The sequence below is a fragment of the Carica papaya genome, chromosome 4 (genome assembly GCF_054855325.1).
Source record: "Carica papaya isolate Zhongbai chromosome 4, ASM5485532v1, whole genome shotgun sequence".
Classification (NCBI taxonomy): domain Eukaryota; kingdom Viridiplantae; phylum Streptophyta; class Magnoliopsida; order Brassicales; family Caricaceae; genus Carica; species Carica papaya.
In genome coordinates this window covers 20,322,880-20,444,775 of record NC_142312.1, presented here as the reverse complement: position 1 = coordinate 20,444,775, position 121,896 = coordinate 20,322,880, and the positions used below count along the sequence as shown (strand labels likewise).

At 34.6% G+C, this 121,896-nt stretch overlaps 2 protein-coding genes across 10 annotated transcripts; one reads left to right on the top strand and one right to left on the bottom strand.

The window, feature by feature from the left end:
* Nucleotides 1-586: 586 nt before the first annotated feature.
* LOC110810851 (tRNA/rRNA methyltransferase (SpoU) family protein) lies at nucleotides 587-95,818 on the bottom strand. 9 transcript variants are annotated; one of them, XM_088218083.1, is made up of 35 exons: nucleotides 95,456-95,816; nucleotides 93,193-93,286; nucleotides 88,500-88,594; nucleotides 87,846-88,360; nucleotides 87,555-87,762; nucleotides 87,138-87,449; nucleotides 81,560-81,713; nucleotides 81,238-81,375; nucleotides 80,241-80,322; nucleotides 62,953-63,239; nucleotides 62,724-62,837; nucleotides 62,355-62,605; nucleotides 59,643-59,873; nucleotides 59,380-59,535; nucleotides 52,974-53,111; nucleotides 52,545-52,787; nucleotides 51,610-51,737; nucleotides 51,076-51,199; nucleotides 49,878-50,039; nucleotides 49,600-49,747; nucleotides 49,405-49,505; nucleotides 48,056-48,217; nucleotides 45,910-45,957; nucleotides 45,286-45,393; nucleotides 40,189-40,263; nucleotides 36,284-36,334; nucleotides 31,404-31,547; nucleotides 31,169-31,299; nucleotides 13,869-13,956; nucleotides 7,580-7,639; nucleotides 7,261-7,507; nucleotides 1,935-2,086; nucleotides 1,739-1,809; nucleotides 1,133-1,289; nucleotides 587-1,047 (listed from the first exon to the last, which is right to left on the bottom strand). In XM_088218083.1, the coding sequence occupies exons 1-35, from the start codon at nucleotides 95,606-95,608 to the stop codon at nucleotides 883-885; spliced, it is 5,493 nt and encodes a 1,830-aa protein (XP_088074209.1). In that variant the 5' UTR covers nucleotides 95,609-95,816; the 3' UTR covers nucleotides 587-882. The 9 variants fall into 9 exon arrangements, 6 of the variants coding, with proteins under 6 accessions (XP_088074209.1, XP_088074210.1, XP_088074212.1 ...); XM_088218084.1 differs by lacking the exons at nucleotides 93,193-93,286; nucleotides 95,456-95,816 and adding exons at nucleotides 90,357-90,435; nucleotides 90,551-90,679; XM_088218086.1 differs by lacking the exon at nucleotides 93,193-93,286 and having other exon boundaries at nucleotides 95,456-95,596.
* A 9,291-nt stretch (nucleotides 95,819-105,109) lies between these two features.
* LOC110810853 (phospho-2-dehydro-3-deoxyheptonate aldolase 2, chloroplastic-like) lies at nucleotides 105,110-110,497 on the top strand. The gene is made up of 5 exons (XM_088218082.1): nucleotides 105,110-105,950; nucleotides 108,342-108,619; nucleotides 109,059-109,335; nucleotides 109,676-109,921; nucleotides 110,031-110,497. Exons 1-5 carry the CDS (start codon nucleotides 105,462-105,464, stop codon nucleotides 110,313-110,315), a joined length of 1,575 nt encoding a protein of 524 aa, XP_088074208.1. The 5' UTR covers nucleotides 105,110-105,461; the 3' UTR covers nucleotides 110,316-110,497.
* The last annotated feature ends 11,399 nt before the right edge of the window (nucleotides 110,498-121,896 follow it).

Here is a 121,896-nt window from a genome sequence, read left to right as displayed (position 1 = left end):
CTTTAACATTTTATTGAGGTTGATGGAGTCAATATTTACCACAAAATAATTATAAAATTAATAAGATAAAAAAGGAAAAAAAAATATAAACAATATCAAACTTTTTTGTTAAGAATTAAGATATAAAAGACTTAGCAAAGCAAAATATTTTTCATTGAATATGAATATGTTAACTAAACTTAAAAAGATGGATAATCCAACATTAATCTTCTATATTCCCCTTTCATTTCTCTGTTTTTCATCTATCTTAACTCTTTTCTCTCATCTCTTTCCGATCTAACCCTTCTGTCCTCAACCATTGTGTACATGCTACAACTTTCTTTAAACTAAGATCAATACCTTTTAACAGTTTAAACACAGTTACTATCTTTATACTTGGTTCAGACCAATTATAAGAAGAGAAGAATATTTCACCAAGAAAAAGATTGATAGATAAGTTTACACTTCTTTCGATTCTTTTTCTTATTTTTCCTTTTCTTTCTTAAAAAAATTTATTTTTGACTCTTCAGTTTAGACTCCTATACATAGAGTGGCAATCCTTGTGAAGTAGAAACAGATTTTTCTTTCAAAATTTAAGCTGAGATACTGAATATAATTTGTTGTAACATTGGCTATTGATAGTGTAATGGGGCAGAAAGGGTATTCGCATATTGACTGGAAACAATTTATAACACAACTTTAAATTAAAGAAATAGTAGTTAGAATTAATTTTCCAACAGCCAGTTTCCACCAGGAAAAAAAAAAAAGGCAAAAATCTGTAACAGCTAGTTGCTAAAACTCATGCATGCGGTCAAAAGATCAAAATTTGGATTGTTGATTTTATCCCTCACCAAGATGCGCCTAAAAAGGAAGAAATTTGTAGTAGCTGATGTAGAGAAAGAGCTAATGTGATCTCTGCTGTCGAGTATACTCCCAGAGAGCAATGGCACCACTTACATGAACATTAAGTGACCTAACAACTCCCAGCTGCGGGATCTCGACGCAAGCATCTAGTATATGGATTATATCGACGGGTATACCCTCCTTTTCACGTCCAAGAACCAACACCTGCAAAAATAAAAAATTTAACAAAAAACACATTTGAACACAAATAGAATTTCACCACTTGCTTTATACCAGAAAACTCCATTACCACTTTCTGAGGAAATGTATACTTGTCAAGGGGAATACTATTTGCAGTTTGCTCTAAACCCAAGATTGAGTAGCCTTCTCGTTTCTTTTTCTCCAAGAAATTTTTCATACTCTTTACTGGGACTTCCATTATAGGAATCCACTTCTCTGCTGTCACACTGAACACCAAAATTATGTCAAATAACCTAACTCAATAATATACTTTACAACCTAGGGAAGATGTACTTTGAAAGAAGCACGGATTTTCATTTCCTTTTTAAAAATATTTTGTAGTTTGCCTTTGCTAATTATGGAAAACACATCGGCGCACAGACACCCACAATTTGAAATAACAAGTTAGGGGCCTTAAAACCATAGGAAAGAAATAATCAATAAGATAACCAAAGCCCAAAGGAATACAAAGGACAAAAGTTCTAATGTAATTAGGATACCAAAGCCCAATAGTTTTCGACCACCATGTAATTCCTGCAGGAATGGAGAGGCCATTTTATATTGTCTGCCTTCTGGTTTTGATTTTATTTTATTTTATAGGACTTTACTCTTTCTCTTTTAATACTGTTATCTTCTTTTTCTAACAAAAAGATAATCAATGAAATAATGCCAAAACCTGATAAGTTGGAACTGTTTGTCAACTACTACATTCGCATCCGCTACAGCTAATCCTGATGTTTTAAAGACCTGCAAGGAATGATAATTCGGATGTTGGTAATTTGGCACAACCAAGGGATAGATCAAACAAAGATCCAAAGCAAGTGATCAAGAAACAAATGAAATGTATACTGTTAGTAAGTGCCAGAATGCACCTCACATGTCCGTGCCAATCCAGCAAGATTAGGTATCCGGTCAAGTAATGATGCTACAAGAATAAACTGCTGTCGACTTGCTCTTATATTGTCCATTGTCATTCTTCTAGATTGTAATAATTGATTGAGAAGCTCACCCTCGCATTCCATTTCTGTGTTGTTGAAGCACCAGCCCAAATACAAAAGTAATGAGTTTGATAAATTACTGGACAAATTTGAGAAAGATGAGCATAAAGGTTAATTATACACCAAACTGGGTAAGCAAAAGGATTACTATAACTAGTATATATCCAAGCATAATACATCTTCAACATCAACAACAAGTTTCTCTTCAAATATCTAATGATGGAAATAGAAGTCATAGCAAAGCCAAATTGGTTAATGTGAAGAATGATTGATATGTATTCTATTGAATGTTATAATTCTATATATACAAATTTTTTATGATAGAAAAGGAAATAAACACTTACATATACTGTAATTTATCCTAATACTCTTTAAACTAATTTATCATTTCTTTAATACTGCCTCTCAACCTGGAAAATAAATTTTTATCCCAGCTTACAAATAAGAGTCTGAAATGCTGGATTGTTTAAGGTGTTAGTCAAACACATGCCACTTGAGAATTTATAGGCATGTATGAGCTACATATTATATTGTTATCAAGTTTTTTTTTTATAAAATGTTTATAGATCTCGATATATTTGATCTGCTCATGTTGCAGCAGATTATGTGCAATGTTTATGACTGATTTGTTATCACAGTATATGCATATAGGATTTTCCCTAAGATCTTCCAAAATTCTTCTTACTTATAGTAGTTTACATACCCTTTGTGCCATTGCTCAGAATTCTAATTGTACACTTGATCTCGTAATTATATTTTACTTCTTATTTTTTCATGTTACTACTTTATCCCTAAAGAACGTATAATATCCTATAGTAGACTTTCCATCTATAACTCATCCTGCATAATCTGCATTAATATAAACTTTTAAGAGAGTTTACCACTCTTCTAGAACATAATTCATTTTTCAAGTAACCTTTTTAAGTAATGCAGTACTTTATATACTACTTTTTTTTCAGATTATGCATAAATTGACTTATAACATTCATTGTATAGACGATGTTTGGTCTTGTGTAGGATAGGTACATCAATCTTCCAAGTAATTTATGATACATTTTTTTATTTACTGACATATCTTCTTTTAATATTCTTAATTTGTGATTAAGATTACTAGGAGTACATCAATTTATGCACCTCTCAAAGCCAAAAGCATTTTGAAGTAGTTTATGAAATCCTTAGATACCTAAAGGGACCTCCTAGTAAAAGATTACTCGTTAGGAATCACAATCATCGACAGATAGGCTTATATAGATGCAGACTGGGCTTGACGTGTTTCAGATAAAAGATCAACATTAGGATATTGTACCTTTGTGAGAGAAAACTTGGCAAATAGAGGAGTAAAAAACAAAATCTAGTGGCCAAACGTAGTGCCAAGGCTGAATACATACCTGTTGCTCATGGAATTTATGAAGTTTTATGGTTAAAAAGACTTCTTGAAGAATTAAAGATCTGTACATCACTACCGATTAAGGTGCACTGTAACAACAAATGAGCTACTGCTATTGCACATGATTGTATTAATGACAAAACAAAGAATTTAGATGTTGATTACTATATTTTATTATTTAATTATTTTAATTTATTATTTAGTGTTATGTAACTAAAATTATATGAAAATAATAATCTCATATAATTAATATTTTAATAGAAAAGAATTTTTTTATCTGTAGGTTAAAATTCTATAAATATTTTCAGTGTAACAACATAAAGGGTGAAAAATAAAATTATTATTTTTCATCTAAAAATCAACATGATATCAGAATCAAAATAAGACATCTTAAAGTTCCAATTTTAGCATTTTTTCAAAACTCTAAAATAGCAAAATAGATTGAATTGATATTCACTTATCAGAATCTACTCTCATTACCACCCCAGACGGTGCTGTAGACTCACCAGAGGCCTTTTCCCAACTCCGTTGGCCGTTAGTAGTAGAGGCGCCTAAGTAGCACGTGTTGCCACCAGCTGTTGCAATAGCCGCCGAACACCACTCGTAATCGCATGCTCAGACCCGATACAGATATGGAGAGAACGAGTCTAAAACATGCCTGGAATAAGGTGAGAATGAGCTGTCGTGCTCCGGTCGTCTTCTTCGGCCAAATCGAGATAGATCTGGCCTTTTTCCACTTGAAGAACCATTCGCGCTCCCTATTACAAAGTCAAGCACCAACAGATCCAGTCGCGCTGAACAGATCTTCTCTCACCGTAATCTACTTTGTCTCAAACTGAGCTGTATTGCATTTGTCGGTCAAGGCTATCTACTGCGCCATTCCAACCTTCCACGCATGGAGACATCTAGCTCTCGCCATTCCACATGCGGACCACTCTAATTTGGTACATCTGCGCTTGAGCCGCGTCGAGCTTGAGTCGAGCCTATTTAAGTTGCTGCTTGAGCCAAGCCAAGCCTTAGCCGATCCAAGTCGAGCCCAAGCCGAGTCGCTGACTTGAACAGAGCTGTTTTGAGCCAAGTTTGAGTCGTTTTGAGCCAAGTTTGAGTCATTTTGAACCGAGTTTGAGTAGTTTTTAAGCGGACTTCGCGGCATTTTTGAGTCGATTTTGAGACGTTTTTGAGGCGAGCCTGAGTTGTTTTTGAGCTGAACCCTAACCCTTTTTCAACCGAACCTGAGTTGTTTTTGAGTCAAATTGCTTTGTTGCTTGACAGATCTGGTTCCAGTTTGCAACACGTTTTTGACATTCTTTGTTATTGATTAGAAAATTTGTTCTTCATTACTGGGTATTATTTTTTCCTGTTTCTAGTACTCTAAAATGATATAAGCAAAAAAGGTAATGGTTTCTTATTCTGATAAGTCCTCATTATAAATTTGTCCCGTAAATCTTGATGAAATTAAATATCTTACTTGATCAAGATCTTATTTACTATTTATCAAAGTTAGAGGATTACAGGGGTACATTACAGGTGATATGAAGAAATCAGATATAAGTACTTTAGAATATAACAAATGTGACTCTGAAAATTACTTGGTATTGTCTTGTCTCATCAATTCTATGTAACCCTATATTGCACGAACATATCTGTTGCTCAATATTGCAGCAAAAATATGAAATGTAACATCTCTCATATACTCAAAAGTGGAAAATGATACCCAAATTTATGAACTTCAGAATAAAGGTTCATGGTATAAAATAAGAAAAAATGACTATTTCTTAATATTTTTCAGAACTAAAAAAATTATAGCAGAAACTAAATTACTATCAAGACTTCCAAGCAAATTATCTTAGAGATACAGTCAAATTTCAGAAATTGATAGAAAAAGAGCGGATTTATAATTTCCTACTTGGTCTGAACACCGAATATGATCTGTTATGGGTCTAGGTGCTTGGTAAGAATCCTCTTCCATCATTACAATAAGATTAGTGTTATGTCCACTAAGAAGAAAGTAGAAGGAATGTTATGTTTTACCTAACACCAGTTAAAAAAGCTGGATTAGTTGTTCGGTCTGATCAGTCCAAAAATCTATGGAAGTATGACTATTGTAGCAAATCAAAACACACTAAAGAAGCTTACTGAAAGTTGCATGGAAAACGAACTAGAGATCGTGAGAGAAGGAAATGTGGACCTACGAGAGTTCAAAAAAATTTGGTTGAAATATGTGAAACACCTGACACACCAACAGTTAGAGCTTTTTCAACCGAAGAGATTCAAAGGCTGAAGTGTATTATGTCTCAATTTACTTCTTCATCAGCTACATGTATATTAGATATGGTAAAATCAGAATTTTCGAACAAAAAAGATGATTCACACTGGTAAATTACAGGATGACTATTCAGAATTTGGTTTGCAAGTTGGGCGTATATGATATTTCTGCACCAATTTGAGTGAGTGTATTAACTACCATATTTTATTATTTAATTATTTTATTTTATTATTTAGTATTATATAATTAAAACTTTATGAAAATAATAATTTTATATAATTAGAATTCTAATAAAATAAAAATTTTCCTATATGTAGATTAATAATTTTATAAAATACCGTAAGTGTAACAATATAAGAAATGAGAAATAAAATTATTATTTTTACTCTAAAAATTAATTGTGGAGATTGATAAACACATATCAAAGAGAAGACTGATAATAGAATCATTTGTATGCTTTATGTTCCATGTATTAATAAAGTGAGAGATATTGTGACTAAAGACTTTGATAAGAGACAGTTTGACAGTTTAATTTCCAAATAGGCAATAGAAGACAATTTTATGCCAACTTGAGGGGGGGTGTCGAAATATTCGGTTTAGAGTTTTAATATTCATCTTCTAGTTTAGTGTCTAATAATATTTCTGTAATTAAAAGGGAATAATCGACTAGGGACATTTGTAGGCTCCTTGGTGTAATTAATTTCTTTTTGTATAATATCTCCTCATATTGTAAGTAGGACACCTTATAATGTGCGAAAAACAATTAGAGAAAACTAACACGAGTATTTTTTCTCTTTTTTCCTCTCAATCTACACTAACTATAGAAATTATAGAACTATATAAGAAACTTTGTTCTAGATTCTGACAATGAGCTTCAAATTTTGGATATTTGTTTGTATTAAAGGAAAACGCTGCCAAGTCCTTCAGTAAACTTGACAAGAACCAAAAACACCCACTCATCTTATCTCTAATATGATACTCTCTCAGCTGCAATAGGTAAACCAAAACCAATGAGATCGAACAAAAAAACAGCAGCTTTGAGATCCTAGATATGCTACTTCATTGCATATCAGGATCCAGTCCCCAGATCTCTCCATTTTTCTCTGCTTGTTTCTTCTCAATTCCCTCTCTATATGTAAATGGACTTCAATCAATACCAATGAGATCAAACATGAAAACAGCAGCTTTGAGATACTTGATATGCCACTTCATTGCATACTAGGATCAAGGCCCTGGTTGTCTCTGTTTTCTCTGCTTGATTCTCTCTCAGTTCCCTCTGTATATTTTAATGGACTACCATATTGAAGCACTAAACTAAAAAAAATAAAGAAAAGAAAAAAGAAGAGACATGTAATAAGCTGAATGGCTGCGGTCAGGGCTCCCTCTCCTTGTTGACTATTCGCAAATAGCGGGAGAATTTTCCAAATAAGAAAATCGCATTCTCAAAATCCATGGTGCCAGAACAGTCAAATAATTTTTTCAATCATATTTTTTCATATTATCTTGTTTCTAACCCTCATATAATTAACAGCAAACCTTCTACTCACCTACAAGTTGCCCATAAATCTCCTCATTTCTGAACAAGGAACTAAAATTGTGTTGCTGCTCATGCTTTAACAGAGTAATCTTTTTCTGAAAGTCCACAGATGCATCTTTAGGCTGCTGGAGGATTTTTTCTTTGTTGACAGCAGATAACAATTCATTGCAGTTGGGATCTTCAACAATCTTTAAACCCTCGTTTTTTATTGTTATTACATCCTTTGCCATAGAAGACCTTAGGTCTTCCCTAACATCCTGCAACACTTAAAAATAAGATACCACCAGCGAACGAGGAAGAAGATAGTAGTAAGAAAGTTATTTTCTTACATTAAGAAAGTTGAGCACATGATCCATGAGGGATATTGGGACACATTCAAACTCGATTTCCTGTGTTATGATCATCAGCCAAGCACAAAAAAGAAGCATTAAGGGACTGGAATAAAAACCAACAAATATTACCATGAAAATTTACTATTTAATCATGCAATATGCCTTTTAACCAATTTGGCTAACATGAGGCACAAAGACTTAATTAAGTGATCTTCCTCTTGGTAGCATGGCAGGCATTAGAGATATCAATGTTCCCTAACATGAACCAGCATTAAAAACAAAAAGAACAAGATAGAAATGTGAAAATATATATGACAAAGGATGGGTACTACTTTGTCCTGGGGATGATTTAGAATCGAACAAAATTTAGGCAAGATATAGAAGAATAAAGATACATAAGAGAAACTTAGAAATCAAACTGAAATATAAGGGAAGTAGACTGAACATGATAGGTTAGACAAATCATAATAAGAACAAATAGAGATAATAGGAGATATAATCCCAACAAAGGAATTCTTAGTTCATCATTACCAATTCAATTTACTGATACCTACTAGTCTTTATATAGATATTACATATAACTAATAAAGAAAATAAACTAATGAGGAAATCAAAAGTTTCTAGAACTTAAAATCTACCTAAATAAATTAAATAATAAAGAATAACAATAATAATAATTAAAAAAATATCTTTAAATAAAAATTAATCCCAAATTAAGATCCTTTTGTTCTGTATCATTCTACCCACTAGGTGAAAACTCAATTTTGAGTTTTGAAGTGATGAACCATAAGTGACAAAAAAGTAAGATCAAGCACTTCAAATGCTTGCAATTTAAAACACTAAGTAGTCTCCAGAAGAAAATAAATCATACTACGAACAACTCTCCTAAGAGCTGGTGATTTTCTATTGTCGGTGAAGGTGGTTCAAGAGAAACTTCATGCTTCTGCTCTCCTAAATTAGGTGAATTAGTTGAGGATGTTATGACATTTTATATTCTTGTAAATTATCCTATAATTCTTTAACCTTTGAATATAGGTAGAATGCATACTCAATACTCATCCAACAACAATTGGGATAATGCAGCGACCATTTAAAGCATTTGCAGCATGGAGAGAACTTCAAGGTATTGACACTAGATACAAGCTTGATTATGTGGAATTATGTCAATAATTTTTCTCTCTCTCTCTCTCTCTCTCTCTCTCTAAAGAATAATAACTTGGTAAACACATTATATATAATCAAGCAGATTATATGGAGGATTTTAACCAAAACATAGTTGGATTCCATGTAAAGTTGTCAACTTTAATACATATGTCCATGGAAGTGACTGCAAGGTGCAGATTTAAGCAAATAGACATCAAGAATGGTAGAACATACTGGAAAACCTTAACAGGTTTGCACCAGCTTGAACCAGTCAAGACAAGTTTGGAGCATGCTGAACTGGACTCGTCGAACCAGATTGGTCAAATAACTTTGAACTGGTCAAAGAATTCAGTTCAGTCGTAGGATATCTAGGGAGAAGTTTTCGCAATTCAACCATGTATGATGAAATCATCAAATATTTGACATTTTCAAACTCTATCTATAACTCACTATAAGTTCAGAAAACAAAGAGAAGATGTGTAAGAACGAGATTCCAATAATGAAGAAGGAAAAAGACTGAATAAAGGAACTATTAAATATTTGGCAACTTCAGATGTGTCGATATCAATGGTGACTCATTATTTCAATCAATCATTACTTCCACCAAGAGAAAATTATGTAAACACTTACTAAAAATATCACTTACCAGATTCTATTGTGGAAGACACAAGTTTTTCTGAAGAATTCGTATAATATATATAATTCATGCATAATATCATGTAAAATAGATATGAATTTTTGATTGCTAATTAGCGCCACCAATAAATTCGAAAAATATATAAAAATATCAAATTTAAATATTTGTACTCTATCGATGTAAAGAACTATGACATATCTATTTGGAGTAGATTCTACTTTGAGAGAGTTGAAAAAGTACTATCTCATCGAAAGATTCTATCCATTTGCCCTTTCTCAACACATTTCTTTAGACAAATACTCCATTTTTTCTCTTTTTAGGATGGTAAATATTTCTCACAACATGAAAGGTGAATCAAACCCATGTTTGAATTGAAATTAAGATATTGATGCAAATTCTTCTCTTCTGAATTAGGTACATTCATATCTGAAAGAGGTCAACAATAAATTATATCAAAATTGACTATTTGGTCATCTGTTAGAGATATTTCAGAAATGTTTGTGATCGAGTAAATAACTCTATGAACTAATAGATCAGATTAAATTGCAAAATAAAAAAATTTGTACAAGTTATACCTTTTGTCATCATTTTGTGGGAAATCGTTAAATATAATATGTTAGATACTTGTTACTCCATCAGTGAAGGTGAAATAGTATCTCTCTTCCAAAAAAACATGTTTTTGACGATAAGCAGCCAATATGCTGGTCTTCAGTGATCAGCGAGGGTTGGTCTTCTAGAAAAAAGGGTAGTTTTTGACAATGATTCAAGGAATTCGGTTGCTATTGTATTTGGTGGCTAGGAAAGCCAAGATCTAGTATGATCGTGGCAGCTAGGTCTTTCAACAAGTGTCGCATCGTTCAACAAATCTTATGGCCAAAAGATTGATCAGTATCATCAACAATGAGGTTATGAGATTTTTCTTGCAATTCTGTTTTGTCATTTTTTATTTTTTTCATTCGAGGGCTTATTCAATTCTTTAAAAGATTTTTTGCTCTTAGAGAAGGTTTTTTTTGTTTTGGCAAAAAGATTTGTAAATTTTGTTTTTTTTTCTTAAAGTAAAATAGTTTTCCGAGAAGATGTAGACGACAATCAAGCTCTGATACTAATTGATGCAAAACAAGAAACGGTTCTGACCATGGTTTATAGATAGAAAAAATTAAAGTAAGAAATAGGAAAATAATGGTAGAGATCATCAGAATGGATACTCTTATATTTCATTTGCAATGTTCCCCAATTTGGAAAATATAATGGATACTCTTCAATATATAACCTAATATAATTCTAAATACCAAAATAATAAATAAAAACATGAATCCGGTAATAGGCGCATTCTTGGAGTTCTAATGCCAGTGCTGTGACCAAAGTAAGTATTTGATAATGGTGCAGCCAAAACCTCGAGTTGCTCCTTAATCATGCTTCCTCATTTCCACAGTAAGCCCAACGTCCAAAATGGTTCTCATGTTTCTAGGTAGACACATGCAGGTGTACACTTCTCTCCATAACTGAAAAGTTGGCACCAGTATCATTTATTGTTCCAACAATTCTCAACTAGGAGTTATAAAAATTTCCTTTGATCCAAGGACCATATTAGGATGACATAATACAAACACATTATTTTCTTCTTAAGAACTACATAAAAACAGTTCTTTCGACAGGGAAAAATTAAACCAGAAAACCTATACAAAAAATAGAACAAACTAATAATGGACTAATAAGCTTAGGCTCTTTTCTTATTTTCCCTCCAAGTTCCTATTCCTATTGATGTTTGGGACCATCCAACATTCTCAATATTTCTGGGACTCAATGATTTTTGTCATTTATTGATTATTGCACTAAAGTTACATAGTTTTTCTTACTCAAATCCAAGAAAGATGTTAGCCACATAATACCTCAATTCTATAATATGATAAAAATCCAATTTATAACCACATAAAATGGTTTCACACTGGCAACACGAAGGATTTTTTTAACCGTATAATCTTATGCGTTTTCTATCAAGAAGAGATTGTTCATGAATCATCACGTGTCGACACTCCAAACAGAGCGGCAAAACATAAGAATGGTCACTTTCTTGTAACCATTAGAAACTTTGAACCAGGTCCAGGAACAAGATTGAGGTGAAGTAGTTCTTACTAACACATATTTTTAACCATTTACCTCGAGTGCTCTAGAGTTAAAAGTCCACTAGAAAACCTTTCAAGATGTTACTCAAAAGTAAGTGTCAAAAACTATATGGTCTCGTGAATATTCAAGTGAGTAACATATATTTACATTCTTTCACATCAGCAGGAGAAATTTGATCCAAGCCTTAAAGTGTGTGCTCATGGAATACTCAACTATAAAATGGTACAAATGTTACTAGCTGTCTATACAAAAAGCTATGTATCTGGAATGTCACATTTGTTGAACAAAACTCAATTTTTCTCAACCTTATCTTCAGGAGAGCCTATATTTTAAGATAAAGGTACCAAATTCTTTATTGACCTTACGCTACCAGCCTTACCACATATTCAACCACCATCACAAGAAAACCCATAAACACCACGAGAATCCACCCACTCAAGGAACTATACCTGACTTTAGGTTTACTCAGGTGTATGTAAGGAGGAAGAATCCAAGTTTTGAGCCGAAGTAGATTCAACAATTCGACATGAATTTATGAAATTGAGGTAAGCCTTGAAAACTATACACAATATGATAATGATATACCAAGAAATACACCAAAAGTTCCTTTTATCTTATCCCATAATTTGTGTCTTTTGATAAATGTTCATAGCCGCATAAAAGTTTCTTACAAGTTTGAATATCGAGTCTGTCCCTAACACAGAATCTTTAGGCATTATCTTGTGAGAAATAGAACAATATCATGAATGTTAAAATACATGCACGAGAGAAGAACCAAATATAGGAAGTAGTGAAATGCTCTAGAGGGAAAAGTCCTGTGAGTTACAAGTAGGTATTGATAATAAAATACAAGTCAAATGGACAATCGAGAAGTATAAACAACATCGATGGCAAAAGATTACATTAGAGCTATGAGATATATTATAAAGAAATATTTACACCAGTAGCTAAGATGAACACAATGTGAATCTTGCTATTCATAACTACTCATTTTGATTGACAACTGTAGTAATTCAATATAAAAAATGCATTCTTGCATGAAGATCTATAAGAAGAAATCTATATAGAGATCTCAACAAGATTTGATAGAGGACTAGAATCAAATAAAGTTTGAAAGCTAAAGAATGCACTCCGTGCGACTAAAGCAACCACTTAGAGCATGATTTGGTAGATTTATAAGGTGATGACAAGCTTGAGATATAAATAAGCTCAGGGAAATCACACTCTATTTATCAAGCACTTTGAAACAAAGAGAGTTATAGCTTTTCTAGTATATCTGATGATATTATTGTAACAAGAAATGGTGAAAAAGAAAAACTAATGCTCAAGCAATGTCTAACTAGGGAAATCGAAATCAAGGAGTCAAATAAGTTGAAGGACTTTCTTGGAATTGAAGTCATTTGCTCAAATCCGAGCTAGTCATCTCCTAACAAAAATATATTTATGACTTGTTAAAAGATATGGACAAACTAACATCTAAACTAGCTACTACTTCTATTGATCCCAATCATAAGCTAGGACTGCAGAAGGGATAGGCTACTAGATAAGGAGAAATATGAGAGGTCGGTGGAGAAACTAATATATTTGTCACAGACAAGGCTAGATATTGTTTATGTAATAAGTGTTATAGGTCAGTTCATACACAATTCTAAAAAAGTACACTTACAAGTAACCTAAAGAGTGATGCATTACCTAAAATGGTTACTTGGGAAAGAGATTATATTAAAAAAGAATGATAGGGTTGCTCCGAAAAGTCTATAACGGATCCAGACTATGTTGGGTTAATGATGGAGAGAAGATCTACTTGAATTGTTGTACCTATCTTGAGGGTAAACTGCTTACTGGGAGAAATAAGAAGTAAAATATAGTTGCAAGGTCGAGCGTAGAATCAAAATTCTAAATAATAGTTCAAGGAATTTGTGAGTTATTATGGTTAAAGAGAATTATAGATGCTTTAAAAATTAAGTGGGGACAGCCCCATGACATAATGGCATTATCCATAACTCGGTGTAACATGACAAAACTAAACATATTAAGACTGACAGACATTTCATTAAAGAAAAACTAGACAATGATTTAATACGTACCCTATATATATCGACCAATTTATAGCATGCAAATATGTTGATAAGAGGTTTGAGTAATCCAGTATTCCAAACTATTATTGGCATGCTAGATGTGGATAATATCTATTCTCAAATCGACTGGGAATGTTGAAGAAAATATATTACATGTAATTAGATTAAAGGACATTAAGGTAAAATAAATCCTATGTAATTAATGTAATTAATAATACATAAGACTATGATATTCAATAAGATACACCCTTAACCATTAATCCTCAATTAAATCTTTGGAGACAGTCCACAAGAGGGCCCCTACCTCAACTCGATTAACAAAAATTCCTGCTGGAGTTATAGAGGTTTTGGGATTGTAGGCATCAAGATATCCTTCCATCGATAATCGTAACCTGAAAACCAAGATTGTACACATCAAGATTAAAATATTAAAGCATAGTGTTTAAATTCTATAGGCTATGCTTTTAAGAGAATCACTCAAACTAAAAGAGAGAAGAATCATAAGCAAAGAAAGAATGATCTATTCTCCAGTAGAAAGAAAAGAAAAAAGGAAAAAGTAAAAAAAGAAAGAAATAGTAGATACAAAAAGGATAAAATAAAACAAAATAGCATCCCAATCTCTTTGTAACATGGATAATGAAACCTTGTCTCAGACCATAGGCCTTAACCCAAAGAGAAGCAAGAACCCATAACACATAGCATTAACTAATTGACACTGTTGCCAAATAATTTTCTCAATTTGCTCCAACAACAGGACCCATAACCCTGTAAAAATAGTTCATCTCCATAATAATACATTACCTTGCCCAAGCCACCTAAATTTCTCAAGGTTAGCACATCTAAGAAAACTTAAGAAAGAAAACAATCTTGTCAAAACTCTCCAAGCCATCCTCTACGGACCAAAAGCATTTTGTTTTCTGTGGACCAAAAGGAAATTATTAATATTAATTTTGTTTAGGATCATAATGTAGTCCAAAACTTATACTCACCTTGGAGGATACATTCCGAAATAATAAATATTGTACTTCAATATCTCGTTTTTAGTTTGAGAGCTTGGTATATCATTCAAATATCTCATTATTTTATAATTTACATATATAAGTTGATAATTTAGATTAAATATAAACTAGTGGTTCCAATAACAAATCATATTTAAATCTTTTCTGTAAAAAAAGGTTAAATTAAATAAAACACATAATTCAAATTACATACTAAGAAAATAGAATTAATATAATTAAAAATATATGAAAACAAAATATTTTAATCAGCTTATCTTATATTTAAATTAACTTTAAGTTTTTTCTCAAAAAAAAAATCACATCAACTCAAAAAAAAAAAAAACTTCAACCTTTAACTTTAAGTAAAAAAACAAAGGAAATAAAAAATCATAGTTCTCGTGTTTTCCAAGTTAAGAATCCTCTCCCACACGACAAACTGGAACTCTGAAAAAGTTTGGAGAGAGAAATTTTCATTGTAAATCATTCTCCTACCTAGAGGTTCCTAGTGATCAAAAAAAATCTTTTGACATAGCCACTGTTGGGAGGGGCAAAGGATTGACGGTGAGTAAGAATGGGAGAGACTTCGGGTTGAGAATTTCTTTCTAGGATAAGGAGGTGAAGTGGCTGTAAGAAATAGCTACAAGGTTTTTATTGGAAGGAACAAAATGCTCCTCAGTGAAGAAGGGAAGCTTGATGAAGAATCTATATTCCAAAGGATCTTCAACGGAGTGGGTGGTTGAGGATGATTGCGGTGATGCATGAAGTTGAGAAAAAAACTTTTAGAGCTTCATGTAAGCAAAGGCGAAGGAGAAGAAGGTGGTGGCAATTGGAGGATCTCAATTGCTTGTGACCAGTACCTCGAAATGTATGGTCGTGATGCGGAATCCAAGATCTCTAGTTCAATCGAAAACCCCACATAAATCATTAGCATTCAGAAATCTTAAATCCTTAATTAATCCTCCCTACTTAAACTACATTCAGCATGTGAATGCAACAAAGGTAACTGAGAAATTCCATTAATAACTGGCCGTTTTGATTCTTTGGAACAACTCGACGAATTTAGTAGGTCCTATTGAAAGTACTAGTATAAGTGAAGACTCGGTTATAAATGATTCGGATAAAAACATTTATAAATCCATTTGGGGTGAGAGTTCCAGTTATTACAGTAATGTTGATCATTTGGACGGTGCCAAGAACATTCAGAATTTCATCTCGGATGACACTTTTTTAGTTAGGGATAGTAATAGGGATAGTTATTCTATATATTTTGATATCGAAAATAACAATTTTGAAATTGATAATGATCATTCTTTTTTGAGTGAACTAGAAAGTTTTTTTTATAGTTATCGTAATTCTAATTATATGAATAATAGATCTAAAAGTGACAATCCCCACTATGATCCTTACATGTACGATACTAAATATAGTTGGACTAATCACATTAATAGTTGCATTGACTCTTATCTTCATTCTCAAATCTGTATTGATAAGTTATATTTTAAGTGGTAGTGACAATTACAATGACAGTTACATTTATAATTACATTTGTAGTGAAAGTGGAAAGAGTAGTGAAAGCGAAAATTTCAATATAAGAACTAACACGAATCGTAGTAATTTAACTATAAAAGAAAGTTCTAATGATCTTGATAAAGTAGGAATGGAAATCATTAGCATTCCTTTGAATTTTACCTTCTTGAACTTTGGGTCAGCTTCCTTATGGTCTCTTGGACTGATCTGGAGCTTGAACCAATTTAGGAAAGCTCATGGATCCAAAAACAACTTCCTCTTTAGGTTTGGAGTCCCGAGATTCCATGGAAAGGAAGGAATCAATTTTTCCGTGGGATTGGGAGTCGCCACGAGCACGGGTGGCCTCCCGTGCTGTCCTTGCGCGAACAAATGTCTTCTCCCATGCACTCCTTGCGGGCACAGGAATTTCTCGTCCCACAAGCATGCTTCTCTCGGCTCTCCAATAATTTCATTCCTTGGGGGGTCTAGAATCACATCAAGTGGTGTCTCCAAGTTGTAGTTAGTAGATTTGGGTAGTTCTAGAGAAGACAATGAAGAAGGGTTTTGTCGATGTATTGAAGGTAAGAGGAGCTGAGTTGATTCAGGAAGAGAATACGAGACCTGCATCAATTCCAGTTGGACGATTTTCAAAATTCAAAACACACAAAAGAGGCGCATTTTTATCGAAGTGCCTAAAAAACCTAGAGTTTATCTAGGGAAGCCCACTAATGCTCTAGATGGGCTGTTCAAGTCTGGAAGTTGGTTGAAAAAGGGAAAATAAATTAAGGTATATTAGATTGGACCCAAACGAAAGCATATATTGTCGGGTCCAGTAGGGAAAAGAATGCAAATTTAAAATCAAAGAGTAAGAGAGAAAGCAGTGTCAAATGGCACAGGAAGAGTTGAATGATCATGAGTAGAGCTCAGAGGAGGACAAGTCTAAAGAAATAAGGGAGTGCAGTTGGCATAAAGAAGAAGCAGGGCAGAGTGATTCGGTGATGAAGGAGGAAGTCATGGAAGTCCCGACCATACAGAGGCAATCAGGAAGGAAGGAATGACATGATGATGGATGGAGAAGGGAATTTCGTGGTTGAGCGTGAGGATAGGAGATGACAGATGGTTGTGGTGGGAGGGGATCATGGAGACACTTTTGGTGAGGATGGAAATTCTAAATGGCTTCTTAGTAATATCTAGAGGATTAGTATGTTGCTTGGGGTAAATTTTGAAGGCTTTGAAGAATAAACATACCTATTTAAGGAAATTCAAAGGAAGAAAGACAAATCCAGCGCAAAAAACTGGAAGTTGATTGGTAGTAAAAGGTAGGGGGATAGATAGGGTTAGGGAATTGAAGAGGTTACAGAAGCTAATCAACTATGACAAATAAAAAAAGAAACAGAGGATAGGAAAAAGGAAGTAACAATTTGGCCTTATGTTAAGTTGAGTTATATCATGGAATGTAAGAGGTTTGAATAATTCTAGAAGGAGATCAGTTATTAAAGGTTGCATGTCAAGATAAAAGCTAATGTAAACTTGCCTTCAGAAATGAATGTGAACTCCTTTTCGAATATGTTATGGAATGAGAATATGTTATGGAATGAATCCTTTAACAGCAGTAAGGGCAATTGATAGCAGCATTATGAAATGAGAATAGCTTGAAGATTGCGGACGAGTTTAGAAGAGAATGATTCATCCCTTGTCTATTCAAAGTAGGACGAAGAAGTGGTACTTGGTTTTATTAAGGTATAGGGTGGAGGAGAGAGAAGGGAGAGGCATGAATCGTGATATGATCTAGAAGAACATAAGAGGTGGGATTATTCATGGGTGGTAGAGAATGACATTGTTATGGTATTTAGGAGGCACAAGATTTGCCATTTTCCAAGGGAAGGTGGATTTGATTGAATCATTGAACCATAGAACCAACACCGATTTCTCCAAGATTTACAGGATTCTTGTATAAGTTTCTTTTCAATTCCAAATGATAGAGTTAGTTTAGACTCTCCTTTAATACACTATCTGCAATCATTTTCCCATCTATTTGGAGCTTGATGGAATCAAGTGGGATCTGTGTTCATTTAAATTTGAAGACAAGTGGTTTAAGGTCTCAGGATTTAATGATAAAAATCAAAGAATGAGGGGTAGATGTTAAGGTAGAATGATATGTGACTTTCAAGGTCGCCAATAAGTTCAGGCAATTAGATCCAAGCAAGAAGGTTTGGGGGGGGAGTTGGAAGCAAAGTAAGATAGCCTTGTTTCAAGACTTGGGAACGCTAGAAAATAAATTTTGCTTGTATTTTTTGTTATGGATTTAGATGTAAATGAATATCTAGTACAAGGAAAAATGAGCCAACTACCACTGTACCTGGTACCTAGCTTGTCATTTTATGTTTGATTTTTGGTGTTGCTATATATAATATGAAGATCTATACAAGACTTATGAAGAAAATATTAGTAAAATTATCTTTATCTTCCCTAACATTATTCTTCTACTATCCTTACACCTCTCTTCTTTTTTCCTCTCTCTTCTCCCTCTACCGATCCCCTTTTTTCTACCTCCTCCAGCTCTAAAACTCCTCAAAAACTAAACCAAATCCTACTTCCTAGTTGTTGCTACACAATCAGGTACCTGACAAATGGTTTTTTTAAAAATAAAAGTTAGAGGTATATTATTAGCAGTGTACCAAGGAAGTACCACCTGTATATAAGTAGTTACATGTCAATCAAATGGTCGAAAACAGTCCCAAAATCATTTAATTCCTTAATATCAGAACCTAGAATTTTATAGCCAAAAGTATAGAGCCAAGTATCTTTAATGCTACCAAAATCCTTTTCAACACTGTCAAAAGCTCTCACATTTCTTTCAATTCACACCACCCAAAAAATAGACGGTGGAATAAGACAAAGGAATCTGTTCTTTGTACAAACACCCTCCCAAGCCCACAACTCCTGTACAAGGACCAAATATTGTACACAGCTGGATACCACAACAAAATGCAGGTACAAAACTCTTCCCCCACTTTACATAAAAAACATCTGTTAACCATAATGTTAACCCTCTTCCTCAACATATCAATAGTCAAAATACACTCCCTATCTGCTTCCCATGCGAAAAAAGTCACCCTGGGTGGAGCATTAGATTTCCAAATCCTCTTAACCGCCAAGTTCACAGCCTCTCCGGTGCCTCCTGCTCTATAAATAATTGTAGAATGAATTTACAGAAAATTCTCCCTACTTGTTTAGCTTCCACAATCTTTGATCTCATTGATTTCGCAGTCTGATCTCAGACAGAAAACTTAATAGGCTACCGTAATCATCCAACTCCTAGTCCTGTAAATTCCTGCACACACGCACCTCCCAAGTCCCACCCTCATAGGACCCCAAGTAAGCTTTATCCATGTAAATATTTTTGTCATGAGCAATGGCATAAATTGTCGGAAACTGGTCCCTCAATTTTGTGTCCCCCACCCACAAATCCTTCCAGAATCTGATGCTAGCACCATTACCCACCTTCCATTTGGTGCAGTCGCAAAATAAAGGGTAACCCCCACTAATTCTTTTCCACAAACTCATACTGTGAGGTCTGGTCACCCTCTTCCTAAAAATTCCCCCCACCTCCTTCCCCCCTCTACCCGCCACCACCCTCTTCCACAACTTGCAATCGTCATTTATGAATCTTCATAACCATTTTCCACGAAGAGCGGTATTCATATCCCCAAATGACCTTAAGCCAAGGCCTCCTTCCCATATAGGTTTTCACATCCCCGCAATTCACCAAATGGTATCTTCTCCTCCCCTCCTCATCACCTCCTAAAAACCAACACTGAATTTTTCTGTCTTGGCAGCAATGCTAGACAAAATAGTTAACACCGATAGATAGTATATACACAAATTCGCCAATGTGCTCTTGATGAGAGAGTCCCCCCCCTTTTGATAGGAGATTCCTAGTCCAACCTGCCAATCTCCTCTCAAACAGATCTAAGATGGGATTCGACGTGTTTACCTCTTTATTGTAATAGTTCGAATCTCAATGTCAGTAGGTACGGATATTAGTACAACATTTCTAACTATTAGAACAGATAAATATTAAATATGCAACGGAACTATACTTTAATACACATTTCTTATGACTGGATAATTATTTGTTTACAAATAATTGAAACATTTAAATTAATTTACAAATCTAAAATAGAAACAAATAAGGTTTTTTTATCCATCTTTTATAGATGTTGGACTAGTTTCTCATCTCCTCTTTCTTTTTCTCTCAGCTGCGGCATCGCGCAATAGGGCGAGACCCTTCTCTCTCTTTTTGATCTCTCATCTCTTTCTTTTTTTTTGGTTATTTAATTACATATATATATATACGTATATATATTTGCCGCTTGGATTTTCTCCTGCTCTCTGCATCTTTTTTTTTCTCATTTATAATTGATTATATATATATTTTTCTTTTCTTTTGTACCTAGCTAGTGCGCAGCTGGGTATTATAAATCTCCCCTCCTTAAAACAATTTGGTCCTCCAAATTGCATGTCAAGAAATTGGAATAATTCATTTTCCTATTTGGAGAAATATTTTGTTAGGAGAGGTTTTTCTCTCACTAGGGAGATATCTATCTCTATTGGGGGATTTCTGTCACTTAGAAAAATTTCTCTCGTGTGGGAATCTCCTTTCTTCCAAGGAAATTAAGTCTTTTAAATTTTCATTTGCGAGAACATTGATCTCGTCCACAGATGCTACACTTGATCTTAGCAGTTTGTTTAAAGAGCATCTTTGATACCTAATTATTTTTATATTTTTCTTAGCATAAATAAGCTAATTTATTTTTTAAAATTTGTCGTGATAATGATTCTGTTCTCAAAACACATCTTTAGGGACTTTGTTTTTTCTCTCTTCAGAATTTAATTTCATAAGCACGGTCATTTAGGAACTTAAGTTCCAATCAAGTGATGATGTTCCAATATTTCCATTGGGTGGAAACATCTTTGGTGAAATTGCACTCACATCTTTTTAATTGCATTTCATTGGACTAGTTTGTAAGGCATGTTTTTCTATTTGCGAGTTTAAAGGGATGGTGTTTTATTTAGATTTTCTTAAAAACAGTTAATATAGTTAGAGAAATGTTATTTTATCTAACGCCATATTAATCCTTAAGTATCAGGTGTCTAATTTAATTTATTTATTTTCTAACTTTTAACAATTAAAGTGTGATTGGTTGAAATAGGTTTAGAGAGTTACGAATTGATAATTATTTTGGGGGTGATTATGAATTCTTTTAATAGCATATTTAATCATTAGTTCTGCTACAAGCAGTTATGTTTAGTTTTAATTCTCGCAAGTACACTCCAAGTTCCCAAGAATTATGTGACTACTTTAAGTGTGGTCTTAAGATACGAGTCACCATTTTGTCACACCATCAGTTCACTCTTTTTTGTTTAAAGAGAAAAATTACCAAGGTTTGGTGATTGTAGTTCATCATGCTTCTGCTGCGCTACTTTGATAAGAAACATATAGAAAATTTTCTGAATAGTTGGATGTGAGGATAGCTACTACGACTATACCACCTCACCCACAAAATTTTTATAAAAGTATTAGAACTTTTGAAAATGAAGATTCTAATTAGGCATTGTTTGATTTTAGTTCCTAGGATGATAATTTATTTTCTAAGAATATGGTTATTTGTTTCCCTAAAATTCGGAATAACTACTGGAGTCTCTAAACGAAGTTGGAAGATAATTTTGGAATAGTGAGGGTATTTGTTTTCCTAGAGGGATGCAAAGAGAATTCTTAGAAAAATTAAATCGTCATTTCATTCCTGTCAGCCTAGGGTTTGTTATATGGAGTTCCTCCCATTTTGGGAATTTATTCCAATTGGAAAAATTTTTTATTCAAGGGATTTTTTTTCCACCTAAGAAATTTCTTCTATTTAAGAAATGTTGCTCTAATTCAAGAAATCTCTCATTTGAGGGATTTATGGTGCCACTTTAGGAATTTTCGCCTAGATGAGAAGTTTTCTCTCAATTGAGGCATTGGTTCAAAATGGGAAAGCATCTCTTGCGTATGGAAAATTTTCTCTCAGTTGGGAAATTTCTCCCCCCTTAGAAACTACTTTCTTATCTTAAACAAAATTATATGTTTTTTTCTAAGAGATTGGTTGCTATCATGTGACTCTAACAAGGTCAATAAGTCAATAAAAGGTTAAGGCTCTGATGATTTTTCTTAACACCTATGCAGTTCGACGATGGTGGTTGGCTATGTATCGTCATCCATTAACTTCATGGTGAATCCCTATTCGTGGAGTCCTAAGTTTGTCCAAAAGTAACCTATATGGTCCCTATCATTAGGTTTGTTGAATGGTGTTCTCTTATTTCATATGTTGACAAATGTTTCAAAGAAGGTCCAAAGCATCTTTTAGGGGTCATACTCCTAAGTTCTGTAGGTCTTAGACCTCCTAAAGTTCCTATGCCTTATGTTACAAAGGATGATTCTAAGGAACGTGTGCTCTGATACTACCTGTAACAGTCCGAACCCCAATCTCGGTGGGTATGCAAGTTAACACAACATTTCTAACTAGTGGAATAGAAAAATATTAAATATTCAGCTGAACTACACTTTAATACACATCCTTTGTGATTGAACAATTATTTGTTTACAAATAATTGAGACATCTAAATTAATTTATAAATCTAAAATAAAAACAAATAAGATTTTCTTCTCCATCTTCTATTGTTCTTTAAACTTGTTTCTCATCTCCTTTCTTTCTCTCTCGGTTGCGGTGTCGCGCAATGCGGCGAGACGCTTCTCTCTCGATCGTCGACGCTGATCGACCCTCTCTCCTCTCACAGTTGCATCTCTCTCTTCTCGATCTCTCATCTGTTTCTTTTTTCTTTTCTTTTTTTTTGTTATTTAATTACACACACATATATATACATATATATATTTTGCGCTTGGATTTTCTCCTGCTCTCTACATTTTTTTTTAATTTGTAATTATATATATTATATTTTTTTTCTTTTCTTTTATACCTAGCTAGGCACCAGCTAGGTATTACATTTATAGTTCGCACCAAGAGGCACACCAAGATATTTGATTGGTAAAACAATCACCCTACACCCCAACAATCTCGCCACCACCTCTTCATCTCTTCTATCCCCAATTAGCACCAATTCTGACTTCCTCATGTTTATTCTCAAACCTGACACCAATTGAAAACACAAAAAGATGCATCTCAAGTACAACAGGGAAGATAAATTCGGATTACAGAATACAAGGGTATCATCCGCAAAAAACAAATGAGAAACCGTCACCTTATCCTCTCCCCTTCCTACAGAAATGCAGCTGATTAAATTAAGGTCCCCCGTTATATTCACAAGTCTGCTAAAAGCTTCTATAACAGTAATAAAAAGATATGGGGAAAGAGGATCACCCTGCTAGAGACCTCTTGATGCCTTAAAGAAGGAAAATGGCCCACCATTCAACATCACCGCAAATGACGTCATTGAAATGCGTGCCATCACCCATTTCCTCTGCCTAACACCGAAGCCGAATCTCTTAAGCATGTAATTAACGAACTCACAACTAACATGGTCATATACCTTTTCCATGTTTAGTTTACACAAAATACCTTCCCTCTTTTGGCCCACCAAATTATCCACAATTAAATTAACCACCACCACTGCATCAAGAATTTGTCTACCCTCCATAAATGCATTTTGACTATCACTAATAACCACACCCAGCACCCTACTCATTCTCCTAGCCAACATCTTAGAAATAGGCCTATATATGCATCCCACTAGGCTACTTGGCCGAAAATCTTTAATATCATTGGCCCCCTCAACTTTCGGAATGAGAACAAGAAATGTAGTGTTAATGGCTTTAACAAAAAACCCCAATATGTAGAAATCACTAACAACATCAATAACATTGGCCTTCAACACCTGCTAAAATTCCTGTATGAATTTTATATATAAGTCATCTAACCCCGGCGCTTTATCGTCATTGCATTACTTAAGGCAACCGAAAATTTCTTCCTTTGTAAAGAATTTCTCCACCTCTTTTCTACTCTCATCATTGATTTGTTTGAAGTCCAGATTGTCAAGTTTAGGTTTGCAACTCTCTTTTTCATAATACAAATTCTGAAAAAAGGACTTAGCTTTCTCTCGGATAATTACACTTCCTTCTCTAATTTTCCATACAATGAAAGTACTTCGTGTTCCGATCGCCCTTTTTCAACCACTTCTCCCTTACCTTTTGCCTCCAGGAATTTGTATCTAAATTCATATAATAAGCCATCTCTCTTTTCACAACACCTCTTTTTTCTCTATCCCGAGCGCACAAAGGCCCCTCCACCTCCAATATGCCCAGTTTAGTTAAATGATTAATATAAGCCAAGGTACTTACCTCCATTTTGTCCCCAACCTCCTTAGTCCATTTCTTGATCTCAGATTTTAGTGCTCTAAGTTTATAGGCAAGTCTGAAGTTGGTAGTGCCCTTCATTTACATATTACCCGAAGAACTTTCCACTATCACCCTAAAACCCTCCACCTTGATCCACTTATTATCGAATCTGAACAATCCCGGCCCCCAACTAATGTCATCCGCGAGAAGGCAGATGGGAAAGTGATGAGAAATGGTGCACTGAAGAATTTTCTAGCTCAAACCTACAAACTATAAGAAAAGTTAGACCACGTTCATTTCCCACCCATCTGTGGAAGATCCACCAAATAAAGCATGTCCACAAAATCTTTAAATTCCTCCACCTCCCCATTGAAATTGTCATTCCTTGATCCCTCCCCTATGCTCAACACCATATTGAAATCTTCCCCAATGACCCACTTGCCTCCCCAATTATTCAAACACGCCTCTAATTCTTCCCACAACAACCGTCTCTCTAACCCATTTCCTCTACAATATACACCCGAGAAAGCCCATTCCTCACCCTTACCACAAATTTCAAACATGCAAGATAGCTTTACAGACCCCTTTAAAACATTCTTACATTTGAACATATCTCCCTTCCAAACAATAAGAATTTCCCCAGCCACCCCATACGCCAGAAGACAACACCACTGGATATTTTTGTCAAGCCATAAACTCCTAACCACCAATTGCCCCAGCTCCTCCATTTTAGTTTCCTAGAAGCAAATAATGTCAACCTTCCAGCGCCTAATACAACCTCTAATCATCCCTATCTTTCTCCTATCATTAAGACCCCTAACATTCTAAGAAATAATTTTTCCAATCATTAATTTAACTTCGCAATCACATCTCCCCCCTCCCTTCTTCGCACATTTTTTCCCTCATAGTTCACGGAGCACTGGAACCATTTTAGCTCTCTACTTTCCCTTTTTCCCTGTTTCTTCCTCTGTTTCTCAATAGTGAGCGAAACAGACCCACACCCTACATATTTAAAATCTTTAACAAGATGGTTCAAACACAATTCCAAACAAAAATTTAAGAACTTCGAACAGACAATGCTTGAGAATACTATCACCAAATGCTTGAGTTATATTTATTGGAAAATGGTATCGTGCAATAGAGCTCATGCATTGATACTCCACAGCAGAATAGAGTTGCAAAAAGGAAAAATAGACATTTAATGAAAGTGGTAAAGTAACTCATGATAGCTTCAAACATGCCAAAACAATTCTGGGGTGAAGCAGTATTTACAACAACCTATTTGACCAACCAAATGCCCTCTAAAATCCTCAAATTCAAAACCCCATCTCCAGTTTCTCATTGCATATCCATCTATTTGAATAATCTTATCTATCCTAATCAAAGTATTCAGGTGTACTGTATTTATTCACATCCATAAGTCTCAAGGTAGTAAACTCGATCCAAAAGCTAGTAAATAGATCGTTTTAGGTTATTCATCAAACTAAAAAGGATACAAATAAGAGAAGATTTTATCTAACCATGCACATCAAGTGCTCGAAGGAAAGCCTTCACCAAAAAATGAATGTTTTTGGCAACTAATGACAAATAAGAGAAAATTCATTATATTTACAGATGATAGAACGAACCTACATTGATTGATAGAGATTAACTTCTTTAGAGTTGTGTATAAATTGACTCATCATACTCACCACACGAGCAATATTTGGTCATATCAATCTTCCAACCAACTTCTACTAGTGCTAATAGCTATATTTTTAATATATTTCTATTGTGAGATGAAAATCCTACCTTTCCAGTAAGCCACTTTTAGTCCAAAAAATGTTTTAGTTTTTCAATTCTTTTATCCCAAATTCTTTAGTTAGATATTATTTGAGCACGAATTTCACCTTTTGATTATTATCTGTCACAATAATATTAATAGTGCACAGCAAAAGTGAAAGTACACCTGAATCAAAGTGGTCGCTCTAACTCTCTCCGTTGCTAGTATTACTTTAGCAAACCTTTCAAATCATACTATGGGGGATGGCTTGATCCCATAGAGTGTTTTTTTACACTTCGTGTAGAAAAACATTTTTTACATCAAATAGTTGTAGTTGTCAATCAAAGTTGGTAACTAAGTACAATAAGTCTTGCATTGATTTATCTCGGCAATCGGTGTGAAAGTCTTGGTAGTTTATCGCATAAGTTTCAGCAATATCCCTGCTACTAGTCTTACTAATTCAGCTTTATATTTATAGTAAAGATCCACATGCACATTACAGGTCTCCTCTATTAAGTAAGTCCATTAACCTCATATCTAATTCATTTTAGTACCAGTACTTCAACATTCATAACTTTTTTTATTTCTCACAAAATAATTCTTCAGACATTTATTAAGAATAGATACAACATTTAGACTCGTTAGAAAAATTTTGTGAGATGGAGATAGAAAAAAGGTTTACTACATTCCCCAATCCCATTTTTTAGTGCAATACGAAAATCCATATTAGAAACTAAAGCATTCTCAGAAATTATCCTATTCCCAGCACTTAACTCAAATGCTTAAACTTGCTTTAGTTTAGGATCCAAAATTTTCCTCAGTGAGTACGACTAAGTGAATCCTAGATCTTGTATTGTTACTAGTCCAAGTTTCATTGTTTGGACTGTGATGTAACAAGGCTTCATTTTTTGGGTTTAAGGCAACTGAAAGGCTATAGTGTTTGGTGGTGTGAGAGTTAGTGGGATGTCAAAAAGAATAAGTTGTTATCTTTTGACACGGGCTCCCCCTTAAGATCAAGTGGCTGAATAATGGCCCTGTTTCAACAATCACAAAGAGTCTCTCACCATTTTCTTAAAATTTATTAGCAACACGAACTCGAGATTCTAAACAAGGACAAGTATACGGGGGCATACTAGACAAACACGTTTGCAAGAGTGGTCATCCCCATAAGAACAATTTTCCTTTTCAACCTGTTAACTGCATAGAAAACTTCATCGTTGTAGAATCCATAAAGGACAAAATTCGCAAGTTACTCCTTAAAAGGCACGTGTAGGTAAGTTAAAGGCCAATCAAGTACTGCACTTTCCTAAATCGACCGATTCCAAATGTTAGCATCCCCACATTGATGTTGACCAAATTGCTTATTAATTGATCCACAAAACAAAAGTCCCCTAAAAGATCTAGATAAGAGAAGTGATGTTAAAGAAGATATGCTTGTCCCCGACAATAAGAGAATAAAGTAATCTTTAAAGAATCAAACAACAAATGTGAGACTTCAAACTAAGGCCATCAACCATCATAGTGATCCAAAATGAAGACAACCCCTGCCTAACCCCTCTTTGGGCTCTATAAAAACAAAGAAAAATATTCAACTCTTGATTTCATACTAAAACCTTTAATAGAGCGGAATACTTGCTCCAAAAAGTTGCTTAATCTCTAGTACAGTTGTAATACCTGGGTTCAAGAATTTGCCCCAGAATAATTTTTTCAATTTATAAAATATATATAAATAATTAAAATTTTATTTTAATTTAATTTTTGTTAAATTTTTTAGAAAAAATGAATTAGAAACGAAATTAAAAATAATTCTGGATAAAATGGGTGAAAGTCTAAATACGATGGATGTTTTTGAAAGAGAATTTGAAAACAGGACGTAAAATCGCAAAAAGGAAATGTTTGGCCATGTAGGACAGCCCGGTCAACAGCTACGGTGAACAAGGACACGCCTTGTGGCAGACGCTGACTTTGGTTTAACGCAGGCGATCCACGTGCCTGAGAGATCTGATGACCCAAATCGCATCCCGCGCGCACGAACGACCCAGATGCATTCCCTCTTTAGAAACGATTGGGGGGACGAAATTGATCGTGATGGACGGAAAAGATTCGTTCACGCAATCAACCTAAATGGAAAATCATCGAACGATCCTCCTAACTCCACGTCGACTCGAATGAGTGGCCTACATCAGATGGAGAGGAGTATTTAAGCTCCTCTTCGCAGGGAACCAAAACCCTAGTCGACAGAAGAGTGATCGAAGAAGAAGAATAAGGCAGCAGGGGAAAAAACCAGATGCCGGAGAAACAGGCCGACCACTATCGCCTCACTGAAGCCACCGCCGACGCCAAAACAAGCATTTTTTCCCCTTCTCACTCGGAATTCAATCTCGAGTCTCCCTATGCCCATATCAGAGCAAAAAGGCCGATGAATGAACTGGAAACCGCGGGCAAAACTCGGCCGAGCTGCCGCGACCAAACCCTGAAACCCTATCCGATGACCCCCTTCCAATTTTCCGTTTCGCATGATTTTTTTACCACTGTGTTCTTTGTCCTTTTTTGGTGCAGATTAGCTTAAGGAAAACTTCGACCGCGAAGGAGGACCGACAAAGCCGCTGCACCCGAAAAGCTTATACCAGTAGGATTTTAATTTTTTATCTTTTTCGGCCAACCGAGGCTTCCTAACTGCATGTTTCGTAGGTTTATGGCCATAACCGGCCAAAACCAGCAAGCTCAAGGCGAATTGCCGCCGCGAGCGACGGAACCGACGCCAGAGCAGCTGAGATGCTATTTCATCCATTTTCGATTGTTGTTTAAGTTCTTACCGGGCGAAAGGCATTAAAGAATGAATACCAGGCAAAAGCTCAAGGCGAGACAGAATAGAGAGTACAGTAACCGATCGAAAGCTGGATTCACAGGCAAACCAGACTGACTTACCATAGAAAGTCAGGCAGAGAATTTGTTTTCTTTTTTAAAATTCATTTTCTTTTGATAAGCAAGAAAGCAGCACCACCATTCTGAAACCTTAAAATCGGCCGGAAAGGTTTTAAAACGTTTGTTTTGGCCTTTTGGGGTATTTTGGGATATGTGACAGGTGTTTGAATTTCCGCATAAAAATCCAAGAAACCCGGAGACCGCTAGGAGGCACAGTGAAAAGTACGGTGTTTCGGACACTGATCCGGAGTAAAAATCTATCACTTTTTTTCCTGTTACGATAAATTGAAGTTTAATAATTAATAATATTGTATTTTGCAAAAATTAGAAAACCCTAAAATTAATTACATATCATTAGTGGAAGGGGACTGGTCAGTGCATATTTGCTCTAATTTACTGTTTATTTTCTTCTGTAGTGCTTAAAATGTTTACTATTATATTGTATGCATTAAATTGCTAGTTTTAATTGCTTTCTCAGTTATTTATTTTATCTAACTGCATACCCCTCATTTGTTGAATTGTTTTGCAATAAATGTCTCAATCATGTTTCTTAATGTACATATCGCCCATTTGCATGACCTACTGTTAATCTGTAAATATGAGATATTTATATGTAACTGCTAATTAGTTAATGGTGTGAATCTATATACGAAAGGTTTACTGGATACCCTGAGAAAGGGTAGACGAACCCGATATATAGAGAACTCTACCGTGGACATTATCTTACTCGGACGGGACTTATAAGTCCCATACCAGAAGGTTTTGAGAGATATGGTTCACCCTCATACCGGATAGGATATCGAGGCGATAATGTTTGGTGCCCATTACTGGACGGGGTGTGGGAACAACCAGTTAATTGACAAATTTGGATATTGGGTTCACGCGAAGTGGGACATCCCTATGGACCTCCAAAAGTATCAATAAGTAGATAAAAACGAAAATTGTTGTTCTTACTCACTTGTACATAAAATCATAATGTTATTTGAGTTATTGTTTTTATAAGTCGATTTTGGAAACTGGTAACGGTAAGTATGGAATAAACAGTTTTATGTTAAATGAATTTACCTAAATTAAGGGTTCCATTAGTTGTTTTACAATTTTTACCAACTTTTAATTGTTCGTATAAGTGATTAGTGTGATATTCTCATTAGGGTAGCGTAACTCATTCCTATATTTAACAATCTCGTATTAAAAAGACCAAGATTCAGATCTTCAACACTAGGAGAGTTGCAAATAAAGGTTACCTTCGGGATCCCATCTAAGTTGCTAGTGGATGTTAACCCTATAAAATTTTAGTTTCATTCATGTTTATGTTATTTTAACTTCTTTAAAAGGGATATTCCCGTAACTTTATTGGGCATCCCAATTTACTGTGTAAAAAATGTAAATCCTAATTATTTTTTGCTTCCGCTATTTTAATATATGTTCTTTCCCTTAAAGTTTCGGTCCTTTACAACAGTATCTTTATAATGATCTTATAACAAAACACATACTGTGAAGTTCATTGTACTGAGCTTGGTGCATATGATATATAGGTTCTATAGAGTATAAGAATATAGGATATATAATCACCATCTAATGTCCTATATAGTTGGTTTCATACTTATATATATATATTATCTTCCCCTACGTAATTAAGTTTTCTATTCATAGTTTTCCATAGCTTAGAGTCCTCTTAAGTAGCTCGAAGATTTTCTTTTCATACAGGATAAGAATTAAATTTTTCAATGCCAACATGCTTGCATATGATATATATCCATATGTACATAACAATTTTTTGTGTACTCCCTTTTTCTTAAGCAATGCTCTTCCTAGCATGAGAAGGAGTTTATGTTTGGAATATGGGTTCCTAATATAGTATTTTCTCATATAAACTTTCTTGTACGTAGTTAGTTTCCTTTCCAACATGGACTAGAGTTATAACATGTCCTTTAACAATTACATTGATTGTAATATGAGTTCTTTCATTAGAAGAAATTTTAAATTAGAAAAACCAAAGATAATGCAAATACATATCATACCGCTTGCAATCAGAGTTTTTCCCCAAGTATGATTTCAAATGTTCAAAGCATTTTTTCTCTAAAGGAATCATCTCGGAAGCTTTAGAATCCAGAGGAGAAAATAGTTTACAAAGAACATGGTGTACTAGCAACTACAAAAGTAAACAAAAAGAAAAATTTGTAAGAAATTGTGTGCAAACAGAAAGACTTACAACAAAGCTAAGGGGAAATTAAGAGATTCAGAGGAGGAATATACCTGCGTAAAACCACGTAAACTATGATGGTGTGAGGTTAACAATGGAATTATAGGTGGAAGCAAATCTTCCAAATGCTTGAATTGAACTGCTTGATTTGAGTGGACTATGACATTAGCTGCTATAAAAACATATGAAGAAAGAGCCTGCATAACAAGCCTAAAAATCAATATAACATAGTTTGCTACTCAGGAAGCAAGAAAATACTTATATATTAGAAAGTGTTCAAAAACCAAATAGAAAACTAACAGGATTTTGGTGTAACAACATTCTTCAAGACCTTATGTATTTACTTAATTACTCAAGTAACCTTTCTGAGTATCCCCCTTTTTAAATGAAGAAATTATAGCACATAATATTCTTTGCAACTAAAATCCAGTTAGTCTCCAATTAATGATCATGTACAACAAATATTATGTTTTATAATGTCTCCACTTAGTTATATACCATGTGACATCATAAGATCATTCGTATTCTCTCTTATGTCAGTAAGATATAAACATGGATAAAAGAAAATTTCTTGTTATCTCAACTATAACAATACAACCTATTTATATACCTTTTACATCAAGAAAATAGGAAAAAATCTTACATGGTATGCTATAAATAAAACCAAATAAGTAAGAGATGCAATACAGAACCTGAACTCTCATGTTCACCATGAATGTTCAAAAGAGTTATTTTATACTAATGGTGGTTACAATAGTCCTAAAGTTAAGAGTAATAAATTTCAAACTTGGTTATCCTGATTCACAATCACCACTCATGAATCAAAATTAAAATTTCTTCTGTAATTACAATTGAGAATTAATCTTGATTCAACCATTGAAACAATTGACAATCTTCATTTTTGTAATAGCTATTAAATTCCATGCATAATCATACTTTATGTCGCGAATCAAATATATCATATGAAGGTGTCATTGATAGCTCTAAGATGATGTTATCGAGGCTCATTAATGTGCTGACTCACCCACATTCGTGAAAGTGGTAGATAAATCTTTTAACCAGTCCTGTAAAACCATCAGTCTCAACTGATCTACCAACACTGTTGTGACTGGCTTGAATAGGAGAGTTTGTTGGCTTAGAAACAGAATAACAACTTCCATGAAACTTCAAAAAGATTATCAACATCTATTTGGCGAGATGTATAAAGTAGATATGTATTAGGGCCAAATTTTTGAAGGACTGAAAATGGACCAAGTGTTACCCATCACAAAGTCACCAAATTGAAAAAGCTCTATAATAGAAGAATCAAGGAAAATAGGCTCTTGGGGTGATGGGGGATATGTGGGAGATTTTTAGGGTATGGCAGGGAAAGCAATGGTATCAGATTGTATAGCAACCTGAGCCTCTAAAAACTCCTCAGGGTCATTAGGAGGACAAACAGAGGCAGCAACAAGACAAGCAGCAACAATTTTTTCTTTTCATTAACCTAGTAGTCTTCATCACGTGAAATTCAATTGAATCCACAATGTGTTTCAACAATAAGCAACTCATAGGATTTGTGTTCTAGAACAAAGCATGTTGAGGCCACCTAGAAGCAATGTGACCAACAATGGGAAAATTGTAGGATTTCTCATGACAAGCATGTCACTGAACTGAAGACCCATGTGACACACAAGGCTACTATAAAGAGGAATGATAGAACTAGATGCTGGCAAGATAGCAAACTTTGGTTGTAGATGGACTGAAAAGCATATTTAGACTCAGTTGACTCTGCTAAGAAAGGTGACAGTCAACGAGTATTAGGAAATTTGAAATACTTGTCCACTAGAGCATTATGATAGTACTGTTCTAAAGAGTTAGAAGAGTACAGTGAAACTTCCCTTTTAAATTCCACAATTAGGCTCTTATTGGTTCTATAAACAATGGCAAAGAAGTCTTAGTGAAGTTCACATCTAAGCATAAGCTCTTCAAACCAAGCTATATAACTGGCTAAACGTGATTTGTTGCAAGTTTATTAAATTCTCAAACAAGCAACTGTAATAGTAGGTAGCAAGGTGCTTTTATTTTACTTTGTTTCATAACCCCCATTATATGATAGTTATACATTTAAATACTCAAAAAATTCGCTAGATAGATTGCTACTACTCCCTACTAGAACCTACCAACTTCTTTTTGATGAAACTAACACATTTTACGTCAAACATTTTATGGCACTCAAACAATTGCCCGAAGAATCTAACAATCCAAGAAAATACTACGATCAATTCATAAGAAGAAACATCAATGTGGATCCTTTTTGTAACTCTAAGTTGTCAGCATGCCTAGCAGGCGATGGCAAGTGCCTATTAGTTCTACCTGGAACTCGACAATGAATAAATTGCCTATGGGAGTATCGAAGGCGTCATATTCATATCAACTTGCATTGTGGAGCGTCAGATGAATTCTTCAGGCTGTTTTTCCTAGTGTTTTAGGATTTGAACTATCATTATGTCCAATTTAGTGAGCATACAATCTTGGTCATCCAGAGAAGTTGAAGTGGCTGTACAATCTATCATAGAGGTTAGGGGGTAAAACATAAAGTAGCAAATAAACTTATACAAACCAATGGATAAAAAACAAGAAGCAAAATGGAAATTTTAGTACCTTCATGAAACCAATGAAGAAATTCCAAAAAGTCCAAGTCCATTCACAAATTTGCATAAATGGACTTGAAACTCAAAGCAGCTCGTCTTAAGTAGCTCAAGATAGCTTGCTTCAGCTCAAATGGTAAGCTCAACTTAGAAGGCTTAATGGCTAAGCTTGACGAGTTTTGTTGGGAAATATTCACTATACAAGAATGTTTATCTTTGCATAGTTAGGTAAAAGGTATATTAATAAAACACTCATACAGGTAATTAATTGTAGGTTTCATTTTATTACCCTACAAATGCCCCTAATTCAATAGTACACACAACATTCACGCTTCCATATGGTATCAGATCCCCATGTTAAAAAAAAAACATGAACTCCGCAAACTCTATTTGGCCTTCATTATCGAAATAAGACACAAAACCCTAACGGGGCAACCTTCATCCCCGACCACCAACACCTAGCCGCTGACGACCACAGACCGGCTACCAGCACCAATACAGACCCTCATCACGGGCCCAGAACCCTCCAACCGCGCCTCCAGCTACACTCATCTCTACCTAGTCATGACTCCAGCCTTCAAGTCGAACAGGCAGAAGTAGCCCAAGGGAGCTGCTATCCTTCTTGCTATCAAACCCCAGTCGCACTCCTCCTTGTGCATGTTACCTGTTCAGCCAGCCTCCTTGCACAGCCACTATCCGGCCATAATCACCATAGAAACAATTACGCACCAACCTGTGCACTACTACTCCAAATGGCAGCATGCCGCTAGCCAAGCCGCCTCCTGTCCAGCCGGTAAAATTGTTCTTTTTGCTTTGTAATTGGCCTTAATTGCCCGAAGTTTCTTTTAAGAAATGTCAAAGGTTACATTTTAATCTACCGATACAAACTTGCCATCTAAGCAATTCTTCTCATTGATTTTCCTTTTGCCCTTAAATAGGTTGAAATATATCGGAACCATTTAAACAATTCTTCTCATTCAATCTATATGTTGTCTAAATACTTTAGAGCTCTCCTACCGGATGATTGACGAGATCTTTTATGGTATGGAAGTTGTGTTGAAAGATGATTTTATCTTTGTCATTTCTGATATTCTATGCTCCAGAACAGCACGTTGGGATCTTTCCTAGAAGTATCCGTACAGCAAAGAGGACTAGCAAAGATCCTAGCTGTTATGCATGCAGAAAAGAATTTGAGTCCAATCAGGGAGCCAATTATTAAGATTGGAGTCAGTTGTGCAAAAATGAAGGTCACCAAAAAAAAAGAATGATGAGAGTAAAGGAGATTATACGTGGGGGGCCAGCTTTGGCTTCTAGGAGTGCACACTAGGAGAAAATGTACACCAGAATGGAGGCACGCTAGAGCCGCTTCATGGAAAGGATGCACGTGTAGAGGAACATGCAAGCAACAGGAATAGGGTTGAGGAAAAGGACTCTTTACCGATTTCGAAAAACACCCTTAGCAAGTTTGTATTATGCTATTTGTCTCTTCTTAAACAAGACGAAAAGGACTCTTGGATGAAGGAAAGAAGTTGCAGCCCTTTCCATTCACAACTGATACAAGTAGACTCTCCTTTTCTAGTACCATACAAGTAGACTCTCTGTACCTCATCTGCCAACCTCCCTATCTTCAACACCTAGATGCACAAAGCCTTGAGTGATAATGGCTTTAGAAAAACACAGAGTGCCTGGATGCAATCAAGCCCTAGTTGAAAACAGACATACACAAAGGTTTAAGGTGAACTCGCTAATAGCACAATCCTATGCTAGCTTAGTTGCATCTGAGTCAAGAGGGAATGTTCAAGCCGATACTCACCAATAATTTAGGCCATCTCTCTAATACTGCGTTGAAATTCAATAGTCAACAGCAGAGGAAAGAGAACATTTTGTATAATAGTTTCCTATTATTTACATTGGTTTATGCATACATAAGAACATACATATTTATACATGGTTTCAGTGACAGGAAGCTTTTGATGCATGGATATAAATATTATGGTACACAAGTAACTAGTAACTAAAAATTAAGTATGAAATATTCATATAAGAATAGAAAAAACAAATCTTTGCAGAACACAAATAGTTTCCACACAACGAAAATTCAAGCCTCAACAAAGAAAAATGCATGTCTCTGCAATAAGTGAAACGACAAATCTTTCTATAAAGCATGGGAAAAAAATTAGTAAAAGATAGAAGAATATTATATCAATATTTTGCATATCGTTTTACTTTTCTCCTTACTACAGTTAAGACAGTCGTAGGCAACAAACTTGTGAAAAAGGGCATATAATCTAATGTAAAATTACCTGAGGCCTCATGTCGTAATCTCGTAATATAGGAACTAACTGTTCACCAACCTGAGATAAAATAATAACTAATCAAGCACCCAGATAATTAAATTAATTCCAGTACAATCTAATAACCACAAAAATAATGGTCAGAAAAGGAATCCTATACACAGAAATAAGAAACAAAACAGAATAAAATGTTTTTATGGCTTCTCTTTGGTCAAAAGCGCCATGGGCACTGTCCAAGCAAAAGTATCTTAGAGCTCTATCGTACTTGGGACGCTATCATCCATTGCAGATAAGGGAGACCTGTTACTATACATTGTTTTCAACTTTTCATTCTTTATTTTTTTATTATTTTCCACCAAGGAGGATGACTTATTCTCCATCTTTGTAATTGTTTCGCTTCATCTATTTTTTAATAAAGCTTCTTTAATCCAAAAAAAAGAATTAATTGTCATCATCATATGTTTATTGTTGTGTAACAAATATGGAGAGCCATTGTTGAATAATGATCATTGCTTTAACGACACTAGCAATCAGCATTTGTCACATGATTGTCAACATTTGAAAATCGTGATTAACCATCCTCCGGTTATCCATGATTCTATAAATGGCTATAAATGATTGTCATTATTGCCTGCCTTTGTTATTGTGATGCAGAACATGAAGATCTTAAAAGTGTACGTATTTTTATAATAGAATATATTTCATATAATTGTAATGTTTATGTATTATTGAGGTAATTAGGAGTTAATTAACAAGATTAATATATGTTAAATCAATATGAACAAGCATAGAGAAAATCCTAAATTCAATTATGCAAGAATCTAGCATATTTGAAACTCAGTGGAACATATTTTTTTTAAGATAAAAAACTAAGTGGATAATGATGAGCAAAAAGTGATGAAAGTGTAAATTGGTGAAAATGCTACAAACTAATGATCCAGAATTAACAACTGATATCCAAGCTAGGAATGCAAGGTAACTGAGATAGTAAAAGATATTGTAGAAAAGATTGTTATTCATGTTGATCAAGTTGAGTTGATAATATTGAGGGATCTCTTGATTTAGTTATAAACAATGGTGTTGTTCACGTTAAAAACAATGTTATTCACATGATTTTACAAAGAAAGACACCCCAGTTGAAGATATTACTCTACAAATTTCTTTCATTCCTAACAGCAATGATGAAAGTTTGACTGTTTTTCCTTTTATGTATTTTGTTATTCCTAATTGGTTCACTATTTTCAGAATTCTTGATTTCCAAAACATTCATGTTTTCTCATTTTTCAAATTTCGCTAACTTCAAATGTTAAGAAGAAAAGTTCCATCCTTGATATTTTTTCTACTTCGAATTCACATCTCGAAATCAAGTTTTCACTAAGTAATATAGAATGTTATAGAATAAAAAAATCCTAAAAGTGGAGATATTTCTCCAATAAGATTTTTTTTAAGATAAAAACAATGCGTATATAATATACGGCACCAAAGGGGTGCCACTCATGTACAAAATATTTATATTTCAATTAGCACATAAATAACCTTCCCAAACTCATCCCACCCATAAATATCATGATCAAGTATAAGAGCCCCAAAAACATTGATCCACCTGTCCCTAATACTAGCCATATTGCTCACACACCCCTTAAACACTTTATTGTTTCTCTTTCCAACTTACCCAAAAAATAGTAAGAGGAATAAGCTTAACTATTTTCGAAATTTTACAAATCCTACCCCAAGCCCACAATTCATCTCTAACGCTACCTGCAACCACCAAGTTTATACGCAGAAGACTATAAACCATAGACTATATATTATAAGCCACCAGGCACTATAGATATTTAGGAACGAATATCTATAGGGAATAAGTTTACTATTTTTTATTTAGTTAAGATTTATTCATTAATTCTCTGCTATATATTTCTTGACAATAAAAAAAAAATCAAAATAATCAAAGGGCACCAACGGGGTGTACCACGTATATAAAAGTATCTACAGCTCTAACAAAATATCTATAAGGTCTCATAGATCATCGCTAGAATAAAGTGGATGATCCTTAATCAAAAAGTTTAGGATCTTGAACCAAACATCTTTCGTATGAAAATTAAACTCTATACCCTAGAAAGGCCTCTTGTTTCCATATAACCCACAAGGTAACCAAAGGGATAAGCCTAAATGAAGCTGGATGTTTCCCCAAGTCCAAAAATTGATCTACCACCCAATTCAAACCCAATAAACCATATATTAAAGACCATACCCAATAAACCATATATTAAAGACCATAATCAATAAACAAAGGGACACCAAAGAAAAATATGATTACGAGACTCTTGCACAAGTAGCACCCATTCACCGAGATCTTTTTCCTCCATATTAGCTTCTCCAGGGTTAGGATGCGCCCCCTCACAACTACCCATGCAAAAAAAACCCCTACTGTTGCCTTCTCTATCTAAATCATCCCTAACAAAACTTTCTCACACATCCCCTCTTCCTTAACAAAGAATAGGTAATGAGACAACACTGAGAAAAAGTCGCCCCAAGTTCAGCCTCCAAATTGGTTCATTATTAGTCTTACTCAGACTCACCACATGCAAAAGAGTTTTGAGTAGCCTCATATGCTCTACTAATCGTATTTCAATTACTTAGCTTATTTTCTTATTTTTCAGAATTCCTAGATATCCTAAAAAATTCTTATTTTGATTGGATTTTTGGTGTCTATAAATAAGATACCCTAACTTAGTTATTTGACAAAATAATTATGATTATGATACATATATCGCGTTATTGATTTGATACTTAATATCTGATATCTCTCTTAATTTATCTGGTTCTTCATGTCTATCTAACATTCTTCTATTCTCCTTCTAAATTTTCACCTTTATCCCCTACTTCCCTCTATCTGTCTAGTCTTCTAGATTCTTTCCATATTTTCTCCCTCATAGTAGAATATGAGAGGCTTCTTCCCATTCTATCCCATGTCACTCTCATTGATGGATGAGATTGTCCCGTGTGGCGCCTGACAAAAAAAGGTTTGTCTACTGTTAAATCCTTCTATAGACAACTTTTCAAACATGATGACACTGATTACCTATCCCATATAAGCAGATTTGGAAGGTGAAGGTCCCACCACACATCGTTTTTCGCGTGGGAAGCTAACAAGGAATGTATCTTAACTATTGACAAGCTCCCAAAAAGAGGCAAGGTCTTGGTGAATACTTGTTACTTATGTAACAGAGCGGAGGAAAATTGTAATCACTTAATACTCTGGGGTCCAATGGTTTATAGACTTTGGATAACGATCTACAGCATTCTTGGTATTAACTGAGTCCCGACAGAATCGATGAGGAATGAGATTTGGGCTTAGAAGGGATTGGGATGTAAGAGAAAACAAGTTGAAGTTATTCCGCTTACCATTTCCTGAGTTGTGCGGAAAGAGATGAATAGAGGAGTTTTAAGGGGATAGAGGATGTTGATGATTATGATCTACTTAAAAATAGATGGTTTCAGACCCTATGTTTTTTGTTGACAGATCACTCTGTTAATTCATCTATAGAATTAGAGAGCCTTTTAGATAGACTTATAGATTTATAAATATTTTTGTAAATTGGTGGCACCCCACTGGTGCTAATATTAAAACACATAAATACGTTTTTATTTCAAAAAACAAATATTTATTTGTCCTACATAATATTGTTTTCAGATTTCAATAATAAGCAAAGATAAAAATAAAGAAAAGCCAATGAAGGCAACCATCCATAGTCATATGCAGCAACCAAAAATAGCCAAAGAGCAACAAATGATAAATATATGTGACAACCCACTAACCATGAGTAGTAAATGATCACTCTTTGCCCTAGTTCATATTTACAAGGTAAAGTACAACTCAGTTCAACCAACTAAATGGTAGAACATATACTTACAAGTGCTGGAAACTTCAAGTAGATATTAATTGCAAAAGTTTCTAAGTATTGGCGAACAGCAGGTAAGTTGTTTCTCTGCAAAGGCATACAACAAAGAAATCAATAGGGTTATTTACCCACCAATTCCAAAAAGAATGGACACCTATGCTGAACATGAAGATGATGCAAAATTAGCTCATAAATTCTCCAAAATCCACTATCCAATGATGAAAATAAGCAATACATAGAAATAAAAAAAACAAAAAAAAAAGCAATGGAACAATTCTATGATCTCTTGACCAAGAAATAGCACCAAGAAATCTAAAATTTCTCATTTGAGGATTTGTATGTGTAAAAGGTTAGAGAAGAAAAATATTTAATAACTCGTATCTCTTTATTGAAATAAAAGTTGAAATATACATACATGTAAGCAGATTCATATATAATAACCAACATAAATTATTTTAATTATTTTCTTTCTAATTACGCTTACATATTTGAAAAGATAATCATATTATTATGTATAGAGAATATTTTACAATATTGTAACACTCCCTCTCAAACTGGAGCATAAATATTAATCATGTTCAGGTTGTTCCGAAAATACTCAATCCGTGCTCCATTCAGAGATTTTTTTAATATATCATCAAATTGTTCTCCTGTCTTCACATAACTAGTAAATATAAAGTTTTCCCAAATCTTCTCTCGAATGAAATGACAATCAATCTCAATATGTTTGGTTCTCTCATAATACACAAGATTTGAGACAATATGAAGGGCAATCTAATTATCGTACCAGAGTTTTACAAGAGATATAGGCTTGAAACCCACTTCATCTAATAAATGATGTATTCATAAAATTTCGCATGTGGACTGGATCATAATTCTATATTCGGACTCTGCACTTGAGTGAGATACAATTGTTTACTTCTTACTTTTCCATGATATGAGATTCCCACCAACAAAATCACAATAAACCGTAGTAGATATCCCATTAATTTTAGATCCAGCCCAATCAACATATGTAAAACATTCAATGTGAGTATGCTCATGATTTCTAAACACTATGTCGAGTCCTAAGGCACCTTCTACAAAATCTATGCCAAAGTCTCCAAATGTTTGATTGTAGATGCCGACATAAACTGACTAGCAACACTGACAGGGTATGCAATATCTGAACGAGTCACATTAAGATAATTCAATTTCTCAACTAATCGTCTGTATTTCTCTAAATCATCAAGGAGATCACAATTATCTTTTGTAAGATGTACATTTGGTACCATTTGGTGTATTGCATGGCTTAACTCCCAACTTTCCTATTTCTGCAAGTAGATCAAATACATATTTTGTCTGAGATAACAGAATTCATTCCTTACTTCTTGTTACTTCAACTCCCAAAAATATTTTAGTTGTCCCAAGTCTTTGATATTGAATTTCATATGCAAGAATGACTTGATAGAGGATATTCATACATGATCATCTCCTATAATCACTATATCATCAATATAAACGACAAGAACTATAATACCAATTATTAATTGTTTATAGTAAACTGAATGATCAGACTTACTCTTCGTCAATCTAAACTCACATATTACCTCACTAAACTTATCAAATCACGTACGGAGACTCTACTTCAAAGCATATAAAGATTTATTCAAATAACATACTTTCCCGTACTCCCTCTGAGCTATAAACGCAAGTAGTTGCTCCATATACACTTCTTCTAGGAGATCACCATGAATAAAGACATTTTCAATATCCAGCTGGTATAAGGGTCAATCCCGGGAGACTGCAATAGATATGAATAAACGGACATACGTGAGTTTGGCCACTGGAGAAAATGTATAAGAATACTCCACCCCATAACTTTGAGTATAGTGTTTCGCTACCAGTCGAACTTTAAGTCTCGTTACAAAACCATCTGAATTCACTTTGATTACAAATACTCATTTGCACCTTACAACATTATTTCCTTTCGATAAATCTACTAGATCCCAGGTATAATTATCATCAATAACATTTATCTCCTCAAGCATAACATTACACCAACAAAGGTGATTCAAAGCCTCCTTAACTGTCTTGCGTGTAAAAGTTGAATCTATACAAGCAATTAAAACACTAGACGAAGGAAACAGATAGTCATATGATATAAAATTAGCAATGAGATAAGTTAGTATAGGAATGATGCACTGACGTTTACTTTTACGAAAACCAATGGGAAGATCAAAGTTATGTGCAACAGAATCAGATGACTACGAATCTGGTGCAGGACATGTAACATTAGTCTGTTGTATTCTAGAATAAACATGAATAATTAATTGTGGTACTTTGGTCAGAGGCGCACGAACACGATCATCAACTTGCTCAAGTAGAGCTAGAAGCACATCATCTGAATGAATACTTTTATCTATTTCCTCAGTATAGGCACCTAGTGTGAAACTATAGATAAAACATTCGTCGTCTGTCTCCTGACTTGTAAACTTGGACGATGAGAAAAATAACGGTATGTTTTCTAAAAAAACCACATCAATTGATACCAAATATTTATTGAGATCTGGAGAGTAGCATTTGTATCTTTTCTAGATGCGAGAATATCTCAAAAATATACACTTCAAGACCTTTGGATCCAATTTTGTCACACTAAATCATACATATCGAACATAACAAGTATTACCAAATATATTAGGTTGCACTGGAAATAAAAAATTGTTTGCAAAAAGAATACTAGAAGGAACATCTCCATCAAGTACTGTAGATGACATACGATTAGTCAAAAAACAAGCTGTGAAAATGGCATCAGTCCAGAATTGTTTAAGGACTTGTGTTTGGAACAAGAAGACTCGAGTTGTCCCAAGTAAATGTCTGTTCTTCCTCTTAACGATCCTATTTTGAGATGGTGTATCAGCACACGAGAATTGGTAAAGGATCCCGTGTTAAGTCATATAATTCTGAAATGAATCTGACATATATTTCTTAGTATTATCACTCCTCAATACATGCACAGAAATATTAAATTGTGTCTTGATTTCAACACAGAAAACACAAAAATGAGAAAATACTTCCAAATAATTTTTTATAAAATATATTCAAATCATGCTAAAAAAATCATTCACAAAGGTAACAAAATACTTGAACTCAGTTTTGGACAGAACAGAGCATGGGGCCCAAACATCAAAATGAACTAACTCAAAAACAGATTGAGCTTGTCTATTGACTCTTGGACCTGATTGACGACGACGATATCTTATAAACCGAGATGATTCACAATCTAATGAGGATACATCATGAAACTGACGACATAACTTATTCAACACAAGTAGAGATGGATATCCCAATTGACAATGTGTTTCAAATGGAGAGATAATACTAGAGCAGGCAACTGATTGAGATATCCAAGTATCAAGAATGTAAATAATATCTTATATATTTCCTTTACCAATAATCTGCTTCGTCATAAGATCTTCAAGAACATAGTGATCAGGAAAAAACGCAATACAACAATTCAAATCTTTAGTAAACTTACTTACAGAAAATAAGCTATTAGTAGCAGCAATATTATTAGCGGTCTGTGTCCTCCAATTGCGATTTTGAAATTTCTTACAGTACCGCTTCATATACTCTTGTTCACGGCAGTAATAACAGATAATATTATCATCCATTTCAATTCAGGAATTATAGAAAAAATGCCACTCAAAATACCCAAAACGCAATAGGATACCCAGAAAACAATACAAATATACCAGAAAATTTAACAAAACAGAGTACCTCTTCACGCACGAGTATCAACAACCCTACTAGAACCTCATTGTCAACCACCGGAAGATCTGCACTGCCGCACGTGCTACCGCCGGAAAGCCACACGCGCGCCAATGTTACACGCACCACCGTCTAAAACCACCAAACAACCTCCTTTCGGCCGAAAATCACCACAGAACTCCAATGTCAGCCCTAATTCGGAACTCCCCTCTACCCATCCTACCGCATGCAGCCTCAGACCGCTACGCGAACCGCTTCCTCTACTTCTCCCGCGTACACCACTATGCTAGCTGCACTCTGAACTAGCCGAAGATCGGTGGTTGTCTTTCTCCGACGCCGGGAATGGCTTGTTCAATCATTCTTTTGGTCTTATGTAATTTGACCCCTAAAACCCTAACTCTAACCTTAACTCTGATACCATGTAAAGGGTTAAAAAAAAAATATTGAATAATTTTTATATCTTTATTGAAAATGAAAGTCGAAACATATATACATGTAAGCGGATTCATATATGGTAACTAATATAAATTATCCTAATTATTTTATTTCTAATTATGCTTACATATTTGGAAAGATAATCATACTATTATGTATAAGGAATATTTTATAATATTCTAACAGTATGAAAAGAAGAAAGAAATGAGGATTTGAAGATTCCTCATTCCCATTTTCTAGAACCCAAGACAGTTGATTTCATAACTTTTGTATTTGTAAAAGGTTAACATGGAGTATGATTATCTTGACCTCACTAATCTCTTACTTTGGCTTCTTTTTAATTTCTTTTGCATATGGGCGCACTCCTTGGTGCCCTATTAATGTTATTCATCTTCCTTTTCCTTCTTTTTTTCAGGAAAGAAGTATGGTTATTTCATTAAAACAAAAAATTTAAATATCATTTTCACAATTTGATTTTTTTTTTTTTGTTTCTTTAAACGAAAAACTTGATGCTTGCACAAAAGAGAAACATTTTATTAAGAGAAAAAGAATATATTATATAGAAGAACAAAGGGGTGCCACCATGGCAGAAACATTCAAAAAGATATTTTATCAAAATCTCCACAGAGCCCCAAGATCTTCATTGCACAACAATGGCTGAACAGAGTTCAATTGATAGTCTCATACAACTAAGGTAATGATATATTACTGACAGTGATAAAAGAAACCACTGCAAGCACACAGTGAAAGATACTAATAAATTCAAAGCAGCCACTTCAATAGATGGAGCAACAATATTTAACAGTTCAGATCAAATCAACTTAAACCACAATTAATTTGAGTTTCATGCTAGAGTTATTCAATATGGGAAGAATTAGATGTAGACAAGAACTACTGCATGTTTACAAATCGAGTCTCACTTACATATAAGGAAATGTGCAAGTTCTTAGTAACTTGACCAACAATATCCTTACAAACAAATCGCGATAAAACACATATCATCTGCCATGCACGTATCTTTCGCCTATGGATCTGTTAAAAACCAATAAATAGACCCCATCACTTGAAAAAATATGAAAGCAAAAAGGAATAGGAGCTCATGCTGAGAAGGCACCAAAATATTTTTGCTATTTAAAATCTTGTAGACCTATCTACTGAAAAAACATGGACATGCACATTTTGACAGTTCAACTACCTTCAACAGGCAAAAAGTAAAAAAAAATAAAAAGTATATCCAGTGTGTGAATTAATAACACAACTCTACTTTCATGCTAACAAATATAAGAACTAACCCTTTGAATTAGCTCATTTCTTAACTACATCCCATTGCAAAAGTTTATTTATTGACAATTGCTTAAAACTTCTACCACTCTTGAAGAAACCAGTCAAAAGACTAAAAAAGGAAATAAGTTAGGCCACTATTTTCCATCAGAAGGAAGTAAACAAATAAATAATTTCAGTACAGAGTCAACAACACTAAACAACCATGCAAAAACTACTCAGTTACAAGAGGAAAACTTATGTACAAGAAGCACAAAAATCACTCACACCACTATACTTTTTGTACAACTCCTTTGCGAGATCCTTGTCATGTACCTATGTCAGAAATAAAATTAATCAGCAATAGACTATAAACTATAAGCATTTTTATGCTGATTTGAATAGCCTACATATGTGGTAATAAATAACAGTATCATGTGGCACGTCACATGTCATATAAATGGCAATAATTGATCAATCAGTTCAGATTACATTCATTAATATTGGTATGCCAAGTTGTCAATCCTGGATACACTTATTTCTTGCTCATTTGGTCCGATCATCTCAATGGAATGGCATGTGTACCATATGGCAAAGATGACAAAGGTTTAGTCATCATTGACAAACTTCCAGGATAAAATTTCCAGGATCACAAAGAGAGTATTCTAAAAGATTAGACTTCAGGATTGGGCTCTTAAACTTGAGCCATGAATTTCTACAGAACCATAAACTGCATAAATTAGTTACAAAGCAATGAATGCATAAAGCATCCATAATGCCAATTGATCACCATTTGCAGTGGACATGGTTTGATCAGACAACCCTAATTGTACAAAAATCAATCTAGTGCTAAATATGTTCACTCTATCAAATACATCCTCCAAGGTAAAACATTGTAATACAACACTGCTATAGATATGTGAAGCATCGTAGCCGCAAAGCACGTTCCATTACAATGCCTTGGTGTTTGTTTGGAACAATGAATTCCACAAAATTTTGTGAAATTCATTTCCAGACCCATATTCTTAATTATAAAGTATTTCAAACTATCGAATTCAATTTCAAATGAATTCCGTTAGGATTTGATTTAGTTTATTACAAATTTCATCAAATTTGATGAAATATGGAGGTCAATTCCATATTTTAAAGTAAAATATTCTTATAACCTCATTTTTCTCATTTTTTTTAAATTCATCAAAATGATAAAAATTTTGTTTTACTTGTTATTCATTATACAAATATTTTTAAAAAAGTAGAAATATACGTATGTATATGCACTAAGATGATAAAAACAAATTATATATATTTTACATTAATATAAAAATTAGCATCTAAGCGAGTTGTTACATACATATATATCTATATTAAGATGACAACAAACTAAAATCACATAACTATAACTGTATTATGTATGCACAGCATTACATATGTATATACAGTACTACATATATAACAATTTTACTGCTTACATACAGTTATACAGTTCATATATATAAATTGTTAAACAGTTTATATATACAGACTAATATAACTTTGTATATAACAGTGCATGTATAATAAACTCATAAACTGTTTATAAGCAGTTAACAATAAATACATATATAAATTAAACAGTTAAGAGTTACATATAAATTTTTATTTTATATATATATAAACTGGTAGTTAGAATAAAAGTAATTTTTTTTTTTTGAAATAAAAAAGTAAGCCGTATATTAACAAGTACCACCAATGTACACAAGATTTACAACAATCATTATACATAACAGTTTTTAAATATGTATATTTGAATTAGTTTTTAAATATAAAGTTCTAGTAAGATTGAATAGTGAACATATATATATTATATGTATATGAAAATGCAAACTATTCTTCTTGTGGAGGATGTCGCATTCTTCTACATTGTACTTTTCTTCTTTCCATCTTTAATAATATTTCTTCTTCTACCAAAAAAAAAGAATATGTAAACTAGTCTAATAAAAATAATTTTGGATGATAAATTGAGTAAAAATAGAAGGGGTATTTATGTACAGGCAAACACTGAATTTAAATTAATTTTGTCGCATTCATGATAATTTAATTTAAGTCCATTAACTACAATGATTTATTTCAAATATGGGAATTCATTTTCAAATGCATTCAATTCCATAATGGAATTCATTTTCAAGTAAATTCCATACCAAAATTCATTTTAAGATTAATTCAAACTCTATGCTCAATTGTTCCAAACAATGCCCTAAAGGCTGATCCTAGACAATAACTCCACATGGATAAGACAGAGTAAAGTCACTAAAAACAGATGCTTGCCTCTATTGTGCAATTGGAAATACATTATAGCCAGTTTTCCCTGAGATTTTTATAACTTTATCTCCACGTTAGAACTCCGGCTTAAGGTGAAATTTCTAATTATCTCACGCTGAAAGAAGGAAACCAATACCACAGAATCGAGAAGCTCTAGCAAAAAAGATTTGCCAGACTCTAGAGCCGCTAGACAACTTTTATTTTCATTTGTTGATCCGACCATATCAGCCAAGTCAGCAAGTCTGTAAAACAGTGCAGCAACAGAAACTCTTGCATACAACTCTGTGTTGATAAAGACCTAGTAAAAGAAGCCACCAGTTAAAACGATAAATTTTATATACGTAATGCAATCCTAGAGCAAGACACACCCTCATGAGCATATAATCAGTAAAATACCATATAATATGCAGTCTCCACATGCATCCAACCAACCAAGTAGGTCTATTGAGGTAATAGAATCAACCTCATCTACAAAGGAAATGTTTCATATGAGCAAAACTAAGTGGAATTTATTCTTGTTCCACCAAGTTTCTTTTCCTTTTTTCCTAGAAAAAGAAAATATTATTAAAAAGCAAAGAGAGCACAAAGATGAGTAAGGTATTCTCGCACCCAAAAGAAACAATATGAAACAAAAGAGGGAAAAGATGCTGATTTTAATATAAGTGAGCAGCCCAACTACAATGCAAAATAGAAAAATGCAAGCCCCAAGAGGAACCCCAAGCCTTGGCCAATATAGAGACAATAGAAAGCATTTTATCCCAAGTAATAAGAATATGGTTGACCTGACAATTAAAAGATTCCAGTATTATGTTTCAAAGATAAAACCCAGCATTCACCAAAGAGTGACTTTCTCCACTGCATTGTATGTTGTTTGTTCTTCAAACAACCCCTCAAATAAGCAGGGTAAGAAAAAACCAAGAGTAGTTTGAAAATGGAACAAGAGCAAAGTACTAATTCATTCCAAAGCATTAATACCAGCTCACAATACAAAAGCGTGGCTATTAGTCTTTGAGACCTTTATATAACACCAAGTATCTGGATAAAACATAACTGGCAAGGTCTATATGATTCTTCTGCACAAGTGGCTTTTGATTTCACCCCAAAATTCATGCCATTCTGGTCAACTATTACAGAACTAGAAACACACAAACATGAAACTGCTTGTGGACTGTAATGTTTGCAACTTCTACGGGTGTCACCAATACAAAAAGATCCACGCAACTGTCTTCTAAAATATCAAACTTGTGGAGGTTCTTTTCGAGTTCAGAGGAACTGCAAACCCCTCCCTCTCACCCCCCCCCACCCCCCAAACTACCAGTAACAGAGAAGGAAAGAAGTGTTTGAGAACATTAAAATAGGCTAGAGAGAGACAAAGACAGCCTATAAGAAAAGGTAGCCAATGGGGAAATTAATAAAGAAAGGATGGGAAAAGGAACTCAGGGAAGGTCCCATGGTATACAAACAATAAGATAAATGGAAGCTTACCTCAGTCAGCTCAGAGTCTGGGCTTTTAGCTAATAATGATACTTCTGTCTTTGCATCATAATTATCAGATAATTCCATCTCAAAATCCTCATCAAATGCAACTGGAAGAGAGAATTCACTACTCAATGTTGTTACATCATAAAACAAGAAAAGTAGAGGACAATAAAAACTGAACAAAAGGAAGATGTGCCACACCAGAACCATAGAGCGTGAGCAGCTTCAGTTCTTTAATATAGAACTTTATTGTGCTAGGATTTGACAACCAAAGCCCTGATAGATGTAAAGCAGCAAGACGGATTGTGCGAGGGCTCTTAGTACCTTCCTCAATAAGCTTTTCCATGAACTACAAAAATAAATCCCAAGAGATGACTGTCACTCCAACTAATGAATACATCAGATCTTTTTTGGTCATCAACCTAGGGACATGCATGTCCACACACACACACACACAGAGAGAGAGAGAGACCACAGACCCACTTCAGAGGCCCAGCTGCATGATCGACTTCATGCATATTCCCATCACTAAACACAGAATAATGCAACACAGAAGACAAAAGTGCAGCAATAGGGGCAACTCTTCTCTTATTGCAGCTGATATGCAATATCCAGGCAGACTGAACGAAATGCCACATCATCTGCATCATACTCAAATCATACAGAAATATGAAAACAAATCTGTGCCACTTCTACCAAAATTATATGCAAGAATATCCAGCAACACCACAGATACCCCAACATTATATTATTGCTCTTTTTTTGTGCGAGTACATGTAGATATAAAATATAATATAACATATAAAATATAAACCCATCAAAATGGAAGGCTCTCAAAGAAAAGTTATCAACAGACACTAGAAAGGATTCCGAAATCTGACACTACTGAAACAGAGGCCTAGTGAGTAATCTAAATAACTTAAGCTACTTAAATTGACACGGAGATAACCAAAAAGCTTAAGACCGTACTAGATAATGTTAACAGTAATTTTTGAAGTCTCACTCTCATTTAGCCCTCCACGCACTCATAGCCCACTTTGTGCTTGGAAAGAGAAAAGAAGAGAGACAGAAAAAGAACACAGATAGTTCACATATAGACATCTCAAGTTCCCACCCTCGTATCCTCGTGGAAAACCAGGCAACTATATATGGAAGAAGATAGATGAAACAAAATTAAGATTTACAGAGATTAGGCAAGACAACAAGTTATATTAATTGCACTTAGCATAGAGTGAATGGGTTATGTTGGAAAAATAACATGCAGTTCCTTCCAATAAATGAAGATTTAGTCATCTTGGTCAATACTACACTTCCCTATTCTTTATATATATATATATGAAAGAATGAGATTATATTATGAAACAGAATACAAGGCAGGAGGATAAGGTATCACCCTAAGAAGGAACTAAGTACAAAACTGAAAAGAGAATGGGGAGAAATCACACTTGAGGGGCCATCCAATTCCTATGCTTTAGCCCACAGAGCAAAGAGCACCACTCTATCCCAATGGAACAACCGTTACCGATTGTGTCAAAACCATTTTGTAACATCATGACTTAGAAATCCTCGTGCCCCTAACGTAGGTTCAGATTGAAACGCAACCACATAAAAAAGTTGTGAACAATAATGATGATAAAATCAGAAACAAGAGGACAGTGAATAGGAGATTAAGCAAACCTGGGCATCCACACGATTGCATGAGGAACCAACCGAGTATGATCGTCCTGAAGAAAGAAACTGTAAAACAAGTCTGGCAGACCTCAGCATGGGCAAAATAGAACCTTCCCCAGCATTCTCAAGGCTACAAATTTATTCAAGAAGAAGTTGGTGAACAAGAAAGCAACTTATAATATTAAGTATTTGAGCTAAAAGCCAATAGACACTTAGCAACAATCAGTCTCTGTAGATTACACATAATAGAAGCCAATAATCCAAAAGGGTAGGACCAAAATTCCTCTATAATAAAATACTGCAAGTCCCATTATTTACAAACTGAAAGAAAAAGGAAGAATCATTACGTTCGTTTACAAAGAAATTTATGAAAACAGTATCATGGCACACATAACTTACGTCAGTATGATTCTGTATTTATGCAGAACCAAAGGAGATTAAGATGAGCACACTCATGGCACACACAGATTACGTCAATATGATCTGTATTATGCAAAACCACAAGAGATTAAGATGAGAACATATCTTCTTTTCTTTTACCTGTCCACAAGATCACAGAATATAGATCTTAGAACATCATCGGAGAGAACAAAGCCAAAATCCCCTTCATGTAGGCCACTTCGAAAGGCATTGCAAGGGACAGACAACAGACACTCTAGGCCAAGCCACTGAATTGGTTAAAAAATTAGTTAGAATCTATTAATTAAGAACTAGACAAATTAGCCTTTCACTAATTGTTGCTTGGCTCATTTCAAATAAAGCCTGTGATGAATTTTTTTACTGTTAACTGCCTCAATAGTTTAGAAAATAAAATAATTTTATTACTTTAATTACTACATAAGTCTTTAGAATACACGTCTTTTGAAAAAAAAAATACTACAGAAATTCTGTCATTTTCTTTATCATCTAACAAATAAACCATGTATTCAACATACGGTGGCCACTGTAAAATAATAAAACCTATGAATTACATCAAAACTGCATTAATTTATCAGTGACTACGAAGATCTTTGACAGAAAATAATATTAAAGTCACATGAGATTTGTGTTGGTCACTAAAATAGCATCCTTACCCATATTGTCTGCTAGTGAAACCTCAAAATAGTAAGTTTTCAACTTGGTGCTTATAGTAAGTTGTCAAAAAGAATTATATTTTGAAAGGGGCAAAACCACCGTGAAACTGTAGTTTTCTTTAAAGAAATTTACAACCATGCACAAAGAAGATGAATATTAATATATTACACCATAATAAACTTAAATACGTATAGAACCACAAGATAAAGGTAATGCACCCGAGAAATAAATTGATAATACATATGAAATCCAGTAAAGGAAAAGAAAGCAACATAAGTTGCTTTGTTCCACGTCTTAGATAACAGTACTAGGAGTGTGCAAAAATGATTCAAATGCATAACAAGGTACTAGCAAAACAAACCATAATTTTTCTGATAAAATTTAAATAAAATTCTAGTTACCTTCCAATTGAGTAAAACGGCACGCCGACCTCTTGCTAGGACTCCAGTAGCAATAAAATTATTCACACTATGAAGAAATGAAATAACCAAGGAATCTAAACAATATTTTTTGTCTACTACAGGTAGTCGTGAGCTAAAATTCTCCAAGAGAAGACACGAAGCTTTCAGAGAGAATGGAGAGACTAGTACTTTTAGAACAGGAGCAAATGCTTCGTACGCAGCAAGAGAAATTTCAGCTTCAACCTAAGTTGCAACTATCAGATTGTTAGTCTTGATCATAAAAGATCCATACTTTTCAATGAAGGAAGAAATATTATTAAGAGGGAGGAAAAAATCCAAAAATAAAAAATCAATATTTTCCATAAACAGACATCTAATTACTCTTGCAAAACTTCTAAGCAGAAACAGTCCATACAAGTGATAACGTACCTCTGAACCAAATGATGAAGATGAAAGAGTATCAAAGACGAATTTCCACATAAAACTTAAAGCAAAATTCATCTCAATATCAGGGATAATTTGTGCGCATAACAATGAGATAGACGCAACAGCTTTCATGGATGTTATCTGTTCATTGAAAAAAAGAAGATAAGATACAGAATATTTATGACTTATTCGAACAAAAGAAACACACAAAAATGTAACAACCACAGAATTAATCAATCACTTGAAAGTCACCAATTAACAATCCAAACATGTTTAGAGCAAGCAATATTGACAAATCCAATGACATCCTTTATTCTATAAATAAAACTCAAACAAAAAAGGGGAAGAAAAAAATTTTTAAAAAAAAGCAGGCCTAAAGCAAAGACACTAGACTAAGCAAAGCCAATCACCTTAGAAATATAATTTTCTATGGCTAGTCCTCTCTATTGCCCTTTGCTTAAATTAAACACCAGCTTAATCAAAGAATTGACTTTCCCTACTAAATCTAATCGGAAAAATTTCACTATTTTGCAATAACACATGGTATGGAAAAAACTTGTCAACTACAGCCACAAACAACAAGTTCAGCTTGAACACATGATACCTAAGCTAATACTTTACCTGATGATCATTAGATTGGAAAATAAAAGGCCCACACACAAATAAAATTTTTTGCATTATAATCACAAATTTCCTTCATTTTCCTGTGTAAAATAGTGTGTTTGCTTCTTTAAATGGAACAACAGTAGAATGGAGGAAGTATTCAGCGGGGGTGACAAAAGATTATAGCATAGTCGTGATTAGAATATGCTGCTTAGTTCGCTGGAATAAAAATGTTGCGGTTTCGTTGGTAAATAGAAAAAAATGTATAATAAGATGAATATAGTAGACTTGTTGGAGAATCCCTCAATATTCTTTCTTTAACATGAGGAAATATTTTTGACGAATATAGTAGACTTGTTTGAGAATCCCTCAATAATCTTTCTTTATATGAGGAGATATTCTTTTCTTGTTGACAGATCACTCTATTAATTTATCTATGGAGTTAGGAACGTTCTAAATAACCTAATTGATTTGTAAATATTTTTGTAAATAGGTGGCAACCCCATGGTGTCAATATCAATACATATACATGCATCTTTATTTCAAAAAAAAAAACATGAGGAAATAAATCTTCCTAAAGTTAAGCAATATTGATTAGGAAACCCCATTAATATGGACATTCGATTCAAGTTGAGTAGCTGTGATCAATTTCCTATTTTTGCTCTTTGTAGAAGCTACATAGCTACGTATATGCTCTTTCTCAATATATAAGAAATTCAGTTTCCCCCTAAATTCCACATTGTATCAGTCCTAGGCTCTTTTTGGATTTTTCTTGGCTTTTGTTGTTATTTATGTTCTTGTTTTTCCCATTAAATAAAATCCACAACCTCTTTTCCCTACAGCTACTCTAATATGTCGTGTGTTTGTGTATGATGCTAAGTAAGTACAATGCAATTAGTTATTTAGTGATGTATGGAACAAAACTCAATGAAAAAGAAAGAAACTTATAGTGCAAGAAAAAACATGATATTTTTTTTGTTTTTGTTTTTGATTGTATGATGGGTATGAATAGAAGAGTTGATGCAAATACGTATTTTTTTTATTATGAAGGATAAATATGTGAGGATAAAATAAGCAAGATAGTAAGATTTATTCAATGTCTAAGCTCTGATATCAAATAATGCGGAACCTATAATCAACTAGTGTAATCAAAAACCCCAACATACAATTTAGCTCAAAAAGTTAATCGCTAAACAAAACTTCTCTACTTAACTCACACTCAACCTGTAAATGAAAATTAAAGTAATTGGAATAAGTAAATTGATTAAAACGCCACGAGAAAATCTTGAAAGTTAAAATCAACTCAAAAAAAAATTGATAAAAATACAAATTATCTTGATAAGTAGATTTCAATTCTCCACTCAACAAGAAGGTTGAAAAGACCTCGCTAAAGAGCAATTTAGTAAGTGGCTAACTAAAACTAAAAGCTTAATTTTATTGATTTCAAACTTCGATATATTTACAACCTAAGGAGTAAGCCCTTTATATAGGTATAAGTCTTACTAGTTACACTTGAATTCAAAAACTAAATACTAAAATAACTCTAATTATATTCTTATCTAAAAAATTATTAAAATAATAATTTAAAAAAGTATAAATATAATTAAATAAAAAATATTCTCTCTTGAAGAATGGTGGTGTTGTAGCTGAATTTCCCATGTTATCTTGAACTTAATTTTGGTGTTCAAGATTTAATTAACTCTTGTTGTAGAAAGTACAGTTGAAGCTGATTTAAAAGACTTCCCAATTGTAGAAGAAATCTAACATTCTAAATGAAAAAATTAAGCATCGGAATACAGCTAGGAATAGGAATTCTTCCTCCTTTGGGTTTCCTTCCTCTTTTGTGATTCCAACTCTCTTTAATTAATTAATTTCTTGAAGTAGAAAATCTTCTTGGACTTTAAAATGCCAATCTGACTCTAACATCCATGTTGTCGCAATTCCTAATCCGAAAAGGACTCTTAAAAAACAATAATTAGATTCTTTAAGCTTGATTCCCGTGAGTTGCCCCCATTTTACTCGTATCATTTCCCCCTTCTTCAAAACGATTCGTTCTCGAATCGGTATATTCTCATGTAGTGGCTTAACCCACTCCGCTTTCTTAGAATTCTGCAAGAAATGTTAGAAAATAACACTCTCTCATGTATTTCACTCTTGTGTTTCACTCACTCTCAATCTTCTTCCCTCAAGTTGAATACTAGAATTGAATTCTCTTGAATCAAGTTAATCAAACTTTGTTTAGGACACTTCGAAGAATCTTTAGGAAAGAAAATTGTGACACAATTCTGATGCGATAAAATTTAAACACACGGATGAAAATGTTGTGTTTCTGTACGATGCTAAGTAATTATGATGCAATTAGTTACTTAGTGATACACTAACACAAAACTCAATGAAAAAGAAAGAATTTTATAGTATAAGAAAAGATACTATGAATATGCTATTTTTTTGTTTTCATTTTTGATTGTATGATGGGTATGAATAAAATGGTGGATGCAAAGTATTTTTTTTTATTATGAAGGATAAGTATGCAAGAATAAAATATGCAAAATAGTAAGATCTATTTAAAACCTAAGCTCTAATACTAAATGATGCAGAACCCATAATCAATTAATGTGATCAAAAACTCCAATATGCAATTTAGCTCAAAAACTTAATCCCCAAAACAAATCCTCCCTACTTAACCTAAACTAAACTTGTAAATGCAAACTAAAGTAATTGGGATAAATGAATTGATTAAAACACAACGAGAAAAAATCTTGATAAGTTCAAATCAACTCAAGAAAGAAATTGATAAAAACGCCACAAGAAGCAGATACCAATTCCCCACTCAACAAGAAAGTTGAAGAAACCTCCCTAAATAGCAATTTAGCAAGCGGCTAATCAACCCCAAAACTTAATTTATTGATGTCAAACTTTGATGTTTTTACAACGTAAGAAATAAGGCCTTTATATAGACATAAGCCTTACTACTTCTACTTAAATTAAAAAACTAAATTTTAAATTAATTCTAATTACATTTTTATTTAGAAAACTATTAAAATAATAATTTAAAGAAAAGCATAAACATAATAAAATAAAAAGTCCTATCTCTTGAAGAATGGTGGTGTTGTGGCCGAATTCCTCATGTAGTCTTGGACTTGATTTTGGTCTTCAATATTTAGTTAATTATTGCTGTAGAAATAGAATTGAAGATCATTTAAAAGGCATCCCAAATGTAGTAGAAATCCAACATTATCAATGAGAAAATTAATGATACGGATTCAGCTAGGAATAGGAATTCTTCCTCCTTTGGGTTTCTTTCCTCTTTTATGATTTTACTTTTAAATTAATTAATTTCTTGAAGTAGAAAATCTTCTTGGACTCTAGAAAGCTAATCCGACTCCAATATCTATGTTTCCGCAATTTCTAGTCCTAAAAGGACTCTTGAATAGATAAAAAATGAATTCTTTAAGATTGATTTCTGTGAATTGTCCCCTTCCCCATTTGCTCATATCAAATGGACTTCCAAGGACGTCAGTGAGTCACAGATCTTCATGCTAAGGCATCCCATCCCTCTCGTTCACTCCCATAGATACTGCTTATCGCCCCCTACTGCAAAGAGTTTGGTTCACACATAAACCGTCAAAATCATGCCAATAAGGATGCATTCTTTGATCTTAAATTCCCAACCCCCACACCCCCTTAATTCTAGGATTGACAGTAAATCTCTCATCTCACCAGTTGATCACTACTCTCTTCTCCTTCACCTACCCATAGGAATTTCTTCATGTGTCTGTCTAGTATCTCGCCTTATAGAAATCCTAAAGAAGGAAAGAAAATAAACAGGTTCGCTTGTAAGACAAGCATGGATAAAGGTGACCCTTCCATATAGCGAAAAAAGCCCCCCCCCTACCAACTCTCCAAATGCTTCCCTACCTTATTTAGCACCCTTTCCCAAAAGGTCCACTCCTCGGATTGCCACCTGAAAGAACCCCTAAACGGGAAATTGGCCATGGTAGCTCGGTGCATCCTATTGACTTAAAAAGTTGGTCAATCACTTCATACTCAATGTTGATTCCACTAATGTCACTCTTAGCCAAGTTAATTTTCAGTTCTGAAATCTTTTCAAACAACTAGATAAGAGTTAGTGGACCTATTGTCGTGCTCGAAAAATAAGATTGTGCCATCAGCTAATTGTAAATGAGAGACTTCAACACTATCCTTTCCTACTTTAATGCCTTTCACAATCCCCCTTTCAGTTGCCCTATTCAGTATCCTACTTAACACATCAACCACCAAGATAAACAAAAATGGTGAGATCGGATCTCATTGTCTTAACCCTCTTTAGGATGTGAACAAATCCTGTAGCTTTCCATTCACTACTGCAAAGGAAACAAATGAAAGACATCCTAAAATCCATCTTCTCCACCTTTCTCCAAATTCTTTACGCTCCATTACTCTATCGAGGAACATCCAGTTCACTCTATCATATGCTTTTTCAAAGTCTAATTTGAGAACCAACCCCTTTTCTTGTTTTCTTCAAGTAAATTCCACCACCTCATTCATGACTATGGCTCCATCTAGGATTTTTCTACCTCCAACAAAGCACTCAGCAAGAATTCACTAAGCCTTTGAGAGCAAACTTTGATGATAATCTTGTATGCACTTGTCACTAAACTAATTGGATGATACTCAGAGCCTTAATAAACTTGTCCTTTTTTAGCACTAAGGTAATGAAAGTTCAGTATCATACTCTTATATATACTCACATTAAGATAAAATTCTTCAAACACTTTAGACATATCTCTTTTTTGTTTTAATAAAAAGTGAAGTATATATTAACATGGTACCAAGAAAGGGGTATCTCTCATTTATAAAAATTTTACAATAGTGTTAACGTATTTATGATATTTCCAAAATTCTCATCAATAATAATATCATGACCTAACGAAATAAGTCCAAAATAGGAAATTCACCTATCCTTTATTTTGTACTATTACTCTCAACATCCTTAAAGGCTCTAGTATTCCTTTCTTTCCATATGATTCAAAAAACAGTCAAAGGAATTAGATTAGCAATGTTGCCGTTTACATACAAACCATCCCAAGCCCAATTTCCCTTATTAACCAACCCAACCATCAACCATTCAATCCCCAAGAGTCCATACACCATACACCATAAACTGTAAGTCATAGGACACCACGACAATACATGATTATACGTCTCCTCTGCTTGTAGACAGCCATAGCACCCATTAACCAAAATCTGTCCCCTTTTTCGGAGTTTGTCAATGGTTAAAATCTTCTCAAGAGATGACTCCCAAATGAAAAAAAAAGCTAAACGCGGAGGAACCTTTGTTTTCCAAATTTGCAAAGCTGGGAAATCAGAACTGCAGTTTTTATCCCGATTACATAAAAATCTGTAATAAGAGGAAACAGAAAACTCCCCTCTCACTTTAGACATATCTCCTTTAATGATGTGCTAGCAGTTTTTAGATAATCTTATTTTTTATAAAATAAGCATTTCTGAAAAGATGTATCTTCATTAAAAACAAAAGAAAAAAAACAAACATACTTGGAAAATATTCAATATAAAAGAATAATAACTCGCAAACTATACAAAGGATCCCCCTGAGATAAACATGAACTTTTAGCCAACATATAAAAGGAAATCCCTGACAAATACATGAACTCTTGCCCACAAAGATGCAGATAACACCATTCTATACTAAAGAAGCTTGTAAACAGTCCAACTATTTCCAAAATAAGAGATCAAGATATTAAATTTAGAAACAAAAATGTATTAGAAAGAAAAAGAATCATACAGCTTGCAATACAGCGGTTGTTGTAGATGTCGACAATCGACGTTGACTAGGACCACCAAGTTTTCCTATAATAGAATTAGGTAAAGTTGTGTCTTCCACTGCAAGAGTTAAGTGGAAGATAGAGGAAGACAAATTGGCAAAAGAGACCAGCTCCTCCTGCACACCCCCTCCCCAAAAAAATGAAAGAAAAAGAGTTCAGAAAAAGCAAAAAGTTAGAAGAACAGTAATGCGAATATTTTCACTTGTACGATGTGTATGAGTACCAAGATAGAAAATAGAACATTTGCAAACTTCTGGCAAATAAAGGAATGCGTCATTGTCCCAGCAAAGCAAATATCTGATTTGTTTTTATTTTTGACGCCAAATTCTGCAGTTGCCTCCAGAATTATTTGGATCTCCAGAACCAAACTCATCAATAGGATCAAAAATTTCACAGGTAATCTCTCCAAATGACCGTTTTCTTTGCAGATATTTAGACCATGATGTTTAATAAACTGCACATGAAATCAAAGATAATCAGACTACAAAAGATCAGACATAATATAAATAGTACATGCAAATAATGATTTCTAAGAGTATACTTTTGTTTTCCAACATCTAGATAGTCAAGAAACATTTCTATAAGAAGGAAATATTTATTAGAAAGAGAAAAATACAGGAGGGAAGGATAAATATCAGCACAATCATATGTAAGGTAGAGAAAAAGATCCCACAAAGTAACAAACAAATTTAGAAAAATAATGAAAACATAAAATCAGTATATCAGCATAGTATATATGTAAGGTAGAGAAAAGGATCCCACAAAGTAACAATTAGCTTTTACCCACAATGAAGATAAAACACCACCCTAGCCTCAAACGAACCATGGTGGCTGGAAATGTTTTTTTAATAAATGATGGCCAGAAATACTGCTGGAATAACATTGCATTAGGTTCCATCGACAATCTAAAAACCAGCAAAAAGAAGCTCCTCTCGACAAAGCATTCCTCTCATTGCTCCTCCCTCTTCCTTGAAGATGGATAGGAATGAAAACACCTAAGGTAGCAAAGAGACCATTCCATATCTATTTTTATACTTTATATGGTAAATAACTTCACCATACTCACATATTCTTCCATGAGAAAAATAGGTTAATAATGCTCTTAAACTAGAAATAAGGTAGCAATTAAAGATCTCCACTCGCTTTTCAAAAACCTATAGCAGAAAGCTTCTCATAGCAGTAACCCAGCAGGAAATTCTTTATTAAAATTAAAGCAAGGACCATTTAGCTGTCATTCTTCAAGGTAAAGCTGGCTAAGGTGTTTAACCGCCTACAGGTAAGAAAAAGGACCAAGACCCTCTCTTCAAGTGGTAGAAGACTTGTACCTATAAGTATCACTCTGGGATTCATAAACTCTAGCCAGACTCATGGCTGTTGTCAAATCCGTTGATTGATGTAATTCCACTTCAATTGCAATATAATCTTGAAGCCAACTGATAAAAATGTCAACCTCTTGATCTAGATTGAGAGAACTTTCTCTTTCTGCCAATTATTCAACTGCCTTTTCATCCTCTTCTAACAAATCATGTTGCCTTGATTTTACCAAATCTCCCAGCTTCCACTGCGATATAATCTTGAAGCCAACTTAGTAAAATGTCAACCTCTTGATCTAGATTGAGAGAACTTGCTCTTGCTGCAAATTATTCAAACTGCCTTTTCATACTCCAAGAAATCATGTTGTCTTAAATTTACTAGTTCTCCCAGCTTCAACTGCAATATAATCTTGAAGCTAATTTAGAAAAAGGTCAAACTCTTGATATAGATTGAGAGAACTTGTTCTTTCTGCCAATTATTCAAATTGCCTTTTCATATTCATCCGACAAATCATGTTGTCTTAACTTCATCAATTCTCCCTGCTTAAGCTCCTAAGCAGTTGTTCAAATAGCAGTTCCTGGGTCCTTTTCTAACTTTAAAAACCATACTTGTTCTTCTCCACCCAAATGGAAAGAAGCCAACCCAAGTTTCTCATTTTCAGATATATTCTGGTGACAGAAAGAAGGGCTGCATGCCAGTTACACATCCAATGGTTCCACTGTACCATCTATCATGAAATTTTCAATTTGGAATTTTTGGGAGCAAAAAGTTTAGCACCATGATTCTCAGCCCTGTGGTCTCTCCTTTCAAATCGTTCCCCTTTCGTAATTCCTTTTCCCGTTTCACCACTGCCTCCTCGTCAAACAGTGGAGAGAAGCTGCACGGCAAACTTCCATGCATCCTTTCAATACCAGCTGTTGGACAGCAAATGCAGCCTGCTCTTGCACCATCCGAGATGAAAAACGCATCCCCTATCAATTCGAGGAAAATATCAAATTGTGGCTGGAATTATTGCAGATTGCCCATAACCATCTGCTCTGAAACCAAGCTGTTATGGTCCTTACTCAGTTCTTGTTGTGGGTCTATTAACAGTTAAGCCATAAACTAAAGAAGCAAAATACTTCCTACATCATCTACCCTTCTTGCCTATTTTGAATAATTTTTGTGGACTTAGATAGAATCTAACCATTTCTTTAAGTAAGAAAAAAGTACTTGAAAACTTTCTGCAATTATCTTCTGCATATTTTATTCATTCCAGAACAGCCTTTATGGCTAACTAGAAAAAGACAACTGCTTGTAACTGCTCCTAAAGAATAGAAAGCCCGACAAGATGAACATAGAACATAGATTAGCAACAACTCCCTCATATAACTGAAAAGAAGAAACTAGGAAACAGCCAAATAAAACAGATAGTCTCAATCAAATTTCCACAATTAAATTTGAAATAAAACTTAAGATAAAAGATAAGACTAGAAGAATTTGTCTGTATGGTTATTAAGTACCGCCTAGGAGCATAACACTAGATGTTCATCAAACAAATCCCTTCACTGGTTCAGATCTAGAACAAAATAAGATGCATTTGACAGATAAGAACCAATTGGAATAGAACAATAATACCAACCATGAAAATAGGATCCAGATGTTGTTCCTCCTTTATATAAGGAAAAAGCACCCGTGCCCATCTTCTTGTTTGAAATTCCCATGCCTGTAAGTCTTCGTCATCAAAAGTCTCAACCATATAATGACGATTGATAAACCTTTTTGGAAAGTCATGCAGACCCCTCAAAATACACATTTTATCATCACAACTATCACTACTGTGTCTCCTCGTACACCCTGAAAACCATTCTCTTAGGCTTACACATAAGGGACCTAGAATCGTGGAGAAAACGGGAAGAGAGAGTAAGAGAGATTGCACACAAGACATAAGTGACAAATGCAAAACACAAATGAATATAGATGTCTCTGCCAGTGTGTATCTTGTGCTCACCATTGTAATCTGTAAATTCCTGTGGAAATGCTGAAAGGAAGTGCAACAGTACTTCAAGAGGTACATCACAAACATGCACTACCGAAGAAGCTGCCTCCAATAATTTCTGGCAGACTGGCAATGCCATAAGAAAGGTATGAAAATAGGTATTTCCTTAGTTATGTTACACCAAATGATCCACAATAATATGATAAAACAACCAACTCAAACAAGAGTAGTGATTGCAGACCTTGAAGACGGTAATTAGGATTGAAATGCTGTTTGCTGCTCTCAACGATAAATCTCAAAACATCCAATAAGTTTGTTTTATTATCGTGTGCACCAGTTTCTGCAGGGGACTCAACTTGGGACTTATCAGGAAAAACATCACTGGGCCCTTTTGTTTCATCTTCACTGTGAGTTCCAACTCCACATGCAGATGAGGTAATGCATTCTGCAAGGCACATTAATCCAGCTCTACCAAATGACTGCTGCTTAGCAAGAGATGCCAAATTGATCAAGAAAACAACCTGCTGCCTGTATACATATCAAGAACTTAAAAATCACAACTACAACAAGTATATATCAATAGTTTAAAAAAAAAAGTGTGAATAGGTATATAACAAGGTATCAAAAGGGGATACCACCCATATATAAAAGATTTACAAGTATACATCAATATGAAGGAGAAGAAACAGAAAACAACACCTCCACAAACATGAGAGTAATGCAGATGAAAAAGCTAAGTATTTCACTTCTAAATGACACTAAGTGACAAACTTAAAGATCATCTGAAATATGAAAACAGTTTTTTCAATAAAACTACTTACTTCAATTATTCTGGCTGAAAATCAATAGCATAGGGCAAATTCATCAATAGATGGGACTTTTGATACACAGGAATAACCAACAAAGCAGGATCAGAAAAATAGAATGTCTTAGATGTTTTTTAATGAAAAAATAATTGTTATCTATAGAGAGAAAAAAAATAGTACAAGTGAAGAGAATCAGACATCCTCAAGAAACATATAAAAATAAACGGAGAAGAAAAACAAGCAAAAAAACTCAATATAAAGTAGCACCCAATCCCTTGATAACATGGTCAAAGAGACATCTCTAAAACACCATGAGCTTTGGCCAATAAAGAAGCCAAGAAAGTGATTCTGCACAAAGAATAGAAGGAAGGAAGTAGCAGATTGTTGGTTAATTTCTTTTGCTCGTTTGGAAGAGCAAGCTTTCAGCCTCGCTGAGTCTATTGAAGACCAATGAAGGAAGAAAGGAAGGGAGAAGTTGTTTTCTGTGAGCACTAAAAGGAAATGTGCAGATAGAATAAGCATAGGGAATTTCAAAGGGTCTGATGATTGTTCAAAGAAGACAGGAAGACAACGAGAGCAAGGAATGATGGCCATAAGATCTCTCAGAACAAATATTAGAATGTGAATGGCTTTAACAATTTGCATAGAGAAGCAATGACCAAGACTACACTCAAGAAATGGAAATGCCAAGTGATCTCACCTTTAGGACACTAATTTGGAGTCACTGGATTCACTTGCCAGTAGCCTATGCGGGCATAGTCAGGTTGATTACAACGATCTAAAGATCACTGGCTCTTCAAGTGATGTGATGACCTTATCGGATTAGTCAATGTTCAACTTGTTATCATGGAAGGGCACTCTCCTTTAAAACTAAAAAACAAAATGAAATAAAAACATATTTTAACTTGTTTATCTAGTGTACATCCTAAAGCAAGATAGTTAGAAAACTAGAACCAATTCACTGCTGTTTTCTTTAAGGGCATTCGGACGTGCATCACTTGATGGCATATAACTATCAAGAATCCGTTTTCTCCTATAGCCTTCTAAGAGAAAACGAGAAGATGAAGCTTGGGGTGAAACTAAGTGATGGTTTGAACCAACTGAATCAAAATAATAAGGCTCATGGTCAACCGGTGAGATTATGGGGGATAAGCTTCGTTGTAGAGGGGGAAACAATCTGGATAACAAATTAAGCCCCTAAATGAGCGCACATGATCACCCTTTTTATGCATTATGACATGGCTTGGAGATTATGGGCCCCTTATTCAACACTTTGACAATTCTTAGGCCACTCCTCTTCATATGGAGGACTTCATTTCTATACTGTCTATGGTGTTAGTGGGAAACAGAATTTATGCATTTACTGCATGGAGTCCTTTTCTATGGTTTGCAGGTGATGTGATTAGAAGAAAGGGCTACAATTTATATGGATATTTTCTCTCCTTTCTCCTTCTTATGAAATAAGTGTGTTTTCAAGCACCTCTTTGGGAGTGCATGGTTGTTTTAATATTATGTTTTTTTTTTAATATATTAAATATTATGTTTTATCGACTTTATAGATAGATTGTCTGACTATTCTTGAGTTTGGTTGGTTTTTATCCTTTATTTTTCTGTTTATATTCTTTTTGGAGGATATCTACAGGAGTCTAGCTTATTGGAGTAAGGTTCCACTCCGTTTCAATTTGAGAACATACAGATGCATCATGATCTTTCGGGAGTGTTTGGATTTGGTCGACAGAGTATAACCTAGTGGAATTGGGTTAGCGTTTAAAATTCATGAAGAAGTTGCATTTCATTAAGGCAAGTTAAAGAGTTGGAATAACGACCTTTTCCGTCTTATTAGAAGTAAAAAGCACGCTATGCCCGATTTTCTTCATTCTCGATAAGTTGGCAGTGGATAATAATATTAAAAGGACCAATATTAGGATATCTTCCCTCAAGAACAAATATAAATAAGTGCTCGTTAAAGAAGAGATTTGCTGGGGACGGAAAAACAAGATGGAGTGGGTCAAAGAAGGTCATGCCAATTCCAAATGTTTTCATTAAATAATCAATGGTAAGACAAAGGCAGAGCTTTTTATGGAGTAAAAGTTGGAAGGGGCAAAAATGGAGAGAATAAGAGATGATTAGGTTAGCTATCAGTGATTTCTATAAGGATTTATGAGGATGAAATGTTTAAGCCGTCCTTGTTTGAGAGGCATGATTGTTCCAATCAGTGTGGAAAGGGCCAAGTGGATCAAATATCATTTGAAGAAGTCGAAATTGAGAGAGTGCTTTAACCCATATGGTTTTACTATTGCTTTCTCTTAATCGTGTCGGGAGATTATCAAAAAAATGGTCAATTAAGGATTTTGAAAGAGTTTTACCTTAATGGAAAAAAGGCATTAGTATGAACTCTACCTTTATTACTTTGATGCTTAAAAAATGGCCATTCTATTAAGTCACATTTCAACTTGCTACGGGCTTGCACTCCTTAGTGCCCTTGAATATATTTTAATGCAGGATAAACTAGGATTAATTTGCCTGCTAAGAAATTAGAAAAAAACCTAAATATCACACCTAACATTCTTAAGCATCATATTTAAAAGTTAATGGAGTCACACAATCAATTATGAGAAATTCTCAAAAATATTATTGAATACTGAAATGATCAATAAGCAAACTTACATAACTATTTATAATAATATCTTAATTAACTTTTTGTAACTAGAATTAAACTGGTAAATAGTAACCTAGTAGAATTAAGATTACTAATGCTAATGCAAATAAGAAATATACTAATAAGAATAAACTTTTGACTCTAGTAAGATTCTTAAATAATAAATTGAAAATAATCCAACAACAAATAAAATCCTATTAAGGCTATCTTCCATCAATTCTCTCCGAATGGGAAAACTCAACTCTGTCTTTAAAATTATAGAATATTGCATGCATGTCAAGGTCGAGCATCTTGAGGTCAACTTTTGTGATCTAAGTGCAATCAATTTGAGGATGTTCTTTCCGTTTTACTGGAACTTGTAATAAGTACCATTCCTTATTGTTGCCTCTTGATAATCAACAATATTTGGAGTGTATGACAAGCGAAAAGGAATACTATCATGACAAACAATAGTGTCATTCACTTAATAGGAAGTAAGATCCTCAACATTGAAGACCTTACTTATACTCATATCTCCTGACGAATCGGTAACATAAGCACTTCAGCTAATCTAATGGAGAATTTTGTAGGAGTATATGATGTGATCCCACGTGGCCGAAATTTGGTTCTAATGATACAATCCTGCACCAAGGAAGAATCCTGTAGAAATCAAGATTCCAGAGTGACAATTACCCGCAAGTCTGTAGCTACACAACGTGCACACATGTATCACAGGAGCCACCAGCGTACAAATGCAAAGACACTGCGCACACACGCCACATAGCACGCAGACGCAGACGCCTGTTGCACGGCGTGCGTCCTATAATGGATCGTCTCAAAAGTCTCGTTCCAAACATGCAAGCAGTTCCAAATTCGTTTGGTTCCCTAAACTGGATCATCTCAAAAAGAAAACTAGTTATTCCCCTACCCACTTTCCTAATTTGGATTATTCTAAAGAATGGGTAAGTTTGTTCAAAGAAAACTTAAGGCCCATGAAGAGACACACAGGCTTGGAGAAACACAAGGCAAGAGGCAAGGCCAGCTTTTGGCTCAACCCGAGAGAGGAACAAGGCCTTTCAACCAAAGAAGACAGCAGCCAATGAAGGGGGTCGCGATATTGGGCAGCTTGCCCACATATGCGGGCAGCAGCATGTGCGGGAAGGAGACTTCACACCCATAGAATCCTTTCCCACATGAGAAGACAAGCTAGGCATGCAAGAGAACCTTTGTCGCACTTTTAGATTACGCGCTTATGCGGGATAAACAAGCCACATACACAGATAGTTGTGCAGGTGAAGCATGCGGGCAAGGGAATTTGATGCCGAAGGGGAGTCTCTCTGTTTCTTTTTTTCGCATGTGATTTTCATGGGAAATTTTTTAAGAAAGATTCTTCATCAACTTGAAGTCTCCAAGAAGATTAAAGACACATGGGAAATTGGTAAAAATGAAGAGACTTATCTAGTAAATATTTTATTAATATTTAATCAATTTTTATTGTCAATTTTATTCTTAGGATTATTTTATTATTATTTTAGGTTTTGGGATTTAGATAGGTCTAGATTTGGAATAGAATTTTAATTAAATTCTAGTATTTGTTTTTTAGTAGAATTTATCCGGTGAAAGCCTATAAAAAGGTCTCACCTTATACTGTAAACAGTAGAATTCAGTTTATCAACAAAATTATTTAGTTATTTCTAAATTAGCTTTGCTAATTTTGAGTGAATGGTCTTCACGAGAGGTTGCTTCAACCATCTCGTAGAACCGAGGAATCTTGAATAAACTTATCGGGTAAGATATGGCGTTTTTTTAATTTAGAGAGATTGTTTTAATCACATTATTGATTGTAATTCAAGTAAGGAGCATTTAATTTAGAGAATTAAGTTTTTGCTTGCTAAGTATAGTGGGTTTATGATAAAGGTGTTCTGTATCCTAGAGCTCCCTGCATCGGTACATGTTTTTTGGAATGAAGTTTCTTATAGACATCCTTAAAGGGACCGTCCAGGTTAGAGGCATACCATAATCATATCTCTTTATTAAAGCCACCAGGTCTTCTTTTTAAATCAGCAGAAGCTTTACACCCCTTAGTACTGAAAGCAATTCATCATGTACCCTTTGCATGCATGTCATGTATATGTTTAGCCAAGTCTTTTGCCTCAATCCTAGGATAAGCATCCAGTCCTAAGGGAACCATATCAATAGGTTCACTTGTTGTATGCCTATAATGCATTCAAAAGGACTGATTCTCGTGCTTTGATTAACTGAACTATTGTAAGCAAATTCATCAATAGGAAGAACAAGATCTCAATTGGCAACATGATCGCGCACACAACATCGAATAAGGTCTTCCAAGCTCCTGTTGATAGCTTCAGTTTGTCCTTCAATTTGTTAATGAAAATGTGTAGAATACTTGAGTTAAGTCTGCAACATCTTCCATAAGGTATGTTTGACTAAGTCATCATTGTCAAGGAAAACATCATCATCCTAATCCGTTGCATTATCTTCTTCCTCTTCCTTCGTCCCAATATGCAAGCTATTTTTCTGAGGGCATTGACAACCCCTATGGTTTGGCTTCCACACTTGAAGAATACCATTCCTTTACCTCTTGTATTGGAAATGTTGTTCATAACCTGCACATCATAATTTATTCTACAGTTCCTTAGGGAAGGGGGGAGAGGAGGGCTTTCAAGTTTCCAAATATGGATATTTTAGGTAAGCTTCTATATCCAAAGCAGCTTGCTAAATTTGAGATGTGGTCATAGGAGGTTGTCGAATGAGTCTCCTCTGATCTCGATACTTAAACCTGCCTCGAACCAAGATGTTGCTTAACTATAATCTTCGACTAGTTGACTCTGAATTTTTAATTCTTCAAACTTCCAAGTTTTCCTTAGATGGATATTTTAGGTAAGCTTCTATATCCAAGGTAGCTTGATAAATTCGGGATGTGATAAATTTTGATTTTTTAATTCTTCAAACTTCTACATGTACTAAGTTACTGATATGTTGCCTGGAATTAAAGTATAACCATGGCCATGAAGTCAGTCAAAATAGTTTGGAAGCACATACTTTTCATAAAGAATAACTTTCATCGCATCCCACGTTTCGATTTTCTCCTCATTATATTTTCATCAATAGTATACCACCATACTTTTTGCAAGTCCAACCAACTTTAACTTGACAAATCACACTCTTCGTGCATCTCAAATGTCATACTTAATGAAGTATTCTTCCACTGAACTAAGCCAGCTGAGAAAGAAATCGTGATCCGTCCATTACCTTCAACATGTCCTTCAGCAGGATAGACTGCTTGAGCAACATGCAGATTTTGAATCAGAGGACCTACTTGGGTTGTGCATAAATGTCTCAGTTCTTCCAGGATTGCTTTGAAAAGAATTTTGCATTACTTCCAATCTGGAAGTAATGATAACCTGAAGTGTCTCAAATTCAGCACTTAATTCAATGTTAGTCACCATCATTGAAGCTGAATTCCTCTTAAAAGAAGTTTGGTTGAGACAAGAAACTATTGAGAAGTCAAACCAAAACAGAATGCAGAAGTTTTACTTGTGGCTAGCCACAAATGGACTTCATGCACCAGTTTCCGGTCACTAGACGGCTGCAACCATTTGGCAGGTGACTCAATTGGAGGTGCTTACCTTAGATGTCGGTGTAGGACGCAATGGCACAAAGATTAGAGAGAGGCAACTGTTATGGGGGCTTGCACCAAAAAGTATGGCAGTTTCCAATTGAGTTTCATGATAGGGCATCAGGGGTCAGCCTATTTGGCCATTCTGGAGCTGCTGGTGGTGGTATCAACCACCTTTAATAGGTGGTTGATGAACAGCATTGATGGCTGTTTTAGATTTTTTTTTTTTTTTTTTTTTTGGTTCTTTTTCTAGCAAATTGTTTTCAAAGGATTTGGAACTGTTTGCATGTAGGATTTTAACAATTTGGGTGTAAAATTCTTTTATCTCTGACACCAAAATAGTGTACGACAAACTAGGACTAATCTGCCTACTAAGAAAGTAGAGAAAAACCTAAATATCACATATAAGATTCTTAGGCATCACACATAAGAGTTGATTAAGTCACACAAGCAATTATGAGAAATCCTCAAAAGTATTATTAAATACTAGAATGATCAATAAATAATCTTTGAGTAACTTTTTAGAACTAGAATTAAGCTAGAAAATAATAATATAGCAGAATTAAGAATATTACTCCTTACATAAATAGGAAATATACTAATAAGAATAAATTCTTGATTCTACTTTAAAAAAAAATAAAGAATAAACTCCTAATTCTAAGAAGACTCTTAGATAATAAACTAAAACAATCCAACAATAAATAAATTCATATCATGGCTATGCGCCATCATATTTACTTTTCTTTTCAAAAAAGTTTGAGACTTCAAGAGGGTCTCCTTCCTCTTCATGATTGTTGTTGATTGAGGCGATTATATGCTTTCAAGGTCCAAGGAAGAGATGTTCGAGGGTCATAGGGTTGGTCAAGAAAGGATGGAAATCTCTCACCTTTAATTTCCTGATGATACGAATAAAGTAATTACCATATTACACCTTTTTGAGGTCATTTCAAGATTATGGATTAACCTCATGAAAATTATCTTGGGTAAACAATGAAAACCACAGTGTGAGGGAATTAAGTAATTTTGTAGGCTTCAAGGATCTAAGATTACTTTTTTTGGGGCCATGTTACCTGTAAGCTTTTTAGGCACCTTCGTAATTGGACGAGCGCCTTATTCACCCTTGGGGCCAGGGTTAGCTTGCCTAGTATCCCCTTTATTTCCTTTCACTTTTAATCACCAAAGGTGTGACTGATAGACATGGAAGAGTAATGAATCTCTCTTTTGGTCAAGATCAAGTGAATCCAATAGAGATCTTTTAGTTACTCAAGGGAGATATTGCCTTAGCAAAGAGTATGGTTGTCTCAGCAATGGAAATATTTATGTAAACATGTCTCTTTTAACTAAGCAATGGAGATTTTTGCTAGAACCAAATTCTCTTTGATACAAAGTTAAAATCAGGCTTAGGAGCTCTGGCTAAGCTCGGTTAAGGATCCTAGTTTCTTTAATATTAAGCATTCCGTCCTTCTTTGTAGGTGTTAGAATACTATAAAATATTTTTTAACATAATAGTATGATTATATTTCTAAATATGTAAGTTTAATTAAGAAGAAAATTATTAGAGTAATTTATGTTAATTACCATATATAAATCTGTTTACATGTATATATATTCTTACTTTTGTTTCAATAAAATATAAGAAAATATTCAATATTTTTTTCCCTAATTCTTACATGATATCAGAGCTAAGATTAGAATTAGGATTTTAGGAGTCAAATTTCATCAGACCAAAAGAAGGGTTAAACAACCCATTCCCGGCACCGGAGGAAGTCGACCAACAATCTTCGGCCAGTTCAGAGTGCGGCCATCATGGTGGTGTACACGTGAGAAGCCGAGGCTGTGGTTTGCGCGGTAGTTTCAGGCTATGTGTGTTGGGTTTGCCAGAGGAGGGTATTTTTGTGCAGTTTGCTTTCCCGTTCGAGGATAGAAGCAACAGAGGAGCTCAGTCGACCGGCTCTGTGCACGAAACCAAAAGGCCAAAGAAAGAAAAGGCACAACGCAGCAGATCACGCAACAAGAAGCGATTCTCCGCTCTCTGGCCCGATTTCGACTGTTTCTATGCATGTCATTCCAGATTAAGGCCGACATTGGAGTTCTATGCTGATTTCCGACTGAAAGGAGGCTGTTTGGTAGTTTCAGATGGCGGCGCATTGTTCTCCGGCGGCGGAGCCTGCAGCAGCTCAGATATCCGATGGTTGACAATGAGATTCTGGTAGGGTTATTGATACCCGCACATGCAGAGGTACTCTGTTTTCTCAAATTTTCTGGTATATTTGCAGTGTTTTTGGTGTATCTCTAACAGCTGTATTTGGGTATTTTTAGATGATAATTTGTGTACATTCTCGAATTAAGAATGAGTGATAACAAGTTTTCAGCAAGTAAAATAGTCTTGGCCATATCAAAGATCACTGAGCATAAATTAAATGGCACAAATTATCTTGAGTTGAGCAAAACTATTGGGGTTTATCTACACAGTATTGATAAGGATGATCACTTGACTCAAGACCCTCCCACTGATGAAAATAGACAAATCTAGCTAAGAGATGATGCACGCTTGTTTCTGCAGATTAAAAATTCGATTGACAGTGAAATAATTAGCTTAATTAATCACTATGAGTTTGTTAAAGAACTGATGGATTATTTAGAATTTATGTATTCAAGCAAAGAAAATGTATCCTGCATGTATTGTGTTTGTAAAGCTTTCGTGCTGAGAAGGAGACCAAATCTCTCACGACTTACTTTATGAAATTTAAAAGGACATATTAAGAGTTTAATGTACTTTTGTCATTCAGTGTTGATAACAAGGTACAACAAACATAGAAAACAGATGGTCATAATGAGTTTCTTGGTTGGTCTTCCATCTGAATTTAAGACATGCTAAATTTAAAATTCTATCGGGTTCCGAGATCACATCTCTTTATAAAGTCTTCAATAGAGTGTTACACACAGATACTACTATACCTAATCAGCATACCAATGTTCTTATTGTTAGAGGAGGAAGAAGAAATAATAACAGGTGAGGAAACAGAGTAATGGATAGTCGGTATAATAATTCAAGTAATATTCTTTATTATTACTTTCATTAGCAAGGACATACGAAGCGGCAATGCAAGAAATTACATAATCGAAATCAGAGAACATAAACTACGAATATTGCTACTGCTGATACTGCTAGCTCCTCTTCTGAGAAAACTATTGTGGTTGTAGCCGACGAGTATGCAAGATTCTCTCAGTTTCAAGAATCTTTGAAAGATCGCACACCATCCACTATGTTTGCTAAATCACGTAAAAGATGTCTTATCTCTTCATCAGACAAATGGGAGATTGATTCTAGTACTACAGATCACATGACAAGTAACTCTAATATCTTCTCTAGCTTTCGATCACACAGAGCACCATCTCTTGTAACTATTGCTGATGGGTCAACCTATAGTATTGAGGGTTCTGAAACTATAAAACCAACTCCAGCCTTTACCCTGACATCTGTTTTAAGTCTACCCAAACTTGATTTCAACTTGATATCTGTAAGTAGACTTACCAAAGATATTAATTGTTGTATCTCATTCTTTCCTGATAATTATCTTTTTCAGGATCTTATGACGAAGCAAATTATTGGTAAAGGTTATGTATCAGAAGGTCTCTACATTCTTGATAATTGGGTGTCTCGACCAGTTGTCTGCTCTAGTATTGTCTGTCCATTTGAAGCACATTGTCAATTGGGGCATCCATCTCTCACTGTATTGAAGAAGTTGTGTCTTTAGTTTCATGATATATCTTCATTAAATTGTGAGTCATGTCAGTTTGCAAAACATCATCGTGACTCGTCAAGTTCAAGAATTAATAAACGAGTTGATTCTGTTTTTAAATTAGTTCACTCTAATATTTGGGGTCCATGTCTTATTATGTCTAAAACAAAATTTAAGTATTTTGTTACTTTTATTGATGATTTTTCTCGAATGACTTGAATATAATTTATGAAAAATTGCTCTAAAGTATTTGCTCATTTTTGTACTTTTCATGCAGAAATCAAAACTCAATTTAATATTTCTATGCATATGCTAAAAAGTGATAATACTAAAAAATATGTCAGATTCATTTCTAAATTATATGACTCAACATGGGATTCTTCATCAGTTCTCTTGTGTTGATATAACATCCCAAAATGGAGTTACTGAGAGAAAAAACAAACATTTACTTGAGACTGCTCGAGCTCTATTAGTTCAGACAAAAGTTCGTAAGTAATTCTAGGCTGATATTGTATCCACTGCCTATTTGCTAATTAATTATCTACCGTCTGTAGTACTCGAAGGTAATATTTCTTATAGTATTCTTTTCTCAAATAAGACATTGTTTCCAGTACAGCCGCGGATATTTGATAGTACTTGTTATGTTCAAGATGTTCGACCAAATATTACTACGTTTGATCCCAAAGCCTTGAAATGTTTCTTTCCAGGATATTCTCACCTGCAAAAAGGATATCGATATTACTTTTCAGATCTTAATAAATATCTAGTATCAACCGATGTAGTCTTTTCAGAGAGTATACCGTTTTTCTCCTAACAGTCCAGTTCTACAGATCAAGTGAAGGACGATGAGTGGCTCATTTATAAATTCTAGAACAATACCTCTACAAAACAACCAGATAATGGTATTTCTTCTAATGTGTCTTCTGACAAACTAATGATGGTATGTCTCCAACTCAAGAACAACCGCCCATTATTCATGTTTATTCCAAAAGACAACAGACTAATGACACATGTCCTACACCAGCTTCTTCGTCATCTGATCCTTAACCCATGATCTTGATCTTCGCATCAGTCTTTGTAAAGCTACACGTCAATGCACTCTTCCTCATTCTACTTATCCTATTGTTAACTTTATTTTATATAATCATTTGTCTCCTTCGTCTAATTCTTTAATTGCTTCTATAGATTTTTTTTCCATACCCAAGACAATTAAAAATGCTCTGAATCACCCTGATTGGCATAATGTCATACTTGAGAAGATAAATGTTATTGATGATAATCATACCTGGGATCTGATAGATTTGCCCAAAGAAAAAAAGGTTACGGGGTGCAAATGGATATTTGCAATCAAAGTGAATTCAGATGGCTCTATGGCGAACCTTATAGCTCGATTGGTAGCAAAAGGTTACGCTCAAATTTTGATACATTCTCTCCAATGGCAAAACTTATCTCTGTTCGTTTATTCATATCTATTGCAGACACCAAAGACTGACCTTTGCACCAGCTAGACATTAAAAATGCATTTATTAATGATAATCTCTTTAAAATGTATATGAAGCAACCATTTGGGTTTATTGCTTAGGGTGAGTACGGAAAAGTAAAAAATCTTTACATGGTCTGAAGCAAAATTCTCGTACGTGGTTTGGCAAGTTTAGTGAGATAGTATGTAAATTCGGATTGAGAAAGAGCAAGTGTGATCATTCAATCTTTTATAGACAATCAACAACTGATATTATATTTCTTATTATTTATATTGATAATATTGTGATTACAGGAGAAGACTATGCAAGAATATCCTCTCTCAAGTCATTCCGACATATCAAGTTCAATACCAAAAACTTGAGACAATTAAAGTATTTCTTAAAGGTTGAAGTAACAAGAAACCAAAAAAAGATTTTGTTATCTTAGAGGAAGTATGTACTTGATCTACTTGCAGAAACAGGAAATCTGGGAGCTAAACCATGCAATACGCTTATGGTACTAAAAGTACATCTTACAAATGATGATGGTGCTCCCCTTGATAATCCAAAAAAATACAGGCGACTTGTTGGGAAATTGAATTACCTCATTATGACTCGTCTAAATATTCCATATCCTGTAAATATTGCAAGTCAATTTATGTCTGCACCTACAGTTAAATATTGAGAGGTTCTGGAATAGATTATGTGCTACTTAAAAGGTGCCCCGGAACTCGGTATAATGTTTAGAAATCACAGACATACTCACATTGAATGTTTTACAGATGCTAATTGGGTTGGATCGAAGATTGATAGAAGATCTACTACGAACTATTGTGTTTTTGTTAGTGAGAATCTCGTATCATGAAAAAGTAAGAAGCAAACAGTTGTATCTCACTCAAACGCAGAGTCTGAATATAAAGGTATGACTCAGTTCACATGTGGAATCTTATGGATATATCATCTTTTAGAAAAAAATGGATTTGAATCCCACATCTCCTGCAAAATTTTGGTGCGATAATCAGTTTGCACTTTATATTGTCTCAAATTCTATGTATCATGAGAGAACCAAATATATCGAGATTGATTGTTACTTCATCCAAGAAAATATTCAGAAAAACTTTATATCTACTAGTTATGTGAAGACAGGAGAACAAGTTGGTGATATATTTACAAAGCCTATGAATAGAACACAGATTGAGTATCTTCGGAACAATCTAAGCATGATTAATATCTATATTTCAATTTGAGGGGAAGTGTTATAATATTATAAAATATTTTCTAACATAATAGTATGATTATATTTTCAAATATATAAACTTAATTAGGAAGAAAATTATTAGGGTAATTTATGTTGATTACTATATATGAATCCGTTTACATGTATATATATCCCTACTTTTATTTCAATAAAACATAAGAAAATATTCAGTATTCCTTTTCCTAATTCTTACACTAGGATTAGTCACAACATCTCATTTGACTAAATGAATCTTATGCTTCTCCTAACTACCTCTCCTAAGAAACTGTCTATTAACCTTATCAATATTCTCCCAAATTACAAGAGAAAGTTTAGTGGACTTCATAGTGTACAAGGGAAGAGAAGAGGTCACTGAATTTATCAAGGTAACCCGACTTGCAAAGAAAAGGTTTTTAGCTTTCCAACCACTTAAGCGAGACTGAACTTTCTCTAAAATTTCATAATAGGTCTCTTTAGTGACCCTACCATGGATGATAGGGACCCCAAGAGACTTCCCTAAATTCTTGGTCAAAAGAATGCCCAAAATATTACTAATCCCAAAAGCCAAACTGTGAGAAATATTAGGAGACAAAAACAACTTGGACTTATTAAGATTGACACGTTGACTAGAATGACTGCAAAAATTTTACAGAAAATTTGAGCTTGGCACAAAAGAAGCATTAGAAAAAAAAAAGAAGATCATCAGCGAAGAATAAAGAAGCAATAGGAGGACAATTCCTGCCTGCTTTGATAGGAGACCTATTTTTACGCCGAACCTCATGATCAATTAGATGAGCTAATCTTTCGATGCAAAGGACAAAGAGGTAGGGCGAAAGGGGGTTTCCGCCAAGGAGACTACTTTGAGGCACAAAAGAGTCTGTGACCTCCCCATTCCAAATGAGGGACATAGCTGGCGAACGCACACAAAACATTATAAGATTCACTAAAGAAGAAGGAAATCCTACTTGACCTAAACTTTCTTCAAGAAAATCCCAACTTAAGCGGTCATAGGCCTTTTCCAAAACAATCTTAACCGGCATTAGACCAGATTTATGACGAATAGTATGGACCAATTCTAAGGCAAGAATGATGTTTTCAATGGTAGTCCTACCTTTGACAAAACTAGCTTGGGTTAGAGCAAGAAAATTCTTCAAAAGGGCTTTCATCCTATTGGCTATGATTTTAGTAAAAATCTTTTATACCACGTTACATAAGCCTATAGGACGGAACTGTGTAATAAAATCAGGCTTAGGAGCCTTGGGGATGAGACCCTACCATAGATGCCAAGGCCAATATTATTCAACAAAACATATGGGATGCCAAGGCCAATATTATTCAACAAAACATATGGGATGCCAAGGCCAATATTCTATGTACTAAGAAGAGCTCTTGAAAGGCTATTTCTAGCCTTTATGATTCTTTTTACCCTTAATTCATATAAGGGCAGGGGACGGATCACGCTTGTATTTTTAGGATGAACCTTGGATTAATAATGTGTCCATAGCTTATTGTTTGCCCAGACTTTATAATTATCAAGAAATCACGACCTAAAAGGTGGCGGTGACGTGTGGCCAACATATAGCTAAAGAAGACTACTAGCTAGCCTAATTGTCATAAACTCCTCCAAGTCCACAATCAAAAGCATCACATTTGACGATAAAAGGTTGAGAGAAATCAGGTAGAATAAGGATAGAGGCAATCTTAATTGCAATTTACAGTTTCTCATAGGCTTTTGAAGTCATTATCCATACATAGGAATTATTATGAAGAATTGTTGTCAAGGGCCCTCCAATAATACCAAGATCCTTGACAAATATCTTATAGTAACCTATCAAATTGAGAAGCCCTTATAGGCTCCTAGGAGTTGATAGTTTCAGTTAATGAAGAATTGAAGCCACCTCTAATGTGTCAGCTACCACACCTTTTTTTGAAATCGCGTGGTAACGAAAGAAACTTGTGACCTTTTAAGATATGCAGGGATCTTTAAGCAAGGAAAATACTATAAACCAAGATATTATCCAAAGATACCAACATAGAATTTTGATGATAAGGTTGAAAGAAAGGACAGAAAATTATAAGGATCATTTGCAAATCTAAAAGGCATGACTAGAAATTCTTGGTGACCATGATTAGTACCCAATTTCATCCTCTCAACATCTACTTGGTGGATTTGGAAATAACAATAGCCAGACTGCAAACCTAGCTTGGTGAAGTACCAAGCATCGTACAACTCTCAGTAACTAATCAGTGGCTATAATCGGGAATATCTGATGGTCAAAAAGTTGAGCGTTTATTGATCGACTCGAGACCTCCAAGTTCCATCAATCTTTTTCACCCAATAACACTAAAGAAAAAGGGGAATGAATATCCTCAACTGTAGCATGTCACAAACCTACCTTTGAATCTCGTCTTTTTGGAGGAGCAAATATGGATAAGGGCATGCCACATCAACCTACCTCTGAATCTCATCTTTTTGATGAGTGAATATGCTCAGTGTGGTTCAACATGGTTGGGTCCCTTCTCCTACAGTAGGGAGCTTCCTTCATGTACATATAAAGGCTAATGGAGTAAGAAAGACAGCAAAAGAAGAATTTTTTATGATGGACAATCATCTTCCACGAGATATGGGAAAAAAATTACATTATGCATTAAGGCATATGGCTATTTCTCTGAGATAGCTATTCACAATCTTCATTAGAACCACGAGACTACCATATTTGTTTCTAAGGCCCACATGATTTGTTCGTTTATGTTCTATAAAACTTTGTTCTTTTTGTTTAAATGTTTAGGAGGATGTTTTATTCTCCTCTTTGTACTTTTCTCCCCATATCTTAATAAATCTTCTTTTTCTATCAAAAAAATATGTATACTTGGAGTTCCTATTCAGATGTCAAGGAACTCGTGCAAGTGGCTAGATGCTCAAATTTTAGTGAATCCTTGCTAAATTTAGTTGTCATTTACTACTCCTAGCTTCTTGCTAAAAATTAGGAGCCCAAAAGGCAAGTTACAACTTTCTTTAAAGGTTCCCATGACATGCCTAGCTAGTTCCTTTATACATAACAAATCAAAGTTATGTATCCTCTTCGAGATGGAATAAGATGAGCTCAACTTTCTCATCCTTTAGTGTCTGTAGATGGTAGAAAAATTTATTAGAACAATTGACTAATCAAAAAGGGTCAAGAATACAATAAAAACAAGGGAAGTCAAGTTTAGAGTACTTGGGAACATACTCCTATCTATAAACCCCACTTTTTGTGATGTCCTACCTCATGTTTTCACAATGAACACTCACTTCTAACACGAAACTCTGTGCTATTTTGGTGCCCAAGAGTTCTTTCGAGAGCATCTCAAGATGTTAGATGAGCACCCTTAATTATTCCTCCCATGTCGCACGATGATGCTCTCTATTTATGCAATCCCCGTTTCAAGCTTCCTATTTCACTCTAAGGAAGTTATCAAGTTGATACAATCAGTTTTGATCAGGTTACGGTCAACTGAGGCTTAATTCCTGAATAAAGTAGGCAACTTCATTGTAGATTTCTGGCCCATGTAGCTCATTATAGAGAACCCAATAATCTCTTCGAGTTAAGTACCTTAAAACTTTTTCAGAAATTATTACCTAATATTTAATTGCTATAATTACATATATACAAGGAAAACCACGGCAACTGGCCCCCTAGATTATATGGTCTTAGTTGATCCTGTTATTATCCTAAAAAATTCTCTAATCCTACTTAATCCAAAGTCCAAAGCCAAAGCATCCTAAACCAACATCTGAACTGAAACAGGTTAGATAAACGTAGATATTTCTTCTTCACATGGATCTCCTGTACATAAATTATCCCAGTAAACAGATCAAGACTTCTGGCGGATCTGCTATTTTAGCCATGATACATTCCTTTATATCTGGGCAGCATCACCTTGGCACCTGGTGAGAAATACTATTCTGTTTTCTTTCAAAGGAAAAGAAAATAAAATACATCGGCATGGAATGTGTCGGAATACCTTTCATTTAGGTACTTAGCATACTGACGCAAAAACAAAGCAGCACCCCCAATTGTTTTCGTAGTGTATACTCCTTTCACACCTACCAGAGACAAATAGGAAAGTTATAAATCAATTGTAACAGGGTATTAAAAATTATCCTGTTTATGACAATACTGGAATAATTTAAGAGAATTGTTTCACTTCACTGTCAAGAACGAGAAACATAGAATGCCTTAGAGTAGATAATGTGAGGATACTTCAGTAAAATACGGTCAACAAAACAGTAACAAGCTTCCAGGCGAATAAATAACAATTGGAAGAAGAATTTGACTTTGCAAAATAACTAGTAGGGCCACCACAATAATGTTACACAACAAATAGATATCTGTTACCTTTTAACTTATAAAGCCACCAGGGCAATCGAGACAAACTAAAAAATATGCAACAGTATGGCCTCTAGCATTTAGCAAGAAAATGTCTTAAGACACAAAATGGGAGATGCTAGATCTTAACAACCACCCTAAGCTGCAGTATGGCACTCGGTATGTCATGCAGCCAAGCGGATAAGAGAATATACTAACTGTGAAGAAATAGAGTGCTATAGAGTAAATGATGCAGGGATATTTTACTAAAATAGGGTCAAAAAAACAGTAAAAAACTTTGAGACTAAATAAATAACATTAGGAGGAAGAATTTGATCATGCAAAATAATTAGTAGGACAACAACAATAATGTTACACAAAAAATAGACATCAGTTACCAACGGAGCCACAAGGGCTAAAGATAAAAACAAATATACAACGGCATGGCCCAAAATGTTTAGCAAGAAAATGCTTTTAAGACACAAAGTAGGAGATGCTAGATCTTAACAACCACCCCAGGGCTGCAGTATGGCACTCAGTTTGTCATGCAGTCAAGTGGATAGGAGAATATACCAACTATGAAAAAATTAGTAAATCTCTCTATACTTGAAGAAAATAAGTCATATGAGCTTCGTAACAAGCTAAGAACAAACCAAAATCTTTGTGGTGTACAGGATCATTCAGCGCCTCCATTAGTATGCCAAGAATAAAGTTTTCAGGTACTGATTTCACCCCGCAGCCATAATTTATCCACTCAATGCTCAAAAAAGACTGCATAATTATGCACCTTACTGCATTATATTCCAAAATATGACCAAAAAAATATGAGTTATACCAAGAATCAATGAAAAGACATATAATTATATTTCCTATTAGAAGGTATAAAAAGTATGTTGCATTACTAACAAAAGATATTACTATAGCAAGCGTATAATTTACTAATCTAATAAAAATATATTAAACATGCGTGAAAACCTTGAGGATTATCATGACGAAAGCCTCGCTTCCACAGAATTGATATCCAATCAAAGATTTCACCAAATTCTCCCATCTGCTTTTGTTCAGCTCCTCCCTTAATAGATCTCACAAAGCTATCAGATGAGAAAGAAAATTGAAGTAATAAGGTTGCCTGCAAGAAACCAGAAATATTCAGCAGAGAGGTAAATAGGGTTCTGGTAAGATACTCTGCAAGCAAGAAGATGTAACAAATTTCCCAAAGATAACTCAGTTAGAATTTTAGCATTAAAAAAATAAGAAAGAAAGCACAAAATGGCAGTGATTTATTATTTCTGACAAGAGCTGATCAGCAAATAAAGAGATTTGTGGTTAAGGGTTAGAGAAATAATGTAGATCAATAATAATACTCACCAATTTATTTCAAAAAGATAAAATAAGATTCACCCAAAAACCAGAAAGTATGATAGAGAGGTCTAGACATGGAATGACAACTGCCTTTTAGTTTGCAATGATAGATAGAAGAGAATATGAGATCTACACGTAAAAGGCAATCTAAGAAAGGATTTTAGGCATCACGAATACGCTGCTTGATATTTTTAGGTATAACAAGTATTGATTCAATAGTTAAAGCAGGAAAATAAGTTGTTTCATGATTAAAATTCACAATAATTGCCAAAAGAAACATCGTCAAAGGTAAAAATTGCCAGGATGATATCCAATTGAAATCTAGCCTACAATCACATATATAAACAAAAGAATATGAACAAATAACAGAAGAATTTTTGCAATTTAAAACACATTTGCAGCCAAAATTCATTGAATTTAATGCTCAAGTGCACAAGATTGCGAACATTTCCATCAAAATGAAGCAACGAGAAATATTTATGACTTGCAAATTTGTTTCCTTCTAACATAGCAATAGACTCTTAGTAGAGAACAATATGGAATATGGCAGTCTGAGCACAAGGTAGGGAAGACATTTAAACTCTATCATGGTGGTAGACTCTTTAACAGGAAACAAGATGGAAAATGGCATCCAAACACAAAGGAGGCAAGACATTTAAACTCTATTAGAAGCCAAAATAAACTATATGCATAAATCTTTTAGTTGACACATAGAAGTATCCAGTTAAATAAAAGTTGCTTGATCTCCACAACAATATGCTCTGCATAGTGAATTAAACACCAGAAGGGTATCCAACTCTTTCCAAACGGGATTATAATTTACACAATCTAACAGTACACTGCATGGTTCTCAAAATATCTTTATGCACAGGTGTTAATCAAACTCTCAAATTCCATTTTGTACAATCCTTCTTTAAGTTTCCTCATATTCTCTTCTTCTAAACATGAGAGATCATGCCATGTCTTACTTCAAAAGGCTGTATATGGAAGAGGTAGAATGCAGACCTAAATTAAATGGTCTGCAGTTTGATCACTTAAGACACTTTGGACAAGCTGCAGCTCGAAGCTAAGTTCTCAGAAGCTGAAATTCATAGCTGCCTCAAGGAATGTAACGAGGACAAAGCTCCCAGATCAGATGGCTTCAATTTCAAATTTCTGCAACTTTACTGGGAGGTTTTCAAAACTGATATTCTTGTCTTTTTCAATGACTTTCACAAAAATGGCTCCATGGTTAGATCTTTGAACTTCACTTTCATTGTCATGATCCCCAAAAAACCAGGAGCCAAAAACATCAAAGATTTTCGCCCAATAAGCCTAGTGGGATGTATTTACCAGCTTCTCTCAAAAGTCCTTTCTAAGAGGTTATCAAATTGCCTTCACAAGATCATTGGTGCAAGTCAGTTGGCTTCTATATCCGGGAGACAAATTACTGATGCTATTCTAACTACTAATGAGGTGATGGATGATATCTACATAAATAATAAAAAAGAGGTCCTTTGCAAATTAGATATGGAAAAAGCATTTGATCATGTTTCATGGAATTTTATCGAATATTTGTTGGACAAAATGGGGTTTGGTGAAAAATGGCAGAGGTGGATTCGAACTTTTATTTCCACGTCTAGTTTCGCTGTTATGGTTAATGGTGGCCCCTCCAATTTCTTTCAGCCTTCAAGGGAATTGAGACAAGGTGACCCACTATCCCCATTATTATTCATAATTGTTATGGAATGATTAAACAAACTTATAGAAAAAGCCAGAACTCTACAGCTTCTAAGGGGTATCGAAGTGGGTAATTTCGGCTCAAAAATCAAAATCACACATCTCTTCTTTGCTGACGACACCCTTATGTTTTGTCGACCGGACGTCAATTCCCTTCTCACCGTAAGGTGTATTCTTCTATGCTTTCAAGCTATCTCTGGACTTCAAATTAACTTGCAAAAATCTGAACTTGTGGAGATTGGTAATGAAGGCAATGGACGGTCTCTGGCTCAGGTTTTAAATTGCAGAACCGCTAATCTACCATCATATATTTGGGAATGCCTCTCGGTGCTCGCTACAAAGATCGGAGAAGTTGGGACCCAATTATTGAATCTGTTGAGAATAAGCTTGCTGGGTGGAAAAGAAACTTTCTCTCAAAGGGAGGTAGATTAACACTCATAAAAAGCACTCTATCGAATCTTCCGATTTATTTTCTCTCTGTTTTGTGCATCACTAAAACTATCACAAAAAAATTGGAAGTAATACAAAATCGTTTCCTTTGGGGTGATGAGGTCAACAAAAGGAAAATCCACCTTGTCAGATGGGAGGAGCTCAAAAAACTTGTCGCTGCTGGAGGATTGGATATTAAATCTGTCATCACATTTAACCAAGCTTTACTTAGTAAATGGACTTAGCGTTTTTGGAACAAAGAAAATAGCCTTTAGAGAAATCTAATTGTCCATAAATGGTATAGGGAAGACTTGCATAATTCCAACTTTCTGGATCACAGCATACATGGCTTCAGTCTATGGAAGAGTATAAAACAGGTGGGGAATTCTATATCTAACTTTTCCAGGTGGTCTATAGGTAATGGTATGAAGATCAGATTTTGGAAAGATGTTTGGATTGGACATGATGCTGATAATGAGCAAGGAATATCTGTCTTTCTACGAAATAGGATGTATTGAACTCATAATTCATTAGATACTTTTTATGAATGTCAACTAAGTATTGTAAGTAAATTGTTCCTGCTTGTTCAATCATTTGATAATTAGAGTCATTCTTTAATAAATGATCACTATGAGTCAGACTCAATAGAATTTGATCAATTCTTTTTTCTGCCGTTAAGGTGGAGAACAGAACCAAGAATTTTTTTTCTTTATCATCAATCGAATCATTGTTCGCGACCCAGGATTCTATTTTATCATCAATCCAATCACCGCTCACGTTTTTTCTTTTTCTTATCAATGAATAGATCTCTTTACTTGTATGACTTAGATGTCTCGTATTTCTCGAAAAAGTGATTCGATTGATAGGATTTCGTAAGATACTTATGAGATCGATGATATCGATGAGATTGATATTCAAATATTTCTTCTTAGAATGTGTTGATTTGACCCCATAAGTAGGATCACTACCCCATAGCATGTTGCCGCCAGAACCCCGTATTTCTTCTAGAGAATCTCCTAATTGTTCCAGAGCAACTAGAAAGAGATTTTTTAACCAGAAAGAATTCAGTTCAGATGTAGGATACCTATCCAGAAGTTTTCGCAACTCAATCATGTATGATGGAATCATCAAAAATTTGACTTTTTCAAACTCTGTCTGTAACTCACTATAGGCTCGGAAAACAAAGAGAAGATGTGTACGAACGAAATATCCAACAACAAGAAAAAGGAAAAGGATTGAACAGAGGAACTCCCGAACATCTAGCGATATCAGATGTGTCGATATCAATGGTGACTCATTATTTCAATGAATCATTTCTTCGGACAGGAGAGGATTATGTAAATACTTACTCGAAATCTCACTTATCATATTCCATTATGGAAGACAATTTTTTCTGAAGAATTCGCCATGATATATCTGATCCATACATAATATCATGAAAAATGGATACAAATTTATTACTACTACTTAGTATCGGTAATAGGTCTGAAAAAGTATCTAAAAATATCAAATTTAGATATTTGTACCCTGTCGAAGTAAGGAACCATGACATATATGTTTGGACTAGATTCCATTTTGAGAAAGCTGAAAAAGCACTATCTCGTTGAAAGGTTCTATCTATCTGCTCTTTCTCAACACATTTCTTTAGACAAATACTCCGTTTTTTCCTCTTTTCGGATGGTAAATATTTATCAGAACATGGAGTGTGAATCAAACCCATGTTTGAATTGAAATTGAGATATTAATGCAAGTTCTTCTCTTCTGAATCAGATAGATTCATATCTGAAAGAGGTTGATAATAAGTTCTTTCAAAATTGACTATTTGTCCCTTTGTTATAGGTGTTCCAGAAATGTCTGCAATCGAATAAATAGCTCTACGAACTAATGGATCGGATCAAATTGCAAAATAGAAAGATTTGTATAAGTTATACATTTCGTCACCACTTTGTGAAAAATCGTTAGATATGAATATGTTAGATACCTGTGACTCGATTGGTGAAGGTGAAATAGTATCTCTCTCCAAAAAAAGCATTTTTTCTTATCACTGCACAAAGAAAATATTTTTTGCGAATGAACAAGATATTAAAGAATTGTCCATACGTAAAATTATAATTATTGATACGGGCCTTTTCCACTTGCAGTATACATTTCTCAGCATTTTTGCTATTTCCAGGGGGGAAAAATGCCCTCATTGCCCATATTCTAAGGACAGAATCTATTGGGGACTGGAACTTGGCCCTATAGAGGAATCTTCAAGACTGGGAGATGGAAGAGTTTCTAAATCTGGTTCAGATTCTGTCCACCACCAGATTGAACAACAACGAGGATAAATTAATTTGGAATCTGAACAAAAACGGTACATTTTCAGTTAAATCTGTCTACTCCCAGTTGGCTGGGCATAATGGTCAAAAGTTTCCAGCCAATATTGTTTAGAAATCTAAGGTTCCACCTAGAATTTCCTTTTTTGCTTGGGAAGCTGCTAGAGAATGCATTTAACTTTGGATAATCTTCAAAGGAGAGGTATCACTATGGTTAATAGATGTTTTCTATGTAAAACTGATGTGGAAACATGCTGTCACCTGCTCCTTTGCTGCTCTTTCTCTCAATCTCTCTGGTCAATGGTTTTAAACATCATGAATTTATCCTGGGCTACTGCTGGTCTGTTAAGGAAGAACTTTATGCCTGGGAAGGCCTGTGCAAGAGAAAAGCTAATCTGAAAATCATTCCTTTGATTATTTTTTGGATTATTTGGAAAGAAAGGAACAACGAAGCTTTTGAGGGTAAAGAATCAGATTTTGTCGCTATCAAGGATGTTGCACCTTTTTGGTTCTATTGTTTTTGGGCACAACCTTGATAGTATTGTTGATTTTGCTTCTATTGTAAATACCCTTACCGATCTGTAAATCTTTTGTATACGGGTGGCATCCCCTTGGTGCCTATTTTTAATATACTTACTTTTATCTCAAAAAAATATATATTCTCTTCTTCTAAAACTCTATCTTCTATTCCTTAGTAAAAAGATTGTATGCAGCTTGACAAGCACCTGATGATTCCATGCAGCTTCTACCAGGTGAATACCATATTCATCAAGCATCTCATATAGAAGCAAGAATGCTTCCCACTGTTGCTGACTGTTCAAATCAGATTCTGAAGAATTGCAGAGTTTCCCCACACCAAGTGATTTGGCTTCCTTGTCAGCCCACAGTTCCCTCTTTGTCATACCATGCGGAAAAGCATTCCTGACATGGTTCCCTTTTTCTGCAACACCCAGGTTGCCCTGGCTTCCTTCACTTATGCATAGGACTGCCTTCAGTATATGCAATAACTGCTTCCTCACGAAACTTTCATCATCAACCTAGAAACCCACAAAAGAAAAAATAAAAGATAATACAGAAAGGGAATGAAAGCATTTGATCTCAGTAAATAAAGAAAATTAGCAAAAGATATTATGCTCAAGTACCAAGCCTCTCTTGATTTCATGCCAAAATTCCTTTTCAGCTCTTATATCAAACTGCTCGTCACCATCACCCAAGTTAGAATTTTCACCTCCTGTACAAGCAAAAACAGACAAACACAAAGAGAGTACACTATATGCATCTCTTCTCTCCAAAGGTCCAAGGGCAAAGAGTGTTTTGCAGCACTTCCAAATTTTGATAAGAAAATTATTCCTGAAATCCAATGATGGTAAGAAGATTACATACAAGTACAAGAATATACAAGCCACTCAGTATTGCAACTTCTAGCCATCTACCTGGAAATTTTGCACGACTGCCTGTTCACAGAAACTTTCAAAGACAGATGAGAATCAAATGCCTTCAAAATAATTGGGAGGAGGAAACAAATTGTACAAGATCGATGCTCCAAGCTTTGCAAAAGCATTTGCTCAGCAATGTTACACAAATCCCAAAGCAAATTAGCAGCAAATACTCTTAGATAACAATCACCATTTGCAACCATTAATTTAGTTGTTGGAGCTGCAAGGTTCTGCAGAGCAACCTCCATTATCAAGGTCAAGATATTGCATAAAATTGGCAGTGGAAAAGATCCAGATAGCAAAACAATATCGTTATCTATTCTCAAATCATTTAGCTGGCAATTTGAACCGTCGGATACTGGGCCTCTACCCCATTCGATGGTATTTGATTTTTCATTCTGAACCATGCCCAGAGAAAGATTAATTTCTCCTAGCAAAAAAGGCACTAAGTTTCTTTCCAATATTTCCCATGTATTAGTCTCGACCAAAGCATCAAGAAAGGACTCTGCAATCTAACAAAATGATAGAAAGCAAACAATAAGTTGGGAACAAACAACAAACATACCGAGGTGAGATGTTAAAAGTTTTCAGTATGAATTCTAGCCTTCTGTCTCCAAACAAATAATAAACATAAGGTAGGGAAAACTTTACCTGGTTAAGTATTTCACCTTCATATGCACACCCCATTTTTGTTAGCGGAATAAAACATTTGCAGACAAATAACTGCATTGCTTTGTGATAATCCACTGCATAGAAACAAGAGAGACAGCACTAACCTCAGATACCACCTATTTTTTTCCCCAATAAAAGAATAAATATAATTAGAAAGGAGCAGAAAACAAAATGAATAAAGATATTGTCCAAAAGAAAAAGAAAGAAAATAGCATCACCTACTCTTGCATTACGTAACAAAATGAATAAAGATATATTAACTCAATTAAATCCAAAAAAGATCGATAGATTAGGTATTCCTGAAACAGTAGGCAATGAAGGTGCCAAATAAACTAACCCTCTTCTTTTTTTCTCTTTCTTTTGTATATTTCCCCCTCTTGTCTCTCTCAGGGACAGCTTATTGTCATGGGGCTGCAGTTCTCTATAACCAACGAGCAACTGTGATGGCACTGATTCACCGAGAACAAAATCTCACCCACAATCCCAGTTTGAGTCTTTTAGGAAACAATCACACAAAAAATTGAAAACATAAACTCATACAAGCATATTTATAGGAAGCAATCCCAACCTTGATTATAACAAAGGAAACACAAGAATACAACCTAGGCCTTCCTTGCAGTCTATCTTGCTCACTCAATCCCTACTGCCACACATACACCACTGAAATGCACAAAAGCTCAAATATATACATGAAGTGACATGCTCAACTGCTAAGGACAGACATACCATACATCAGCTAACTGATGTTTTCCGAAAAGAAAGGGAAACCACTCCAATCAATACTTGCCAGCACTTGGTCTCAACCACCCATGATAACTGCCCTTAACTGCCTCCCACATGCTAATTTCTTGTCCAAAATGCTTATTACATACCAGCATCTTTAGCGATGTGTCTAACTTGCATCTTGCCCTACATCTAAGTCACATTACACCCATTTAGAAATATCCCCCGTCTATACCACCTAGCTAATACTTGCTAGCCTTTCCAAATGCAAACCCACATGCTTATAGCTTGATTTTCTAACTCCTCAATTTAGCAACATGACAGGTCATTCTCATGTCCCTGGATCAAAAGAAATCCAACATAGTAGATGCATTCACAACAGCTTCTCCACCAAGTCCAGGTAATAACAATTGAGCAAAGCTCTTCAGCATCAAATTTGCACCAGTAGAAAACCAATCTCAAGCATGTTGCCAATCTGCGCAAGCCAATGTCACACATCCATGTTGTGACAAATAACTCCCATCAAAAAGTCTAATGTCCTTATTAGCCACTGAACAGCAATCGCTCACTCAGTTTGTCCCCGGTAAACGCCTCAAAACATTCTTCTGGATATGTAAGGTTATCAAACTTGTTCTGAATTGTTCCCTATCACCCAAACCAAAAAATGCTGGAAAAATTTATTGGTGTTGCCCTTGAGGATAGGAAAAACCTTATTATCAGATTAGATTCTCTGTTTATCTCTATGACGATCTAAAAAATCTCTCAAAACGAGATCTAATGTAGACTACATTTTTAAGACTCAAAAATCATTTTGATAGGTGGTGAAGGATCTGCATTCCGTGGTGGATGTGTTAAGGGCCGAGGCACAACATTGACATAGGTGGTCTCTTCAACAAAGGTTATTGTCAAACTGTGGGGGCCAAGAGGGCATCTTTCGATATTTCTTTTTTAACTATTATGATAATAATAATAATAATTGAGGGGAACTTATGGTGGAGTACGACCAAAATATCTTGGTTGCAATCTATCATATAATCTTTTTTCTTATTTAAAAATATCATTATGGACAAGAAGAGATAAGAAATAAAATTAAAGGATAAGAGATCCTCCTACCGCGTTTTAGGAGAACAACTCCAGAGCATATTCACATTCAAACCAAACAAAAATCTGCGTATCTTCACCCCCCAAGTTTCTATGTAGCACAGGAATAGATACATCAGTAAATTGCCTATGGACCTTAGCCCATAAGCAAGAAATGTAATGCACTACCACAGAACTACAGTCCAGAAGGTATGATCTTCAAAAACCTTATTGTTCCACTTCAGCCATAGCATCCAGAAAACAACAGAAAAAGCACCCTTCCATAGAATTTTTGTTTTGCTTCTCACCACTCTCCAAATAGACTCGAACTCATGAAGCATTCTAGAGGAGGGACAAGCCACATCAATCCAAACATATCAAACAAACTCTTCCACAACTCCCAAGCCATTCGCACAAGAGAAATAAATGGTTATGTCTCTCCCTTCCTGCAACACATAATAAAAACATATGGTGAAAGAGGATGATTAGGCTTGCGAATTTGCAATAACTCACTAGTGTTGAACCTATTAAGAACAGCAATCCAAGCAAACACCTTAACCTCAGAGGGAACTTTTGCTTTCAAGAATGCATTGGTGAAAGGAATCTGACAGCAATTAGGATAAGGTTATATGGTCAAATAAGGACTTACATCCATAAAACCCTAGGAGTCCAAGGTCCAAATCACAATCTATCACATAATCTTATTTTATAGAAAAGAAAAATTAAAAAGGAAGAAAATAGAACTGTTGAGTACCATATTTTATTATTTTATTATTTTATTTTATTATTTAATTAGTGAATATTATATGATTAACATTGTATGAGAATAATAATCTCATATAATTATAAGTCTCGTAAAATAAGAATTTTTTTATCAGTAAACTGAAATTCTATAAATACCCTAAATGTAGCAATTTAAGAGTGAAAAATAAAATTATTATTTTTTCTCCAAAATCTTCATGATATCAAAATAAAGCTATTTAGGGTTTTAATTTCAGGATTTCCTTCAAAACCCTAAAATAGTACAATAGGTTGGGTTGGTACCCACTTATCTAGAGTTATCTTTTTCACCCACTATTTTGGAGTTCTAATTTCAGGTTTTTTTTTTCTAAACTTTAAAAATAGTCAAAAGAGCCAGATTAAAGGGAGAGAGCCAAATTTAGGAAGAAAATTCAGATCAAAGGAAGAGAAAAATCATAGCCGCAGGTTCTTTCTTCTCCCGTCGCATGCAGAGCCGCGCGACCACCTCAACCCAACTTCTTCTTTTGTCTCGCGCAAAGAGCTACGCGGTCCAGTTTCTCTTCCGCCGCATGCAGAGTCGTGCAAAGATCTGCGCAACCATCACGACCACCTCGATCGACCTTAGTCTGATCGCACAGACGCGCAGATGCAGTCTACTTCACTTCGCATCAAGTCTCTTCCGAGCCGACTTGAGTTGTTGTCCGAGCCAAGCCACTTCCAATCCAAGCCGAGTTCGAGCAGTTTTTTGTGCCGAGTCCAAGCCATTTTTTAATCGAGTTCGAGCCGCTTTTGAGCCAAGTTTGAACCGTTTTTCGAGCCGACTTCGAGCTGCTTTTGAGTCAAACCCGATCTGATTTTGAGCCGAACCCGAGCCTTTTTTTGAGCCGAACAAAGTCAAGCTGTTGTCTGACATATCTAGTTCATGTTTACTGCACTTTTATGGCATCCTTTGTTGTTGATTAAAGGATGGCTCTTCAAAACTTATTCTGCAAGTTGGGCATGTGTGATATACCCTGCACCAACTTAAGGGAGGGTGTTGAGTACCATATTGTATTATTTAATTATATTATTTTATTATTTAAAATAGTTGGTATTTTATAATTAGAATTCTATTATTTAATTTTATGAGAATAATAATCTCATCTAATATAAATATGATATTTCTTGAGTCTATATCGCGTTATACGACGAGTCATGAATAACTTTATAACCTATTTAATTATAATCCAACCATAACTTTATTCATGCAACCTGCGAGATATTATAGTTATACTAAGCTTTCCGATTTTAACAAACACAATAACCTCCTAATCCTAAAACTTCCCTAATTATAAGAATTTCCTTATTATTCTAAAGTCCTAATTGAATAAAATTATTGAGGAAGTTTCATTAAGTGGGGACTCCTAAACAAGTTAAACTGGAAAGAAAAATGGATCGACTATAGTTTCTTGGTTTGCTCGTAGGTGCACGAGTGTACTAGATCCCTACGAAGCAATCATTGGTTATGTCAAGCAAGTTTGCTTGATCCTACTTGGATTTGGGGAACATTTGATAGTATTTATGTAATTTTATTATTTTTATAAACTTTTAGATTATATTTAGATAATAACAATTACTAGGACTTGAGTTCGAATTATTTGCAATTAGTTTTTTTTTTTTTGATTAAAAAAACAAAAAAAAAAGAATTGAATTGGTTGTGATTAGTATTTATATGAAAGTAATGATAACAAGGATATGTTAGGTCGAGTTGACTTTCTTTCCAAATTCAATTTCTTATCTCTATCCTTGTTCTTTTTCCTAGTTTTATGTCCACCCTTTTCTCCAATATAACTTCCCATCAACATACTTTTTCATCTGTCTTCCACTACTTTCACCCTATTCCTTTTGTTTCTTTAGTCTTTTTCTTTGGAAAGAAAAAGTACAATATACTATATTTATTTATTCTATCCTTCATTAGGTGGTATCAAGTCCAACCTATCCTAGTAAGGCTGCAAATCTTTCAAAACATATCTTGAAACTAATACCAAACATACTTGTAAATATGGTGGCAATTACTTCTTTTCCTAGCAAAAAGAAAATTAGATTAATTAGAACCAATAATATATATCTTCTCAACACAATAACTCACCATGTCTTTTTACTAGATGACAAAGTGCTCTCACCAATGACACGATATAGCTGCAACTGCTAGAATCCAACTTCTCATCCTCCCCAATAACATCCTATAAAGGGAAAAACAATGCATTCAAATGTCTAGAGAACCATAAAATCAAAAGAAATTCTAAGGTTTAAATATTCGAACTTTCAAATTTACAGCCATCAAAGATAATAGTTATTTTCCATGAAAAAAGAACATTATTATAAAAAGAATGAACAAAACAGACAATAGAAAGAAAATATATCCTACTCGATTCTTTTTGCCACACCAACAAGAACAAAAAGACGGACCAATATCAACTTGGGAGATTAGAGAAGGCACTTCTAAAAAGTGTCAATCAACCACCATTGCATGTAGTATTTTTCTTCCATCAGGAGAGTTTTTACTCCATTTTACCAACAATATCCCAAATACTTTTCTCCTTGATGTTTGTACCGAGGGGAACACAATTGAGAAGCAAAGTTTTAATTCAAAATAAATATAAAATTTAAATTATTATTATTTAATTTTAAAATAAATATTATTAAATAATTTAGGGCAAATACTTTAGGGCAAACAAATAATTTAGGGCAAATACGCAATTTAGTTACCAAACTGTCGTCAATATTAGATTTTTTAGTCCTAAATATTTTTTCATAACGTTTTCACACTTCATATTTTGCAGACCTTGTTGATACTCTAATTTATTTGTAAACTTTGCACATGAATGACATCCGTTGTGGTGTCCTACTGCGTTTAACTTATGGTGCATGATTTATGGACTGTTAGGGATCAACTGGGTTATCTCGGGTTCGGTTGGGGGGGGGGAGATTTGGGCTTGGAATGGTTTATATGTAAAAAAAAATATTGCTAATATATCATCCATTTGATTGTTTTTTGGGTCATTTGGAAAGAGGAGAACATAAAAATTTTTGATAGTGTTGAGAGTATCACTAATAGACTAATAGATAGGTGGATGAACACGTTTGGGTCGATTTTGTTAAGTAATTAGAGGTACCCCCAATTTTTTGGTACACTATTAATAATACTTTACACTTTTTATTTCAAAAAAAAATGGATGATATCCCCTTGGTATTTACATTAATACTATTTCACACTTTATATTCTAAAAAAAATATTTTCTTGTAATGTTTTAGTCTTACAACTTCTAAACTTATTCAAATATACTAGCTCCATTAATTTTAACTAGAAAAAACGAAAACAGCATGTGCTTTGTTTGGAACCTTTAAAAAAATCAATTTCTCAATTCCTCTCCACTACTCGAATGTCTTCCTCTCCCACATCCCTTAAGCTCACCGACCTCATTGTCTCTTACATCCCCATCAACACACCCTACCTCTTTGTCATCCTCGGCAACGTGCACAAGCTCACTTATCTCACCATCTCCAGCACCACTCTCTACGCTTTCATCCTAAACACATCATTTCAGTCTCATTCACATTGATTTGCTTGATAATAAGCTTAGAGGAAATTGATGTCTGTGGATGACTCAGTGGTAGGGAAGCTTCTCCAACGCTCTTTTTCTACTTTCTTCCACTACTTTTTATCAAAAAGAAATACAAATTTGCTCCAATTATAGACCCGAAACCCAAATTCAAAAGAATATAATCAATCTCTCCCTCGATGCTCTAATCTTTCTCTTTTTTTTCTCAATTTCATTGTTTTCTCATTTCCGAAACTCTCTCTTTCTTTCACTTTCCCGCCTCCATTTTGCATAGAAAACAACAATTCACCATAATATTTCCCTCCCTATCAATTTATCGATAGTCAACATACATCCACAGCCACCCTTCCACACAAAGAAAGCAACTCTGGGCGGAGCCTCCCTTTTGGCTCCACTTATTATGCCCTCTCACCTAAAAAACTCGCTAAATCTCATAAATAAACATTTAATATTTTAAAAAATAGAGATAACCAGCAAATTGACACCGTTTTGGGTGATAGGCAGGATATTGCTGACTTCACCTTCCAAACTAAACATTTACCTTCTACCAATAGAAACTTTCTAGGTAGTTCAATAGGCATGTCGAAAGATCTCTCTCGACAGCAGCACAAAAATTTAATTGATGACAAAAAAACCGGAACATAGATAGAATTCTTACAAAGTGAACTTGAGTTAATGTTACAAAGTGAACTTGAGTTAATGTTACAAAGTGAACTTGAGTTAATGTGTTTGCATATGCATATGTTCTCAAATGGCAGATTAGATGAATCAAGATATAATCTAAGATACCTTTGCTAGGTTAGGGAAATCCTCAAGAAGTGAAGCATAAAGCGAAGACGGAGATATGCCTGACGAGGCCAAAATGCAGTCCAGCATTGCAGGAATAGCCACTGGAGGTACATGCTTGAAACTTTGGGAGAGGGAGGAAATAAGAGAAGCCATTTTGCTGGTCTCCTTTGCAGTCTCCACTCTCCCTGGCAGAAAAGTCGACTTCAACTAAAATGTCCGAAATACCTTTTTTTATTTCAACTGAGAAGACAGGTTTATTTCAACTGAGAAGACAGGATAAAGCTTGAACTCCTCAACTAAAATGGTAAACCCTAATTGTCAATATGCCACAACTATGTTCTTTACTTTTTTTCCTTCCTTTGAAGGTTAAGTAAGATGTGAGTAGTAGTTAGTTTATATTTGTTTTTGCATTTACAATCTTACAGGATCTTATTAAATTTTTTAAAAAAAAATTAATTTAATCATAATTTTAAGGACTAAATTCGGTATTTACATAATTTTTAATAGTAAAAACTATTAGTAATGATTAATATTATATTTTTAAAAAAAATTATTAAATTTATTAATCAATAAAAACAAGTAAAGTTATAAGAATGTTTAAATAAAATATTATTTAGTACAAACTATTTCTCAAAGCATCAAAAGCATTTAGTTTTAGCTTTTGACTTCATCTTTACTGAAAATAAGAATAATTTTTCTTTTAGTTAAAAAAAACTTTTTTTAGCATTTAGCTAAATTTTTATTTTTTGCAAGCACAAGCAAAAGCCAAAACAAGGAACTCAAGAGACATACTTATAGTAAAGGTTTTAACCAAAGAAAGATACAGGAAAACTTCATATAAAGATCTCCTAGATGGAATGCTATGGACATAAAATATTCCACTGAATAGATTTTTCTGTTTAGAATATATGTTAGCTGGAATTTTTTCTGTCTCTAAAATTTTCTCGATTCCCTAAATAGTCGAAGGCCATTGTTCAACATACGGCCGGCCATTATGGCTGACCTAGGTTGAAGATCGAGTTATGTCCGATAGCCAAAGATTCCAGGTTATCGAGAATAAGTCGTATGACTTAGTTTGTGTGGAAAAAAATTTATATGGACTACGAATCAGCAAAAATGGTGCAGGTTTCAAGAGATCGATTTTTCTGAACAAGGAGGGGTTCGAGTGGTTACTGGAATTTTTAGAAGATTTTTGTTAGAATAGAAAAGAGGGTCAATGGGCTAGGCATTTGGTCGGCAACAATTACGATCTACAGATCTCCTTTGGAAGTAACAGAAGGGGAGAGTACATTGTTTTGTCAAGTTAATAGAAAGAAAAGGCGAAAAAAATATTTTTTCCTGGGGAAGACCAACGAAAAGGTTGGTGGAAGTAGATAGTGGCGGCTTTTGAACTCGCGAACAGGCAGGTGCATGCTTCTGTTTCTCATATAAGTGGGAGGGTAGAGGCGGAGGATGTCTGTTGCACCACTCCTTAGAACGCCATTGTAAAGTGTCCCCATTGTGCTGAGCCTATCCGATTCACTGGGGCATTTGGGGCGGTGCAAACTTACACGATGGCTGTGCAAAAAATGGATGCTAAAGGAAATCAAGTAGGGCAAAAAAGTGGCGTTAAGTATGGGACCCGTTTTGGCAGGAGACGACCTAAAAGGCCATCGGCCCAATATACTTCATTTTCTCAGCATGCTGAACCAATAAAGAAAAGGGAAGAGAACAGATTTTTGGGTCAAGACTTGAACAATAAAGGTGGGCTCAATGAAAAGAAGAGATTTTTTAGGGTAGAAAAGGGGAAGTGGCCTGCTAGATCTAACCTGATAGAAATTAATAGAGATGACGAAATCCAAAAGTAAAAAGAAGCTATTTACCCAACCCGGGATGAATCTTCAGATTCTAAAATAGTGGAGTCCGTCACGACTGAGACATATGCAAAACATAATGTGGCTCTATCTTTGAAACCCTAGAGTGCAGATTGATGGTTGGTTTGGAGGATGACATAACACAAACTGCGGAACACAGTAGTGCAGAATCAAGGGAAGAAGAAGATATGAAGTTTGTTGATGTTTTGCCTCATGTTATAGAGTCTGAAAATGAGGAAGAGACTGAAGATCAATGGTCTCCCGACAGGGTGTTCGCAATGGATTTCTCATAATATTCAGAAGTTCAGCAAATCAATGGGGATTTCTATGAAAAGTATGAAAGCTTAAGCCCTTTTTTTTTATTTTTTTCTGAAATTTAAAAGAGAAGAAAGGAAAAAAAGAATAAGGGCATCGTGTTGTCCAAGGGGAAGAAAAAAGTTGTTGAAAGTATATTGAGATAGTTGAAAAGACTTGGATCTACTGTCAACTATGAAGGGAATAGGATGGGGGATAAGAGCTAGAGTGGTACAAAAAATTCTGATTTTAATGATAGGTGAAATTATATCCTAGAATATTAGGGGTATCAATAACGGAGGTAAGAGACTCATTATTAAAGGTTGTTTGGCAAAATGGAAGTCAGATATTATTTGTTTGTAGGAGTCTAAACTGTATCAATATTCGAAATAGATTATTCGCAGCATGCAGAGAGAGAAAGAGGTAGGATGGCATTGTATTCCAGTGAGTGGTACTGCTGGTGGTATTATCCTAATGTAGAATGAAGGGAGTGTTAAATTTCTTGAGATGTGCAAAGGGGAGACTACATTATCCTGTTTTTTCAAGAACTGTAAGTTGAATTGTGAATGGGCTTTTACGGGTGTGTATTGTCGGGGTAATAATGAAGAGAGAGAGATATTTGGGAGGGAACTTGAAGATAACAAGAGGAAATGGGGTGACCTCTGGATTATTGGGGGGGGGGGGGGGGAGTGTTTCAATATGACATTGAATTGCGTTGATAGAAACAACAACAATACGAGGATGATAGATGCTAATCAGTTTAGGGAGTTGGTGGATAGGCTGGAATTAGTTGATCTTCCTCTCTCAAAAGGACAATGGACTTGGATAAATATGAGACAACAATGTGTCTGCTCTAGAATTGATAGATTTTTTGTTTTTCCTGCGTTGGTATCTCAAATTGCTGATGTAATTCAAAAAACTCTACAGAGGCCAACATCAGATCATTTTCCTATTTGCCTTCAGAGATACGGAATTCATTGGGGGGTATCTCAAATTGCTGATGTAATTCAAAAAACTCTACAGAGGCCAACATCAGATCATTTCCCTATTTGCCTTCAGAGATACGGAATTCATTGGGGGCCAATCCATTTCTGACTTGATAATAAATGGTTTCGTATGCAAGATTTGCTGTTTTGGTGGAAGAGGCTTGAAAAAATACTATAACACAAAGCAAAGCTAGTTTTAGAGTTGCTGGAAAATTGAAAGATGTTAAAAATTTAATAAATGTGTGGACTAAAGATGAAAAATGAGGATTGGGGATTCCTTCACTATTATCATACAGGAAATCAGTGATTTAGATCAGCTGGAGGAGAATGGTTTACTAGATGAGACCATGATGGGCATGAGAAATACTTTGAAGATGGATTTAGCTAATTTGTGTAAGACTGATGAGATATCATGGAAGTAAAAGTCTTGAGAAAGATAGGTTAAGGATGGCGATCGGAACATGATGTATTTTCACATTATAGCCAGTAATAAGAGAAAAAATAACTACATTCTTGAAATCTTGGTTGATGGTAGCAAACTTATGGAAAATCAAGAGTCATAAAAGCAGCCAAAGATTATTTTGCCAAACTGTACAATAAAGAACATATGATAAGGCCCACTTTGGATGGTATTAATTTCAGATAACTTTCTGAGGATAATAAATTAATGCTGGAAATGGAATTCGCTAAGGATGAGATTAAAGGGTGTTTCAATCTATGTAATAGAGAGCTGGTTTTAGTATGAAATTTCTGTAGAAATTCTGGTATGTTATCAAGGATGATGTAATGGAAATATTTAAGGAGATGCATAAATATGGAAAATTTGTGAAAGCTCTCAATTCTATCTTTCTTGTTTTTATTCCTAAAAACAAGGAGGCTAAGGAATTTGGTGACTTCAAGCCGATTAGTTTGGTGGGCTATGTATATAAATTTATTGCTAAAGTTTTGACTAAAAGACTTTCTAGAGTTCTTGGGGATGTTATTAGTGACAGTCAAAACACTTTTGTGGATGGTAGGCAAATTCTTGATGCTGTTATGGTGGCTAATGAGATAATAGATGATATGGTCATTAATATAAAGGAAGGGATCATTTGTAAACTTGCTATATAAAAGGTATATGACCACGTTAGTTGGAGTTTTGTTGATTATATGCTTGAGAGATTTGGTTTTGGGACAAAATAGAAACTTTAGATGCATAAATGCTTGACTACCACTTCTTTTGTTGTTTTCATTAATAATGGTCTTTCAGAATTCTTAACGGCTTCTAGGGGTTTAAGATAAAGCGACCCACTCTCTCTTTTGTTATTTATTTTAGTTATGGAAGCATTGGATGGGTTGATGACCAAGGCCATAGATCTGTAACTTTTTAAGAGTGTTAGTGTGGGTTATAGAAGTAGTACACTAGATGTTTCTCATATTTTATTTACTAATTGTCACCTTAATCTTTTGTCCTCATGATGTGAGAAACCTTCTCCATTTGAGGTGTATCCTTGTATGCTTTCAAGGGGTATTGGGGTTGAAGATCAATCTCCAAAAATCTGAATTGGTTAAGTTGGGTGGCATTAATGATGGGAGTCTCTATGCAGCAGTATTGGAATGTAGGGAAGTCACTTTACCGATCAAATAGCTTGGTTTGCCTTTGGCGGCTAGGTATAAGCGTAACGCCTAATGGGATTCTATTTTGGAAATAAGTGAGAATAGGTTGGTTGGTTGGAAGAGAAAGTTACTGTCAAAAAGGGGGAGACTCACGTTGATAAAAAGCACCATGGTTAATTTTCCAATTTATTATTTGTCAACTACAACGATTCATGTGAATGTTGCGAAAAAGCTGGAAACTATACAATGTAATTTTCTCTGGGGTGATGATGAAGAGACAAATAGATTTCATTTGCTAAAACAGGATGAAATCAAAAGACCATTAAAAAGTATGGGGGGTTGGGTATCAGATTTATTGTTGAGTTAAATGTGGCTTTGCAAGGGAAATGGTTATGGCATTTTTTACATGAAGAGGATAGATTGTGGAGGCAGATTGTCCGGATTCGTTGGGGTGATCTTATGTGAGATGATAATGGGGTAACAAAGCCTAGAAAAACCCATAACAAGAGTTTGTGAAGGAAAATTTTAATGTAATGGCTGCAGTTGAAGGAAAATTTGCAGTGCAGAGGCAACAAAATCAGATATTGGAAGGATACTTGGATTGATAATGTGTCTTTATTGAACAGATTTCCCAGAATTTATTCTATCGCACATGCACAAAATATGTTGCTACAGGATGCATATATTTCAAATTCCGATAGTGTTATTTGGCTTATCAATGTTACTAGAATTTGCAGGACTGGGAACTTAGAGAATTTGAAAATTTGTTATGTCTATTGTCTGCCCAACAGTTGATTGATGGTGAGAAAAAAGTGCAATGAAAGGTGGATAAAAGTGGGGTTTTCTCTGTCAAATCTTACAATAGGAACTTAACTAACAGAAATAATGTCATAAACTTAATTCTCCCTTCTATACAGATTTGGAAGGCTAATGTCCCTCCTAGAGTTGCTTTTTTTTGCATGGGAAGCAAGTAGAGAATACATATTGACAATTGATAACTTAATTGTTCGGGGGTTGTTTATTCCCAACAGATGTTATTTATGTATGGCTGATGCATAAAGTTACAGGCATGTTTTGTTGTGATGTCTGGTGGCGTTTGGTTTATGAAGCGCCATTTATAGGTTGATTGGAGTTAATTGAGTGATGGCTGGGTCTATTATGGAGGAGTTGTGGGCGTGGGATGACATTCATTTAGATAGAAAGTTAAAATATATTATTCCATTATCCTTGTTTTGGATTTTTTGGAATGAACGAAATTTTAGAGTTTTTTTAGGATAAAGCTACTAATTTGTATAGGTTGAGAGAAGATGGATGTATTATTTTGAGTTTTTGTTATTAAGACATTGACATGATTAGTGATATAGATTTTGAGCATGTCATAGACTCACTAACTATATTGTAAAATTTTTATATATGGGCAGCACCCCAGTTTTATGGTACCATGATAATATATTGTTCACACTTTTTATTTAAAAAAAATGAAAGCCAAAACAAACAATCACTAAGTGCACTTACGACCAATAATAACATCCAACAACTTCTTTCCTTTCTTCACGGAAAAGGATGATCCTTTACCATTTTCCTTCCTACTGCCTAGATGACAGCTAAATTATGATCCTTTTCATTGTGTTTTTGGTTCCACTAATTTCTTTTAATATAAAAAGTATGTTTTGATTTGTTAATTCACAAATACCAAGGTAGTGTGAACCCATAACCAAAAAACTCAAGGTATAGAACTATCCATCACTAACTCTATCAATATTTTCAACTACTCTAATAAAAGCTCTCATATTTTTCTCTTTCCACACCACTTATTTCTTCCCACTGCTAATACCTTTCCAGTCTCAAATCTCATCCTTTAACGACCCAACTATCACCCAACTAATCTCCAATAATCCATAAGTCATAGTTCATAACTTATACGTGAACATATATTAAGGCAGGACACGATTACAGGATCCTGCCTCCTTTTTACATAGAAAAAAATAGTTCACCATAATATTTTCCCTTCTTATCGATAGTCAACATACATCCATAGCCAGCCTCCCATACAAAGAAAGCAACTCTGGGTAGGGCCTCCCTTTTGGCTCCACTTAATATGCCCTCTCACCCAAAAAAACTCGCTAAATCTTGTAAATAAACAAAAATTTAATATTTTGAAAAATAGAGAGAACCAGCAAATTCAAATCATTTTGGGTGATAGACAGGATATTGCTGACTTCACCTTCCAAAATAAACAATTCCCTTATACCATTAGAAACTTTCTAGGTGGTTGAATAGGAATGTTGAAAGATCTCTCTTGACAGTAGCACAAAAATTAATTGATGATAAAAAAAATGGAACATAGATTGAATTCTTACAAAGTTAACATGAATTAATGTATTTGTGTATATATATATATTCTCAAATGGCGCATTAGATGAATCGAGATATAATCTAAGATACTTTTGCTAGATTAGAGAAATCCTCAAGAAGTGAAGCATAAGGCAAAGATGGATATGAGCCTAACGAGGCCTAAATGCAGTTCAACATTGTAGGAATAGCCATTGGAGGCACCTGCTTGAAACTTTGGGAGAGGGTAGAAATAAGAGAAGACATTTTATTGGTCTCCTCTGCACTCATGTCCAAAACATAAGGCAGAGTGAGTAAAATATAGTTAACAATCTCTCTCCACTCTCCCTAGAAGAAAAGTCGAATTCAACTAAAATGTCCAAAATTCTTTTTTTTTTCTTCAACTAAGAAGGCAAGATAAAGCTTAAACCCCTCAACTGATAAACCCTAGTTTCAGGGGGGGAAAATAAAGAGAAAATGGTAAACCCTACTTGTCAAAATGCCACGGCTATGTTCTTTTCTTTTTTTCCTTCCTTAAAGGTTACATAAAGATGCCAGTACTAGTTAGTCTACATTTATTTTTGCATTATGTATCTTGTAGGATCTTACTAAATTCTTTTTTTTTCTTTGTATTATCTTTTCCATAAGTTATATGGGACAATAGTTTTATATAATATTAGGAACTAAAATAATCTTAAAAATAATGTTGTTTATTTATAATTCTTTTCTAAATAAAATGATCAAATGATCCAAATATGAAATAATAAAATAATAATTTAAAAATGAAGATCCTAGTGGGATGTAGTGGTTGGAAAATCGACTTAGCATAAAAGCTTAGAGAATGTCATATTTAGCATGCTCCAATTCTCACATTTCTAACATGTTATAATGTAAAAAATGGCTTGAAAGTCCTTTCCTGGGAGGACCATAAATTGGTGAAGGTTCTTTAAGTACTCTACTCCTTCAGCTTAATCAAATTTCTTCAATTCATAAAGTCTTAATTAATTAGTTCTTCTCCTTTTTAGTAGTATAAATTGAAGGTTTTATTTCTTTATAACTTGAATGATAGAGAATTGAATAACCCCTTAGCTATTTGAGCCTTGTTGAATCTTTTAATTCTTATGAACAGTCAGGTAGTATGGTACGGAATAAAGAGTCGCTAGTTATGTACATTTATAAATCCTTCTTCGGCCGTATCACCAAGCACTGTAATTGTTACCATAGTGCCATGCCTATGGTGTGAAGTGGGTCTACCCCATTTTACAAAAAAAAAAAAAATGTATATGCCTTTGTGTATATATATTAGTTCTTTTTAAAAATTTGGTGAAAAAATGAAGAGTAAAATATTCCATTTGGGTGCGTAAAAATCAAAGAAAAATATTAATATTCTTTTATTCTTTGATTAGATCTTTAGGCATTATCAAGAATTATTAGTTATTTATCATTTAAAAATATTAAAAGAATTATTTATCTAGCATTTATCTATAAATAGAGAGGTTTGTGCGTTGTTGAGTAGAAAGATAATTTGGATATGTTTTAATTGTAGAATCTAAATTTGTTTGATTAATTTTATATTATTGTACTCATTAATTCTTAATAGTGAATTCAATTCGCAATTTGACTCTTGATTTTTTTCTTTCAAACTGAAAAGGATTTCACATAAAATGTTGTGTTCTTATATTTTGTTTTATACTTATTTATTTTGTATAGTGTGATTGATTTTTTTTGTGATTAAGTAAATTAAATTTATACAACTAATATTATTTAAAACATAACAAATTATATTAGAGTTTGGTTGAGTAAAAGATGAAATTAATTTTATAAATTAAAATAAATAATTCGACAAGATCAATTACTAAATTATTAGGTGTAAATTTTTCAATCTAAAAATTGATGATGGAGGATTATTTGTATTATAAATTTTTTTTATCATATTAAATTAGGTAAAATAAATACAATGGAATATTTAATGATGATTGAAAAACCTAAAAAAAAAAAAAAAGGACAGTAAGAAATATGAAGCAATGAGTTGAGTACAATATTTATCATCACATAAGTAATAAAGTGGACACTTATATATCATGAAAAAAGTTAAAAAAAATACTGAGAATAAAGCCTTTACAATAAAGAGATTAATTACTTTAAAATTTAAAGAATAATGATCTGTAATAGAAAATATGAATGAATTGAGATTTGATGGATTAGTTAGGCACTATCAAGATAGAACTTGATGATTAATTGCATTTCTTATTTTTATTAGATAACTTATGAAATATTAGGAATAGAGTTGTTACTTTACACATAGTAAAAGACAATATGCAAAATGAAGAGATGAGATGCAAGGATACTAGACTCTTCATAAGCTCTTTTCACTGAGAAAATTGGTAAAAACAAGAGTAGAATTATAAAAAAATTATTTTTAAATTCAAGAAAAAAAGATTTCGTTAAAAAAGAACATTCAGAATGCAATTACTAATAGAAATTATAAGTTATTTAAAATAGAACATAAAGATAATAAAAATTAATAAAAAAAGTAAATGATAATAATATAGTTTCTATTATATCTGAAGAATGTAAATAGTTAGTAATGCTTAATTTTGAGAATGATCCATGTAATATTGTCACATATCTTATCTTGAGTGGATTGTTGGTTATAAGCATTTTATCATGTTACACTTAAAGATTGATATCTTTACTAGCATGTTCACCTAAGAGTGATGAATCATATTAGTTATTTAGATTTAAGGGGCATTGGTACAATTCATATGCATATTAACGTTGGTTGCAAACTAAAACTAAATTCATAATTTCACCGAACAAAGTTTTTTTTTTTAAAAAATAAAAAATAGAAAAAGAACAACCCCATCCCTATCTAATTATCGTTCTTCCCCTGCTCTGTCTCCCTCCCTCCCTCCCTCGGCACTTTTTAACAGCTGCAAGCCTGCAATGGCTAATTCAATCACAAGCAGTACTACCCTCACCATTCCAAAACCTCCGCTTTACCTCCCTCCTCTAACCTCATTATTCCACGTTTCTCCTTCATCCACCAGGCGATTCCATCTTAACACTGTCGCGCCTGTTGCCTCCTCCTCCATTCCACCCCTACATGAAATCAATAATCAACCCTGCCACTGGGCCTTGGATTCCTGGAAGTCCAAGCGCGCTCAACAGCTCCCGGATTACCCAGACTTGGTTGGGCTGGAGTCGGTTCTCAGCACAATCGCTTCGTTCCCGCCGATTGTTTTCGCCGGAGAGGCGCGAAAGCTGGAGGAGAGGCTCGCGGAGGCTGCTGTCGGGAAGGCGTTTCTACTTCAAGGCGGGGATTGCGCGGAGAGCTTCAAGGAATTCAATGGGACTAATATTAGAGATACTTTCCGAGTTTTGCTCCAGATGGGGGTTGTTCTCACTTTTGGTGCCCAAATGCCAATTATCAAGGTGAAATACTTGATGATTCGTATAACTTCTATTAATGTTTTGATTGTTTAGTAACTTTTGATGATCTGTTTCTTTTTTTTTTTTCTCCTATTCGTATTAGCTTGCCATGATGTCATCATTGCTTGTTTATTGGATTCGTAGTTATTGCTTATATACTTGGAATCCATGGTCATTAGCTTGTCCAGATGTCGTTAATACTTTGATCTATGATTTTATTAGCCTTTTTTAAGTAGACATATTACGGACTTGCATGTTTCTATGGAAGGGAAGAAGTGAGCTTTTTAAATTAAAATACTGGTTTCTGGTTTCCTTGTGGTTTTTCTCCAAAATTTTTGTGTGTGAACTCCGAAGCTTCTTTTGATTTCTTTTATTGGTAAAAATAGTTGGCATATTATACGAATATCTTTTATTTTTTCAAACTCAGAAAAAAATATAATTCTATAAACTTTTATATAGTTGATTCTCTTTCACTCATTCTATTAAAGAACATGAAGAAAATTAGCATCAAAATGTGCTTAAAATGTCCTGAAATAAATTTAAAATTCCAATCTGTACGTCCCAAATATGGAAGAATACTATACATAAATTATATTTTTATTAAATATGAAAATAAACTAATATATTTTACAAAATTGTATTTCTCAGACAATTTAACAACCTATTCTTTTGGAGGTCTTTTTGGAGAAAACTTGCGGTGTAATTTCAATTTCAACCATTCACAATTGATGGGCAAAAGAGGTGATAAAGAGGAGCCTTGGTAGCTTGTTAAGTTGTACTGTGTTTCTTTCTCATGCTGAATTTGCCTACAATAATTCTGTTAATTGCACCACTGGAAGGACTCCATTTGAGGCTGTACAAAGCTCAGCATGTATTTGACCTTGTTCTATTTCCATCTGGAGCTCCAGTTAGTGAAGATGCAATACATGATGAGGTACATGCAGCATTTGAAGCTTACTATACTTTACAATGATAATGTAGATGATTCGAAAAAGGTTCAAGGAGTTTGCTAATGGTGATCAAGTTATGGTGTATCTAAGGAAAAAATGGTTTCCAAGAGGGACTTATCATAAATCTAAATCCAGGAATGTGTTCATTGCAAGGTTGTGAAGAAGATTAGTTTTAATTCCTATTTAGTGGATTTACTGGACGATCTTCAAACCAGCCCTATATTTAATGTTGCTGATTTTTAATTTTGGTAGTTTTGACAACAATGGGGAACGATTTATGGTTAACTGGGCTGAGAAGGTACCTAAGAGCCAAAGTGGTAAAAGAGATGCTTGATATGGACGAAGTGGAGTCTTGAGGAGAGATTTCCTATTGAAGGTTTCTTTTCAAATCGTTGGGAAACCATATACTAAAAGTACTTTGATACCTAAGAGAAACTGAAGAAGATTGATCCAGTCATCTAAGATGAATACATCCAAAATTTCACTGTAGTTGAGTCCACCTTGGAGGAATTGATTTAGGAGCATAAAGAAGGTGTTTCACATCAATTAGGGGTTACGATTTTTTGGTAGTTTTAGTTAAAGTTGTAGATTTGCAGAATTGATGTTTAGGTGTATTAATGTTATCTGAGCGCCATATATTGTTTTGGTTACGAGTTGCGTCACATTTATGTTACATTTGGGTAATTTCCTATTAAATTTCTGGACTTATTCGTGTTAACATGTATAATTAGAAGACAGTTTGTTCTTTTTGAGTTACCTCCACTCCAGTCTTGTAGTCCTTTGTTGTGGAAAACTCAATTTGCAACTTGAAAGGTTTTGAATTCTCACAATCAAGAAATTTAAGGCAAGGATGGTAGTCACTCAAACGCAACAAAATGTGGTCTAGTTTTGCATCTTACCACTAATACGAGAATAAGATGTAGGAATTGACAAGGAACAGAATAGGAAATGCTCCAGAAGAAACATAGTAGTTAGGAATGCTTTTAGTTATCTATTTTACTTCTTATTTTTAATCGGAGAAATCTAATAGGTCTTACGAGTATCAATAATCTATTGAAATTTCAGATTATTAATACAGATTATAGCAATTAAATAGAAAAATATCTAGGGAAGATTGTTCCTTATACTATTTAGACAAAGCAGACTTTACTTGAATTGTTGGATTTTTTATCCTTATACATCAATTTCCCAAATTAATCTCACTTTCACTTTTCCACCTCATTTTGTCTAATAATTTTATGAATATTATGGTTTATATGTTGCATTTTTTTGGGGTACATTTTGGTGCAGTTGCCTACTGGGTTTTTGTTGCATTGTTAATTTTTATATCTGACTCAATTTGATGCACGCGGTAGATTTGGAGAATTATGTCCTGCTCCCATATTTGAAGGTTTTTTGATGTATCTATGAGCCCCTATATTCCTTTTCTGAATTTTTATGGTAGGTTGGAAGGATGGCAGGGCAATTTGCAAAACCTAGATCTGAGCCATTTGAGGTAAAAGATGGTGTACAGCTTCCTAGTTATCGAGGAGATAACATCAATGGTGATGCTTTTGATGAGAAGTCTAGAACACCTGATCCACAAAGGCTGATCAGAGCATATCTCCAATCTGTTGGCACATTGAATCTACTTAGAGCATTTGCAACGGGTGGGTATGCTGCAATTCAGAGAGTTTCTGAATGGAATCTTGATTTTGTACAACATAGTGAACAAGGAGACAGGTAGTTCCTATCTGCTTTGCAGATTATTGTTTATTTTGACTCTTGCGTTGTTTTTATGCAATACTTACTTGTAGTGTCCATTATTATTTCTCCAACTTGACCTACTTTGCAGATTATTGTTTAATGCATGCTTAATGCCCATACTAGATGGGTGACTGAACTGTGCTTAGTACCTCTATTTGAAGGCCCCTTTGCTCCACAAATTTCTTGAGTTTGTTATCTTAACCATGTGAGACAAAAGTTTTTTTGGGGATAAACAATTATTAAGCTGTATTTGTTTTAGATGAGCAATCGGTTTAGCTAAATCAGCCTGCAATCTGAGGATCAAGAAACTTTCTTAAATATGACTTGTTATTATGATTGCTTTTGGTTGTCTTATGTAGAATTCCTAGTTAGGTAGGTGGCATTAGTTTAATAAACTTCACTTTGTGAACAACAGGTACGTGGAACTTGCCCAGAGAGTTGATGAAGCTCTTGGATTTATGGCTGCTGCTGGACTCACTGTTGATCATCCAATAATGAGAACAATTGAGTTTTGGACATCTCATGAATGTCTTCACCTTCCATACGAGCAGGTGTTGACCAGAGAGGATTCAACAACTGGCCTCTATTATGACTGTTCTGCACATATGCTCTGGGTAGGAGAGAGGACTCGGCAGTTGGATGGAGCACATGTTGAATTCCTCCGGGGTGTATCTAATCCTCTTGGCATTAAGGTTAGTGCTAAATGTAATCTTCTTAGCTACATGATCTGTATTTTCTTGATTGTGTTCTAGTTAGATGATTATGACCCAGTAGGAAGATAAAAAAGGTTGAAGAAGATTTGAATCTTATTATATTTCACGTTATCCCATTGCTTTTACAAAAGGAAAACAAACAGAAAACTGAGAATGTAGCAAAGAGAGCATCTAAAACTGGAGCTCAAGTTTTTTGAGCTCTGCGTCACGTGCTGTAGCTTTACCTTGTTTTCTTTTCTGTTTTAAGTTTCAAATAAGAAGTTTTCGAGCATGTTCAGTCGTTCACTTTGGTTTGGTATCTGCTGCACCTGTCATGTAGGTGAGTGATAAGATGGACCCAAAGGAGCTTGTAAAATTATGTGAGATTCTTAACCCTCATAATAAACCTGGAAGATTGACTATAATCACTCGAATGGGGGCAGACAAGATGAGGGTTAAACTGCCACATCTGATAAGAGCTATACATGAGGCTGGGCTTATTGTCACCTGGGTTAGTGATCCCATGCATGGAAATACGATCAAAGCCCCATGCGGCCTCAAGACGCGCCCATTTGATGCAATCAGAGTAAGAACTCTAGCCATTGAATTCAGAACCTATTTTTATTGTATGTTTTGCCACTATAGGCATTTTTCATCCATAACTGGGAATCATACAAGGGGTTTTTCTGTGTCAGGCTGAGTTGAGGGCCTTCTTTGATGTTCATGAACAAGAAGGGAGCTACCCTGGAGGCGTTCATCTGGAGATGACGGGTCAAAATGTAACAGAGTGTGTCGGAGGGTCGAAGACAGTAACTTTTGATGACTTGAATTCATGCTATCACACTCATTGTGACCCTCGGCTGAACGCGTCACAGTCACTAGAGCTGGCATTCGCCATAGCAGAGAGGTTGAGGAGGAAAAGGTTGAAATCTGGTGATAATCCACAAAGAGAGCACAAAGTCAGTGGTGTAGTGGCATAAGCTGTTCAAGTTTTCATCTTCCACAGTAGAGAGCTATGATTTAATTACTTTATGTTCCTTTTGAGTAGCCTAAGGAATGGTTATTTAATAATGATATTATTATTTTTGCTGCAATAGAATTTTGGGTTAGATGAGAGACTTTTGAACATTTGAATGAGATTTTCATCTTTGGTTCATCCTCACCGTTATGACTTGTCTCGTCGATTATATCATAACCTTTGACACAAGTAAGACAGTGGTCCGGTTAATGCAGAAGCATATAACTTTAAGTAGAAAGCTCTGGATTTAACCTGCTAAAGCTTAATTTAGAAGGATTTAGATTTAGTTGTTTCCGTTATTTCTTTACTTTGTTTTCTCTCTTTTCCTCCTAAAAGTGGAATCTCACGTTGAGAGTCATTGGATTTCCAACTTTTGGTGAAGAGAGGTAATAATTTTAGCTATTCTTGCTTTTCAATATTGAGTTTGGTTATAATTTCGACTTTATTAAATAAAAATGAGAATACAATATGAATAAAATAAATATATGAATAAAAATTAAATTTTGTTTTCAAGCCAATTTTATGTTTAATATAACCTAGTTATTTTTATAATTTTTCATTGACAATTAGAAATAATAAAGTTTATAATTATAAATAAAATACATGAGAAATTGATGTAATTGTGTATTAAATATATGAATTATAACTAATTGTTGATATAAATATTTTATTATTTAAATAATTATGATATTTTTTTTAATATAATTTTTATATTTAATTATTTAGTATTTTTACTATAAAAATTATTTTTTTATTTATACTTAGGAATCTTATATATATGTGTCAGCCTGAAACACCAAAACATTTAGTTGAATCTTATATATATGTGTTACCTATAATACCAAAATATTTAGTTGAAATAAAGTAAATATTTTTTCTGAAATTTGTACATAATTTCAGAGCAAAATAAGAATATTTTAGAATTTTTTTTTTTAATTTCAGAGTTTTTTTCGAATCCTAAAATATTCTCAACACCCACCTAAACAGAGTCCTAATCTCAGCGGTGGCCTGTCACCCTATTTCGGTGATCATCTCCGCCTTACCTGATCACTCTGCCTCGGTTGCACCTGGCTGTTCGTGCTGCTTCCTCGCGCATGGCCTCTGGTTCTCGCTACTCCCTCCTCTGGTTCGCGTAACCCAACCCGACCCGCTGGTTCGCGTTGCTTCCTTTGCACACAGTGTCTAGTTCTGTCGCACACAACCAACTCCTCTAATTCGCGCTGCTCCTTTGGTCCCTTCTCGCACGGTGTTTGGTTCCGTCGCGCACACCCGACGCATTTTTGGTTCGTAGTAGTCGTGCACACCCAGTGCCTCTGGTTCGCGTTGCTCCTTTAGTTCCTTCGCGCACGGTGTCTGGTTCTGTCGTGCACACCCGATACGTTTTTTGGTTCGCGCACGACTGCTACTTCTTCGCCGGGTTTCCAGCAATGACTCCTTTGGTTTTTCGGTTTCAAGTTTCTGATTCCCTCACATAGATCCTATTATTTTTTTCTTCCGTTCCAGCGAGGGCTCTCTTTATGTTTTTTTTTTTTCCAATATGCTATTTTGTTCCTGCGCGTACTTCAGCTTTTATTTCTGGTAATCTTCTCTGGTCTCGCATCAATTTTTTGGCTTTGCTGGTGTTTAAGAAGTTTCTTATCTTTATGTGATATTTAGTACTAGCTATTATTTTCTTGTTTTTAGTACTCAAACATAACAGAAGCAAAAAAACTAATTGTTCCTAATTTCAGATCCTGTGCCTATTAGATAGCAGCAGTATTGTGATAATTCATTTCTACAGGTTCAACAACTTTATGGGTGATGTTGAGATCCTGCAGAAAGCTTCTCAACTAAATTGCTTCTTGTACAATAAGACAACTAGCAACATACTTGCTTTCATTATAGATAAAGTAATGCAGTCTTGTTTTTTACTAAACCAAGATATGATACCTCCATCAAGGATAAAAACATATCTTGAGGTCGTCTTAGACTCATTCCAGTTGTCATCCCAGTCTACATCAGAATATTATTTCAACCTTAAATCCCCTCTTTGATAACAGAGGACTAGGTCACTTGTACCACGAAGGTAGGGCAAAATTCTCTTGACTGCTTGCCAATGAGTAAATCTATGGTTGCTTTGAGAATGACTCACCAAATTAACCGCAAAACAAATATCTGACTGTATACACAACATGGCAAACATCAAATTGCCTATTGCACTAGCATAAGGAACGTTGCTCATTTTCTTTTTCTCATTATTTGTTTTTGGGCACTGGTCAAGACTTACGATTAGATCCTTTTCAACAAGAGTTTCAATGGGTTTGGAGTAATGCATCTGAAATCGTTCAAAAACTTTCTTACTATATGCTTTTTGGCACAGTCTTAAAAGATTTTTGGGATGGTCTCTCATTATTTCCATGACTAAGACAAACCTGGCTTAACCCAGGTCCTTCATCTCAAAAATAAAGGACAACCACTGGTTAGTGACATTGATAATCTCCATGTTGTTTTTGGCTTAATAGTATGTCATCAACATATAAGGAGAGAAACATAATCCCTCATGTTGTTTTCTTGACATACATATAATGGTTTTCACTTACCATGGACAAGCCAAATGAAGTAATGGCTTTATGGAATTTGAAATACAATTGTCTAGAAGACTGATTAAGACCATATATGGATCTTTTAAGACGGCAAACTTTATTTTCTTAACCTTTTAAGACAAACCCAATATGTTGATCCATATATATTTATTCCTCAAATGTACCATTAAGGAAAGTAGTTTTAACATCCATTTAAAATAACTTCAAGTCCAAATGGGCAACCAGGACTAGAAGGAGGCGAAGAGAGGCAAATCTCACCACAGGAGAAAAAGTTTATTCATAATATATACCCTCAATTTTGGTAAAACCTTTTGCCACTAGTCGGGTCTTAAACTTCTCAATTGATCCATCTGCTCCACGTTTTATCTTGAAAATCCACTTGTTTCCATTTGATTTATGTCGAGATAGGAGATTAACTAGTTCCCAAACCTTATTTCTCGTCACTGAATCCATCTCATCCCTCATGAGATCAATCTACTCTTTATTGTTTGGTGAATTAATAGGATCTTTAAAAGAGGTGGGTTTCTCAATTTCTAAAGGAGCGGAAAAGAGAATTTCTCTTTCGATTTGGAAATATCATCAGGGAATTTTTCTACATTCACTCTTTCAGATTCTTGGATCTTCATCACCTGCTTGACTATATGATAAATCTCCCACTGTCCCTTGTTGGCTTCGGATTTGGAACTTGAGAACTAATATCATGTTTCAAGCTCGGATCTTGAGGATTAACCCAATTTTCTAGTGGATTATCATTTGTAGGCAACTTTCCACCATATAGAATAGTAGGATCACTTCCACGATCTCTTTTATTTGGTGGAATATCACAATCCTTGATGACTTGGTAGGTTCTCAATACCTCCATGTGACATCGTAAGTACTAATTAAGGCAAATGGATATCACATACAGATTTAGAATAATTGGTGCATGATAAAATTTATGTAGTGGAACAAAATTATTACAAATTCCTTACAAATACACATGAGTTCCAATACATACATATACTGAAGCCAAAAGTGGCAGCAAAATATAAAACAAAACATAATAGACTTCCAAGTGTAGGTCAACTTGCGGTTCCTCACTTTCTTCCTCATCTGGGGGATGTGAGGACATGGAACAAGTGAGTTCTATATGCTTAATAAGGAAAACAGTATTAAATTAATATCATAAGATTTTAAAAGGTAATTATTTTAACTTACCATTTAACCTCCTCATTAACCTATATCACATTATGGAAAACCATTTATTTGTTAAGAAAACAATACATTAATACAGACAACCAAACATAGATCATGCCAGATAATAGAAAAAATTAAATAAATCATGAAATGGTCAAATTTTCGGGTCATGCTTCGCGATGTCCTTACAACTTCTATTTTTGAGGGCAGATATAGATTTCCAACTCCCCAAGTGGAACGACTAGATCAGATATAGATATGATAATTTGCTCACGCTCATTTTCGGTTGGCCAAACCATGATACAATTTATAACCATGGTTGAACCAGCCATAGTGGCCCTAATAGATATCTACTGTCACGACATTACTTAGCAACAGATGACCCCTATAGAGAGTGCAATACCACTATCGTTAGAGGGTACGCCGTCATCCATTGGGACCGGTTCTTTTATGTGTTTTCAGACCAGATAGGGGAGGAAAAAATAGATACCCTGAAGGGTAAGGAGAACAGATACCCCTTAGAGATAAAAAGCTTAATGAGACATTTGATGCAATATGCATGTCAATACATATACACTTCGGACCATACAAGCTTTATTCCACTTTTCTCTCTTTTTTTATTTCATACCTTTTTACTGTTACCGATTACATATAATATTTATTATATGTAAATTCATCAAATGTCTGCAATTCACATAGCATACTTGAAAACAAGAACAATTTAACTTAAATGAACAGAGAGACATACAAATAGATAAATTCACAATCATATTAAATTAACTTATCTAAAAATATTTCTTAAAATGTCAAAAGAAATACTAGATTTCTTACTAAAACTCGATGTTTTCCCTTTCACTGTTCTCCTTTATTTTTCTTCTTCTCTCATTAGACTACTATATCTCTCTCTCTCTCTAAATCTTTGAAATATGGAAGAATGAGAGTGTGGAGATGAAGGGAAGGGGAAGGGCAATCTATAAAATTTTGGAACCATCGAATTCGTGCCAACTAGAAAAATTCGGTGAAGAGAGAGGAGAAAAAGATGCTTTGCACAAAAAATAAAGGAGGAGGGCCTCCATTCCTGGCGGCAGTGACACGTCACTCGAGGTAGCGGAAGCGCACTGCTCGAGGTGGTAGTGCTCGGTCGATGTGCGCGCAGGGCCTTGGTGCACTTGGTGCCACCCGTTGGCCCATTGCATGCAGGCCCCAGGCACACAGGGCCTATCTGTGGAAGCCTACGAAGCGGATAGTGCATGCACAGTACGTGGTACCAATTCGTGCGCGATGTGATGCACGGATAGTCTGCTTGCGCATGACAAGACGCGTAAATAACCTGCTTGTGCGCGACAAGACGCACATAGGTCCTAACCCCGCGTTGTGCGCGCATATGGGACGTGCGCACTATGGGCATGTGCCGTGAGTGCGTGCGCACGGAGGAGATGTGCGCATTGTGTGCACCTCCCGTGGCTGCTGTGCGCGGATGCGTACGCGCACAGTGCCCAACACTCGCGCGGGCAACTTGACTCCCCGCGGGATTTTCTTCCTGATTTGCCCTTTTTCGATTTTTTTTCAATTTTTATATTTAATCTAATTGAGTTACACTTAAAATTAAATTAAATAAGTTAAAATAAAATAAAATAAAATAAAAAATTAAATAAATAAAAAATCAACCAAAATTATGAAATACGGTAAATATTAAGCAGCGTAAATTAATTAACTTTAATGTGGCCAAAGACCTGAATCGACATGATTTTCATATCATTTAAGCACAGTGATGGGCGGGGTGTTACACTCCCTCTGACCAATAAATAGTTGCATGTCCTCCTGTAACTCATACAGTTTAAGATTCCTTTTTATTTCACCAATGCTTGGGAACTCTTCCTTAAGAAAATCAACATTACAGGGGTCAATTTTTGTCATGCCACCATTTGGGTGTTCTCCAAACATTACATATCCTTTTGAATGTTTAGGATATTTAATGAACACCATCTTAGTTGCTCTTGAGCCTAGTTTTTCGTGCTTATGGGTTGGGTTATGCACATAGCCTGCCGACCCCCAAGGATGTAAATGATCCAAAATAGGCTTCTTGCCATTCCATAATTGATATAGAGTGACGTGTACACTTTTACTTGATACACAATTAAGGATGTAGGTTGCTGTAAGCAATGCATCTCCCCAAAAATGATTAGAGAGTTTAACATGTGCCATCGTTGATCTAACCATGTCTAGTAATGTACGATTCATTTGCTTTGCAACATCATTTTTGTTTCTCCCAGATGCTACTAGAGTTTTGGATAATTTTTATACTCAAAAACCCAGGTTTGTTTATGATTTAACTTAATGTGTGAGAGAGAATGATAATATATAATTTTTCTTGGTGTTATCTTATTCCTTAAAATTGAAAGAGACGTAATTTTTTCTCCTTTATATATACTGACCAATAGTTGTTATTTATCATCATTTGTTGGTTTAACACTGCAGCCATACTTTCTTCACTTGTTGGTCAAAATCAAATTTATTGTAGGTCCTATCTACAGGACCTTGAAAGGTTGAACCTCTCATTGTTATTTCTTATATTCATAGAAATTATAATTGAGAGAAAGTTCCAAAACACTTTATAAACTTGTTAACCTAAGCCTTTTATAAAAGAACCTATGAACCTAAGTGTCGTATAAAAGAACCTATCAACTTAAGCCTCGTCTAAAGGGGATGTATTTAAACTTAATGATACCAACTTTGTCACACCCCCCACTTTTAGATTGTCAATTCTCGTTTTGGGGTGTTAACAAAAGACATGAATTCTCAAAATTTTATTAAATATATTGTCTATAAATATAATGAAGCAACATTTACAAAATCTTGGTGAAATTTTGTCACAAACATACACGACTTTTCACTTTACAAAATATTTTATAGGAGATGTTACCTTACTACAATAGTTTAAAAGAGATACACAACAAATGAACTCATAATAACCTTAGAGTTTTAGTGGACCTGCTAGCACTTTCAAGTCTTTAAAAAATTTTGCCCCAAAATTTTCTCTTTATGTCCTAACACTTATCTAAAATGGTCATGAATTTAATGAGACACATTCCTTAGTAAGTAAGAAACTGTAACATAATAGTAAAAAGAATTAATGAGTATTGCAATAAATCATATGTACAGTATTTATACTTTTCAAAAGCTCGAAGCAGATAAAACACATATACACTTTTCAAAGCTCAAAAATTATTTTATGATATCGTATGATGAGCAACACTTTCACCCTTATCATGGAGGGCACAACAGACTCCCACTATATTATGAATAAGCATATAACACCCTAAATGGGTCAGACTCCCACCCATAAAAATTATTGAGCATAATCGAACTCTTATCATAATATAGGTAGGCACAAATGAACTCCCTCAATTGAAGCAGATGGGCACAACGGACTCCCTCCATAACAATAGTGAACAAAAAATAAGAACATCACTTTGCATTTTTTTTCAAAATCAAAATGTTCATCATGTCATAGCAAGTTACTTACCTTATAGTGACTCGAGCTTCATTACCCTTGGTTTATAGAAACAACTCTTCAAAATCTCAAACTCTTTATCTTGGGTTTTGGCTATCTTTTTCTCTTTTTTTTTTCTTGGGCCTTAGCTATCTTTTATTTTTATTTTCTCTCAGTTTTGGCTTATTTTCTTTTAAAACTAGTCATAACTATTTACAGTGCTTTTGAACACTCCGAAAGATGACATCTGCCTACAAGGTGTCATAAACTTCACCCAAAAAAAGACTCCCCGCCATCAAAGTGTCACGTATACGGCCAAAGGTTGACACATAGCCATCAAAGTGTCATATATTCAGCCAAGGGTTGGCACCTAACTATCATTGTGTCATACGTTCGACAAAAGGAAGACACCTAGCCTCAAGGTATCACACGTTCAACCAAGGGAACCTTAAGGTGTCACACATTCATCCAAGTGATGACAACTATCCATTAAAGTGTCATATATTCTACCAATTACTCTCTTCACCACTCACTCTTTTTTCGGAACATGTAAAACATGTGAAAGATAAAATAATCCTTACTCTTATTGTCACATATAAGCTTCATCTAGAAGAATACTTCAATAATGCAAATCATATGTTTAAATGCTAAAGGTTGTCAAATATAAACTTTACCAAAAAATTCCTGAAGTGTGTATTCACTCAAGAATAACGTAAATCATATGTTTAGATACTAAAGATTGCCACATTGAGTCTTTTTGGGAAAACTCTTATATACTTTCCTTCATCATGTTAGCCAACATCTATGTAATGTTTTTCGATGAAATATCATGTTACCCAATATCTATAATGCTTTCCATTGTTTAAAAATATTTAACTTTATATTTGGATAAAAATTAGTTGATAAATAAAAAATAAAAAAACGTATAGTTTTTTTAAAGGAAATAAATTGAAATTTATTTATTTTTCGTGTAGGTAAAGATTAAAAATTAAGTAAAAGACTTCAATTGTTTGTTTGATTTGATTTTGTTAAGGAAAAGAAATTAGTAATCATTATAATATTGTAATTTTGTCTAAATTACCTATTTTTTAGAACTTATTATTATTATTATTAGATAAAAATCTTTTTTTATTATTGAGTTTCATATGCATATTTAGTTTTAAGGAATGGGTTCATCTTCTCTTTTTTGTACATGTTATTATTTTTGTTGAAATTCCATTAAGATTTTTACTTTTGATTATCAATATAGGCATGTTATTATGAGTTATGACTCATATGGATCATTTTTCATGCATCTATCTATAAAATTGCCAATAAAGAGTTAAGTTGCTAGGATTGCTTGTAATGACCTGCCTTCTCTACTGAGAAAGAAATGCTAGCACATGTATAAAACCTAATAACTTTCATAGTAATATGTTAAAATTTATAATTCAATCATTCTTTATATGAAGTTACAATTTGTGAGACTCACAAAATCCTGAAGTTATATCACTATGACATATTTAGATCTACAGTACAAAACAAAACATCTAAAATTACTAAAGATTCTTAAGAGTCTTCATTTGAAATTGAACACCCTTTTGATTCGGACTAATCTGTACTGGGCGTGTGAATTAGGGTGAGCTTCCCGAGTTCAGTAAGAAAAGGGTAGTGCCCATACAGAGGCATGTAAAGAACCAATCATACAAGTTTTAAAAAACTAATGCAGATTTTAAAGCGAAATTCTCAAATATGAAAAATAATAAAACAACAATAATTCTTCTCATTTGTCATTCCATATATCCTGTTATATAAAAATAGAAACGTCTATAATACCTCTTGTAAGAGGACACAACTTTTCTTGAGTTTATAAGAGAAAAACTCTTATTGTAAAAAGATATGACTTTTAGCGAGTATATGATGGAGAAAAAAATTGTTTTTGTTTAATTAGGGAAGTAGATGATATTAAAAAATAGATATTACAATTCTCTTTCTCACGTTGAGTTAAACCATAAACAGACTTGAGTTTGGGGTGTGAAACTTACCCAAAACTCTAGTAGCATCTAGGAGAAAATAGAAGACATCAAAAATTAAGGATTGTGGGCACAAAAACAAGCATCTTATCATACTATTTTCACATTAAGATTAGTCCTAATATTTTTTAATAGTGGTATTAGAGCCTAATTGCTTGCATCTGTCTCTGCAATAATCATGCTCTAATATGTATGTTTATTGATTTTTTTTATGATGATGAATCTAGATGACATGTTTTTTTTCCACATGTATATATATTTTTCATTAAGAATCAATAAATCCCATTTTTTCTTCTGTGTCCAACATTAAATTAAGCATAATTAGTGAAACCTAAAAAAATCCCAAATACTTTGTCTTGCTGTCAGTGGCAGAATGAAAAAAAAAATATTGTGTGTGCATAAAAGAAAATAGAAACTGAGAGAGAGAAAAATGTTAAAGATATATATATATATAGAAAACTAAAAAAAAAATAGGAGGATGATGAACTGTATATGCTAGAAGAAAAAAAAAAACAATTGCCTTGTGTGTGCGTGAAAAGAAGGAAAAAGGGGAGAGAAAGAAGGAGATAGAGAGTATAATGACCCTGGAAATCCAAAAAAAAAATGTATAATAATTTAAGTGCGGAAGCGAAATAAAAGGTTAAAGTTTACATCCCTTACACTGTAACACCCCCGGAAATTTAAAATGGAATTTTATATTCAAAAATATCAAATGCGGAAGCGAGGTCAAAATTTGAATAACATCCCTTACACTGAAACTGAAACGTGCTCACAAAATATAAAAGATTAAACTACCTAAAGGAGAAACTTGAAAGTAAAAACTATGAATGTGACTATGGAGTCTTTAAGCGTCCCCTTCGTCGTCCTCCTGCGGAATCGGCTCGGGAACGATGTCCTCTTGATCTGAAATGATTAAATAAGGAATGAGCTATACTAGCCCAGTAAAGACATCATGATATCTCACCGTCACGGAGGTAAAGGTGGGTAGAAAACACAAAACGACCAATGGAGCATAATTTACAACAAGTCCTTTTATCGATAAATAAAACCTTTACCATTTACTTACCTCGGTGAAATTCATAAAACAATATACGAAAGCAATAACATGATTATCATCATGGAAACATATATATGAACTGTATAACATAATACCTATCACGCTTTTCGTAATTCAATCGTTACACAACATATTTTCCTAATTCACCAGCCCACTAGTATCCATGGGGATCCATAGGGGTCCCGCTACCCATTAATCCTTAACACTTGAAATCATATTCCAGGGCCGTCCCCATACCCCGTCCGGTATGGGCGCCAAACCATAGACCTCATTACCCCGTCCGGTATGAGGGTGAAACGGGTCGTCCCTATACCCCGTCTGGTATGGGCGCCAAAACAATAAACCTCATTACCCCGTCCGGTATGAGGGTGAAACGGGCCGTCCCCATACCCCGTCCGGTATGGGCGCCAAAACACATAAGATCTCCATACCCCGTCCGGTATGGGAGACCACAATCCCGGTAGGGTTCCCTACGGACCCGGTCCGTCCACCATCTCCCAGGATATCTAGTCAGGCTGAACACATTATACAATTTCCATTCACATAATCTTTCATTCTCCTTTTCCCTCAGTCAGCATTATCAATCACATACAAACAAGCAAAATGATAATTTATGCCAAACAGACAACATATAGCATCAATATCCAGGTCATTCAATCCATAATCAATAAAACAGTAAAATATGCACACGAAACTATAAAATGAAAACATCGAACCTCATGCTGCATTTAAAACTGTAAAACAGGCCAAATAACAGTTAACCGACAAATACACTAGACTTGGGCTCCATTAGTGACCTTAAGCAATTTCACACATTTGTTGATTCATGAAATACCGTTTTATCATTTATTGAACTTTAAAACCGTGATAGGAAATAGGGTGAGGGGTCCTTACTCGTTTCGGGGTCCGAACACAGCTTCACAGTGCGCTTGCAGGCTGTCCCTAATTTTCCCTGAATTTTCCTCGGGGAACTGAAACGCACTACTGGTACCTGCACGTTTTCCAAAAAAAATCCCAAATTAGGCCCAGGGCCCCTTTCGGCCCTAATCGCAACTCCGGCACGGCGGCGAGTCGCCTCGGGTTGGCTGTTTTCGGCTGTTTCCGGCCGAATTCGGCCATACTCGCATCGGTCCCTGCGAGAAAACGACCCTAGGGCCCTCGGGGGGCCAAAAAATCACGGAAAAACGGAGCTTACCGGCGGCGGTGCTCTCGGGTGCGGTGGC

What these genes read in the sequence shown, in the direction of transcription:
- LOC110810851 (XM_088218083.1), bottom strand. Translation starts at nt 95,608, where the DNA reads ATGGCTTCTCTTATTTCCTCCCTCTCCCAAAGTTTCAAGCATGTACCT. An exon ending in CAGCTGGGCCTCTGAAGTGG is followed by an intron (nt 49,748 to 49,877) that starts GTCTGTGGTCTC and finishes TTATTTTTGTAG; the next exon opens with TTCATGGAAAAGCTTATTGA. An exon ending in TAGAGCTTCTCGATTCTGTG is followed by an intron (nt 45,958 to 48,055) that starts GTATTGGTTTCC and finishes TTTCTGACATAG; the next exon opens with GTACATGACAAGGATCTCGC.
- LOC110810853 (XM_088218082.1), top strand. Translation starts at nt 105,462, where the DNA reads ATGGCTAATTCAATCACAAGCAGTACTACCCTCACCATTCCAAAACCT. An exon ending in CCCAAATGCCAATTATCAAG is followed by an intron (nt 105,951 to 108,341) that starts GTGAAATACTTG and finishes TTTTTATGGTAG; the next exon opens with GTTGGAAGGATGGCAGGGCA. An exon ending in CTAATCCTCTTGGCATTAAG is followed by an intron (nt 109,336 to 109,675) that starts GTTAGTGCTAAA and finishes CCTGTCATGTAG; the next exon opens with GTGAGTGATAAGATGGACCC.